Genomic DNA, 144,179 nt, shown 5'->3' with positions numbered 1-144,179 from the left:
TAATTAGCAGTACCCACTGAGTGAGTCACACTTGCTATTAGTCAGTAATTATGTGGTAGAGTCACAAGTCCAAATGCTAACTGAGTCAAACACACTAACCCACCCGTATGGAACTGTGGGTCTCCCGTGTTGTTCTCTGTCTTCACACCTTGTTTGTTTCCTTTAGATAGTTTATCACAATGTGTTTTAATTAATTAGCTAATTAATTAATTCCTTTATTTTATGTATCAATTCCTCACATTTTCAACTCCATGGCGTGGAAGCTTGGCAAGCTCAATAGGCCATGTCTCTTTCACTCACAGCACCCGGCACAATCCTAACACATGCAGGGTGCTTATTAAATGCCAGTTGAAAGAATGAATAGCCAAGTCCCCTGCCCATCACTTGCCCTACCCCATTTTATTATGATTTTATCATTTCCATGATTGGGGTTTGCTTAAATGTGGAAGAGAAGAATGAGAGAGAGCAGAATTTCCTGGTCACTGACAGAATGACAACTGCCACTTACTGAGCACTGACCAGGGGCCGTGCACCATCACTTTAGCCTCATAAGGGCACCATGACACATGAACTACTGTCATTCCCGTTTTGCAGACGAGGAAAGCTCCGCTCAACTAACGCAGCTGTCCCAGGACTCCGGGCTGGAGCCCCGGGGAGCTGAGAACGTAACGCAGGCCTGAGCTTCATCAGAGCTTGAATACGCAAGTGCTCTGATAATTCTGGTTGTCAATTCCGGTTGCACATTTGAATTACATGGAAGTTAAAAAAAAGTATGATTGTTCCACTATTGGAGATTCTGATTTAATTAGTTTGGGTGGTCTGGGGTATGGCCGAGGGCATCAGCTTTTTCAGTTTATCCCATCCCCAGTCCCACCACTGTGCAGTCAGAATTAAAACAATTAGAACGGTTGCCCTGAAAAGCATGAGATAAACTTGGAGCCTGTCAAGCAGCTTGGCTTGGGGGCAGCTGCAGGCGGTGCTCCCTGAGAGGCTTTGATGCTGCCGCCTGCTGGCCTCCTGGGAGGAGTGCGCAGCCCAGAGAGGAGAGGGCTCGGAGCAGAATGTCCCCTGAAAAAGTGAGAGCTGACCTTACTCGACTGTCCTATGGGGATGATGACCATTCTGGCATTGCTTAGTTGGGACCCTAGACTCTAAGGGCTGGTGTGAGCTTAGGGATCCTCACCGAGGCCCAAGGAAGTTAGACAACTTGCCCAAGACCACACAGTAGGTAAAAGGGAGAGACATGGGCACAGCAGAGAAGCAGAACAGCAGAGCGGCCGAAAGCTGAATGGGCCTGACTGCTGGGTCCAAATCCAGATCTGTCACTCTGGCTGCGTGGCTTTGAGCAAGCCTTGCATTCCTCATCTGCCCAACAGTCATGATGATAATGGCACCTTCTCTCCAGGGCTCTGTGATGCTGAAAGGAAACTGTGCTTGCAACATGCTTCGTGTGTGCTTGGCACGGGCGAGGTGCTCAGATCTTTCTGCAGTTGACAAAAGCAGAATAGAGAATAGAAACAAAGATGAAATGGGGCTTTGGAGAATGCCCTGGGTGGATGGCAGTGTTGCAGAGGACCCTGGGTCCAGTGGAGAAGGAGCCCAGTGACTCTGTAGTTGGGAGCTGGGCCTGGCCAGAGTTAGGGTGCCCCTGCTTGGCTAAGGGTGGGTTGACTGGAAAGTGGTGGCGCCAATGCTCCTATTATGGATACCAGGAATGGGATGTCAGGTGGGACCCGGCATTCAGGAAGGGAGGGCATCCTGGCATCCCTCCTGGTGTTAGAGTGGTAGTTCAATCGATGGGTTAGTACACTGAATGGAAGACTCAGGCATCTTTTGAGGATGACTGGGAATGTCAGTCTCTGTGGGAGAAGATGTGTTTTATTGACCTAAGGCTGGGAAATCAGGCTGTGATGGAGGATTAAGTGAGATGATGCAGGCAAAGTGCTCACCCTCTAAGTGCTCAACATACATTAGCTATTGTTATTTACTGCTAACAGTAAGCTTTGAGAGTTGGGCACTTTTATCCTGCCTGGGTTTGAATCCTGGCTTAGCTGGGTAATTCTGGGCAAGTGGACTTTGTCTCTTAAACCTCATTTCCCTCACCTGTAAAATGGGATGATAGTGGCATCTCATCCCATGGCGAAATAAGACGAACTGTAGTAAGAGTTGAGCTCAGGGTGGTAAGAACGTGGGAAATGCCTGCTCTGAGTCCTGCTGTTAAAGCCCATGATCAGCCTTTGAGGGGCCGTCTGCTGCTTATGGGGAATGGTGAGTTGCCGCCATGCCCAGTGAGAGTCAGAGGGGTCGGGGAGAGTTGGGGGTAGTGAAGAACACTGTCAGAATGGAGCGGCATTCACCGAGCCTGGGGGACGTCCTAGTTCCAGTTGCACTTCTGTTTGCTGCACTGAGGAGGCGAGGGTCCTGCGTGCCAACTCGAGAGCTTTGCAGCATGAGGTCCACGGGGAATTTGGCTTTCCCTTGGAGAAACCCTCTGCACTCTCCTGACACACTTGAGAAAGGGAAGCTCATTTGAAAGTCAAGAATTAAAAGCACAGAATCATTGAGATCTGTGTCTGAATTGCAAATGGAAGCAACTTTAGCTCACTTTATCCACCTCTGCTCCCGATTCTCAGAGGAAAACAACTGTGATCTTTAGAAGTGAAGTGTTTGGCCCAAGACCTCAGAACGTGCCAGTTAGCAGACCTGGCCTGGAACACAGGTCTGTTGACTGTGGATCTACTATGTTCAGTAATTCCAGTCTGGGGCATTATTATTATTATTATTATTATTATTATTATTATTATTAGTTTGATATGTGTGAGTGAGTGCAAGCAATGTAAACAGGGATGATACTTAAGATACCTAACAGTTGGTTAATTTTGTCTCCTTGCTCCAAAGTTCCTAGGGACGGAAAGCCCTTTTGAGAATTGATTGGAAAAGTTGTCTTTGGTGATCTAGATTGGATGAACACACAACATTATTCCGCTGGAGAACTGGCATCATGACTTTTGTAGATATTTTACAAAGAAAAATTAAATTTTTAATCAATTTAGGGCAAATAATTCATTTCTCTCCATAAGTGTAAGAAATGTTTGGTTTTTCAGGAGTCGGTATAAGCCAAATGTGGGAAATGAATTTCAGAAGGACATCACTACATCTCCAGGTTTCTCACTGAGAGGGAAAGTTTTGAGATTGAAGTTTTGGAGGAAAGCCTGATTCCCTTCTCCTTGAATCCATGTCTGGTTTTACTGACAACTGAATGAAACAAATGAAATTTCTATGTGACCATTTTGACCCATGGAAATGGCAATTCAATATAGTCCCAACCTAATATTGGCTAAGCATCAATAGCGACTGCAGCTACTGCTCTGGAAAATGGAAAGATACAGGTGCGTTGAACCCTTGTGACTCTTACAGATGCTGATTGCCATGAAAAGCAGCGGGGTACAGTGTCAGAGAGAACGGGGTCCAGATTCTGGCTCCATCACATACCATCATGGCTTTCTCTGGCCTCTCTTTCTCTTTTTCAGTGTTGTTTGACATGAGTTTAAACCACTTAACCACAGTCTCCTAAATCATAAAAGGAGCTCAGTAGATTCCTTCCTTCTCTCCTTTCCCCTCATCTGACCAGAGTGGCACAATCTGTGGGGTTTTAGTCATTTTGCTCCAAGATTTATTATAACCTGTGAAAAATTAGTTGCCATTTTGTATTCAAGTACAGGGGGCACTAAATGCATTTTTAAAATTCCAAGAATCCCAAAATCCTTAGGCCTTCATCTAGAAAGGAGAATAAACAAACAGATTAACAAAAGAATTGACCTAATGATTAAAGTTCTGCGGTTTTCAATGCTAATTTATTAAGTTACATATATTAAATACATTAACACATACAACATTTCATTCACAGTGATTGGAATTCACACAGTAGTGCCGGAAGACATGGGCTGCATACCAGCTAAGTATACATCCAACAATATACAATATGCAGTTTACCTTGGGGCTGTGACGTTTTAACATAAAACATACAGTCAATGAAAGCACATGGGGCTTATCACTACAACCACATACACTCCTACAATTGTTCAACTTTTATACCCCTGGAACAAAAAGGGGAAAGTTATACATTTCAGTGACTTTACAAATAAAGTCATTTGATTAAGTTTAGCTACTTAATTTTCTCGACATTGTGTGTCTCCTTCCTTCTAAATACATGCAGCACAAGAGTAGAGCTTGTTTGTCATACTCCCTTTAGTCTTGGCTTTCCTGCATCTAGATAAGGGCTGTCATGTGATGGATGCTCAAAAAAATAACTGATTCGTGAGTGAAAAGTGAAAGACTGCTAGGGTGGATGTCAAGGAGATACACATGATCTAGTCTCAGCATTGGATGGCTACTTGTATCATTTTTCTGAGCCTGGGTTTCTTCATCTTTAACATGACATAACTTAGAGTATATAAGCGCTGCAGGTCCCATCAGCTCTAAAATTCCACAACATTCTCTATGGGCCAAGATCTCACAGTCATTTTGTGTTGGACACTTTTAGCAAGTGGAAAGGCTAGCCACTTCTATACTGGAAGCCACTGAACTCTTGGCAAAGCCTGCCAGTTTCTTAATGATCAAATAGAATACACAGAAGTCAATTTTAAAAATGGCCACATCATCATAGATTTGGAAAAGACCTCAGAAATCCTTTGGCTCAATCCATCATCCCACCTCAGTGAAGGAATGGCCTCTACAAAACCATTGAGATAAAGCCCTTTTCTTGAATATCTCCAGTGACTGAGAAATCACTATCTGGGGATATTCCATTTGGGGGTACAAAATTCTTTTAGGTATCAAGCCAGAGATGGTGACCCTGGAGCTGCAACTCATTAGCCCTTGCTCTGTCCTCCGGGGAGACACAGGAGAGTCTCCCCACCCCCATTCTGCATCACCCCATAGTCTTCTTCCAATTTCTCCTCCAGTTATTAAATAAACACTATTTACTTGAGCAGAGGGTAATTGGGTGTTCCTAGGGTTATGACCCAGGAAGACAGTATCCTAACTCTAGATCTGCCTTTAACTCCCTGGGCAATCCTAAACAAGTAACTTTACTTGTTTGTAGGGGCTAATATGGTATTTTCTTCTTAAAATGGGGTTGATGCCAGGTGCAGTGGGCACAGTGCCTCAGAGCTTTGGGAAGTTGTAATTATGGCTGTCAGAGCAGAGCAGGGCAAGGATGGGACTGCTCTGACCCATACTCTGTTTTCACCATTGGAGCAAAAAGATTCAGGGATTAACAGCCCAGGCCCAGCTGCCAAGATGATGCAATAGCTGCTAATATCCAGGATAGCGATGCACACTTGAAAAAAACTCTGCTCGAAATGGCAAAGTACTTCCAGGACTCTAGGCCCTAGGACAGCAAGAAATCTTGAGGCAGAGACTTCCATACGTGTTTTGCAAGGTGCAGAATATGATAAACAATTCTGCCCTGAAGAATTAATCGCCAGTGTCACAATCATGGAAACACGCTTGGGAAAGGGCTTGGAAAATACCTTGTTAAGAGAATGTTGGCAACAGACAAGCATCGTGCACAGTGAGCTAGTTGAACTTTTATAATCTAGTGGATTGTTGACGAGCACAGAGGTGGAACTTCCTCTGGGGTGACATAGTTGACACTGAAACGGAGCCAAGGGCTGACATGCCCTGTTATTGAACCGAACCAGGTACTTTTCAGGATGTGACACTCTATAGCTCTTCACAATCTACTGTGCTTGAGTCAAAAAATTCAGGAATTTTAGTAGCTTAAGCATTTTCATTCTGCCAAATAGATTCTAAACCATGCTAGAGTCAAAATCACAGTGACCCCATGCATTTTGATCATGATTCCTGTATTTGCTGAGAAACACAGGCTTTTCAAAGCACCTCTGGGTCTTTGATAAAGTTATAATATTTTTAAGGTGTTGATGGCCTGAATTTGGTCCAGCAGATAATAACTTCTCTGTATATACGGCTTAAATAATGGATTCCACCATAGAAAATGTTGCCTTTGTTTTCTCCCTCTTTATTTATAGAAGACTGTCTGAGTAGCTATTTAAAAAAAAGCACTTAGAATAAACACAAATCATTTTGTTAATGATCACCCTTCAACAAATGGCACCCATTTTTGTAATGAGAAAATGTCCATGTGCCTAAAGTTAGCTAATTAATTACTTAATACATCCAAAATAAATGAAAGGGTCTTCAGGCAATGGAGGTGCTGAGCAGTTAAAATGAACCATCTGAGACTAAAATAATTTATCTTTGTGTCCCCACAGTGAGTAGGTACTCAGTGGAATTGATTAGAATTCAGTGTTTTGAGAGACATTGAACCAGTAAAGCATTTCCCTCTTCAATTAATTATTTCCTAAAGCATATAAGCATGCTCCTTTTTCCCTTCCAAATCTTTGAATGCATTCCATGTACTCCTTTTAGGGCACCATTACATGTTCTTAAAAACCGTTTTCCCACCTCATTTTTAAAACTGTGCACTCATTTTTACCACGGAGATAATGCCTAGAGGCAGAAGTTCTGACTTGAGTCCTGCTAGAAAAATTTGGCTGGACCTTTCTGAACAGTAAAAGTATATCATAGAGAATTTAACAAATTCAGCAGTGAAAACTTGAGCACAATACATTCTTCAATAAACAAGCTTATGGCAGGAACAAAATAAATAGCTGGCAGAGATTTTTCCAATGCCTTCAAGTCTCTTAGGATGGTAGGAAATTCTTATCTCTTGAGTAAATTTCTAAATCCACCAGATCTTCTATGGAACAGAGGGCAGGTTGGAAAATCCTTAGCACCAGAGTTCCTTTGAGTGGAGGAAGAGAAGAAGGTGAGCAGGCCACTCTGGCAATCCCATTCAAGCCACTCCAAGTTGCCTCGGGCTCTCAGTAAATGCAGACAGAGCGCTTTATTTTCTTAATGGGGTGTTCTGATCCCTGAGCCAGACTAGAGTCATTGATAAAACTCTCCTGCTCTACCAACAAACATTGTTCTAGGAATCCACTGGGGGAACAGTCCCTTATCAAGCTGGTTTGGAGTTCCTGAGAAACCTTTCCTTCCTGCTTTAGGTGATGGGTAAATCCTCTGTCTGTGATGCCCTTTGCATGAGGCCGTCTGTTGTCCGCCCACCTTCTTCACTTCCTTTCTAAAGACTCTTCCAAACTCTGTGGAGGTGACCACACTGCTCTCTGTGTTCCCACTGAACCCTGTGCTCTCTGGGGAAGCTTGAAGGCCTTAGAGCCTTAACCTCCCAGAGGAAATACCAGAAATTAGTTTTTATTTAATTGTAATTCAACAAATATTGATGGAGTACTGCCAACTACCCATCATGCTCGGAAGTCCCATGACGCATTTCTGTGCCTCTGTGGTCTCCTGGCAAAAGGGTGAGAGTGGTTTCAGTGCCAAGTTTGCTTTCCAGGCCCATCTGTGAGGTCTCCCACGATAGGGAGCATTTAGAGCCAGGCCCAAGGTACTGGAGGTCACCATGCCCTCCTGACATGGCCCTCAGACTTCACAGAATGCTCAGAGCTAGCAGAGTTCTCATCTGATCCCGGGAAACTGGGTAGCAGATTCCTGCCTTACAGACAAGTCCACCGAAGCTAGGAGAGCAGAGATGCCCCTCTGACCCTTGACGTATGGATGCAGGAAAATCATGCAAATTCAAGGATGTGAACTCACTGAAGCACAGAAAGGACCTTTTCAATGCCTGGTCTATCTTTTAGGGAAGAAGCCTTGGCTGGACTGTCTGGCTAATCCCATATTTAAACCCCTTTGAATATTTTAAGAGGAAAAACACCCATGTAATACTCTGCATTTAAAGTTGTGAATTAAACCTCAAAGCAGATCTAGGTTAAATGCTCCAGATTGGGTGATTAACTTTTTTTTTCACCCTAGAGAGTAACCCCACTGTCCCCTGGCATCAATCAAATGTGTTTTATAGTTGGCCTAGTTAGTTAGAAACCTGCCTTCAAATTTCTTCAGTGACAAAATCAGCTGGATATCTTACAGAGTCAGGTGAGCTCCAGAAATCTTACCTAACAGTGTCAGATGGTATATGTTTTAGGATTTGGAGTTCATCCTTGGAGTATGCTGAGTGATATTTGACCAGGAGCCATCCACTGGTATTCACGTAAGCTCTGAGCAGAGCCTGTCTTGTTTTCATAGTGTCTTCTGGGTTAAGGGAGTGCCCAGAACATAAAAGGTATGCAAGAAACCTGTGCCGCATAAATGCTGTTGGTGAATTTTTGATATGCAGATGATGCTCAGACTGGCTTGTTTTGATGCCTGTGTACATAATAAAAGGAAAGGTAGCTTTTTTCATTTGCCACAGATGGCATGAAAGCGAATTTCTCATTTTGAGATCGTTCATGGGAAATACCAACTCTTCATTTTTTTAGGCAAGGCATTAAAGTATGTTCGTGAACACTGATGAAAGATTTCTCCTCTGAAGGGTTTACACTGTTTTTTAGGGCTTTGGATTTTGTTCAAGACTCCTGAACTGGAAGCCAATGCTTCAGGGTCGAATTGTAGAGTGGGCCCACTGGTGGCAAACATGTAGTAGGCAGGTGTGGAAATGTTCCAGAGAGGTCATCCATTCATTTGGTGACGGGCTTTAATGTTTAAAAATTCACCACTCTTCCAAGAAACCACTGTATTATGTCTCTTCTCTTCTGCCTTTTTTCAATTAGTATTCTTACCAGGAAGGCATAAAGTGTGTAAAATTTTGGGCCCTACATTTCATAGCTGTTTCTGTGGAATGTTCCCCACCAAAAAACTCCTCTGGGTATAATCACATAAAGTCAAGAGAAAGGAATTAGGAGGCAGAGGACCTTTACACAGTGACATCTGCCTCGCCCCTATAGCAAGAAGGCACCGAAGAAGGTTTTATCTTCTTTTGTGTAATCCACCAAAGCTATGTCACTGACATTCACCATCAGCTTGTCTCCTTCTTGCAAGGAGAACATGGCTCCTAGGTAGATGGGTTGGAACCAGTTGCTGCCTATTTCACACACTGACTTGGTGCCCATCAGGAGCTGGGTTGGCTCAGGGTAGCTGTCTGTTACCTTGGTGATGACCACGATGATGGAGTCCGGCTTGTTCAGTTGGCTTCTTTGGCTGATGCCCCCACACTCAGATGTGGTCCCTCGGAATGTGACCTGGGAATAAACAAAGTAGTCTCCCTGCTCTGGGATCACCAGGAATTTATTGGTATAGTTCATCCGGTTCTTGGTGAAGGCCAGGCCAAGTTCATGTTCCCAGTGCAGAGCCGGGAACTGGTTTTCCAGCCGCTGTGTGGGAGTTTGTCTCACAACTGCAAAGACAAGAGAGGGGGTTAATTTGCTTGTGTCAGAGCCTGTGGACTTTGCTAGTAGGAATCTCCTATCATTTGCAAAGAGTAAAATGATTGAGTAAAACCAACGGCTACAAGCTCCTTGAGGAGGAATGAGGGGAGAACATGTGGGTGGGCATACATATTTGTTCAGAAAGTAGTATTTTAGGCAGGTGACCTGGGGTAAATGACTTTGCCTCTCTGAGCCTGAGATTTCTTCTCCGACACTTTGGAATTCCAGGGCCCTGTGCTCCTGGAAGACGGTGAAGATTAAGAAATTTCCTCATTCTTGTGTCTCAGAAAACAGCTTATTGCAAACGACCACTCTTTCCTAAGTGACTTAGTTAAGACTGGTGGATGACCCCTCGTTACCTCCAACACAACCGGACCCTTCAAATTTCCTTTCTTTTTCTCATAAATAATAAGCTGAACAGTTTCATCCCCACTGATCCTTTGAAACAAAGTATTTGTTAACTAAACTTTGGTTAAGCTCCTCTCCTTCCTCTAGGCCCTGAACTTTGGCCCACCCTCGGCCTGAGCCCGGGAGCAGTCTCTCCTGAGAACAGGCCGGCCTCAGGGTAAAACATTCTCCAAGCCTATCGTGCCAACCTTTCATCCCACTTTTCCACGCCTGGTTCTCTTTAGCTTTATTTTACTCCTCTCTGTAAAAGAAAAACCCCTTCAGCCTAACTAATTCTTGAGACACTTGCAGACATTACAGTCAGAGTTTTCTCTGTGGCACTAATCCCTTTCCTCTCCCGCTGCCTCACTTTGCAAAAATGCTTTTGCCTGGTCTCTTCTTACTAAGTCAGGATCGCTTTTTTTTTTTTTTTTGCACATCTTCCCCTAAAAAAAAAATGGAAAAGAGATAATACCTGTAGAAAGGATTAAAAGAGGTGGTACAAATGAAATCCCTAGCTATTAGGAATAACCACTGAATGAGATCAACTTTTACTGGCCTTTTGTCTGGGACAGACTCTGCTCCAAAGAGAGGACATTTCAGGAAGAGTGAGATGTTCCCTGTAACTCCCTTCCAATGAGGTGGTCCAAAGTCAGTAATGGCAGGCAGTAACTTGCCATTATAATAAAACAAATCAGCATGCAGGCCAGATATTGGAACCAGAGATTCAGAACATTTTGGAAATATTTCTCCCACATCAACAGGGCCAAAATACAAGCCAGTGTAGTTGACTGTGGAGTAGAAGGGACTGGGGTTCTGGGCTACATAGGCCCAGTGCCAATCCTGACTCTACAACATGTGAGGTTATTAATCAGCCATGGAGGTTCCTTCTCCTGGGTCTCAGTGTTCTGTCTGTGAGTTGGAGATAGAGCCCCTCATGGTCTTGTTCTGAGGAATCAAGTGAATGAAAAACTGTTACGGACATTTTTATCATGATGGCTGGCTACAACCGTACTCAATACATATTTATATTCCTTCTCCAAATAAACTAGCATCTTTCACTTTGACAGATTAAAGAATAAGCCTATTTCATTTTACATATTTTTTATGTTCTTATGTTGGCATTATTTACAAGTCTATATTATACATAACATGAATGAATGCTTTTATGAAGTATGGCTAAAGCAGAAAAAAATGGATAGAATCAAACCATTTCAAGTAAGAAAAACTGCAATAAAATCAATACTTTCCAGGAAAAATTAAAACACCTTTTAGTTTACTACAACTGCTTTGGAAACCCATAGCAATCACAATTATGTACTGTCAGTCACAGCTTTGGGATAGGTTAGGTTTAAAGAAGCATTTAGCAACCTTCACACTCAGTAGCTGACCAGAAATCTGGTGCTTGAATTTTTTTCTAAATCATCTTTCCCATTGGTGACTGGACTAGGGTTTATTTTGCAACTATGACACATGTTCAGTGTGTGTGTGGTCTCCCCTGCCCCCTACACTAAATGGCCCCTAGAGAATTGTGTGCTGCTTTGAAAAATCTGTGAAAGACATTTTTAGTAGTCTCCCCAGATAATCTCTACTTCTTGGTGGATGATGCAGTAGATTAAAAAAAAAATTCCTCTCAGATGATGCAAAAGCAAAAATTATTTAGTCTCTAGACAAAGTAAGAGCTGTTAAATTGGCATGCAATTAGCTATGTCAACACAGCAGCAAGTGGGAGTTTGGGTAGGAAGTATGTTGTGATGGAAACAGTGCAGGTTTGAGAGTGAAGCCCAAATCTTCGCTCTTCCTAGTCATGGGACATGGAAGGGGTGAATTTAGTAGCCCAAGCCTCAGTTTCCCCTCTCACTGGGATTCTATGCAGACTAAATGGACATAAAATGCCTACCACAGTGCCTAGACCATATTACCTGCTCAGCAGAACCTAGCTTCCCTCCCCAGGGTCTGCTCTCCCATTCAGTAGGAAGAGGGGTGGCTTCTCCATACTCAGTCTTAGAATTGCCTGCCCAGCCTGTTCAACCTCCCATCCTTACAGGCAAGCAGAACGTGGTGGTGACCCGGCATCTCCCTGGTCTTAATCCTTACTCAGGACTCACCACAAACAATTTCCTCTTGGTCAAACATTAAAACAAATGTCTTGGGCCACAAGGATATCCCCCTGTGGGTTGCAAATTTTCTTATAGGTCAGAAAAGTATGCTTTTTTAAAAAATTTTAGCTCTCTACAGTTTTTGGATGGGTTGTTAGCGTATCTTTGTGTAGTCTCTTGCTCTTTTCTCTGAAGTTCTAGGGAGATGGACAACTCCAGGTGTGAGATGCCAGGAATTTTGACACCAGGCTTGGGAAGCGGCCAACTGGGGATAGTATGAGATGGCTCTTGATCTCTTCACATCCGTGAAAATTCTTTGGAAATACTTATCTGAAAGTAAATGTCCAATAACTTCATCTTGAACAGGGCACAGATAGACCCAGTAAACTGGCAACTCAGGGGATCTTTGATCAGATTTGGAATTATGTGAATCACTGAGTCTGAGGAAAGGCATTTCTGAAGGAATCAGTGTGTGAGAATAGAAGGGAGAGACAGTAGAGAAATGAAGAATCTGAAAGAAATGACCAGGAGTCATGGGGCTTTGGACTCGTACAGGGAGAAAGACACCTGAAATCTTCGACCGACAGGAGGAGCCTACTACCAAAGGCTGTGGTTCCCAGTTGGAAGTTACTAGAATGAGTTTTGGCAAACCCTCTGAGAAAACTCTCAGGCACATGGCACACGGTCTCCTGGAAAACATACCAGGGAGACGTACCTGTCAGGTGTGCTCTTGGCTTTTCTCCACCAGCTCCAGGAGCTCCATCTGTAAGGAAGAGACAAAAATGCTTTGTCTGAGTCAGAGGGTGACCAGAGGGAAGACAGCACATTGAGTTGCATGGTGCCTGCAACCTGAGAGAAATATTCCTCCCCTCCAGCTTGGCTCAGTTCCACTCCTTTTTTTTTTTTTTCAGGGACAAGGGAGTCTCAGGGGACAGAGTCTTCAGCACAAATGAATCTTGCCCCATAACTTTGGGCAAGTTGTCTAAGCTGTCTGAGGTATTGTTTTCTCATCTGTAAGATGGGCACACCAGCTCCCACCATGGGTGGAGAGTGCCCAGTGTGATTGCTGGCACATACTTGGTGCTCAATAAAAATTGCCTCCCCTCCCCTCCTGCTACTTCAGTGGGAGCAAACTGGCCTTTTGCCTTTTTCAGGGTTCCTGTGACCCTGTCCACGGAGGCGGCGTCTGGATGGAACGCAGGTGGGATTAGGTATTATTCTAATACCTTTATAGGAATTTGCTGATTCAATCCACACTAACCCGGGGAAGTAGGTACTACTCCAGCCATACTTAGGTCAGTAACTGAGACAGAGACAGGTGAAATTATTTGCCCAAAGGCCATCAATTCCATAGGCCATTCACTTGGCTAGGCACCAGTTTACCTTCTTAGTGACTGGGAAGGAGCCTCACTTCTCTTCTGGGTTTGTGGCCCCCGAACCTCCTAAATACCAGAACGATTAGATAAATCCTTGTTCCCCTCTAGCAAAGGTGTCAAGTATGAACACACTTACAAGCTCGCTGATGTGAAGGTCCAAACTCCTGTCCTTTTGGAGTCTATTGGAAAGAAAGTCATGGATCAGACCATCTGCAGCCCTTTTGACCCCGAGACCCACACAGCTGCCCATAGGGTGGGCATGTTCCTGATATCCAGCCTGGGGACTCCGAGCTGAGGGAAATGGGAGTTCAACTGTGTCTTGCCCCCAAGCTCCCCCTTTCCTGCCTCCAGTACCCCAGTGACCTTTTTCTCTCGTAGGCTTCTCTCTGAAGCTCTATTTTAAAGTTCTGTCCTGACAGCTTTTCCTGTTTTGTTCTAGGGCACTCTGACATCTTCTCATTGCTATTATTAGAACAAACAATGGCACTTCCTTTATTTTGTTTTCTTACCACAGTTTAAAAATTGGAACTATTCTAAAAAAAGACACAGAAAAAGAAACAATGGCTCTACTCTCCTTCTTATTAGCCTCAATAACTCTTCCTTGTTTCCATGTATAACACGAAGACTTCCATCCTTGTGATCCTAGTTTGGGGGCCACTTCCGATACCACACAGTAGTGGAAACCTAACTGCAGACGGCCCTGAGGTTGAACGTGACCTTCCTCACTTATTAACATCAAGATCTTGAGCAACACTCTTTTCCTCTCTGAGCTTTGGTGTCCTCATTTGTGTAAGGGGAATCCCTAGCTCTAGATAACTCCCGGTTTGAGGGGCGGGTCAAGTCAGAAAATGTCTGAGTCAATGCAAAGGACACAAGGAAAACAAAGGAACGACCACTCACATGCCTGAATACGAAGCTCAGGAGCAATCTCAGCCCAGTCTCCCTTTCCTCCCCAGCCGTGCTCCTAACCTCTGCGGGAAGGCAGAGATCTGGTCTTTCAGTGACTGACTCATTTCATTGTCTCTCCAGCGCCCTTTGCTTCCTAATTCTGATAATGGTGTCACTACAGCTTCTCCTCTGTGACCTGGCCTCAAATTTGCTTCTTTCTTCTTCTACAAACCCAAGCTTTCCTGCCCTTTTGTAGTTTTTCTCATTTATGTCTTCCCTCCAGGACTTGGCACTCTGTCCTTCTGGATTCTTCCAACAACAGCCTCCCAACAGGTCTTCCTGCATCTGGTTTCCCCTTTTCTCTAGTCCATCCTCTAGTCTGCCTTTGGAGGGCCTTCTCTAAAGCATCGCTTTACTGAGACACAGTTCTGTTTCCAAAATCTTCAGTGATGCTCCATGGCCTTCAAGACACAAATACTGAACTTGGCCTTCAAAGTCTCAATTCAGCCTCCCAGTCTTGTTACCCATGCCTCTCTAAGTCCTCTGTCCTCCAGCCATAAGAGCAACTACAGTGAATGATTCATAGGGCCCGAAGAATGCAGTCGTGTGCTGCCATTTACTGAATGAGTGGTGACACTATGCTATGCTAAGCCTGTCACATGCATCACCTCCTTCAGCTTTGCAAAGACTTTCTGAGGTGGATGCTGTTCACATCCTCGTGTAGAAAATGGGGCTCAGGGAGATTAAGTAACTCGCCCAATGTCCTACACCTGGAAAATGCAGGAGCAGGGTTTTAACTCAGGCCACCTGACTCCAGGATCTCAACGCCAAAGCCATTGCACCTTACAACTTCTGACCGAGCTTCTCATCCTGTGAGGTGAATGGATAAATACCCGCAGTTCCATACACTGTGATTAGGGGAAACACAGAGGTCAGAAAATAGGAACCTGGCCCAGAAGTGGGGGAATCAGGGGAAAATCACCAGTGGACTGAGTCTTCCATGTATTATCCAGGTGATAAAAGGTAATGAGCATTCCAGGCAAGGCCAATGGCTTGTGCAGGAGTAAGGAGGCCCAACAGGGCACGAGTGAGAGCAGCTGGGAAACTGTAAGGATTTCCTCTGCTAAATGAATGCGTTATGTACATTTAGCATATGGTCATGACTACGATGTGGTCTTTGAAAATCTAAACCCAACTGATGTGATTATTTGTCCAGCATCAATAACTTTGGTGGGCTTGGTGGGGATGGGGGTGGAGAAGCAGTCTAGAAATGAGCTTATTCTGTACTCTCTTTCCTTACTTGCTACTGGCAGAGCTGATCAAGGATTGGTTCTTTGGCAAAGGCAGAAAACTGAAGGTGGGCTCTCGAAGAAAAATGGGAGGAGTTTGGTTACATTCCCCTGTGTAGGAAATGACACCTGCCCTGGGTGGCCTTCTGCTTCATTTAGTTCTCTGCTGAGAAATCTTCTTGAACACTCTGCTTATTTGTGTTTAAGCAGATACCCAGCTAAGAGTTTGGAGCATTTCTTTTGACTCAGAGTCCCCTTGTCATTAGCATGTATTTGGATTTCTATAACTTGGGCACACATTTTATCTTCATCTATGGGTGGATGTGTCTGGATTTTAGTGCCCAGAATTCCAGTAGACCTCTCAAGGCTGTAATAGTGCCAGGCGGCCAGAGGTGAGGACCACAACATTCTAAGAGTCTCCAAGAAGAACATCAGCTGGGACTCCTCCCAAGAACAAAATCTAGAGCTTTCCATGGGCTGTTTGTCTTAACAAGGATTGTCTATTATGGGAAGAAGACTATTATACAGGAAACGGGGATGAATGAAGAGGAGATTTGAGAGGAAGACATACTAGCTTATTTGGGGAGAGGTTTATGCATTTGAGCGGACTCAGTGCCTATACTCAAGCTGGTGCTGGCAACACAGGCCAATAAAATGCCTTCCCGTCTTCCAACCCTTAATTATCTCCATCACTTCTGGGTTACTCTGTGTCACCAAGGAGATGGTGGCTTCTGAGAGATACTGGTCCCTGCAGTATTAACTTCCCAGACTGAATAGACTCTGAGTCCAAGAGCACTCCAGAAGAATGTTATTCCAACTTTCATGCCTTCTCAAACTACTGACTGAGAACCAGGATCCAGTTTTACTTCCCCTCCTGAGTATTTATCACCCCTTGAAGTGATATGACTTATGTGTGTGTTTACTGCTTCCCCTTCTGAGGTAGGAGTCAAGCTGCATGCAGGCAAGGACCTGGGCTGTCTGTCTTGCTCACGACTGTATTCTTTGTGCCTTGGACGAAGCCGGGCACTTTTACTGCCTTGTCCAACCTACAAAATATGCAGATGCTCAGGCAGCAAAGAGAAGAGAAGGGGGAGTAAAGTTCAGCATCAGTGATTTTAGTCAGAGTTGTTTAATCTAACAAACTAGGAAAGAGAGTTTTTTAGGACACATGCAAAGTTTTGCGTTTTTGTTTAAATAAAAAAAATTAATTATGTAGCGGTGGGTAGCCATAATCTTTTAGTAGTGGGGCCTCTAAAGTTTTCATCAGGCTCTGCTTGGAGTAGAGTCATGGCTCTAGGAATGTTTGTGAAAGTTGCAAGTGTTGGCTGGAGTCAGAGCTGGAAGAGGCAAATGTGTACATGCGTAGGTGTGCATGTTGGCGGGTAGTGGCTGCTCCCACCAGTAGTTAGGACTCAAGCCAGCCGTGACCTATTACTATAGGTGTTTTAGGAAAGGCTCTAATATTTCAAACAGGGAAGAAGGAAGGGTGGAAAGAGGAAGAGACTACTACGTAGTGGGTGCTCACTGGGTGTCAATCGTGTGCTGACATTTGTGTGTGCTCCTCGTCGAATACCCCAGCTACTTTCAAAGGAGGGCATCACCTTTTCACAGCCTTTGTGAGCCAAAGGTTATAGAGTAAATGGAGGGCCTGGGATTTGAACCTTTAGATCAAGTACAGACCCTGGCACATTATCAGGAGCCCCGTAGACATTAGCTGAGTACACACAATGGATGATTGAATGTGAAGCGAGATGGTCTTTGAGATTCTGTTATTGGTATTTCCCCAGAAAAGTCCCTTGAGTGTGTTTTAACTAATGACTAATTTAGCCTTTCTCCCATGTTCCATAGTTGCTCTCCAGTATATTCATAAATGGGAAGAGAAGCTGTCGCAAATGCCGCAATTACAAAGGCAATAAATGTTTTATGACCGATAACATTCTCCCAGCACTTCTAGAAGTGCTCCTTGCCTTTTCCTCTTGCTTCTCCCTGTTTGTACTTGCCCAGAGATAAATACCCAACCAGGAAATTTTTTATTGCAAGGCCATTTCATCGTCCCCAAGGTGCACTGGACAGGGCTTGAGCTGCAGCATTCAGAGTGGTACAGAGCCAAGAATGTGGTATTTGCAGCTGAGCAATTGTGGAAATTCCAGTTCTCTGATTTCCTAGTGGCCTGACTTTGGCATGTGAGATTCAGTTTCCTCATCAATAAAAGCACACAATGATTCTTTCCTCCCAGGACTATTGTGACGGCTGAGAAAGACTGTCTACATAGAGTGGATATCCAACTCATTTTCCATCTTTTTCTGGGCTCAGTAAACACTTATGATATGAATCGTTGGTTCTGTATAGCTTCCCTTTGGTTTCATTACTTCAGTGATAAACAGAAGCCACCCGTGGGTCTCTTTATGACCGGTGGCAGATATGGATCCTTTAGGAGTCCTGAAGGCTTTCTCCTTCTCCCAACCGGAGAGGCTTTCTTGGTCCACAGCTTGCTTCTGGAATTCTGCCCTTTGAGAATGCAAAGGCATAGAGGGAATGCTGTACACCCCTCAACCCATTTCAAAACCCAGGTTTGCTGCTGCTGTCGGCTGTTGGGCCTCATTAAGGACTCCAGGCTGGGAGTAACCTCTTGCAGCCACTGTGCCCTGCAGATCCTGTGTGGTCTGTCAGGTGGGGACGCAGGAGCTCTCAGTGCTGCCCATTGAGTGACGTGCGTGTTTATTTTACCAGGTGAGTTTGGGAGTCGCACTGACAGCTCGCTCCGCCTCCCCTCCTTTGCTCCTGTGGGGCACATTCACTACCTCTGGTTTCTCTGCCCTTTGCCCTAGGCCTGACCTTTGGAATGAGTTGGGATTCTCTTCCCCATGTGCCAGGACTTCCTGGGGCTACAGCGGGGGCAGCGCCCGAGTGCTCAGTGTTCTGCAATTTGAAAAGCACTTTTAACTCAACCGTCTGTTTTGTCTAGATAACGCTGAAAGGGGATGATTGTTTCTGTCCTCATTCCCAAAGAGGAAACAGCGTGCGTGAGACGAAAGGGCTCAACCATGGAGGGGTCAGTGGGGAAGTAATGTTGCCTGGGCATCTACTTCACAGCAATAGCTTCCTGGACATCTGCAGAATTCTTAGCACAGTGCTATGAAGGAAGTGTGTTAACCTCCCCATTTTTCAGATGAGGAGTGTAGGCTTATGGAGGTCAGGTACTGTGTGCATCCCTCTAGCAAATACTTGGTGGGTACCCTCTGTGTGCCAGGTAGAAGCTAGGTGCCTCCAGGTGAGAAAGGGGAATAGCCTTTATAAAGCACTTACTATGTGACAGGCACTTTTTAGGGTATCATTGTTAAATCCTCTTGACCATCCCAGAAGTGAATAATTTGCTGGGTTTATACTCAGAGACAAGCTAGCAGAGTGGTTAGGAAGAACACGTGTGGTGAATTTGAATCGCAGTGCCCTACTCTGAATGTGTGACTCTGGGCACATGGCTTAGATTTTCTAAGCTTCAGTTTCATCATCTCTAAAATGGAGACAATATTAGCACTTTCCTCATTGTGTGATTTTTAAGGATTAACTGAGATGATGCATCTAGTAATAAGAGCAAATATGTATTGCATGTATTTATATGCCAGACACCATGCTAAGGACTTTATAGGCATTATCTCATTTCCTCTTTTCAAAACCCTAAGTATGAAAAGGCTCAGAGTGACGTCTGGTATATAACAAGCTATTATAAAATCACAGCTGTGATGTGGCGGAGCTATGTCCTTCTCTCCAGTCCGCGTGCCACTGAAGCCTGAGCTAGCATCACCAGGAGTCCTGTTGGTCTGGGCAGAGACTGAAGGGTCTCAGGGCATGTTTGGGGGGAAGAGGGGTAGGGGGAGCAAAGACCAAGGGCCTTGCAGGATTTTCAGGAAGGCGTGGGAGATGGGAGGGAACAAGGAGAACGTGAGGAGAATGTCTGCAGATGATTCCAGAAATAGGACCTGGAAGGGAAGGACAGAGATGGGCTGTGGTGCCACTCTGGGAAGCAATGCCTCATGCAGCACCCCCTGACGATGCACTGTGTGGGAATGAGTGCCAACTCTGTGCCAGGGTGGGGCTGAGCCAGCAGGAGCACAGACTGTGTGTGCAGGAGCAGTGCTGGGAGGAGAACTGGCCTCGGGGCACCTGTGGCCCAGAGTGGGGCCTGGAGACCCATCCTGAGGGCTGTGGAGACCACCAAAAGCCACGAGAAGGCCCAGGCCATGGTCCAGTGCAGCTGAGTAAAGAATGGATTGGAGTGCAGGTTGAGGGTGTGAGACCGGGGTGGAGGAGCCCTGGAGATAGCTCACAAATATCAGAGACCAGGGAAAGCCCCCCCACACCCTAATCTGCTCTCTGGTCTGGGGATGGCAGATTCCAGAGCAGGTGGAGCTGTCATGTTTGATGTGATTTCCATGAACGGGGAAGTTCCCGGGTCATAATAAGAATAGTTGCTACCATTTACTAATTCCCCACCCCCTGCCAGACTGTTTAAAGACTCTATTTCTAAGTATCCCATTTCACACACAAAGAAGCTGAGGACCAGGGAAGTTAGGGAACATGGCTAACTAAGAAGTAGCTAGATCAGAATTCAAACTGAGTTTGAACTTTTGACTCATGATTTTTCTAAGATGCAAACCTACCTGATATTCCCCAAGAGTCTCAAGTTCCTAAAACATTTTACTTACTAACTCTATATTTTTTAGTACAGGTAACTCACATATTTTGTACAAGAGGCTATAGGTTTAAAGTGTCTCCCTCTTCCCCTTGTCCCCACCTGGTTCCTCCACCTGGATGAGAGCAGAGTTACCAGTCTCTTTGTCCTCATCCTGGAATAGTCTATGCATTTATAAACACATTCATGTATGTGAATATATATTCTTTTTCAGAAAATAAAGTGTCCCTTGTTTCATATGCTGCTATGCACTTTAGTTTTTTTTTTTCATAATGCTGTATTTTAGAGAAATTCTCTATCCTTACATATAGAGATGCCTCATTAAGAAAAAATAGTGACAACTGCATTTTTCCATTGCATGGAAGAACCAGAATGTATTTAATTGATGCCATATTTATGGGCACTTCATCTAAAGGCAGTTATCCCAAACTTTTTCAAATCTAATTTTGATTTCCGCCCTGCAAACTTACCTGAGTGAGTTAGAAACTTGACTCTTTCCTTACATAACCCCTACAGGAAGAATCCAGTTTAAAATATATTTTTTTTTAGCAGTCCCGGTAACTGTTTTTATTGCAGCTGATAAAAATCTGGAACATTCCTATACCAGTTGCTGTTGCCTTTCCAATATCTGATCTGGGCACCCAGCAAGAATGGACTCAGTGCTATTTGCCAGTAGAATGATGCCAAGCAACCATGGAAATAGAGTCTAGTTCCATCTCTTTCCCCAGGCACTCCCTGTGGCCCTGAACTTTTCCTTCCTACCTCTGATGCTAAGGTTTCTTCAACTGTAAAATGAGGAGATTGGATTAGATTAAGGGTTGGCAAACTTTTCTTGGAGAGGGCCAGAGAGTAAGTATGAACTGTGCAGGCCATATGGCTCTGTTGCAGCCACTCAGCTCTGCTATTATAGCATGAAAACAGGCGTGACTGTAAGCAAATGGGCACAACTGTGTTCCAATAAAACTTCAGAAAAACAGGCAGTGGGTAAGATTTGGCCCATGGGTCATAATTGCTGACTCCTGGACTAAGGGCATTTCTAGGTCTTAATTTCTTTAAGTCTGGGAAGAGCTTTCCTCTTCTACTTAGAGAAAGGAAAGGGACAAACATCCAACTAATGCCCATATTGCCAGGCCCTCGCTACAGGCTTTGTGGGGATTACTTGGAATCCTCCAGTCACATAGGTATTATAGGAAAACCCGAAATTCAGAGAGGTTCTCTGCTTTTGTCACTCTCCTCCCTTTGAGCTCCTTTGAGCTTCCTTTACTCAAGCCTCAACTCCTCTCTGTGTTAGATTTGAAAGATTCACAGTGATGCCAACTCCTGCGTTTGTTATAGGACAAAATGAAAAAGTGCCTTAGGGCAGTCTTGGCAGAAGGAACAACCAGGTAAGGACCAGACTGGGAGCAGCAGAGCGCTGGGGAGGCTGACGGAGGCCAGGTGGCTGAGAGACCAGTGATGGGGCAGGGGCAAGAAAGGGAATGACACTGGATGTGGCCACAGAGAGGTCCCTGTGCCTCCCCAACACATGAGGGCGATCTATTCTTTTATCCATAAAAAGGGGCAGATGGAAACATGATCACAGAGCTTGATTGTGGGTGGGGAACTGTGGATAAAGTGAAGGTTTCTGTGGCCAGGATTCTCACCTGGCCCTGGTTGGCAAGTTTGCTACACAGGTGTGGGCAATGCATCGTATTGACTCTATATAAGGAGCCCTGCCCAGTGCTATGGGCTACACAGTGGCACGGCTGCAGGAGAGCAGAGCAGAGGACAGAGACTGAGATGGCTATGCAGGCAGAGAGCCCCAGAGGACGGCTGTGTGGGCAGAGAGGCCCAGACCCAAAGACCAGCTTGCTGCCTGCAGACTCGCACTGAGTGAACAGGATTTTAGTGATTGACCTGTCACCGTGGTAATGAAGTTGGGTATAACCCTTTCACCCTACCAACATTCTACTGTCATTTCTTTGGTCTCATTGAATCCATAGTGAACTTGCCTGGGGCTGCAGCCCATTGGCCAGACAGGAGCCATCACAGAAACCAACACCTGGGTTGCCAGCTCTGAGACCTAGTTCCATCTCCTCCCTGTCTTGTGACCTCAGGTGCTCCACGGACTCTCTGGCTTCAGCTTCCTTTATGGCCAAATGTGATGCTCATGCCCTCATTGCATCTCTGGGTTGGTGTGAATATCCAGGGGATCATGTTTATGAGAACCCCATACCTGTGCAAGATGTTACTAGTGTCATGTTATCAGTGTTGCTGTTGTCATTAGTGTGTCCTCTGCTGCTGAGCTTGCTCCTTGGGGCTGTGAACACATTTGAAGAGCTGTGTTCAAGTTGAATTGCCTTGAGCCTGGGCCACTGTGGGAATGGAAAACTAATTCCATGAACAGTCTCAGATTTCATGGGTCTATCTGATGTCTGTGGGCAGAAGAAGAGGACTGTGTGGCTGGTGGCAGGAGATGAAGACGTGAAGGGAACAAGTGCTGGGACAACTTAGGTGGGGGCCTTGCCCCAAGTTGCAATAATACCCTCTATCATAAATTTTGAGAATTCTTTTTTTCTCCAGAGAAAGCCAATTAGGTAACACAGATGGCCATCCTTTACAAGGTGACATTAGGATGAACTGTGTGACAAATGGTGGCGTTAAGTCCCCTTACTTGAGGACTAGTTATTGTTTATCATGGGAATATGTATGTAAAGGGTTGCATTGCTTGGTTATATAAAAGGGTCTAAGAGTCCATTCTTCTGTGTAAGTGGTTGATTGCCTGTGATGTGCATTTGGCTTAATGCTTATCCAACAGTAAAAAGTATTTTCTTTCTCTACTACCTTGGTGGAGAGGATTTGGGGTTGGAAGAATTTGTTTTCCGATTATATTTCCCCAATGTGAGCATGCCATGCTACCTCTCTGATCATCCTTACAGTCCTCCTTGGAGGACCACGGGCAGCTCTAACTTCCCCCAGCCCAGGAGTCCCGGGTGAGCTGTCTGGAGGATGAAATGAGATTTGCCTGTAAGGTTTCTCACTGGGAGGCCGGCACGAGGCCCAGGAATGGGTAATAGCTGCAGCTGCTTTCGTCTGATAGTGCTGATAGCATCCTTCCTGGGCCCTTAGAGTGTCAGCCTGGCACTGCGGAGGGGGGCCCCTAGCAGGCAGGCCGACAGCCTGGTTGCCAGCTCTAGCCTGGATGACCCCAAAGGCCTTGTTACCCCCAGTGGCCTGTGCTTCCGGATGGGCTTTTACCTATGAGAGGGTTAGGGAAAATGGAAGTTCCTGGGGCCACGATCCTCACCTGAACCTAAACTACTCGATGATGTAACTAGGCAACTGCTTCCACACCTGTAGGCAATAAGCTATTATTGACTGAGTCACTATATAAAGAGCTCTGCCCAGTGCTCTGGGCAGAGGCAGAGATGAAGGAGGGTTACAGACCTACAGACTGTTGGATGCAGACATAATTCTAGTGCTCATCCTATCGCCAGGAGAACAAGCTAGCCATGCTTGCTCCCTGACTCCTGTGAGAGGCCTGCCAGTTAAGGCTGGCCTCCCAGTTGAGGCTGGCCAGTGGGGTGAGAGACTGGGAGCAGAGAGTAGCCAGGGTTTCCCCTCCTGCCTCCTGTTTCCTCCGTGCTGTTTTGGCAGACAACTTTCCTGTACTCAGCCCCTCCCGGCAGGCCCTCTCCTGCATTTTAGTTCTTGCTGGGCTCCTTTAAAACCCCTCCCTGCATCTGCCCCTGCAAGCCAAGTAGTAGTGGTTGGCTGCCCACTGTTGTTCCTCCCAGGATGCTTTAGTCTGTCTGCATCTCAGCAAATAGACCCTTCTTTGGACCCCTTTCAAATTCTTTGAACACTCTAAACTCCCTTCCTTGAATGGGCCAGATGTTTCTTTTCAGGACCCCGATTGCTACATGTGCCCTGGCCTCACCCTCATTTCCCTTTCTCTTTCTTCTGACACATCAAGTTATATGGCCCAGCCAAACCACAGCTCCCAATGTCCCACCCTGTGTACGTCCAGGGAGACTGATCTATCTGGACCAGAGTACAGTATTTGCCTTTTCATTTCTTGAATACCTTCTACAATAGGGCAGCACTCAGCGCCATCCCTCCAGGGGCTTGCTGTCTAGTGGCAGCCCATGTCCCAGACTCTCTTCCTGACCAGGCAAGTTGCTCTGACTGCCTCTGGACAGTGGCATTCCACCTGACAGTCTTCTAGTTCGATGAAGGCATTCCCTGGCTTCTGCCAACACAGGTGATCTCAGACATCATTTTGAGCAGAGGGAGTGTTTCCCTTAGAACCCAGGAGAGCTCAGGCTACTGGAGGCCACTCAATGCCTCATTCAAGAGCAACCAGTTTCTGGCTTAAGGAAAGAGTCCCAGCATGCTGACTGGACACTACAATATGGCTTCATAGCATCCAGTCCCCTGGGGGTCTAGGGGTCACGGCCTGACCTCCTGCTCTGCAGTTCTCCTCTGACATGAATAGCATTTCCAGATCATCTGCATTTTCTGAGTTGATGGCATGTGGCCATGGATGCAGCCGCCTGAATCATGGTCTTTTTGCTGACCTGATTGGCATGGTGAGAGTTACACATTAGCCATGACTTGTTCTCTGCTGTGTATCTCTGCTTTGAAGTCAGCCAGCATTGCTTTGAAGCCAGGTTTCCCACTGAAACAATTAAAAGCCTGTTTTCTCTTTTGGAATTTAATACTTTGAACTGAAATTAATCAGTCATCACAGATTATGCAGGAACATTAAAAAAATTGAGTGTTATTTAAATAACACATTTTCAGGTTGTAAGGTTTTTGATATTCCTAGACCCGAATTATAAGTTTTTCACGTGGCACCTGTGAACCATCCCTACCACCGCACCCTTATCCTCCTGAGACCGTATATTCTTTTTTAACTAAGCCCCTACTCCCCCTAGGCCCCAGAACGACCTGAGAGATAATCAAGCAGGAGATTCCTTCTTGAGTGTTGAAAAAGAATATTTCTAAACCCAAGAAAGGGGGTTGATTAAATAAACTATAGCATATACAGGTACAGTAATACAATATACCGATCTGTATCATAATGCTGCTGTAATATATCAACAATAAAATCATAACCTATTAGGTGACTTGAAATACTCCCATATTAAGAAATAGGGAATTATACACCTCAAAATGTTAATAGTGGTCACTTCTATGCAGTTATGGGTAGTGATAATTATCTTCTTTTCCTCATCTGTGTTTTCTAACTTTTTTTTCAATGACTCTGTGTTAGTTATGCAATTTAAAGAGTTTTTTTTTTTTCTAAGAAAAAGAATATTCCCAAGTTGTCAGTACATTATAATGATCTAAAAATATGTGACTTGAGATTGATCCCATACAAACATAAAAAGGGACCATTTCGTTTCCTGGAAATACTGGGAATAAAAACCGAATTGGATCTCTCCATCCCTCACATTCTACATTTTCTTAGCCTGTCGAAGCATGAAGCAAGGACCACGATGGATCAAGGAGCTCTGCCCAGAGCTGCAGCCGTTGCCAGGCACCTGCAGAGGGTCCGCAGATCCCCCACGTCAGCGGGGAGTCTTGCTTACCTGGAACACACAGGCCTCTCCTTGGGCCCGGAGCTGGCCAACGAGCAGGTAGGTGGTGAGTCCCGCCAGGATGGGCAGCGCCACCAGGCAGCAGGTGAGAGCCCAGCGCGCGCTGCTGTTCCTGGCTGCTAGCCCGGCTCTGGCCTTGGGCCTGCAGCCACCGTCCTCGGGGAGCATTTCCGCTAGGGCTGTCTCCCCAAAGCCCATCCCCAGATTCTCTGCCATGCTCCTGCTGGCCCGGGAGGCGCCTCTGACTCGGCCTGGGCAGAGAGACCCTCCATTAAATAGAAGCCCAGCTCTCACTGTGGGTGAATTAATCACTGCTACTCCTCCCCCTGGCTCCCCCCTCCCCCTCCCCGCTCCTGCTGAGCCCCGCCCTGCTAGGGAATGCGCCGCCTACAACAGAAACCAAACTGAGTTTAAGAAAAAAAAAAAAAAAAAAGGAAGAAGGAGAAGAAGAAAGCTTTCCCAAGTATATTTATATACAGTGTGTGCTCATGTGCTCCTGCCTTCGTTTACAGAAGGAAGTTAGGAAAGTCCCTGGAGGAGGAGAAAAAGAATTCATCAAGTCAGTGGGTGGGGCCACTTAAAATAAAGCTGTTCCCTGAGCTGGCAGCCTGCCAGCCATGCCAGTCTGGGGAGTGCGCTGCTTCTGGCAGTGAAAGTAAGGGATGGGGAGGTGTGTGCTGCGGCTTGCAGACTGGGAAATGGAATTCACGTTTGCATCACCACCTTGCAAAGGGCCGCCTCGCTGCCTGTCTTTCTGAGCTCCATGGGCGCTCGTTGCCATTGCACAGATGGGATATGGAAGTTCTGGGAGGTCACGGCACTTGCCCAGTGTCATCCAGGGATTAAAAGTGGAGCTAGGAAGATGATCCAGTTCTTCCAAGGCATGGTTTGGGGTTCTTGTCTCTAGTACACAATCCTCTGTGAAAGGAAAGTATATTTATAGCCTGTGTTGACCAACTACCTAAGCAAAACATCTAGGGTCATAGACTCACTGTCTGTGAGGAGAGGACATTGACTTCTTCTCTCTATTAGTCCAAAGTTGATTGAGCCCCAGTGATAAGCATTGCCCACAGCTGGTGTGTCTGAGGAGTCCATAGCAAGTAATAAAGCTGACGTTTATTAAACGCTGCCTTTGTGCCAGCCACTGTTCTGAGTTAAATGTGTCGATGAAATTTATTTAGTCCTGAGATAACCTTTTGATGTCATAATATTATTATTCCCACCTGACAGGAAGTTGTAATGTACAGAGTGAGCAGTAAAGCTGTGACGGGGATTCTGGTCACGGCCATTACACCACACAGCACATGCTGCTGTAAGGTGCACACATGTGCCCATTCCACCCAGGAGGAGGTCCAGTGAGGGGTGGGAAGGCTTCCTGGGCAAGGAGGTGGTATTGGAACTAGGCCTTGAAGCTCAGGAGGGTGGTATTGGAGGAGAGTAGAGGATCCTGCAGAAAGATGAGTAACAGGAATAGGAAAGCTAAGGACATCCTGGGCATGTGGTAGGAGCCAGTCTGACTAGCACTTCCATTCAGAGGCTACCTCTGCTTATATCACAGCCTTAGCCCTTTAGGCTACTTGGAAAGGCCTTGCATAATCTGGTCCCTGTCCTTCATCACCCCTCTCCAAGGTCCAGCCTCTCCTCTTACTACTTTCCTGAATTGTACTTCTCCCAGATGCTTTGTGGATTAGATGCACATGCTCTCCCCTCCACTGTGGCAGCTTCCTTTCCCTTCATATCACCGTGTTCCCCTTATTTTTAAACTTTGTGTGCAAAACTTCCCTACATCTGCCTGCCTCCAAGATTGGGTGAGATGCTCATCTTCTGTGTTCTCGTAGCTTCCCATTCTTCCCCAATCATTGAGTACTTCACACCAGACTGTGATTGACTACTTTTGCATCATCCCCTTTAAACTGTCAGGTCTAGGACAGTTACCAGGTGACATCCCTTCTCTAGGGTTGTGGCTTCTAACATGGTCACTATCTTAATAACCAACAGCCATTGAAATAAGCACCTAACATAGTTCCAAAGAATCCCAGCAATGGATGATTTTTATGTCCCTTGGTTTAACAGATGTAGTAGGAAACTTCTTTGAGACTAACCTAAGTCTTTGCCATTGTAACTTTTAAACACATAATCGCACTCAATATTGGATTTCCTTGAAGGAGTTTGCAAAAGTGTTCTTGTCCTGGTATTTATTTTTTACAAAGCTGGGATGCTTGGTTAAACCAGAGTCTTTAAAGTGGTAAGTGAATGGGTGCAAATGAAGAGGTATGTATTTTCACCCATAATATAAGAAAGCCTCAGGAAATGGTGCATACTCAAAATACCAGGCTGGGGTCCTGGGGATCTGGGTTTTAGTCCCTCTATCATGTGACTTGAGAGCTCTAGCAGACTCTCCCTGTTCTTATGTGTCTGGCCATCTGCAAAACATGATACTAAGCTTGTTACACTTCTATTTAAAGTAAAGGGTTGATGGATTCTGAGTTTGTGCCTGGAGAATGTCCTATGGGAAAAGAATAAGAATTTTCAGGCATGATCCTGTAGACATCTGTTTGAGATAAGTATAGACACAGATTTACAAGTAGTTTACAGAGCGATCCTATATGCCCTCTACTCAGTGGTCCATAAAGGCAATATATCACATAGCTGTAGTATAATACCATAATCAGGAAATTGAAAATGACATTGATCTTCAGATTCCACCCATTTTATGTGTACTTGTTGGTGCATGTGTATTTAGTTCTATGCAACTTATCACATGTGTTGATTTGTGTGACCATCACCACAGTCAAGATACAAAAAAGCTCCATCACAAGGAACTACATTTCATAGTCATGCTGTTGCCCTCCTCCTGCCTCCTCCTGTAACCCTTGGCAACCACCAATCTACTCTCCAACTTGATAATCACATTATTTTCCAACCATTATATAAATGCAATCATGCTGTTTTCCTTTGGAGGTTGACTTTTTTCGCTCGGCATCATTTCCTTGAGGCCCATCGAAATCATTGCATGATTTATAGTTCATTTCTTTTGATTTGCTCAGTCGTATTCTATGGTATGGATATACCACAGTTTGTTTGACAGTTTTTGTCACCCATTGAAGGACAATTGGGTTATTTGTATGAACATGTCTTCATTTTCTCTGGTGTTGATGCCCTAGAGTGGAAGTGCTGAGTCATGTGACAGACACATGTTCTGTTTTGTAGGTAACCACCACACTCATTCCCAGAGAGGTTGTATCATTTTACTTCTCACCAGCAATGTGAAAGAGCTGCCATCCTCTCCACATTCTCTCTCCAGGGCTTGGTGTTATCACTAATTTTTAAAATTTTAGCAGCTTTGGTAGGTGTTTTCAATTTTTTGTGGTTTTGATTTGCATTTCTCTGATGGCTAAGACTGTTGGACATCTTTCCATGGACTTATTTACAATCTGAATAGCCTCTTTTTGATGACACAGACATCCCTTTTGGCTTTTACAAGTTACTTCTCATTGCCTTCTTGATTCTCAGTGGAGATAAGTGATGACTTTTGCACAGACAAAAATCCCTACTTTCGTGCAGCTTAGATTCTAGTTGGGGGGAGATGGCCAGTAAAGAAAATTAATAAGTTAAATTTATAACATATTAGATGGTCTCAATGCTTTAGAGAAAAAAAAAACAGGAAAGGAAGATAGGGTTTTGCGATTGGAAGTTGGTTGCAGTTTAAAATAGGGTCCACCTTTTTTTTTTAATTGAAGTATTGTTGATATATAATCTTATATTGGTTTCAAATGTACAACACAGTGGTTCAACATTCACCCATATTATCATATCCTCACACCCTCTAGTGTGGTTACTATCTATCAACATAGAAAGATGTTACAGAATCATTGACTATACTCTCCATGCTGTACTAGTATCCCTGTGACCAACTTATATTGTGACTGTGAATTATGGTGCCCCTTTATCCCCCTCCCCTTCCCCTACTCACGCCAACTCCCCCCTTGGTAACCACTAATCACTTCTCAGTGTTTATGAGTCTGCTGCTATTTTGCTCTTTCTGTTTTGCTTTATTTTTATATTCCACAAGAAATCATGTGGTGTTTGTCTTTCTCTGCCTGGCTTATTTCATTGAGCATAATGCCCTCTAGATCCATCCATGTTCAGCTGCAAACAGCAGGATTTCAAGGCCACCTTTTTGAGCCAAGACCTGAAATGAGGGGAAGCCCTATGGATGTCTGGTAGACAATGCTCTTGGCCCTGAAGCGGGTGTGTTCAGAAGGCATCAAGGTGGCCAGGATGGCTAGAGTGGGGAGTGAGGAGGCTGAGGTGATGAGGTCAGAGTGGTATGGGAGGAGGCTGACCATGCAGGGCCTCTGGGCCTGGGTAGGACTCAGCTTCTCCTTCAGTGAGGTGATGAGCCTCTGGAAGGTGAGGGCAGAAGGGTGGCAGGTTCAGATCTCACTTCCAAAGGGCCATCCAGGCTGCTGCCTTGAGAGCAGCCCGAGGGAACAAGGGTGGCATCAGGGAGACCAGTTTGGAAATGTCTGCAGTGACCCAGGAGAGGCATGATGGGGGACTGGATAGGGTGGTGACAGTGAGGGTCACAAGAAATGGTGTAGCAGGATATATCTTGAAGTAGAGCAGACACAATTTCTTATCCAGTTGGATGTGCAGTGAGGAAGAGAAGGGAAGAGTCTGGGTCCACGGTTCCTGACTGGAGCCGTGGAAGGGTGCAGATGCCATTAGTGGAAACGGGTGGAAGCCTGAGAGCTCAGATAGACATGTCCCCATTTAAGGTGACTTAGACAGCCAAGTGGAGATGACAGGATGAGGCAAAGGGTCCCAGGGAGAGGCTGAGGTATGATACTAACTTGAGAATCTTGTTTGGCACAGCATCTATCACATAGGGGTTTCAGGTCGATTTAAAGGCCATGTCACTGCTATTCAATGATAAAGCACACTCCTTCCAAAATTGGGAGCTCCTTGTCCCAAGAGGAAACACAGGACTGGAGCAATCACAGACTGGGGACATTTTAGAGGAAATTCACATTACTGCTCCCAAGAGGAGTTGCTCTTGATTACAGGTCCTCAATTTCTGAATCCAAAATCCTTGGGGCCAGGTTTTAACAAAGCATGAAGTTGAACTATAAGAAATCACTATTGTCTGACCATTTTTAGTACCCATAATAGTAATAATTTCATATGGATCACCCTTATAATAGACTCCATATGCCTTATGTTATACAACACTTCCATGGGGTTTGGAAAAGTACCCTATAATCAAACACAGAAATATTTCTGCAGTCCAAGATACTTGAGTGGGATAGATAAGGACCACACACACCCCCTTTCAGGTCAGCTTTTGCTGCCAAATGCGTCAGAACAGCTTTCAGATTTTTATAGTTTTGCATTTTGGATTGTGGACTTGGATTATTATCATTGTTATTATTATTTTACCATTCCATGTAGCCTCTGAGAGTTGAATGGGCCAATGAGTGGAATGTAGTAAGAGGCATGCTTTGGCTGAATTTTAATAAGACTATGTCAGTGCTGTTCAATGATAAAGCATGCTGCTTCCAAAGTGGGCAGCAGTCCTGTGAGTAAATACAGGACCCGAACAACCACTGACTGGGGATATGTTAGAAGAAATTCAGTTGTTGGAGAGAAGACTACAGTTGATATCTTTCGCAGCTCTTAATCTCTAAAATATCCCCAATCAGTGGTTGTTCAGGCCTTGATCTGAGACAGGATGATTCTAAATCATTTCTATCTTCACACCACAGTCTCTCCATCTGTAAAACAGGGCCAAGGACTTGAACTTTGTGGTTGCTAAGAATGCTTTGGACATTAATGTTTCCAGGGTCTCTCTGCTTCTCTGGGTCTTCCCTTTGCCTACTGGTTGGCCCCAAAGCCCTCTCTGCACATGCTTGCCGGCTGAGTAACCCTTTTTCCAGACTGTACTGTGGCAATTTCCTCATGATGTGCAATGAGAGGTTAGCGTGAGCAGCTGGGATTGGGAGGCAGACATTTTCCCTGGTGCTTCCTGAATTGGGAAAAATGGTTATTTTTCAGTAATTACTTCTTGACATCTAAGCGTGTTTTGACTTGTGTAACAGGCTTCCGGCAAGAGGGCGTGTGCAAGGCACAGCTCCACCTTCTTGGTGGTTGCAGGGCCTCCCCTTTCTGGTGCTCTTGGGAAATGAGCTAGTCGAAAGAATTTTTCAGTGAGTAACCCACAGTCCTCTAAGGGACAACCTAAAAAAATGCAACCATTTTGAATAGAAACCTTTCTGAAACCTAACGTACACCATCAAAATATTTCATTTTTTTTTCTGACTAAAAAGTAACATTTTGACTTTAGGAAACTGAAAAAGAGGGAGGAAAACACTTACACTCTCTAAACTGGGAGTTGGCAAACTTTTTCTTTAAAGGGTCAGATGGTGAGTTTTTAGAATTTGTGAGCCATGGGGGCAAAAGTGTTTGTATAACCATTTAAAGAGGTCAAACCATTTTTAGTTTGCAGGCCATACAAAAATGAAGCTGGTTGGGTTTCACCTACAGGCAGTAGTTTTCTGACCTCTTCCCTAAACTATGTAGAAACTGGTGTTAACATTGAAGAGTGTTTCTTTCCAATCTAATTTTCTATGCTTTTTTTATACAAGGGATCTGCTTGTAAATCCCACTTAGATCTCTGCTTATCTCACTGAATAGCAGCATTTCATGAATAAAGTACCAAGGATGGTATAAATCTCTCACATGGAAGAACCATAGTTCACTTAAACGACACCTACTTAAAGTGCATTTGGATGGTTTCTTATTTGTTTATAAATAAAGTATAAATCCTTTTTTCCTTGTATTTTGGATCTTGCACAGAGTCCCAGGAGGAACATCTCTAGGACAGAGCATATGAACACGTAGTGGTGGTACCACCTACCATGTACCACCCCGTTTTTACCAGGATTGGGTATTTCCCTATAACAGCATCATTTATATCACTTAGTGAGATACCATAGCAGATGCATCTGTGCCTGGATAATTTCGGTCTCTACAGTGAATATCGCTAAGTGTGCGGCCTCAAGTCACAAACTGCAAGGTTGTGCTCCTAGGCTGAGTATAAGCCCAAGTTAGGCTTATAGAATCCTCTCTTCCTAATCATCCTCTTTCCCTTTGCTTTGCTTGGATCTGGATGCCTTTAGATTTATCACAATTCTGAAGCAGGTTTGAACCAACTAGTCCACTTCTAGGCACACGCCCAAGAGAAACTCTTGCACAAGTTCAGCAGGAGGTATGTATAAGCATCTCCACTGTGGCAGTTGTCATGGCAGCAAAATTCTGGATGCACACCAGATGTGTGTCACCAGGAAAAGTGGTGAATAAAGTGTGGTGAAGCCACCCAGTGGGGCATTGTACAGTCATCCAAATGCCTCAATATGGATGAAGCTGAGCAAAATGATATAAAGTGAAAAGAGAAGATTCCCAAAGATTATATGTAGCAAAGATTACATAAAGTCAAAAATGCGTGCGTGAGTGCACACACTCACACACACACACACACGTCACACATGTAGATACGACAAATTAAAAAGGAAAGTAGAGCAGTGCTGATTAAAGGACTCAGGACAATGGGTGCCCATAGCTGGGGCATTAGGAGTGGTTGCAAGGGATGGTGAGTGGTGTCCTATGACCCCTCAAGGTCCTGGCTTTCATTGTACATTGTGGGTTCCTAAGTACTTACAAAGTTAGAATGACTTAATTAACTGACTAGATAAAAAGCAGTCCAAGCATGAACCATGGTAACAGTATGACATGATCCAGGGATTAGGACAATTCCAATCCTGTCTTTCTGAGATCCAAAAATAGACAAGAAGTAAGAGTCAATGAGAGCTCTGTGTGGCACCGATAAATACTCCAGTGAATCATGGGGATGGGTGCTAGTACATAGATTTCCAGTGTCTGTTTTGGCTTCACAGGGGAACATTTTTATTTTCTTCTTGGTTTTTGATTCTGGCCCAGGCAGCTGATATTGCCAGAAAAAGAGGTCTTTCTGAACCTGGTCCCATTATTGAAGCTAATGAGCCTTGCCTTAAAAGGGCCTGGAGTGAAGATTGCGTATTTGTTGACCATTTGGTTCTGGTAAGAATATAGGGGGAGCTTGTCTGTGGATAGCTGACATGCTCTGGTTAGGGGGAGTGTGAGTAGATAGAGGTTGGCAGAGGTCCAGGAGTGAAGGAAGGCAGTACAGAGGCCGGGAGGTGTACCAGGATATCTTCAGGTTGGAGCAAGCAAGCTGGAGCCCTGGAAATCTTGGCCAGGCAACCAGACTGTTTCCTTGGACTTTTTCTCCCTTCTCTGGCCTTTATGTCATTCTTCCGTTTCAGCCAAGAATACTTCCAAGTTGTGAGGCCTGACTGTGGGTGTAGGCATCCGCTTATTCCTCGGGTACCTACTCCGTGGCCCAGACTCAACCAGAAACTGGAGGTACAGATATGAACCAGATCTGAGGTTGAGATCATTATTATTTCATCCAGGGTTGTAGCCCTACCTCTCAACATGGACGACACTGGCTCTTAGTGCTGAATTCAGTCGAGTGGTTCTTGCCATAAAGGAGCAGAGGGCTGAGCTGTAGGGCTGCACTGGCAGCCCCAGGCAGGTAGAGCCCACTCTTCCACAGTTTGTCCAGCCCACACCTCAATTACTGAAGGCCTATCACACTGCATTGCCATGGTTTACTTACACAGCTCTCCTGCCCACTCACCTGTACACAGCTCAAGGGCAGAGACTATCATTTTCATTGCCAAGTCTCCTATGTTCAGGGGATAGTGTTGGTCCTAAATAAATGTTTGGGGACCACCTTGATATCAGCACCCAGTGAATGGGACCTCTACGTGGGGACAGATTTTCACTATTAGGAGGGGTCTGGGGAGCCCAGAGAGGAGGGGGTGGTTTGGTTTGGGGTTTGAAGTAGATTTCATGGTCGGAGATGGAGGGGAGGGCTCGGGAGGGGCACTAGTGGGGGTTGATGATATTCAAAGAAGTAGTTAACAGCATGCCTGCTGATTCATCAGGCTAGCCGCTGGTACTGAGTCAGTGTTGTGACCCCGTGTGTACCAGCTGCTGGTCACCCAGGAAGATAAGGAGGGGCCTGGGGGTTGGGTGGTGAAGAGGCAGACTGGGAATAAGTGTCTCACTGTCACCGTCTTCATTCCAGCACTGCCTCTGGAGCTTTCTGTGTGTTATCTTGAATCTCAGCAACCTTGGCTGGTAGGAAAGAGTAGGGAATTAGACAACAGAAGTGGTACAGCTTGCTCAGAACTACCCAGGAAGTGAGGCATAGAGCTGGAGGTGAAGGTGAACCCAGACCCCCAAGTCCCTAGGCCCATGCTCTCTTTTCTCTGTCGTACCGTCACACTGCCATACACAGAGGGCGTGGCCAGTAGAGGTCAGGACAAGAGCCAGGGCGGGAGGTGGGGAGCAGCGGACACATCCAGGGGACGAGGAGTGAGCCCGTGGCCGAGGGCTGAGCAGCTCCTTAGGCCGGGGTGGGTGTCCGTGGACAGGGACATTCTACCAGATTCTGTAAACCTCCACCTTTCATACCCAAGAAAGATCACAGTGACCACACCCTTGTCATGGCCTTTCCAGGGAATGTTTCTGAAACTGGACAGAAATATCAGACAAGGAAGAAGGGCAAGGCTCTGTCCTGGAACCAGGACCAGAATTTAGAAGGGAGAGACTGAGCACAGAGTTTCAGCTGTTAGGACTGGAGATGAATAATATCTGGTTAGGGGAAGAGCTCTGTCCTAGGCATGAAAAAGAAGTGATTAAAAAAAAAGATTCAGAGACTGAAGATGTAAGTGAACAAGTATACAGTTTTAGTACCAGCTCTTGTGAGAAAGAAGCCAAGGACTGTTTCATGGGGACCATTTTTGATTTAAAAAAATGTGATATATTGATGGAGGCCATGTGTGTAGGAGAGAGAGTGGGAAGACTGGGAAGGAGAAGGAAACACACTCAGAAACAGAGACTGACTGAGATGGAGGCAGAAATATACGCGAAGATAAAGAAATATATGGGACACAGCGAGAACAATCTGCAGATCCAGGAGGTACATGGGAACCAGGGCAGTGGGAGAGAGAATCAGAGAGGCAGGGAGACAGAGAGATAGGGACAGAGACAGGGAGGAAGGAGTGAGTGATACAAACACCTAATGAATAGCTGTGTTTAACGGAGAAAATGCATATGAACTTTCTGAGAAGGACTATATCCTGGCCCTTTGGGCTTCCCTGAAGGATGGCTTCTTTGGCTTGGCGGAGGTGCTGGTTGGTCCTGAGACTGTGCTTTCCTCATTGACAGGTGGAAACCCCAGGTGAACAGGCCACAGGCAATACTGACTTCTCTTGTAATCACAGCATCTCAGCTCTTGAAGAGGTTTAGTACCATCTCCCATCCTCCCACATCAGACCTCTGCTCGCACCTCTGCCATTACCTGCAATGAGCCATCACTCAGTACTACCTCTTAGAACATTCTTTCTTAGGCTGAGCTTCCTCTCTGGGACTTCCAGTTTGGGAGCAGCACATGAGCACATCTAGTGCTGCTTTTCCAAACACTTGGTTCTTGATGACAGAGCGAAGTGATGACAATGACTGTATTTCCACTACGTTCTCTCTTCTTTAGGACCATCACCTACAGTTCCTTCTCTGCCCATCAGTCAGGATGGGCTAAGTTATGTTGTAGTAACAAACAACTCCAAGATCTCAGGGGCTCATGGGAACCCAGGTTTATTTCTCGTGTTAATGAAAAAAATAACATTCTGTTAAGGAAAAAATTATTCAAGACACTTATTAACACACAGGCAGATTTTTATTCAAGAGTTCTGTTGTGATGGGTGTAGGGACCACTTCAATGGGGTCTTGCAGAGATTGGATTGAACTCCAGATACAGCACGGGCAAGTGGAAATTTATCGCTAAGTAGGGTGGGGATAAAAAATTACTAAGAGGAAATACCAGGAGCAAGGGGATTCTAGCTACCCTGGCCCAACAGGATTCTTACAGAAGACAGGCCAGGATGATCACACAGCACCTGGGGGATGGTGGAAAATTAGGAACCTGGATAGGTATCAAGAGTGATCAAATATGGAAGATAGAGGATTGTGGGTAAACTGATTTGGCAGGATTCTGGCTAAAATGCGATAATGCAGAGATGAACACTGAAGCTCCAAAGTCAGAGCCTGGTTGAGAAGAGAGTTCACAGGAGCCTGAGTAAAGTTTGGCCAAGGAGGGAATGATTGTCTCTGGCTCACACTAACTGCTGTGACTCATACTCATCCCAGGATCCAGGCGGATCAAGCAGCCTCTATATAAAACATTGCCCATCAGGATGGTTAAAGAAAAAGAGGACATGTGTCTCCATACTCTGGTCCTGAGAGCTTCCCCTCAAAGTGACACACATCATCTTCAATCACGTTGCATTGGCCAAAGCCTGACGTCAGTGAGGTGGGGGAGGGAACTCTGCACCCAAGAAGGGGCAATGTATATTTTTGAACATTTACGAACAGTAATACAGTCTACCACAACTAGCTTCTCACACAGTGCAGTTTCCAGTTCTCTAACTTATCCTTGTTTATTGAGGCTCCCCAGTTTATTAATGTTCTTCTTGGTGTTTGAGAGCCAGTACTAGACAAGAAACTTGCAAAGAGATGATGTTCATGGGGGCAGCAGGTGGTCATAGCAGGAATGACCTTCTCCATCTTGTATCATAGCTACATAGAGAATCTGTGTTCACTAAGTTTGCCAAGGCCATAGAAGAGGGAGAGGAGGCACACTTTAATTTGATCTTTCTACCCCAATTTTATTGGTTCTTATCCTTCAGTGCCTTTTAGAAAGCTCATCTTTTATTGCTTGGGCTCTAGTAACAGACAGCTCTTCTGTAGCTCCAAAGTGCAGAAGGGCAGCGTATCTTCAGTGAATTTGAATGAGTGAGAAATGAACGTGTATTGTGTTAATCCACTGAAATTTAAGATGTGTCCATTTTGACAGCTACTGAATTATTTTAGTGCAGAGGTTGGTACAAGAAGGGGAGTGCATGATAACAAAAACATGAAAAAATGAATATATGATGTTAGCTTGGTGATCTGGGGACAGGTAATGAGAAACTGAATTAGAGCCTGAAAAGATAGAGGTCGGGTATGTAGCCACAAGGCATTTGTAAAGTTGTAGCCTGTGATGACTTGAAAGGCAGACCCTGACCCTATATTTATGGGATTTCTCATTCCAGGGGGAAAGTTGGGAAAAGAGGTCTATGGCTGCATTTGGTAAGGTATTACAGTGTGAGATGGAGCTCAGGAAATTTTTAGATGGATTGTAAGCAGAAATTAAGACGAGTCCTTAAGTGTGACGCCTTGAAGTTGGAATAGCATACTGCTTTGGATGCCACACAATATGGGAGATGGATTCAAAAAGGATTTAAGTGTGAAGGCCCAGTAAGACCTCTCAGTTAGAAAAATGACCCAGGGCATAGATGGAATGAAAAGAGTAGCCTCCTTATCAATGTTTTCACATAGCCTCCAGGTAGCCACTGTTAGCCTAAGAGAGACAAGCAAGGAAGTGAAAAAGCAAGGGACAGGGCAGCTTTGAGATCTATATCTTAAAAAGGACTTTGGCTATGGTCATTACAAATAGATTAGAAACCTGTTATGCTTGAAATGCGAAGCCAAAAACACCATGAGTCTGGGCTAGAAAATCTTTGAAGCTTAAATCAACCCTTGGGTGAACACTTCCATGGAATCAACCCTTCCACGAACAGAAAGTTGACTAAGAAAATTACGCTCAAGGAGGGCATGCTCTCAGATACTTGCTTCATATGTAAAAGGGCCACAGCTCCCAAAGAGGGAGCGCAGGGGTCAGGAGAACAGTGGGTAAGAATGAGCTGCCCTGGGCGGAGATTCAAAGTCCCTTACTCAGAACAGGAGACTTCCCAAACTCTCCCTGCAGGATTTCAGAACAGCTACTCCTTCAGATCAGTGACTCTTGTATGTTTCCCATGCTTTTGTGGTTATCCTGTCCCTGTTCCTCCATTGTATCTTGGATGGGGTGTGTGTGTGTGTGTGTGTTGGGGTTGCTGAAGGGGTTTCTGGGAGAGAAGAATATATAATTTGTCCTTTTAGATCATACATCTAGGGTAACAATTCTCAACTGGGGAAACAGTTGGCAATAGCTGGAGGCATTTTGGGTTGTCACAGCTGCAGACAGTGGTGCTACGGGCATCTATGGGGTAGAGGCCAGGGATACTGCTTAACATCTGCAATGTACAGGACAGCCCTACAACAGAGTTGTCCAGTCTAGAATGCCAGTATTACCAAGGTTGGGAAACACTGGTCTAGGGAACAAAAGGTGTAACACCCTGACCTAATAGCAAGATGACAGGACATCACCTGGACATCAAAGAGCCTGACATGGAGCTGGTCGGTGCTCATTCCTTCATTCAACACTTAATTGGGTGCATGCGAAGAAAAGGGTGGCAGGAAGTGGTGGTGGAGGGGTGAGAATCTGTAAGGGTAATTAATGCTAGTTGCAATATACAACCTCTCCAAATTTCAGTGTCTTAAATGATAAAGGTTCATTTTTCATATCATGTCATGGAAAATCTTTTCCTCCTAATATTTTTTTTTCTCTTATGGGCTTTGTGAACCTGGTAATAGGTTGATTTTCATCATTGATGTGGCTACTAGGAAGCTCATTATAACAACTATTACTGATTACTTAGGTCCCTTGGGTCATCTTTCTATTTGGTGCTCATTTGCCCATAACTTTGATTTCTTCTCGCCTTACCACTCCCCCATCCCCACCCTTACATATTGTATGTGCCTTTGTTTGTTGCCTTAAAATACCTTTGGGGATGAGGTGAGCTCCAGAGTAAATGAATGAATCAAAGCATTCTTGCCAGGAGATGGCTGAAATTCAAGGGAAACTGGAGAACCAGTAACTGTCCTTTTTCTTTTTTAAAAAGGAAAGTGGAGCTTTGGGTCCTGGCTTGAAATTTTACAGAATTGAAACTGTTGTTTGGGCTTGGGATCTACAAATAGCTTTTCTTTTTTGTTCCGTAGTTTTACTTACCCCTTTTAAGTTGCTATTTTAGCAACCCAGAGTCCCATTTGTTTTAGCAGGCAGAGGAAGGAGAGAAGAAAACCCTTCTTCCAAGGTTTTTGGGGAATCACTTCATGCAAATATCTTCATCTCAGAAGGAAACTGCCCGGAGGTTAGACCTCTGCCCACTCCTGAGCAACATTCAGTTGGTGTTTTTCTGTTTCCAAATACGAAACAGATGAGAGGTCAGGAGACTAGTCACAAACTTGCTGTGTGACCTCAGGTCCTTTGCACCCCCTCTCTGGTCCCAAGGAAAAGAAGTAGGTTGAGAACCCACCCAGATACTTGGTTCTCATCTGTGTACAAAATAGTGGGCTGCTCCAGTGATGTGTAGTTTGATGGAGTGGGATTTCAGTGACACCCAAACCTTATATTCAGAGGAAGCTACTTTGCTTGCCATAAACATGGAATAAATGGTGGGTCTAGAGGCCAAGGCTGGTGTCTTGCCACAGATGGTCTTGAGAGGTGGGTCAGAGTGAACCTGGGGGCTCTGCCACCTGGATTCCAGTCCCTATAAATTTTGGAACCTTAGGCAAACCATGTTGGTTCCTTTGGCCTCAGTGTCCTCACTGGCCACAGTGGGATGACAATAGAACCATGTATTATGAAGAATAAATGACATAATGCTCCTAAAATGCTGGGCACACTTTATTCTTGATTGCTATAGAATATAACCATATTCTTGAATGGACCCCTAGGGGAACTGAACTACGATACCCTCAGTCAGGCACCAGACCTTCCTTTCTCTCTTTCAAAGAGGTCAGAAAAGAATTGCCCCAGCCATTCTCCCAAAATGGGACAGCAGGAAGGGCCCAGAAACATCCTTATAATGAAGCCTGCAGACAGTTCTCAGTCGGCAGGGTCCTCTTCCTCTCCACCCAACCCGTCCTCAGGACACAAGTCCCTTTCCCTTGCTGGATTCCACTTTTTCTTCTGTGAAATGAATGTTACATTAGATCATCTCTAATCGAATGTATTTCATCTCACCCCAATTTAGATATTTGGGATTAAGTTAAAAGCAGGATTTCTCAACCTTGTATTATTGACATTACAGAACAGATAAATCTCTGTTGCCCTGTGCATTATAGGGTGTTTGGCAGCAGCCCTGGCCTCTACCCACTAGATGACAGGAGCACCCCTCCTCCAAGTTGTGACAACCCTAAATGCTTCCAGACGTCGCCAAACGTCCTGGGGGTGGGAGTGAGATAGCAAAATCACCCTGTTTGAGAACCATGGATTTAAGAGCACCTGAACATAAAAACGGTATCACCTTTATAGAGTACTGCTTTATGCCAGCCACAGTGCTAAGAGATTTCTATGCCAGAATCTTACTCTGTTCTTATAAAATCCTTGTGAAGTAGGTGTTAATATCCTCTGATTTGCAAATGAGGGTGTTGAGCTCCTGATAAATGATGAAGCTGGGATTTGAGCACGTGTTTTCCCAACATCAGAACCTGCAATACATCATCACTTTAAAAGTTTAGAAATACAGGGCAGTCTTTTGAAGAGCAAGACAATATGGTTTATTTAGTAAGAGCACAGGCTTTGGAAACAGGCAGACTTGATCTGGAATATCAGCTCTACACTGATGAGCCGATCATTACCTCCTCACTGACCACCATTTCTGGCCTTGTTAAATTGAAGGTAGTACCAGCCTTGTAGGTTGTTGGGATTAAAAATGAGGGAGGGAGACACCTGGCATACCAGGTCTTTCTCCAGCTAAATTATATGCTCGACACCAGTGAAGAACCCTGGTGACATAGCTGTCATTCTTTCCCTGCAGCCCTGGGTGTGGTGTCATTGCTCCTGGGTGGATGAAAACCTCATGCCTTCGTGTCATACCTCATTTCTGGGCCCACCTACTCTTGGGTGTCTAGGAATTTCTTCTAAGCTCCAGACCAGCATAGACAGTGGTCTGTGGGAAAATCCATACTCGATATAACCAAAACTGAATAGTCATGGTGCCCCCAGTCCGGTCCTACATTATGTCCCCTTTCTTAGTGACTCCAGCCACCCAAACCAGGACTCTGGGAGCCATTCTTGACTTTGCCCAACTCCTCACTTCCAGAGTCAAACAGTAACTAAGCACTGTCCGTGGTACTTGCTGAGACCCCCTTGCATCTGCCCTATCTCCCAGCCCCTCTGCATTTTCCTGGGCCAGGCCACTGTATCTTGCACCTGGATGCTGAACATGCTCTTGAATCTGTCTTCCTGCTTCCACTCTTGCCCCACAATCCATCCCAACAGTATGGCCAGAATGCCCCTCCCCAGCTGTGCCTCTGACCAGGCATCTGCCTCCTTACATTCAGGGTAAAACTCGGTTCCTCAACTGGAGCTGGTGCTCTTTTCATCCTGCCTCCCTCTTCTCTTTGTCCTCACCTTGGGCTTCTCTCTCCTTCTTTTTCTTAGTCTCAGCCATACTGACCCACCTGCAATTTCTCGAGGGCACTCACCCTGCCCTTCCTTGTCTTCAGCCATCTGAATATGTTTTAACCTAGTTTGGAACCTTTTCCTGCCACTTGTGCTTTGGCCTAGATAACTAATCCACCAAGTCTCAGCTTAGCGTTCACTTTCCAGTAGGAACCTTTATGATCCCTAAACCTGGCCAAGCACCTCCTCAGGGCTTCCCCACGAAGGCAATTCCTCTGCTGTAACCGCCTATGGGCAGGTCTACCTCTCCACTGGACTGTGGTTTCTCTGGCCACACCGTCCCAGTTACCATAGGTGTTTGTAGCATAGATGAATGACGCACGGTGTTGCATAAGTTAAAGAGTGGCTCTGAAAAGGAAGGAAGAAACCAAGGCCAGTGATCAATGATCAGTTGGGAAACTGGCTCAGAAGCTCCTCTTTCCATCTTGAAATCTGCAGGAATTTAACAGGTAAACCATCCTATTCGGTGGAAATGTGACTCAAGGTAACTTTCTGTGACACTAAGATAAATCACTCATCCTCCTACCTGATAAGGAGACTATGTTGCTTTTTGTGATACAAATATCAGACGGGGAAGGTCAAAGAGCCAGGAGCTGTATGACCTATGATTCACTTTTTGTTTAGCCATTAAAGAAGTTTTTAACGAGTCTCTCTTATGATGGAACTTGCCAAACCAGATGAGCTTTTGATATGCTTTAGAGCAGGATTTATCAACTGTGGCACTATTGACATTTTAGCCAGATAATTCTTTGTTGGGGTGGGAGCTACTCTGTGCATTATAGAAATTTTAGCAGTGTCCCTGGCTTCTCCTTTCTAGAAGCTATTAGTATTCCCTTCACCCCAACTGTGACAACTAAAAATGTCTTCAGATACTGCCAGATGTTTGCTAGAGGAACAAAACTGGCCCTGGTTGAGAACCACTGCTCTGGAGGGATTAGAACTGGAGTCCATTTGATGGGGCCAAAGGAATACTGGGTAAACGTGCTCCTCATTCATTGCCAACTCTGCCATTAACTGAAGATGATTTATGTAAGTTTGATACAAATTTAAGATGAGGATGTTTGACTTTGGGGGATCAGCTTGACCAGCCTTCTCATCCAAAGTAATAGATTGAGCAAGTCCAAAATGTTTTGGCTACTTCCAAGTTCAATTTTTGTCTGAGGAGTGATCTGGGAAATGGGGTCAGCTGAGACCTCACGATGGGGATCTGTGGGCTGGCAGCTATAGTCAGGCAATGAGATTCAGGCCCCTGCTTGCTCAGGATAGCTTGTCTCCACAGGCCAACTCAGCTCTTTCCCTTGGGCTTCTTAAGATACCCCAGGGAGGACTCTGCCTCATGCAGTCACCTCTTGGTTGTGCTCCAGTAGCCTGACTGTCAGAGCTGGAAAGTGCTTGGAAACATTTGGTCTGAGCCCTTTGTTACAGAGGGAGAAACTGAGGCTTAGAGGAGGGAAGAGACTTAGCCAAGGTCACACAGTGAGTTAGAGTATTGACCCAAGTTTGTTTCTTTTTCACCACTTTATTGAGGTGTGATTGACATGTAAAAAGCTGTACATATTTAATTTATATAACTTGATGAGTGTGGGGATAAAGTATACACCTGTGAAACTATCACCACTGTCAAGATCATAAACACCACCTCTCAAAATAATCTCCTGGACCCTTTATTATTATAATAATATCAATAATAATAATTATGTTAGGAACACTTAACGTAAGATCTACCTTCTTAGCAAATTTTAAGTATATATATACAAGTCCGTATTGTTAGCTATAGGCACTATTCTAGATAGTAGATCTCCAGAATTTATTGATCGGTTTCAGTTTTGACCCCAGTTCTTTGGTTCAGAGTCTGGTAACCTTTCTTCTACCTTGTGCTGCCTAAATCTAGAAGCCTGCCCCATGTCGGTTCAGTCCTTGGTTTTGAAGTGTTTATTGTAGACTTGTCCTGACATTTCTTATTTCACTGAAATTTAGGTCTTTGGTTTTATACTTCCTATATCCTGCTTTCCGTTGGTGAAAGCCATCTAATGGAAAAGTAGGCTCCTAACACGTTAGCAAGAAATAATGTGTTTACCTCCCAAGTGAAATATTAGGCTTTTATTGAGCTTTAACCCAACAAAATGAAACTAATAGAGGGAATTTGAGGCACTGAACTAGGTTTAGAAAGACTTTTGGAGCAGCTAGATCCTTCTGGGAAATTCCCCATCTTTGGAGGCCATGTAGTCTACTATCGTATGTGGAGTTGCACACTGGGGTTGTTTCCCACCATGTGATTTAGAGGAAAGAACCTGGGCTTTGGACATAGGTTCAAATTCCAGTTCCACCACTTCATAGCTGTGTGAATTTACCACAAGGATAACACCATTTCTGAATGACTACTGTGGGCTGGTCACGTTACATATATTGTGTTTTTAATTCTTACAACAGCTCTGGGAAGAAGGGTCTACTGTATGGATGAGAAAACCGAGTCTCAAAGACTGTGAGATACAAAAATACATTAGGTAGCAAAAGTCAAAGTAGTGGCCAATTGGGCTCTAGATTACAAATAACTAAAATGAGATTTTTAAAAAGATTAGGCATAGAATAACTTCTGTAAATTGGGATAATAAAACCTGAGGGGAACTGCAATGATGATGAAACAAGATAATGCCTGTAGCACTTGGTACGACTGAGTATCTAGTAGATGCTTAGTCATCTTACAACGCAAGTTTCTCATGGCAGTTTAACGTCAGTTTTGATTTATTGAGTTCTAACTCAGTGTGAATAAACTACCAGATGAGTCTGCATATGTAATTTCACAAAAGCTATGGGCGGGAGGTCAGTATTACCTCCCCCGTATTCCCATGGAGAAGTTGAGGCACAGAGAGTTGAGACTGTGGAGTTCAAACAGTAAGAAAATGGCAGAGACAAGATTTGCACTATGCCTGGCTAACTCCTAGGCTATGCCCACCCTTGTAACTACTCAAAGCCGCAAGTGAGCTTCAGAAAATCTCAGATGGCCCAAGTCATTGCCTTGGCATGCTTTTCCCCTTTTGAGTCTTAAGTTAAACCAAATTTTCATCTTAGTAGATCTCTTTCTGTTCTGGAGCTCGGTTCCTTGAGGACCATCTGAGTTCTATTAAGCCTTGAGGACAGTGGAGTCAATTCTCACTTATCCTGATGAAATTCTAATTGAGGCTCATATCCATTGCTCTTCCATCCTGCTGGGTATGGAAGCCTCAGGGACCTCAGACTATCTTCAGCCGAATTACAGTGAGAACTAATTAAAACTGTTCATGGTCTGCACCCAAAGCCCCCAGCCAGCCCCTCCTCCCTGAGCACCCCTCATGACTTATAGCTCCCTGGACCCTCTGAGCTCTTTAACCTCTCAACCCCCTGTTCCTCTTTTCTGCACAAGAGCCCTACTTCATTTAATTCAATTTTTTTTTTCTCCAAAGCCATGCCTGCAAGTGAAAAACTTGTGTAGGGCCAGAGTCACATTTTTTTTCAGACCAAAATGATGAGACTGCAAGTCAATTTTCTCTTCATTCTTTATCTGTAGGAGCTCAGCATGGTGCCAGAAACTGGTGGCACACGTAAATACCTGGTGATAAAACAGGAAACTTTGTAGGCAGAAAAGCAGGAGCTCTGGAGGCAGACAGACCTGGGTGTGAATCCCAGTACTTACTAGCTTTCTGGCTCTTGGGTAAGTTATCCTGAATCTTAGTTTCCTTATCAATAAACTGGGCGCAGCCATGCGCTTGTGAAGCCCCAAGGAGGCCGTGTCTGTGAAAGCACTTGGCACTGCTGAGTTTGGGGTTAGCAGATGTTTGCCAAGTCACAGTGGAACCATAACTTGCTTTTTTCTAATCTGATCTGTCATGATATTTTTGCTCTATCTCTTCAAGCCACTTAATACTCTCTACTTTGGTTTTGTTGAACTGGGTGTGTATATATGTTCTCCTACAATTCTGAGCTGCTTGAAGAGGGGCCTCATAACAGACTTAACTTTGAATTCCCAGTATACCAGGGCCGTGATTTGTATGGAAGTGATTAATAAATTGTAGTTGCATTAAGAAACAGAATGAACAACCTATGGGAGAAAGAGACATCTGTAGTACTCCAAGAAATGCATGAGAATCAGTTGGTAAAGGTAAGGGTCGGGTCTGCCTCAACCACAACTATAGCTCTATTGTTTGGTGCAGTAACAGGTGAAAGCCAGTGTTCAACAAATGCCTGCTGGATAGATGAATGTGGGGCCCAGGAATATTTAACTTATCAGAGTCCATAGAGCTCATTTGAACTGATGCCCATCTAGTCTCAGAAAGAGAAACTGAGACCTAGAAAAGGGGAAGGACTGCCCAGTTCCACGCAGGGACTCAGCAGTAGGTATTTTAGTTTTCCTGGTATATAAGATTTTCTATAACCTGGTACAAACATAGGTTTTGGTTGTCAAAGACTGGCTTGGCATTGGCTGGTCAGAACTGGACCTAGACCAAGTCTCTTGCCCCTCAGGGGTTGGCAGGAGCTGAGCCAACCGGAGACCAAAAGGAATTGAAGCAGTCAAGGGAGTAAGCACCTGCAGAGTGATCCCTTCATGTGTGGGTTTCTTTGGGCTGAGATTCAGTGCATTCCTAAGTCAAGCTTGTGATTTGGGAGGAAGAGGAGTGGTGGTTATTTTTACATTGTGTATCTAGACTTTTACCATGTGGAGTTCTACAGCCAGGCTGCCTCTTTTTTTTTTCTCAAAGTTGTGCCAAACCAGCTAGTTTTGTGGTCTGTGGAGGCATTCTCCATGGGAAGCAGAGTCCAGCCTTACAAAGCATCCAAGTATGTTGTGTGGCCTACAGCAATAATTGGAATCAAATTCTCTTTTGTTTTCCAATGCTAAACTCATTGTGTCCTTCTGTTCATGGTTTCTTTGAAAAATGAATCGTTTCTATGATCCACATGGGTCCATAAAAAATTAGACGAGGACTAGAATGTAAGATTCATGATGGCAGGGACTTTGTTTTGTTGCTACTGTATCCTTAGGAGTGCCCTATTTATGGTAGGAACTCAACAAATGAATGAATGAACCACTGTTCTTAGAGAATGGAAAGGAACCTTGGGACTGGGCCTGGGAGACCCTGAAGCCATCTGTCATCTTGCTTATGACCAGCTATGCAGTCTTGGGCAAGCACCCTGTCCTCTCCGGATTGCTGGCTCATCTGTAAAGTGAAGTGAGCAGAATGCATAGATGTGAAGAGGGTCGAATTCAATAATGGATATGAAAGCATTTTGGAAAAAAGTACTATGCTTTCATCATTTTCCTTGCATAGAAATCTCTCGTTGGAAAAATCTGCAGTTATGTTTGTTTCTGGTTGTCCATCGCGGACCACCAGATAGAGGCAGAGAGGGCAGCACAGATATTAGTTGTGTTCTATTGGATGAACAAATCAGGAAAGCTGAAAGTTGAAAATTCGGATTGTTCAGGTCAGACATGTGTTCACGAGGCTGGAAATAAAAATGAGGAAATGTAAAAAAAATATGAGGCCTGAGGGAGGGAGAGAAAGCCAGTAAAGAAACAAGTTTATCAGGAGCTAGTTCATGCCTGACCTCTTCTAGTTGTGTGACCTTGGACAGGTCATTTCTGGAAGAACTAAGCATTGTTTTGGGCCTTCTGAGGAACAGAGAGGGTTGAGAGCAGTCTCAGCCCTCACAGCTCTGGGAGAAGCAGATAGGTAAAACAAAGATGCCTTTGAGAGCAGTTACTGCTGAAATGGGTGCATGAGGTTTGGTGGCAATGCAAAAGAGGGGGAGACTGAATCTGCTCAAGTGGTTCTGGGAAGGTATTGAAGAGGAGGTGGGGTTTGAGATGGGCACTAAGAGAAGGCGAGACCCTTACTAGGTGGAATAGTAGTGATGGTGGCCAGGTGGCACTGCTCTCAAAGGAGAGAGTAACTTGCATGGAGCGTCGTGGAGGCAGGAGGTGGCATGGTGTCTCTGGGCAATGAATTGTGACCTGGCAGAGCTCTAGCGTAGCTCTGTGAAGAAGGAAGCAGGGAGGAAGGGCAGGCCCAGATCATGCAGACCCAGTAAATGAGGCTCGCTGGGACTTTGGTACTGTGAACAGTGATAAGCCATGGAAAAAAAAAATGTAGGCCGAGGAGGAAAACGATCACATCTGCATTTCAGAACGATCATTCCAGTGCTGGGGGTGGGGGTGGGAGTGGGAGGTGATAGAGGCTGGCAGCAGTGGGAGCCTGCTGCACGTGAGAGGCAGGGGCCGAGAGGGGCTAGGGGCAGAGATAAAAATAAATTTAAGCACTGTAATCATCAGAGCTTCAGATTCCCCACCTCTACTGTTAAATAAAGGTATGTATGTCTGAACCCACATTTCTATGATGGTCTCAGATTGATATGGAGAGTAGCTACGGCCAGGATTTGGAGACGCCCTGGGAGTGGAGTGGCCTCCTGAGGGATGCCATGCTGTAGACCCCCTATAATTTTGTTGGCTGAGTGTATTCGGTGGGGAGGGAGTGTTTTCCAGTCTCCTGGGAAACCTGAAGGTTGGGGTCTGGGTATTTTTGAATGATGGCGAGGGAGTCCCAGAATTGCAGGAACCTTGAGAGGCCGATGTTGGATGCTCTCCACAGCCACCTGCGCGATGCGCTCAGAGGTTGCTCAGTCTTTTCTTGGTTCCTCCTGTAACGAGAAAACATTCTCTTCCTGGATAGGCTGTTCCATTGCCGCAAAGTCTCAGTACCGAACATCAACCCATCTGTCCCATTTCTACCCCACCTGTACCAGAGAAGGGAGTGTCTGAAAGAGACTGTCATAAGAATCCTTGCACAAAAATGCCTGATTAATGAAGGCATTACAAAAGAAAGCTGTTACCTAGATTGAAATTGATTTTCATTTTTTTCTCATTTGAGGCTCAGCAGTATTTCAAGCTCTATGTCAGCCAGAGACAGAAACATCATTGAGCTCAAGAAGGATTTTTGTCAAAATAGCGCTCTGGGAGTCAGATCATTCTAATGCCAACAATGTAGTGAGACAGTCCTTCTGTGATGAGGCATCTGTATGGGCAGGAAGGGCGTAGGGTACAGGCTGAGAAAGCCAGAATCCATTCGTGCTGGTAAGGATGATGTAAAACACTTGTCCAAGGAGGAACACCGGAACTGTTAAGAAATAAGGAAGAAACAGCAGCAGCGAGTGTGACTAGAGGGCTGGAAAAACGTTGAGGCAATGACTACAAATGCAACGCGCTGCTTACTGCCCTCTCACCCCCACTTCTCTTATCCTCCTCCTACTTCAAACCTCTTCTTCCCGGTTTCTTCCATTGTCCTCTATCAAAATTAGCACCTTCCTTCCTTCCCCACCCAGCTCTTTCTCACTCCAGGCTTCTGTCTCATTCCCCACACAGAAGCAATGCCTTACATGTAATGATGCTTCACAGATCACAAAGCCAGCTGGGATACATGATCTCATCAACCTCACAACCACCTTTACAGGTAGGTGCTGTCTCCACTCTGCTTATGATGAGAATGAGGCTAAGCAGCATGAAGTCACTTGCTCAAAGCCACATGGCTGCAGGGTGTCAGAGGCAGGTGGGGACCCATGCTCGTTTCTCCAGACGTCACTCCATCACTCCACCTTTACACATTAAGTCTCTGGTATTCCAGTGTGGTGACTTGCACTGGATTTTCCCTGAATGCAGGTAACTGAATGATCTTCTCATTTAAGACTCCCAAAGGTGGCTATTTTTTCCTGGAGGAATTTTTAGAGAGGATCAAAAGAGAATTCATCTCCCTGAAAGTTGTCTTGAATCCTGGGGAAGTCCCATTTGAAGTCACTGGAGTCTTTTCATGTTCTAAGCCCACTGCAGATGCCCCAACTCCATTCTGATGATACCGTGGGCAACAGTGGCCTCGAATCAGCAGTGTGCTGGGGCCAGCAAATGCTGGCTGGTTTGGTAAATCTTCAGGAATTTTGTGAGATGGTTGTGAAACGCAGCCATTGTTGAAAATTATATAAACTTATAATCAAATGAATTATAATGAAAACAAGGCTAAGGAATATTCAAGCCATCACTTTAAAAAAATTTTTTTATTAAGCTATGATTAAATACACTCTTATGAAGGTTTCATATGAAAAAAGTGTGGTTACTACATTTACCCATATTATCAAGTCCCCACCCACACCCCAATGCAGTCACTGTCCATCAGCGCAGCAAGTTGCCAGAGATCCACTATGTCCCTTCTCTGTGATACACTGTTCTCCCCGTGATCCCTCATACCATGTGTACTAAACACAATAACCCTCAATCCCCTTCCCCCTCCCTCCCCACCCGCCCTCCCACACCCCTCCACTTTGGTAACCACTAGTTCATTCTTGAAGTCTCTGAGTCTGCTGCCATTTTGTTCCTTCAGCTTTGTCAAGCCATCACTTTTTTTACTACATTTTACTGTTACTCTAATGACTATATACTCTTGAGGTCATTTACGTCTATTGTACCTACATGATGAAAATGCTATATAATGATGTATTTTTTCTCGTCTCTTACACACTTGTGTTCAGTGTCCTCACACTGGCAGCTTGCAATTGTTCATGAGTGGAAATATTTACACCATGGAAATTGGCAAAAGCTACAAATCAAGACCCTTTTTCTTCCACAGAGAACTGGTTGTTAAACGTTTCCCAGCCTAGCACTGGCCAAGGTAGACAAAGGTGTGTGGTAGTTGGGCCTCTGAAATCTTGAATACCCAGCTTGTTCCTCCTCCTGGCCAGCACACATTTGGGCAGAAGAATGGTGTTCAGAGAGGACTGGAGATCATAAACATTAGGAGGTCACTCACTCTCTGCCCCCCTTTCCTCCACCTTCATGGTGATGGTAACACCAGCAATGGTGTATGACACTGGACACCTGCTCTGGGCCTGGTTCTCTGTTAGGCATTTGACATGTCCTGTTCTGCTTAATTCTCACAAAAGCCATTTGAAGTATTACTGTTCTCATCTCACATATGAAAACCTGAAGTTCAGGGAAGTGAAATGACTTGCCCGTATTTACCTGCAGAGGAAGTGGCAGGGCCAGGCATTGAAGCTAGTCTGTCTGATCCCAGGTTGGTGCTTTTTCAGAAATGCTGGTGGGAAGGGAAGTCATGGGAACTTACGGAGCCCCCTGTCCATCTGGCCTCCCCTCTAGAAGCTCTTTTGTTGCTTCTGTGTATCAATAATATGTCAGGTGTCTTTTGCTAAAATGAATCACCAATTCCAAATGGAAGCCAAGTTTGAGGCATCTATTCATCTAGTGTGTTGGGTGTATATCATGTGCCAGGCTTGATCTTAGGTGCTAGGGATCTGGCGGTGGGCAAGACAGACAAGATCCCACTTGTGGGGAGCTTATGGACCATTGGGGACCTGATGTTAGGCCTCATGAGACACAGATCTGGCCACTCCACCACCAGAGCATATTTGAGGTTATTATGTTCAGAAAACTGGGTGTCAATCGTGTGCTGTCCTGCAGTAACTAGGCCTTGCCCAGGCCTGATAATCTCTGTCTCTGGCATCAACAAAACGCACTGTCTCTCCCTTACTTCAAAACAAGATTGTCCCCAGTTGTCAATCCACTACTGCTGCAGAGAAGGCAAAATGGCCTTGGACACTGTATACAGATTGTGTTCCCTTCCAGGGCAAGGGGATTGGATGAGAGGTGTGTAGGTGGTTTCCTCAAATTGTGGTTTCCCATTTGGGTTTGTGGTTTAAATCCCTATTTTTGGCAGTCACCTCTGCTACAGAACAGCCAGTCACCGAGGTAGGCCTGCTCCACACCCCAGGGGATAGATTTTAATGTGAATGGGGAGGTGTCTGATTTATAATGATTTCATCCTTCTTTTGAGGAAAGGGAAGCCAAGCTTACTAGCTTTGGGATGTTTTTTGCTTCTTGTTTCTCCTTCAAGGGCAAGGTCAGACTATTCCAGAATGCTTTACTGCAACCACACTCGGGTTACCTAACTGCAAAATTCCCTGAAGCCTTTATTTTGGCTGGGAAACAGATAGACCTCTTTTGTAGGTAGAAGTAGTACAATCATGTTGGTCTGTGGAATATTGATTTCCTCGGGCTAGCTGGAGTTAGCCCCCCTGTGGTGATGGTGGTAGAAAACTGTTTGAAAAGCCTGGAAACCTAACAAGGCAAGCTAATAAGATATGGTTGCAGGGGCTTATAAAGTGTTCCTTGAGTGCATGAAACTCAGGAAACCTGATTATTAAGTGTATTTGGCCACAGCTTCAATCATATGTGATTGTTTTTCAATTATCTAAAGATTTGGACTTTCCACGGCCATCTTCTCTCCCTTCTTGCCATTCATCAAAGGGGTGCTTATTGATTCTGCTTGAAAAGTATGCCTAGGAGGTGGCACTTGTCCCAGTGGGATGCTGGGAGTGGCACACCGGCATAGGAAGTGGCAGGCTGGAAGTCTGGAAATGAAACCGAGGAAAGCACCCTGCGGAGCTGATGAGGTGCGAGCCGAACTGGTGAATCTCCTCTCCCTTCTGTCAGGGACATGGCTGGGTCCTTTTTGCCAGAGCCCCACAAGTAGGGTCTTCTTTTAGTCATCCAGGCGAATGGGGACAGGCTGGAATCATATGCAAGGATGTGGCAGCGTTGCCGTTCTCCAGAGCCCTTGACCTTGTCGTTGCTTCTGACTGTATCCACCCTCTCTCTTCTGAAATGCCTGCCCACAAGCAGCTCCCAGCTCTTCCTCATCAGGGACAGTTTGACTAGTGTGAATTTCTGCTGCCCAATGAAACTGTGATTTGAAAGATGTTTTCTTAATTTATAAGAATCAAAAGATGTAGGAAGGGAGGATAAGAGCTTGCAAAGTGCATGAAGTAACCAGGGAGACCACAGAGAGCTCATTTAATAACTGCAAGTTCTCAGGTTTCTCATTTCACAGAAGCTGCTGTTATTTAGGTGAACATAATAACAGGATAATAATATGCACCTCGAAGAGTTGTTGAGTGGATTTGGAAAGACAATGAATACACAATGCTTAGCGTCAAACCTGAGCTTGCTGGGGTCTCTCTGATTCTTTCACATGTGATGGATCAGAAAAACAAAGCCTATCCTGTGCCTGACCCTGAGCTTGGCTTTGCAGCTATTTTGATAAGCATCCCTGTTCACAGGCTCTCTATTGTCCTGGGGCTTCGTGTTGAGCAGGGCAGGAAATCAAACTAGACTAAAGCCGGTATATGAAAGAGCCTGCCTCATTGACTTCATAAGCTTCAGGTGTCCCACCTTCTGGAGAATTCTGTTTCTACCATCCTAACTCTGCTTTCTTGGAAGCCTTTCTGCAGTCTTTTCTTTTTTCTCACTGGGGTTTATCTCCTGAGAGGGTCCTATTTTCCACTTCCTAGTGAGCATTTCTTGGCTGTATCACCATCATTTTAAACTCAGTGTGGCTGAAAGCAAGTCTATCCTTTTCTTATCTCTGACATTCCTTCTGAATGATGCTGAAGTTCCCGTGCACAGCTGTTTAGCTGGGCTATCTGCGTCATCTTTAGGGATTTTATCTTTTTTTCTCTCTGTCCCAACCTTCCTTTTGGAAGGCACTGATATTCCCTGGTTTGATGGTTGGCCTGGCTGAGTATCTGGTCATCTTTAGTCTCCCTCCATCTTGTCCCATTTGTTCTCTTCATTACCGAATCTTACAGGATTTCAAGTCATCGTCCCAACTTTCCTGTCTGTTATAATCATCTCCCTGCTTTAATTCATCACCTATGACCACTTCTAATAGATTCATTTTCTCCAAACATGACTTCATAATGTGACTTGACAGCCACCATTTATTATTGAGCACCTATAATATGCCAGCGTTTTCTGCTAAGCATTTTATATTCATTGTCTCTTAAAATCCACTCAACATCTCATGAGGTGCATATTATTATGTTCACCTAAGTAACAGAAGCTTATGGGAAGTGAGATGTCCAATATCTGATAATTCTTTAGTGATCAGATTTGAGTGTAATGTTTTCTCTGTTTCCAAAAACTGTGTTCTTAACCACCACTAAATGGCTTGTAGATTTTTAAAGAAAATTTCTGTTATCAGCTAAAAAAACATTCAGTGGCTTCCCATTGCCTTAACCAGTAATGTCCAAATCCCTAGACAGGTCGTCTTTTTGCACATTTCCTCTCACTGTTTTCCGAAATGAACTTGCTACTCCAGCCAGGCGAGGACTCTGAACTCCCCTTCAATTCTTGGCCCATTCCAGCTTTTCCTGTTTGGGTCATGCTGAGAGCTATCTGAAAAGTCAAGAGACTGATAAAGGAACCTGATGTAAGCACTGTTTAGAGAGCAAGAGAAATTACCCAATTCTACTTAGAGCAAAAAACCCTGTAAGTTTAATGAAAATGACAAATATTGTGAAATGAATTTGCATCCCATGCCAGTGACTTGAGGCAACACAAGGTCAGTCTGTCTTTTGATGTTCATGAGCTAATAAGATACGGTTGCAGGGGCTTATAAAGTGTTCCTTGAGTGCATGAATGAGTGAGACAGCAAAAGGGCAAGACAAGAACAATGGAGACCTTTGTTTACGGGGAGAGGGACTGATGTAGGCAGGCTTTGTTTACATGTAAAGGGCCTTACAGGTTAAGTAAAAATTTCAAAAAACTCAGAAACTTAGAATTTCTATGTGTTATTTTAAATGTGAACATTTAACAACTTAGAACAGGTAACGCCAAAATATACTTCAATATATTTGTACTCGCATAGGATGCAGCAAACTTTATAAAAAGTATACATATTCCTCTGTATGTTCAAACATAAGGCAAGTCTTTATCTACCTCCTGGCTACCCTTGAGAAAAGGGAATTTCTTCATATTTAAGTCCTTGTGGAGTATTGTAGATTATGCGATGCATTCACAGTGTATTTGTTTCCAATCAATGAGAGTGCTGGAGGAACACAATTTTCTGAAATGATCTCAAGCAATGCAAATTTTAGCAGCTACTGAGATAGCCTGATGTAGTTAGAATGAGGCAGATGAATCTAAGCCAGATTCAATAAGTTTTCATGGATGCTGCCTTCCCAAATGTATGTGATGGGTGAATGTGTAAATGAGATAGCTTCATAAAACAGTAGAATTAAGTGGTTATGCTTTGAATTATCACAAATATACAACAGAAGACAAATGAAAAAAAAAATCTCCAAATGCTCTGAGAATGGGTACTTTTCACTTGAAATTACGTTTGCTGCACGAGTGAGTACAATTAGTGGGTTAACTCATAGCCCCTTAGCAGAAATCTAGATGATACACTCTGAAAAACTGAGTTAGATCACTCACAAAATGATTGCAGTGATAACAAAGGCACTGATGTTGAAGTTACAAAGATGTAAGACTCTGAATAAAGTTATTACAATATGCATGAGAGAAAGCAGTCTTTCCATGTCAATGTAATTTTATATGTGGTTATTTTAGATCTGTTTATATCACTTAATTGCCATACTAAATATTGTGACTAGAAATAGACTATTTCTTGTGTATCCCTAAAAGGTTATATATTCAGCTTGGCAATTTTTTTCTTTTTTTAAATTGAAGACTGGGGCTCCGAGATGTTAAATAACTTTGTGGTGGTGATGGTTAGTTAGAGAGCTAGAATTTGATCCTACGTCATCTGGACTCCAAAGAGAGTTTTTAACTACTGCCCTACATTGCATATAGCTTGGTATGAATGAGATTTCTTCCCTTTTGATGATAAAAAGTTTAATAAGATTTAAAAGAATCATAAGTAACTCTCAGTCTATTGTTTGGCCTTTATTGCCTTTCTCTGTATCTCTTATGTGGGTCCCTTCTTACCTGAGTCTGTCTGGATGTGTCTTGAAAATTTGACCTGAATTGATACTTATGGGTACCTAGCATGAGCTGGGTACTGCGATGTGTAATAGTGTAAAAGGAGAATTGTAAATAAGCCCCAGAATCCCTTGTATAGAGGGGCTCCTCTTTGTTAAGTATCCCCTGTAGCTGTGAGTGAGCCCTTCCCAAGGGGTCTGGTTAGGGACAGGAAAAAATGGTAGCTAAAACTTTTTACATAAGAAATTAGTAGGAATTTGTGGGGTGGAGATGTGAGAAGAGGAAACTGACGTTGGTAGGGAGGCCACAGCTGAGGAATTTTTTGAAGACCAGAGTTGTCTACCATAGAATTTTAACATGCTTGGGATGTTGTAATGTGACACCACCTTTCCTCCTACGATCTCCATAAACCTCTTGTAAAGTCTGCTGTACGTATCAAAGTCCTGGGAGCTCAAATACTGCTAACAAGGAAATGAGTCAAATTCTAAATCTGCATCAACTTTAAAGGAAGAGAGAAAGTACATGATCAAAAGCAGGACAGTGTGTATCAGTTAGAAGCTGGGACTCAAAGGGTTCATGAAAGTGTCAGTTCTCTGGGAATTGTCAGGAAGCTTGGGGAGGTCCCCTGCTTTCCCCAAGATGAGTGATGGACGTTCAAGACAATCTCATCTAGATCGTAGGAGGCCCAGGGTCTGTAGCTGTGCAGCTGATATTTGAGTAACTCAGAGAACATGGTAAGGTGTAGATTCTGTCCTCAAGAAACTTACAGTCTAGAGGGAAAGGCAGTTGTTCAAAGAGATCATTTCAAAATAATGTCCCAAGATCTGGGGGAAGGGAACATCTACTGGGTCCTATGAATTCAAAGGAAAGTTGCAAGGATTGGTTGTGCTAGGGCCAAGAAAGCCTTCTTGGAGGAGATAACAAGAGTCTTAAAGGAGAATTAGAAATTATCCAGGTGAATTAGAGTGGAAAGAACATTCTGGATAGACAAATTAGTCTGAAAATGCTACTACTATTACTACTACTATTATGACTATTAGTGTTTATTGAGTACATATTATACATACCGGGTGGGCTCTGTTTCAAGTAATTCACACCTCATTTGAACCTCACAGCACTGTGAGATATGTACAATTATTGTCATCATTTTACACGAAAGAGCTAATCAGATGACTTGCCCAGAGTCACATAACCATGTGCGTGGTGGTGAGTTGAACCCAGAAAGTCTGACATCAGAGCCTGACAAGCTTAATCACTGTGCAAGTGACTCCCATATTGCAAGAGACATTTAGGGGGTTTGTATTACTGAGTGTAAGGATAAGCGCTGGAAGTCATCAGAGATGAAGCTGGAGTAGGTCAGCAAGGCCAGGTCATGGGGTGCTATTGCTTTTTTCTTCTGGGGAAAGGGGCTTCTGGAATTCTCCTTTCTCATCTCTCTTCTCTACTAAGGAACCTCTTTCTAGTTGAAATGGACCAACTTGTTTATTAGTTGGTGTTGCATAAGTTGTCTCTTGCCACAAAAATGCTGTGTAACAACCACCACAAAATATTTATTTAGCTCAGGAATCAGTGGGATTCAGATGATCTGGGTTAGACCTTATCTTGGTTGGGATTGCTCATGTATTTGTGGTCAGCTGTGAGTCGGTTAGGTAGCTCTGCTGATCTTGGATAACTTTACTCACATGTCTGGGAGTAGGCTGACTGTTGGTTGATCTCAGCTGGGGTGCCTCTGCTTTGTTCCACATGACTTTCATCCTCCAGCAGGCTTGCTCAGGCCAGGTCACATGACAATGGTGGAAGTAAAAAAAGCGAGTTGAAATGCTCAAGCCCTTTCTCAAGCCTCTGACTGCCTCTTGTTTGCTAATATCTCATTAGCCAAAGCATGTAACTAGGCCAGCCTGGATTCAAGGGGTGGAGAAATAAACTAAGAAGCACATGACAAAGGCATGATATATGAATGCCTGAAGAGTTGGATCGTTAATGCAACTGGTCTACCACATATATTTATCTGCTCTCTTCCTAGAAGTCATTTACATGATCACTTGAAGGAGTTGCTTGAGGATTGTACTTATTAAAGCAAGGAAAGGAGAAGAAGTGTGGAGAAAAGGAAATAGGACAGCATTCCTTTTGAAGTGGGGAGAATGAAAGGATGTATTGTAGGAAAAAGTTATGATTCTGCATTGAGTTTAAAAAAACCTTTTATTTTAGAAATTTTAGAGTGGCTTTAGATTTACAAAAAAATTATAAATGTAGTACAGACAGTTACCATATACATGTTATATTAGCATCTTTAGTATGGTACCTTTGTCATAATTAACCAACCAATATTGATGCAGTATTATGAGCAAAGTCTGTATCTTATTTGGATTTCCTCACTTTTTACCTGGTATTGTTTTTCTGTCCCAGGACCCTATCCAGGGTGTCATATTACATTTAGTATGTCCCCTTAGGCTCCTCCTGGCTGTGACAGGTTTTCAGACTTTTCTTGTTTTTGATGGTTTTGACAGATTTGAGGTGTATTGGTTAGATGTTTTATAGAATCCCCTCAATCAGAGTTTGTCTGATGTTTTTATCATGATTAGACCAGAGGTGTGAGTTTTGGGGTGGAAGACCACTGAGTGTAGTCATCTTCACCACATCACATCGATGGTACATGGTATCAATATCACTTATGCCTGTGGATATTAATCTGCATTGTTTGAAAAATGAATCTTAGATAACAATTTACTTTTAATTACATAAACTGTGTTTATAAAAGTTTTTTCCTAATTCCAAGAGACTCTATACCAGTTTGACTACCACTTTGTTTACATATGACAAGATGTGTGACATCTTAAGTCAAAGGTATACCTCTTACAAGCATGATAAATAAGTTTAATTTCTCATAGCAAATGGAAGATGAGTAAATACAATTTACCAAAGCAGACAAATCAAGAAAAGAGAGTTTTGGTGTCAAGGTGAAGATTATGTTACTATATACCAGCTGAAGGAGTATCTCATGTGAGAGTTTCCTGTAAACAACTCCTTGCCATGGTGACTGGATATAGGACCAGAGATCTATTTTTCAGTAAGATCTTTCTTTCTCCTCTTGTTAGTTCTCTCTCCTTATGATTTTCCCAATTTACTTCTGTTCTTTGGAAAAATGATGTTGTCTACCCCACTATGTATCATTCTAAAAAGCACTCCTATCAAGATTTTCTCTTTATTCTTTCAGGATTCTTTATTTCTTGTCGTAAAAGCACGGGGCCTCTGGTTTCAATGGCAATATCAGCCAAAGGGAAGCAAGGCATTGGACCCATAATTCTCTATTTCCACAGTCTAGGGCCACAGACAAGAAGGAAGCAGGCTGGGTGAGCGTTCACTGATTGAACAAGTGTTTATTGAACACCTCTTATGTGCCTGGCTCTGACCCAGAGGACAGTGAGATGGTTGCTGCCCTGAATGAGTTCAGTTTTGATGTGGAAACAATCAAATCAATGATAACCCAGTGGGAGAGGGTGATATGAAGGAACTCCATATACGGGGCTACAAGGCAGAGGCATCTCCCTCTGGACAGGGGCCTGGGTTCAGGGCAGTTTTTCAAAGTCATGGACTTTTAGGATACCTGAAAGATGAGTAGGATTAGGGGCATTTGTGTATGTGTGTGAACATGTACGTGTGTGTGTGCATGCATGCATGTGAATAAAGACTTTTTACGTGGGTAGAAAATCACCTCCACAAAACCAGTGATAAGCGTGGTTGTGGCACATTCAGAGAAGGGCAAGAATACAAGAATATCTCTGTGTCTAAATTAATCTGAGGAGTTTGAGGTTTAGGAGGGTTTCCTGGCTGCAGTAACTCTGAGCTGGTCTTCAGTGATGGGTAGGAGATGGTGAGCCAAGCAAAGGGGCTACAGCCTTAGCAAAGGCACGGAGGAAGGGAAAGGCCTGGTGCCTTCAGGAAACCAGCAATAGCTCAGCTGGACCAGAAGATAGATTGAGGGCAGGAGGGTACGGAGAAAGGGGTGGTGGGAAGATGAAAAGAATCCCAGGTGTGCTCCTCACTAGCCTTGAGATCTTGAATGAGTTAGTTGACATCTCTGAGCCTCAGTTTTTTCACCTCAAAGTGGGGATAACAACAGCATAGTAACAGCCCCTGCTGTACAGTATTGTTGTGAGGCTTAAATGAGATAAGCTTAGCACAGTGCTTGGCACACAGGGAGCTCAGAAAGGGGCAGATCAGGTTATCTTTCATCACCTTTGACTTGTTAGCATGCTGATCAGTAACCAGTCTTTGTAGCTGGAGGTATCTGAAATTCTCTGTGTTTCCCCAGAGTGCTTGTTGGAGAGAGCCTTGGCTGGGCACAGTGCCTGGCACACTGCTGGCCGTCAGGGGCTAGGCTAGAGGTAAAGGGAGGTGATTCTTTGGGTTAACCACAGGGTGCTGAGCCTCAGCCCTACCCAGGTTCAAGCCAAATCAACTGGAAGGCTCCCCTGGGAGATATTCCTCACCTGCACTGAGAGATGAAGACAGACACGCCACCTTGAAGGCCATTCTTGGTTTTTATACAAATTTCCACCCCTTCTGTCCTACTTTTTACCCCCTGAAATAAAAATGTGTGTGTTGAGGTGATGGTGGTAGGAAGCAGTGTCATGCAGCATTTTTCCATTTGGTGAGGTCCTACTCTGCCCAAACTTCTGCTTGCAGTTTTCATCTTTTCAGCTGAGCGGCTGACTCTGGGTGTGTAGAATGTTTGACAAGACAGGAAACGATATGCCTTTAATTTACAAGAGAGAAGGGACCTGTGAAGGGAAGCTGCCTGCAGGGGACTTCAGGTTTGTGTCCCTCCCCCTAAATTCGTATGTCAAAATCCTAGCCCCTAATACGATGGTATTAGGAAGTGGGCATTCGGGGAAAAATTAGGTCATGAGGGTGGAATCCTCAGGAATGGAACTAGTGCTCTTATCACAGGGACCCCAGTGAATATTTGCCTTCTTTCTGCCACGGGAGGATGCAATAAATCTGCAACCCAGAAGAGGATTCTCATCAGAATTTGACTATGCTGGCACTCTGAGCTTGGATTTCTAGCCTTCAAAACTATGAGAATAAATATCTGTTGTTATATAGTATTTCGTTAGAGAAGCCCAGGCTAAGACACTGCCTATCCATGGCCAATGCCCACTTAGATTCAGACCACTGAGGCCTCCAGGGCTCTTTGATGGTGCTTGGGGCCATCAAGTCAGGGCACTGGGATCGGTCCACTAGGTGCAGATCTATTAATATCTATTAATATTCACAAATATGAATAGGATATCAGGGACTCGGTAGACAGCTTCATTATTTTTCTTTATAAATTAAGAAAAATGCCAAATCAGCTCTTGACCAAACTTGCTCTCTCCAGCTACTCCCCTACAGTCATCCCGCTTCCTGGCTATGTCAGCTTACATGTGTCTGCTTTCTCCTCCGTCCTTGCTTGTGCCCAGCCATGGGCTCCACCGAGACAGCCCTTTGCCACACGCTTTTCTTGATCAGAAGAGCTCCTGTATCTTGTAATCAGGCGCGGACAAGGCTCCTCTCTTCAAAGTCCTCCATGTATACGTTCACCTTCCCGTGCTCAGTGGATGACTTTATTCAGCCTCCTTCTATAGTCCTGAGTTTCCAGATCAGCAATAAATTGGAAGCTCATTTGAGGTCAGGGGTCCCACTGAAGTGATGTTAGAAGCCCAGCAATCACCATGGGTGCATGAGGATTGAAATGAATTAGTAAAAAAAAAAAATTAACTGAGAGTAGGCAGAGAGGATCCTCTAGAATGATTTTTTTCTTAGTTTCTTTGAGCACTTTCAAGACAATATTCTTGATAGGTTTTTCACTCTTTATAATAGCTTACTAAAAATTGCATTGAAAGTTTGTTTAAGAATCATTTTGAAAGTAATTGTTTACTATAAATAATTTAGGAGCAAAGTACAATCTCCTATAATTTTACCACTTAGAATATTCTTATATATATCTTTGTATTTTATCAAATATGACTGTGTATAATTTCAAATACTATATAAACTGTTCTATACCCTCTTTTTAATCTCTTTCTATATCATGAAGATCTTCCCTGCCATTATATATTGTTGTTGTAATAGCTGCATGATATTCTACTAAAGATGAATCATAATTTATTTAGTGATTCCCTGGACATACGCCTTTTAGATGGCATCTTTATTTTTCCTTTTTTGCGATTACAAGTGCTATAATGAGCATTTTCCATTAAATATTTGTGTACTTGTATGTTTATTTTTCCCTCTTTAAGATACATTTGCACAAATAAAACAGTGGGGTCAAAAAGCATGCATATAATTTTTAAGAATTTTGACACATATTGCCTCTTTGCCATTGAGGAAATTCATACCATTTACTCTTCCATTGACGTTACCCCTTGCCAACACTGGGCATTGCCATTATTTTATTATTTGATGATTAAGTGAGTAGAAAATGATATTTTAAGATGCATTTTTTTGATGATTAATGAGGTCCAACATCCCATCTGTTGTTTGATCACTTGCTTTTCTTCTTTTGTGAATTACCTGTTAATGATCTTTATCCATTTTCCAACTGCTGTGTTCATCCTTTTTTTTCTAGTAGCAATGATAATACTAATATTTTTTTGAGGCCCACTATTTGCTAAATGTCTTGCATCAATTCTCTCATTGAATTCTCACAGTAACTTTTGAGGAGGTAAGACATTATTTTTTCCTCCTGATACCAAATATGTGGTACCTTCTCCTACACTACTTCTCTCACCTCTGAACCAACTAGGTGTCCTACAATTCAGTTCAATTCTGATACTACCCGGAGTTAGCATCATACTCCACAGGCTCAATTCTATAAGATTGCCTTCTCTTCAGTCCCCGGTCACAAGTATCAGGTCACAGATAGGCTGGCTATCAGTTGGGGGTTCCTGCCACCCTCTCCTGAGGTTTGAAAGTTTGCTAGAACTGCTCACAGAACTCAGGAAAGCACTTTACTTACATTCCTGGTTTATTGTGAGGGATACAAGTGAACAGCCAGATGAATGGACATGTAAGGTGGGGTCCGGAAGGGTCTGGAGTGCAGGAGCTTTTGTTCCTATGGAGTTGGGGTGTTTTATCCTCCCAACACCTTGATGTGTTCACCAATCTGAAGCTCCCAGAATTCTGTCACATAGGGTTTTATGGACGTTGCATTACATAGGAGTGATTGATGAACTCATTGGCCATTAATGATGAACTCAATGTCCAGCCCCTTCCCCACCCCTGGAGATTGGGAGTTGGGCTGAAAGGCCCAAGCTTCTAATCAAGGACTGGTCTTTCTAGTGACCAGCTTCCGTCCTGAAGCTATCTAGGGACCCACCAAGGAGTCACCTCATTAGACCAAAAGATGCTTCTGTCAGCCTTAGCACTCAAGGAATTCTGAGGGTTCCTTAAAACTCCATGCCAGTAACTGGGGACAAAGACCAATTTTTTTTTATTATACCGCAGAAGGGAATTATCCTTATTTTGCAGAAAAGAACACTGAAGAGAAAGAGATAAAATGGCCCATCATACATATGGCAAAAGGTAGCCCTGAAACTGACTTGATTGGTCTGCAAAGCCCATTTCTGAACAAAGGCTACTTGGCATTATTAATATTAAGTAGCTCTTCACATATTACCTGTGTCTATGGTAGATGTTGCATATACGTTTCCATTTTAGTATATTATTTGTCTGTAGTTTTTTTGACTACATAAGTTTAAATCTTTGCATTATTATTAGGGAAGCTAATCTATAGGCATAAATGCAGCACAATAGCAAGTTACCTTCCCTCTCCTGGTGCCCAGGATTCAGTTTTCTACTCCAGAAGTTAAAAAAAAATTATAGCCAAATCCACCCATCTTGTCTTTTGTGGCTTTTACCTTTTGTGCCATATTTAGAAAGTATATCACAACCACAAGATGTTATGAATATTCACTGAAAGTTTTCTTACTGCCTTTATGGGTTTTTAAGATCTAAATCTTTAATCCCGTGGAATTTATTTTGACCTGTGGCACAAAATAAAGGTGTTTTTTTTTTGAGTAGGTAACTAACATTTGAATTTTAAGTTTGCAGAGAAGACAGAGTATATTTCATGTCCCATTGAAGAATCCAGGAGAATTAATTATGTGGCGATACAGAGAAAAGATGCCTTATCTGGAGGGAATGCTGAGGCTATCACAAGAAAGAATTGCTGCTGTGAAAGAAAGTGAATACACCCATGACCTCACCAGTGGAATCTACACTTTTAATAGAACTGCTTTGAATAAACTTAGATGATGAAAGAGGAACCCACAGGGCCTCTCCCAGCACTCTCCCAGTTGGATTTTCTGCCACCGTGTTCTTCTGTAACACACGGAAGAATGAAGGAAGGGATTCTCCCACGTGTATCAGGTTTAGGCCTTTCTCAGTTTTCCTGGGTGGAGATCCATCCCCTCTCAGAGTTAATGTCTTTGGGGCCTTTGACCAGTAGCCAGTCCTGGGTTCCAGGAGGGCAGATCTTGACTCCATAACCTTATTTGGTTCAGCCAGTATCAAATGGAAACTAGGACCTCAGGAGCAACAGTCTTGGGGCAAAGTGGTGAGTTAGATGGTGGCTAGTCTGGGGAAGTCCAAAATCTGTTCTAGTTTCCATTTTCTCACTGACTGGGTAAATTGAACATATCAAATTCCACAGGATCTCCAAGATTCTTTATTATGATCCTTCTAGGTACTTCCCGTTGTCATTCTCATAGGCTTCATTCACTCATTCATTCAGAAAATCTTTAGTAAGCAGCCACTGTGTAGGTAGAAATTGTTCTCACACTAGCTCAAATGGTATTGAAAGCTCTTCAAGAAACTAAGACCCCAAATAAAAGTGGCTTAAATAATAAGACTTAAGAAAAATCTTATATAAGATATCCCCAAACAAGAAGATTCCAAAATAGTTTAATTCAGCTGCTGAATGGCATCAAATACCAGGTCTTTCTGCTTTTCCTCTATGTCATTCCCAGCATTTTAGTTGGGTCTCCTCATTTTCTCAGTACAGCTGCACCAGCCCCAGACATGGCATCTTCAAACATCTAGGGACAAACAGAGCGGGTATTGAAATGGCTTGAGCTCGCTGTTACAAAGATCAAAGAGACTGTTCCTAAAACCTTCCTCATCTTTCTCAGTGTGTTTCTGTCATATATCACTAGACAGAACTGGAACATAGGTCCCTTCCCAAGATAATGACTGATAAAGAAAATGGAATTATCAGTTTTGGCTTAGACTAAACAAAGTGCTTCCCTACTGAGGTGGGGCTGGGATGAGACCTAGAAAAATAAAGCCAACTGGAAAAACCTGGACAATTGAAAGAAAAATCCAGAGTTCTATTGGTAAGGAAGGATGCTATTAGGTAGGCAACCAACAGTTTTGCCTTCCCAATCTTACATTTTTTGCTAATCTTATAGGCAAAAAGTGACATCTCACATTTTTGTTTATGTTTCCTTTTTAACTCAGCTAGGTATTTACTTCTGTATTTCTTTGCCATTTTTGTTTATTTTTTCATAATTGCCTGTTCATATCCATGGCTTATTTTTCTATTGGTATATTCATTTTTCTTATTGATATCTTAGAGTTCTTTGCTTATTATTTTTCTAGTGGGGTTATTATTTCCTTTCCCTTTCCTTTACCCTGAACAGGTAATCCTGAATTCTTTCCTTTCTTCAGTCCAATATACTGTCCAAATTTACTTTCTTGGAGGTGTCTCAAGAAATCTTTCTTTTGTAACATACACAACGCTGGTCTAGGAGAGACTAATTTCCCAAGAGCATCTAGTTAGTCTTCAATCTTCTGGATGCTTTTTTAAAAAATGAATATCATATCCTCTTTTCCCCCTTTCCATTGCAAATTCCCCAACCACTTCTCCCTTTGGACTATTGCCATGGCCTCATCATTGGCTTCCTCCCCTCTAGTACCCTCCTTCCCATCCATCCTGAGTCTATCAGTGAAAAAGCACCAAGCTTTATAGCCTGTGCTTTTGCTTGTTGAGTAAAGTCTATACTTCTTAGCCTGGCGTGGAAGACCTGCTCCATTCAATTCCAAACAGCCCTTCCCACTGTTGCTTTACGATCTTGTATAGTCTACCACGCCCAATCCTACTTTCTGCCAGTGTTGTTTCCCTTTCCCTCATGTCTTTTTGGTGGAATCTCACCCATTTTTCAGTGTCTACCTCAGAAACTACCACCCTGGCAGTCTTTTCAGATTCCTCAAGTCAGAATATTCTTCTCTTTCTTCTTTCATCAGCATTTTTATGGCCTATGTTCAAGGATTTAGGACATCTTGCCTGTGTCACTGTTGTATACAAGTAGAGCCCCTCCACCAGTCCCTGAGGGCAGGACTCTGTCTAAGGTTGTGTCCTCATGATCTCCTAGGGTGTGTGTGGAGTAATGTTCAGTGTGAGCTTGTTGAATCTATTAGTGCTCAGTAAATGCTTGATGTTAGCAATTCCTTTTGGTGTACAGTTAATCCAGGGGGTCAACTTGAACCTAATCGCCATTTTGTATTAGCTAGAGCATGCTCATTACCACTATATGCACAAATGCTTTTGGGATAGGAGGTGTTTTCCACAGTCTGTAATAGTATGAATTTTCAAGCCTCATTTTTGATGTGTTAGCCAGTGACTCCATAATGGTACATCAATTAATCCTTTTGGGGTAAAGCTACTTTAAGTGAATTCAGCCTTAAAATTAGTACTACACACAAATCTTTGTAAGTCATGCTAAATTATGGAGAATGAGGTCAACTGCAGAAATTAATGTTTCTAGTTCTTTTAAAGAAACTTTAGAAATGTAATAGCCAATGATTATTGGCAATTGGCTGTGTGTCAAACACTATTCTGAGCACTCTGCATTTATCAACTGATTTAATCTTCATGATACTTTTGATAGGCACAGTGATCATTTTTATCTTAGATATGGGGAAACTGAGGCAAGAGAGTTTCAGTAATTTGCTTTAATCACACAGCTAGGTAGTGGAAAAACCAGGATTTAAATTCAGACAGTTGGATTTCTGGACTTGCACCCCAAAATGAACATTAACTTATGTTTTTACTGCCCACTGAGGAGATAAATAGTCAGTTTGAAGCCATTCAATATATATCACTTTTTCAACAACTGTAAGCTTTTAGGGACAAGAGAACAGAAAGGCAAGAGTTAGATGGGGAACATTTTTGGCTACCTCTATGGTTATGAGAATTAAAAACTGTATTCATATGCCATCTAATGCCATTCATGGTTTTCTTGCTAGAATACCTCCTGACCTGGAAGACAGAGACAAAGATACAGAAAGATGATACAATATTAGAAGGAACATTACAGAATCTGTGTTTTTTTGCTGCTGCTATGAATATTGTTTCATGAAGATAAGCTTTATGTGAACTTTATCATGTGTGATAGTTCAATCATTTAATAAGAATATGCATTTGAATTTCTCTGCTGGGTTACCCTAGTACATAAGGGTTTATTCTAGTGGAATAAACCCTTATATCTCTTTCAAATCAGGAAAACAGAACCTTTGACTAGTTTTTCCTACTGTGTGTAGAACTTGTATTATGAAACTTATAGGGCAGTGGTTCTCAAAGTGTGGTCTGGGGATCCCTGAGGAGGGGCCCCCTTTCATGGAGTCGACAAAGCCAAGATTATTTTCCTAGTGATGCCAAGATGTTATTTGCTTTTTTCATTCTCATTCTCTTATGTATGCACAGTGGAATTTTCCAGAGGCAACAGGTTGAAGGCAGAAGCAGACTCAAGAATCCAGTTGACATCTATTAAGCCAGACATTAAAGAGCTTTGTGAAAGGTGAAACTGCCATTCTTCTCATTAAATTATTTCTATTGGAAGAAGAGTTATTTTTCACAAAAACACATTATTTTAAAATAAATAAATATTCTTAAGTGATCAGTGTTAATTCTTAATACAGTCCACATCAGTAAGTATAACCCACATAGACAAAATGTCTTTAAGATCCTCCATAATTTTTTAAGAGTGCAAAGGGTTTCTGTGACAAACGGTGTGAGACCCGCCAGGGTAGAGTGACTCCAACGGATACAAGTCCTGAGTTATGTCGAGGTTCGCTTCTAGGATCATAATTTCAACTCTGTGTATGTGCTGAGGTTTTTATAGCTTGAAATGTATTAATTAATTTATTCATATATAGCTTAACCTTGGCATTCATTCATTCAGCTTTCCCTGCAGCAACTATACTGAGGGTCTACGCTAGCTGAGCATAGCTCCCGAGGAGTTGATAACCTAGGGATGCAAGACACCTGTGTGGAATCTTTAAGCAATCAGGGTGAATACCGTTAACAGTGGAGATATCACCATCAGCAGTTCTCATGATACAGAAGCTCAGAGAAGGGAGTAATCAGCCTGAATTGTACAATAAGGGATTCTGGGGGTGGACTTAAATGCAGAGGGACCAGCAGGCTTAAGAGAGCTGAGTTGAGTGGAAGAGGCCAGGCTGGATGGAGAAAGAGATGAGCAGGCTTGTGGAGGTGAGAGTCCTTGCTCATTGAGAAGGACTCTGTCTAAGGTTGTGTCCTCATGATCTCCTAGGGTGTGTGTGGAGTGATGTTCAGTGTGGGCTTGTTGAATCTATTAGTGCTCAGTAAATGCTTGATGTTAGCAATTCCTTTTGATGTACAGTTAATCCAGGGGGTCAACTTGAACCTAATCGCCATTTTGTACTAGCTAGAGCATGCTCATTACCACTGTATGCACAAATGCTTTTGGGATAGGAGGTGTTTTCCACAGTCTGGAAGGGCAGGCATCTGCCTGAATGGAGAGGGGGGCTTATGGAGGAGAAGTGGCCCAAGACTGGGTTTTCTTCTGTAGCTGATGGCAGCCTCCTTACATTTTCCAAGCTTCTGGTCAGCAAATGTCTCTCTTGGGTGTGATTAAAAGTCTATGCCATCATTCAGTGTTTCCCAAACTTGCCAGATCCTAAACTTTCCCAAGTAGCAAGAATTTTCTGGAAATATTTATTAAGAACACAGATTCCAGGGCTCCAGCCACATTGCACTGAGCTGGGGGGAGGGGCCTGCGATTCGGCACCTCTATCAGGCACGCCAGGTGATTTTCTCTTTTTTTAAAAATTATAGGTAAGTTTGGGAAACATAACTCAACTCATTGCTAGTGGTTTCAACCCTGAGACTGCACACTGGGAAAGTTAAAGAAACAGAAAACCAAACTACTGCTTAGGCCTTACTCACAGTGACCTAATTTACTAACAACCAAATGGTAAAAGTGAAGGTAAACTAATAATAACTAGCATTGAATTATGTAAGTGTTCAGTCCCTAATTTTTCCTTTAGGGGTGCCATGTTCTCCACAGTCCCAGAATCAACTAGGAAAAGCACATCTGGCTCCATTTCTAGCATTTTTCTAGTTTCAAGATGCCAAGAATACTGCATTGAGAACAAGGGGTGTGATTGTTGGTGGTAGTGGAAGTGGGGAAATGACAGACTGCTTTGGGGAAAATGGAAAGAACATGTATGGTTGCTTTGGGCTCCTGGGTTCTGTATAAGTCACAGCAAATGTTAAGAGCAGCCCACTGAGGCCATGTGGGAAAAATAATCCTCTTGACTCTGCTTAACTGGAAACTTTTAGGGAAGCAGAGAAATAAAATCACACCAGGACTCTCCTTGTTACTGAGAACTGTTGGAGTAAATGTGCAGCATGTACTGTTTCATCCCACAGGAAAACCAATTCTGTTTTTACTGGGGAAAGTGTTTATATTTTCCCATTTATGAAATCATATACTCCAAGGTTTTGGAGGTCACAGAGCCAGAAGACATTTGAGAAGCCACTTGGCTCTACTGCTCACTGTCTCTGTTCCTTCTCCTATAACCTGACCTGGGTACTAGGAGATGTGGACTTTGAGCTTTCTCTGGCACTTGCTTGCTGTGTGATCTTGGGCAAGTCCCTTGCCCTCTCTGGGCCTCAGCTTCCCTTTAAGTTCAAAGAAAAGCATGCTTTGATTTGTTGAGCTCTTCCAGCTGGAAATTTGCAAAAATGTAAGGCTTTATCATAATATTGCACCGGCACCTTCCTAGATAAAGGGCATCTGGTTTATAGAGGCTAAAGATTAAACTGCATCTAGAAAGAACTATACCTGTTATGTGGCCAACTTGTTAAATTGAACAGACTCCTGTCAGAGACTTAAAAAAACAGCCTTAGCATTCAGGAAACCATGGGATGTTCTGAATAAAGGAAGGATCTGAGGTTTGATCTTGATTCAATGCCCTATTTGGTTGTATGGCCTTGGGCTTGTGGATTATGCTCTATGGGCATTTTCTTCATTCATAAAATAAAATAGTGTACTTAAGATTTCAATAAATATCAGTTATCAATTTTTGCCTTTGTAAATTTGGTCTCAGTGGGTGTTTTCTCCTTTCCTTGATGTGTCCCTTCATATTGTTTTGCTTAGTTTTGTTAATGTACCTTTATTACCTTTCTAGTCTATTGCTATTTTGGCCTGGTTCACTTAAGGGAACGAAAAAAGAAAACGTTCTTAATGGAGTCACATTTTGAAGAACAAATAACATACCTCAGTAGTAAGAATCAAAGCAGGTGACACATGACCAGTATTTCCTTGTTAAACAGAGGCAGAAGTAGAGCCCAAGATTTGGGAGGGGAGCAAGTCTCTGGATGAGGGGGTTACCCCAGCATTACGCTTTATGACCAACATTTCCTGACTAAGAACTTTCTGTGCAAACCATGGCATGAATCAAAGGGCATGTGGCTTCTCTCTGAGGCAGGGAACAGTCAAACCTTCCAGCCCGTTTGGAGAGGAGCAGTGATGGTGAGGAGCCCACAGCCGCACCACAGCTCCCGTGTGTCGGGCCAAGTCCAGCCTTGGGGTCTAGTCCTGGTTCTTCAGCTCCGACTCCTCCCTGGGTCCTTGGGTGGGTCTCTTGCCCCAGCAGCCTCACTGAGGATCCGCCCTGGGAATGGGCAGGTTGGAATGGACATGCAGTTCTCAACATCAGGAGTCTCCGAGGGCCTGTTATGAAAAGCACACAGATCCACACCTCACTCTCAGAGATTTTGGTTCAGAAAAGCCAAAGAGGAGTTGTTTTTGTGTCACAGCTCCTGACCCAAGGCCCCTGAAATGACTTTTAGTTCCAAGCTCAACTTTGTCGTTCACTGCCTGTGGATTTGGAAAACCATTCTGGTTCTCAAGTTTCGAATTTATAAATGGAACATAACCAACCCCTGCCTCGCTGTGTTGCCATGAGACTTAAATGAGATGGTATTAGCAGAAATATATGAACTGCTATGTGGGACAATAGTTCCTTGTTTTACCTAAATGTCCAGTGTTCCCAACTCTGTCTGGGACTGTGGAGCTTTAAAACATACATATTATGGGTTCCAGCCCTATTATTATTGAGGGTGCCTAGAGGGTGACCGATGGACTGTATAATAAAAAAAAAATTCTAGTCATTTTTAACAATCAGCCAAATCTGAGAACCACTAAATTATACTGTGAGTGTCATAGAGCAGGGATTATGTCTTCTACAAACTCATATTCCCACTGCCTAACACGGTTCCTAGTATACAGTGTAGTCAGTAGTGTTTTTTGAATGAATAACAGGCCAAATGTATACATTTAACAAAAAAAGAGAGACGTTACAACTTTCCAGGAATCACCCTGTTCCCCCAATCTGCATGTTTGTCTGGCCTCTCTTCCTCCCACTGAGTTAGTGTGTTTGTCCTGGAAGTACCTGAGCTAATTTGTACCCCCGACTATAACACTGGAGGAGCTTGCACTACTCATGTTCACAATCACCATGAGTGACAACATCTGTCCTTTCTACTTCAAAGGTGGTTGTGAAGATGAAGAGGATAACAGATAAGAAATTGATGTTCAGGCTGAGGCTGCTATCAATATATAGGGAATTACTGCGATTAAGAAAAATATGCTAAGCAACTTCATGGTTCTCCAAGACCTCAGTAGATGCTGTGGCTGTAGAAGAGAGAAGATTGTTTAGTCAGAGTCTCTTGGCTTACAGATTCACTACTGAGCTCACCAACGTGACTCACAGAAAAGATTTGAAATAACGAGACAAGGAGGATTGAAATTTGAAGACTGAGCAGAGGTATACAGGCCAAAGCGACTGAAAAGAGTACAGAAGGATCTCAGTATTACTATCAGGAAAGTGGAATTCAAGGCAAAAGATGTCAAAGAGGTCAAAAAGGAACCTTTAATAATGATGGAGTGTGCGATCCATGATGGAATATACTGTCACAAGTGATTATGCACCAATGAACATGACGCTAAAATATAGGAAGCAAAATCTTCAGAAAACACAAAAGGAAAACCCTGATAGAATTAAATTTGTAGTGGAATAATTTATTATGCCTCTTTGGAACTTCGGCAGATCCAGTGAATGCAGAGTAAGATAAAAAAGGCGTGAATATTAATTACAAGATATTTCTAGTGGAAGTATATTGAACTCTACAAACAAAGAATAAACCTTTTCTAAAGCACCTGTGAAACAAAACTTTACCATATGTAAGCCTAAAAATTTCTTTGAAGAAAAGTACTATTTAACCTGAGCTGTCCAATACGGTAGTCCTGATTCACAGCTGGCTATTGAGTATTTAAAATGTTGAAAATAAAGAAATTAGGCCAATAAAAACTTCATTGTCCTGGAGGCCTTATGGTCGGTCAAGTGGAGAAAGAAATCTACCAGTGTACAGTGGTTATCTAGTTGCTCTCAGTATTGAGTGTCTACTATGAGTAAAGCAGCCAGGGAGCACCTACATTATCTCTAATCCTTTCAAACACACTACAAGGTTGGCATAATTGCACTCGTTTCTCAGACAACTAAACAAACTCAAAGTTAAAGTGATTTGTCCAAGGTCTCAAGACAAAATAGTAGAATCTGTGGTTGGAATCCTGGCTCTAATGCTCATTGCTATTGCCAGTTTATCACACCGGTCCCGTAAAATGTTTAGCTACATGACTGAGAGTCCATGGGTTATAAATCTGGAGAGGGAAATTGGCAGGGGAGAGAACTGAAAATCCAAGCCATTACATTTGCCTGGATTTGGAATCCGCTGGTTTAGCTTTAGGAATGCTGGTTTCCTCCTTTATAAGACAACAACAATAGGAGACCTTGGAAGGTCCCTTTCAGAAGGTAGCCCTGAAATGTGCTTTGGGCAGGTCAGCTTTCCCAGTCTGTGATGGGTATGACTGTTTTCTGCTAAAAAGGCCCCCCATGACGGTATATCGTGCAGTCACATGTATGGAACACTCCTGACACGTGTCCATTCAGAGTTCCCTGGAGATTGGGTTGTCCATCCAAGTAATACTCTTAATACTGACTTCACATTTGGACACATTGCAGCTAAGGCTTCATTAGCTGCAAAATATACTTCACAAGAATTTATTACCTCTTTTATTTTTAAGAGAAAGGGGAAAATCACAGAAAATCCAGAATTACTCAGTTCCTTGGAGCATTCTGGCCAGCTGAATCCATCTCAACATACATTTTGCAGGCTCCTACTATGTGCAGGCACCAGGGACAGAGCTGTGAACAAAACAGAACACTAACCCCAGGAGGTACCAGACAGGCTCGAGTTTTCCAGCTGTGAGAACAGAGACACCCTGGGTCTACTCGGGAGACACTCAATATTGAAGTACTCCTGGATATACGATCCGAACCCCGGGGAACTCAGGAGCTCCTTCAGTCTGCTGTAGCATACACATAGGAGGGAGGAAGGACAGAATCATAGTCACACAGCTAGACTCCCCCAAACTGGCTCATCCTGGGGGTACTGGAAAGTTCAGGACCTTCCCAGAACACTACTTGACTACTGCCACTGTTTCAATTACCACCAATACATTTTCTTTTTAATAATAACCATGCCTTTTAAGGGTCACACACTATGCCAAACACTTTCCAGTTCTAATGATTTTTCTCTGCTTTATATTGTCTACTACTTCTTGGCTGTTATTTTATTTATTTATTTTTTGCCTTCCTTTCCATGTGCGCTTTAGTTTCTGGATCTGTTATTAATTTCTGAGCTCAGTGTGCCTGGGTTTCAAACCATCATAGGATGCCACTTCATTGGTGCCTCTAACCAATATCTGTGGTGCTCCTGTTATATACTAATGTTGAGCTGTGTTCTGGGGATTCCAAACCTAATGAAGGAGTGTGGGTCCCAAAGTATGTGTCTGTGTGAGAGAGAGAGGCCTACAGAGAAAGAGCAATAAACCAACATGATCCCATTTTTATTTTAAGGAGACCCTTTTTTTATGGATGGAGAATGCATCAGGAGTGGGAAGGAGGAGCAGGGAAGAGGTGAGAACAGGCAGGACCTTATTCTAGTGATCTGGAGAAGGATGGTAGTTTTGTCTACAGTGCGGATAGTAGAGAAGAAGAAAAGAAAAACGTGAGAGCTTATCAGGGATGGCACAAGCCGCTTACTGGTTCTTTGGATGTTGGGTGTTAGTGAGAGGGTGATTTCTGGTTCGAGCCGTCAGGTTGATGGGAGAACACCAAGGAAGTCTAAGGAATGGGGTGGGGGGTGGCGTGGAGAACAGAAGATGTTAAGAAGTTTGGGACTTTATATTTGAAATACCAAGGAGAACATGTTCAGGAGGCAGTTGAATTTGTAGGGGTGGATCTCAGAGGTCACCTGGAGTGGAGACATCCATCTGGTAGTTGTAGCATATAAATGACATTTGTAGCCACAGCCCGTGGAAGAGACAATGGAGGACAAGATTATAGAAGATGAGAAAGACCCTCCAAAGAACCCTAAGTTCAGGGAGGTGAGGAGGAGCCAGCTAAGCAAATGAGGAAAATGTCCCAGCGAGGTGAGAGCAAAAAACCAGGTGACTGTGGATTCTGGTGTCACGGAAACCAAGAGAAGCGTGTCAGAGAGGGAGTAGTCAACTGCGACACATGCGGAGAGGCTGAGGGAGATGGGGACAAAGTGATGTCCGCTGGATTTGCAAACACAGGGGTTTTTTATTGATGACCTTAACAGTGGTTCTGTTGAGTGGTGGGGGCAGAAGCCAGAGTAGAGAGTATTGAGTGGAAAAGTTTGAATCTCAAGTCCCCATTGTCCCGTCCTGCTGTCCCCACCACAGTAGCAGCCTCTGTGGTGGATATTGTGTGTATCCTTTTAACTCATTTAAAATACACACGTGCAGATAACTACCCAATTCTTTCTCTGTATTTTTTAAATTTCTAGAAAAATACAGTAAATTACAAGGAGCAATAAGGGGCAGTGGCAGTACTGTGTGTAGATAACCGTTGGCAAGTTTGGCTGTGAATAGGAGACAGGAATGGTGCAGTCACTGGAGGAATCGAGACTTGCCTTTTTGATAAGGGCAGATACCAGAGCGTGTTTCCTTGTTGATGGGAATAACTTGGCAGACAGAGGGGGAGACTGACCAGGTACACGGAAAGGGCATAGCTAACAAAGTGAGGTGCTTTCGAAGGCAAAGGTGACTTCATGGGATGCAATTCAGAGCCCAAGTGGAGGGTCAGCTTTCAGTCCCTCCATCGTGGTGGGTTAAAAGGAGAAAATGAATACGCACACTGGGCTTGAGCATGGATGGTGAGGAGCTGAGGGAGTTTGCATCTGGTGACTTATACTTTCCCCAGCTAAGTATGAGGTTGGGTCATCAGCTGAAACTGTGGATGGATGAGGAGGTGTGGGAAGTACAAAGAGAGAGAAATTATTAATCTTGGTGATTGGGAAAATGAGCCTGGGAGAGAAAGATGGTCAGCTGTTTGGGCAGCTGTGAGAGTTCATGGATACTTGGGGCCATTATATTAACGTGAACCCTGTCAGCTCAGCTGCGTGGTTGTTTTCTCCAGCAACATAAAGTTGCTTGAGAACAATCTCTCCTAGCTATTGTGTAAAAACAAGAGTGATGGAGGGGCCTATGGGCAAGGAAGTTGAGGGGATTTGCCAGGAAGTAGTTAAAATGAATGTGCATAAAATCTGGGATGGGAAGAAGGAAAGTGAAGGTAGGAGAGACTAAGGAATGGTGAGACAATGGTAGGGATTGAAGGGTAAGGTCAAAGAATTGTGGAATTGGGAATGGTGGGGCTGTTGTGGAGCATGCGATTTGGAATGGCACTCGGGGTGGCACTCAGGGTGTGGGGTATTTAAGTTGCTATCTCATAGATGATATAGTTTCTGTTGGTGGGCAAGTCCCGGATGTGACTATGGAAATAGGTAGCTGAGATGGAGTTGAGGAAAAGGTGAAGGAGCTGAGAGACCAGGGCCCTGGAGGGCTCAGTGTGGGGGTGTTGAGGTCAATGAGAATGACCAGTGAGTTGGGGTGATGCAGATAACTTAGGCAGGAGCTCAGGTCTTTAAAGATAAGGGAATGGTCAGGAGGTCAGTAGATAATAGCAACAAGTAGGAGGTGTGTTCATAGGAGCCTGAGTGTAAAAGAGTTTGGGGGCAGAAGGGTGTGGGGGAAGAAGGGGGAATCAAGGAGGACACCTACCACATCTCAAGACCTTGATGGGGTGGGGAATGAGGGAACAAGGCACCTTCCCCCTGGGAGGGCCACTGGAGAAGAGCCATGTTTCAACTAAGGCAAAAAGGTAAAAAGAACTTATCAAGAAGAGCTGATGATTTATGGATGTTTGCTTACTCCACAGTAGGATTTCCAGAGGGCTACAGTGGAGGGGTTTGTTGGGGGAGGCACTTGGTTAAACTTGGGGCTTACAAAGCAGCATGGAGATGTGCATCCACTCACTTCCTGTTGTCCCTGTAGAGCCAAGTCTGCAAACTGGACTAATGCATAGGTAACCAACCATTCTGTAGGCTCCATCAGGGGTGACCTAACCCTGGTCAAACCTCCTAACACCAAATGGTCCTGACTAGGGTACAGAATGTGGCTTCCTGTGCTTAAGAAGCTACCTAGAACTATTTCCTTCAGCAAAGGCTGAGGACAGGGCCAGCACTCTTGGTGCAATGAATTCCCATACAAAATATTATCCAATTCCAACCTCTTTTCAAAACAGAAGTCTTCTCTATAGCTTGGTCGATAGTTTATGTTTAAATATGTTTAGTAATTATGATAATATTTCTAGAGTCTAGTTCATATCAGTATTGACAATTTCCAGCATAGATATATGTGATTAATTTATTTTTAAAATGCCAAATATAATGTCAATGAAAGATCATTGAATCCCCATTAGGTTAGCAAAAATAGTTAAGACTGGTAGTACCCATGCATGGTGGAAGTGTGGGAGATGGGCACCACTCTAAGCTCCTTGGACGGTTGATGAGATGGTTCGAACTTTGAGACTGATAATTTGTTATCTGTTAAAATCTTAAATGCCTATATCCATTGACATCAAATCCTACTTCCAGGAATTTAAGAAATTCTCACTGTAGTTCAGATGCATAAAGATGTGTTTTTCAGGGATGTTGATGGCAGTACTGTTGAAATAACAAAAAACTGCAAACAATATGTTTGTCAATGAGAAATGGGTTGAAAATTACCTTTCTACAAACAATACAAGACAGTCATTAAAAAGAATGAAGAACAATAAAGATCTGTAAGCACTGATATGAAAGGATGTCTATGCTATATTGTCAAGCAAAAAAAAAAGTAAATTGCAGACCAATATGCACAGTCCAATGAATGTATATTTTGTAAAATAAAATGTATATTCTGTATGTGTGGGTGTGTATATTTATATATTTTACCAATTCTAGGGATAGATCTTACAATGTGTGATGTGTTACAATTTAATTGATAGTAGTATTTTTTTCTTTCTTGGTGATATAGAAATTAATGGTGCATTTTACAATTGACAGAGAGGTGTGATGAAATATGTTAAAGAGAATAAGTAGAAAAAGAGAAAGATAAAAGTGTATAGGCATAGGAAAAAGGATACACATCGAATACACAACTAGAGGTTGTCTTTAGGATTGAAATGACAAAGGCAGTAGGTTTTCCTTCTTTAAAATATTTCTAAATTTAATTAACATTTTCAACTGAGGTAGAAATGCCCAAATATAAAAGTGAACAGTTTGAAGAATTTTCATGGATGTATATAACTTGTATAACCATCACTTAGAATAGATTTAGAATATTTCCATTCACCCCTGAAGTTACCTTCACACCCAATCAATTCTCACCCCTCCTCCAGTAAACTCTGTTTTGACTTCTATCAACACAGATTAGTTCACTTTTTCTGAACATTATATAAGTGCAATCATACATGAATGTATCCCATTCATCAAATGGAACTGAATAGAATGTGCTCTTTTGTGTCTGCATTCTTTTGTTTAACAAAATGCCTTTGAGAGTCAATCATATTATTCTGTGTGGCAGTAGTTTTTTTTTTTTTCTCTTTTATTGTTGCCTGGGGTTATACTGTTTGATTATACCATTATTATTCATCTGTTTTGCTGCTGATGGACATTTGAATTATTTTCACTTTGGGACTATTATTAATAAAGCTGCCACATTCTTCTACCTGGCCTTCTGTGAACATGTGACCTCAGTTCTCTCTGGAATACACCGAGGGTTAGAAACATTTGGGTCACACCGTAAGCATGTTTAGCTTTAGTAAATATTGTCCAGTAGTTTTCCAAAGTTTCCATTTTTGCTTCCTCCAGCAGTTTTCACTTGCTTCACACCATCACCAATACTTGGTATTATCAGTCATCTTAGTTTTAGTAATTCTGGTGCATGTGTAGTGGCATCTCATTGTGGTTTTAATGTCCATTTCCCTGACTAGTAAGGATACCAAAATACCTTTTGCATCCTTATTGGCCACATACAAATTCTATTTTTTGGAGTCCTGTTCAATTCTTTGGCCCATTTAAAAATCAGATTGGTTTGTCTTTTCTATTGATATATAGGAGTTTTTACATATTATGGATGTGAATCCTTTGTCACATATATGTAGCAAACATCTTCCCATGTATCTTTGGCTTTTTTATTCCCTTTCATAATGGTCTCTTTTGATGAACTGAGAAGTTCATAATTTAAATGAATACCATTTTATCATTGTTTTGTGGTTATGTCTTTCATATCCTATGGAAGGCATTTTTGCCTGCCTCAAGATGATGAAAATATTCTCCAATGTTTTAATGCAAAAGCTTTAATACATTTTACTATTTACATTTAGGTCCATGAGCCATCTCAAATGAATTTTTATGTAAGGTGCAAGTAGGGGGAAATATTTAGTTTTAGTGCCATTTGTTCAGGATCTTTTATTAAAAAACATTGTTTCTCCACCGAGCCTTTTGTCACAATTCAAATGATCATATATATATATATCAATCTGTTGTAAAACTCTACTGCTTTGACTATCTTAATTGTAATTTGAAATCTGATAGTGTAAATCTTGCAACTCACTTATTTTCTTTAAGGTTGTCTTGTCTATTCTAGGTTCTTTGAACTTCCAAATAGATTTCACAATCAGTTTAGCAATATCCACACGTAAAATACCTACAGGGATTTTAATTAGGATAGCACTCATTCTATAGGCAAATTTGGGAAGAATTTACATTATAGCATATTGAGTCTTCTAATTCATGTAACTGAAATATCCCTTCTTTTAGGTCTTTAATTTCTTTTAGCAATATTTTATAATTTTCATAGTAGAGGTCTTTTACATCTTTCATTATATTTGTTTCTAGGTATTTGGTATTTTGGGGTGCTATATATGTGGTATATTTTTCTGAATTGTGTTTTCTAATTGTTGATGGTATGCAGAAATAGAATTGATTTTTATATATTGACTTTGCACTGAGTAACTTTGTTAAATTCATTTATTTGTAGACTCTACAATCTTTAAATTATAATGTTTGTTATCATCTAATCATCTATTAATAAAGACAGCTTCATGTCTTTTCTGATCTTTGTACAATTCATTTCTTTTTCTTCCCTTACTGCTCTGTCTGGCTAGGACCTCCAGTTCAGTGTTGCATAGAAGTGGCAATAATGGACATCTTTGTTTTGTTACCAAATAGTGGACAAACATTCAATATTTCACCACTGAGTATGATTTTAAGTGTAGGCTTTTGTAAATATAACTCTTTTGTTCCTTAGTATGACATATTTAAAAGGAAGATGGGTGTTAGTGAGGAACACTTCTCTTTTCCAGAAGTTTCTTTCACATGAAGGAAGACTAGTTAGTGTAACTTTGTGTCTCTCTTCACTCTTTTGTTCATTCCATCACAGGGTTGTAAGAGTAGCTTATCTGGTTGGTAAATCTGGAAAGACTGCAGTGGGCGTGTTCCTCTCATTTGCTCTGTTTCTCTTTTTCTGAGGGGATGCTGTTCTTATCCAGGATTCAGGAATGCTGCAACAGTCAAGTCTGTGTAGATCTGGGGTTTGGGTGGAAGGGGTGGCCCATCTGCCTCTTAAACTAAGCTGTGTCTTCCAACTTGGCCTTTCACAATCACAAAGTTGATATTTAATTTCCCATCTGTCTTACTCTTGGTTTCAGTTTCTGATTTGTTTCAGAGCCTGAAGGCAGAAAGGAAGGGCTTGCTATTCACTCATTGTCTTCCCCCATCCCTGAAACTTCAACAGCGGTATCAAGGGATACTTTTACTTTTTTGTTGCATTATTTTTAAGTAAAACAAATTTGTCACAAAGGAATTTTAAAAAATCTGTTAAGGCAAGATTTTTTCAAGCTATGATCTTCATGGGTATTTTAGCATCTTTCTTAGTTTACTTATCCCAGCTGTCTTTCAATTAACCTTTCCTTCTCCATGATCGCCCTGTTGTGCCTTGGCCAGGATTCTTCAACCAACCAGAACCTGCACATTACCCTTCCTTTCTTGAAGGACTTGGCTTTTCCCTCAGCACCACAAATCTGCACCGCTAATTTGCCCTATGGATCTCTTTCCTTCCCTGATGGGCTGAGGGGGAGTCCTTCAAGCCAAATCTCACAGCTATTGCAGGAGTTCCACTCAGACGTTCCCAGAGAGGCCCTGAAGTAAGTTAACCTCTCAGGGCCTCATTTCTGTATGTTTAAATTGGAGATAGTAGTAGGACCAACCTCATACGATATCTGTGAAGATTAAAATTGCTATTTGGATGTGAAAGCACTGATACTTTTGCCTTCTCATAATCAGCTGTTATTACATGTCGGTGTCTTGATAATGGATTTCAGCCCGGGCAAGTTCGCTATGGGTTCAGTGTGACCGAAGAAATTGACCGCAAAACGCTCTTTGGGGTGAAAGGGTCTTACAAAACTGCCGTCAGGCCCCCCTCTCTCTCTCCAGCTCAAGTAGCAACCACAGGCCCTCACTCTCACCTCTCCGGTACAGATAAGCCCTCTGTTGCCCAGGTAATTACCCATTGATATGGAGATGAGATGCAAATGCACTAAAGCCTACTTCTTTACACCTCTGAGCGCCTGTTGATATGCAGATGTACCAAAACCAGGCGAGATATTCTGGAAATATTACAATTTTACCCACAGTCAGCTATTACTATTAGCAGATATTATTGCATTTGCCGGGCTTTTTAATATATCATTTTATACTTTCATTGGGATGTTTTGGGTACATATAATTTATTTTCCAAATTAGTTTTTAAGCTCTCTAAAAGCACATCTGGGACTTGTACTTTTCTTGCATTTCCCTTGTGCTAGTCAAATTTACTATCTGTAATAGCACAGCAAAATGATAATATTGGAACTTCAGGGTTGTTTTGGTTTTTTTTCATCTGTATTTCTGAAATACCATTAGCCTGATCCTTTTTGAAGTGGTGATATTTTGGGAATAATGGATCTGTCTCTGTTATGCAGAGATTTTCTTTTAAGTGTTTGGAAAAAGATGAAAAAGGCTTTTCTCAAGAAATAGAATGCAAACTAATTTGGCTGTTGAAAATTGGGGTTGGAGTCCTGGTTTTTCCATTAGGTAGGTGATTTTCATCTCTGATTCTCAGTTTCTCTACATAAATAAAATGAGAGCAATAATGGCTCTTTTTAAGTGCGGCATTTAGCTTTCTTGTGCATTTTGATACTCAGATTAAAACATCAAAATCCTATTTCTTCAATGAAAATACTATTTAAAAATAGCTGGACCACCAGAATACTGTAAATTTCTACTGCAATCAGTGTGTGTGTGTGTGTGTGTGTGTGTGTGTGTGACTGTTGAGTTAACAATGGAGAAAAGGCATAGGCCAGTGTTTAACAAACAAGGTTCTTTGGAGATGGTAATAGTAGAGGCTCCTGAGAAGGGGGCTATATATAGATGAACAAGTTGCAAAACTGGCCGTTAGCCAGAGAGTGATAAAGAGTTGCAATGCTTGGGCACAATTTATATTTTTATGGACAAGAATTGTTTGCATTCCTGTCCATTTTCCACAACTTTCAAGGTTATAAAAAGTCTCAGAGACAATGAACCCTGAAATAATCCAAATTCATGAGCTGGTCAGTACTCCCCCTAAATTTCTGTCCTTCACAGGCTTTTCCCTACACCACATGTTTTCTCCAATGGAATGCTATTATTGCTAATCCTTTATTTAAAAGGAGCCTTGAGTTAATTACTTTTAAAATGTGTGTATATATAGCTCATTTAAAGAGTATTTGGATAGAACATTTTCTGTTGGAAAGATATTGAACTAAAAAAAAATCAGTAGAGGAAGTTTCTTTTTTTTTTAAAGGTGATTCTGGCATCTATTCAAATCAATAAACATTTCGTAAGTATCTGCCAGATACTTCAAAGAGGAATAATAATAGCTCGTCTGTATATAATATTCTGCTACCCCCAGTGCTGGGTTTCACCCCATGTTTGAGTAGGACCCCGTGTCTGATAGTGCATTTCTGGAAGTCTGGATCATTCAGTTTAGAAAATAGCCTATATATACGTAGGGTTCCATAATTCCTACACAATTTGCTTATGTCTCGTTTGCTGGTATAAATGGAAGATACATTTTCATATCCCTCTAGTTAAGGAGCCGCATATTCTGAATTGCTATTTCAGAAAGAGGCATTTCCTCTAAAACCCTTTTTATTTACCATTCCTCACATCTCAAACCTCTTTTATTTAGAATGTGATCTTGGCCTTATTTTTGCATAACTAAAGAGGTCCTTTAGGGTGTTGTTCCAAAAACAAAAACAAAAACAAAAAACAAAAACAGTTCTTTGTCCTCAAAGGTTAATTTAAGCTTCTGATGTCAGAAAGCTCCTAGTAGGTTTTTTGGTAACTCAAGTCATCAATATTAAATAATAATAATAGGATGCAGTTGAGTGTCAGCTATCATATTATGAGTGGGCTGAACTGGGTGTGCAGGGCTTTCCATGCTGAGCTAAGGAGTCCAAGTTCTGATTTAAAATGATTCTGTTTTTCGTGGCTCTGTCCCTTTTTTCTTGGAAGCTGTCTCTTCTCACTGCTTCTGGTGGACTTGACTCTGAGGCCTTCTTTTAGTTTGTTACTTCTCCCTGTTGTTAGGATAGATCACACCATAGTCAAAGCCCATGATTTCACCCACTGAACCTCTTCCTCAGCACCCAGACCTGTTCTATATGTGACTCCAACACACTTGATAGTACCGTCTCAGAGCTGGCAATATTGAGAAGTTCAGATATGGTCAGTAGCTAGATGGTTCTTTTTGTGGGTGAATTTAGTGGTGTACGGTGGGTATATAAGTATGTACATCTGAATGTATATGGAGTCCCACTATAGTAGAGTTGGCAAACATTTTCTATTGAGGGCCGAATAGTAAACTTTTAGGCTTTGCAGGGCATAGGGTCTCTCTTGCAAGCTGGCGCAACTACTCAACTTGTGGTCATTGTAGCACAAAAGCAGCTGTGTTCCAATAAATCTTTATTTACAAAAACACACAGACACTCCAGAGGCTGTAGTTTGCTGACCCCCAAATATAATATTCTGGACAAGAAATCAGAATACCAAGGGCTGCCAGCTCTGCCCTTTACCAGCTGAGTGCACAGCTTAGTTCTCTCATCTGTCACTTGAAAGAATAGTTTTGTAAACTCTGAAATACTATGCAGACATCTAAGATGGTATTTATTTATTAAACTATATATCAAATGCCCACTAAGGGCCAGAAGGTCCTAGAACAACAAGATGGTATAAGATAAGGATGAGTCACATAAACCTTGGGAAGGAAACCAATCAATATGGGGCTCTTGGGCGACTGTCAGGTTGGGGTCATAGGGTAGGACGACAGCCTGGTAGGTGGGAGTGGGATTTTCCCCTGAAGGGACTTGAAGTTTGCACAGTCACTTATTTTGGGAAGTGGTTAATTCTGGGCAGGAAATGAGTTGGCACTTTGGGTTGGGGGTGGTCACACTTCTTTCTCTCTTTGGGGGCAGGACAAGTTAGGCCAAGATTCTAAATTATGAAAAGCCTAGGTAATCCCAGCTGTGGGGAATGAGTTATTTTCTGGCTATGTGGAGTTAGGGCTAGAGTGATTGGTGTCATCAAGTTCAGGATTTTCCATTTAGCAGTGATCCAGAGGAAAAGCAGCCAGCATTTCTGGATCAGCCAGCATGAAGACTCAGGCCTCTACAGTCACTGGCCTCAAAGTAACGAAGTCCCTTCTGGAATCCAGAGTAGGGTATGAATGGTGTGGGATCATGCCAAAATAATGTGGAAGCAAGAATCACTTTATTTTGCGGACACTGGCGGGAGAAGTGAACTATGCCTGAATGTTGTTCTTACTAAGCAGTCTACAGTCTAGCAAGGGAGTCAAACACAGAATCAATTAGTACAGGGTGATGAATATTTAGAATTGAGAAGTCAAAACCCAGGTTAGATCCCTAACTTAGCCTGGGAATAGTTCTTGGGAAATAATGTTTGAGTTGAGATTTTATGAATGAGGTCAAGTTAACCCAAACTGAGAAGGGAGGGCAAGGACCGTGTGGACAAAGGAGATAGCATGTGCCAAGTCAGGTGACCTCAGAAAGAGCAGTGCATTATTGTTAGGGGCACAGCTCTGGAGTCAGACTTGGGACATTTACAACCTTGTTCCTCAGCTGCCTCTACTTGGACATGTTTATGCATTTCTTGAGCCTCTGTTTCCTGATCTGTAACACAGGAATGGCAATCTCTACCTCATTTCGTGTTAGGAGAATGCAAGAGACTACAATATTTGAAAGCTTCATTATAATGCCTGGAACCTGGTAAGCAAGCATTAGGTATTAGCAATTCTATAGACTGATGTAATATAAAGCTATTTAAATAAACATGCCATAGTTAATAGAGGAGGAGATTGAAAAAATCAGACTCAATGGAGGGCTATGTATTTGAGTGTACAAATGTCACGTTGGCAGTAGGGATGGAGTCTCCTTAAGCGTTTTCTTGTTTTTCCCTCGTCTTGTTGTGCCAATCCCATGCCAGCTGGTGAGTTTTTCCCCCTGACTACTTTTGTGCTTGATGCTATGTGCACTGGGCCAGCTGCTAAAATGAAACTAGCTGTGAAAACAGAAGACAGAGCCAGAAGGTCAGGGCAGTTACGTTATCTGTGCCCCAGCAATGGGAATGGACGGATGCCATGGTTCATCTGGTTTCCACTTGGAGCCTTCTGTTGGGGAAGGTGGATTAGACTTCAATTCAGCATGTTCTTAACTAGAGGAGATGATGCTCTTCGCTGGTAATTCCCTTTCTTGCTGCAAGTGAAATCTGCACACTTCTTGAGCACTAAATACCAGTGTGGGTGCTGGGGCTCAGCAGTGGATTCTTACTTTCTAGATACTCAGTTCTAAGCAGGGAAAAAAGGCACACAAACACCAACACCCGTTGTGACCAGTTGCCAGTTGCAGCCATTAGGGGGAACATGGAGGGGACCTCCCACTAGTCCCTTGCCTAAATATTCGATTGGCTAATCCAGACTGGTTTTCCCTAAAGTAGGAAAGATCCCTTGGGCATTTGCCTCATGGGCACCTTTATTGGTCCAGTACCTGGTTTTTCCTGGTACAGATGGGAGCCAGCTTCAGTGAGTTTCAGGTAACTTTACTCCTCTCAAACTCACCCTTGATTATTCTTCTGTTCCTTTGTGTAAACTGAATATAATACAAAACCTCACATTTTGTACCCTTGTCAAGCTTACTGTATGTTTTCTTTTTCCCACAGCTTTGGGAAGGATTATGCTTCTCCTTTTACCACTGAGGAAATTTAAGTTTAGAGAATATCTGTGAGTCATCAAGATCCTAATGTTAATCATTACCTGAGCTGGGATTCAAACCCAGGTTTCAAAATTGTCCTTTCCTATCTGCTGCCCATAGACTTGTTTTCTCTCTTTCCTTGGCAGGGAAAGGGAGGAATAGGGAAAGTACATCCCCCACTCAGGACTGTATCCCACGCTTTCAACATATTGGCCTGAACCTTTCCCCAGCTCTTGCTCAAGATCCCCAAGGGAGAGAACGGACCGGGGCAATTTTTAAAAACTCAATGATGATAATGTCAAAAAAATGCCATCATGGTGACATAATGATGCTTTTGGTAGTGTCTAGACCCTTACATTTGCATAAGCAGCAGAAGGGGAGGGAGAATTCATTTCCCAAAGTTGGCTTGGGGAAAACAGGGAAGCATAATGGACTCAGAGCAATCTTCTCCACTTACCAGGGAGGTCATTGAAATCAGCATTCCTAGAACTGTTAGGTGCCCTGAATCTTTTGTGGATCTTATTAAAATGCAGGTTTTATCCCAGTAGGTCTGGGTGGGGGTGTGCAAATCTGCATTTTTAACAAGCTGTCTGGTTATGCCAGGGTTGTTGGTCTAGGACGCAATGTAGATAGCAAGGATTTAAACCACTGCCTCTCAGATTCAGCTTCAAGTTTGAGAACTTAAAATGATCCTGATGCCTGGGTTCTAACCCCAGAGATTCTAATTTAATTGGTCTGGGATGTGGGCTGGGCATTGGGCGGGCATTAAACAGTCTTTCAGTTGATTCCAAGGTATACTAAAATTTGATTTAAACTCTCTGTGGTGGGTATACCCACTTTAAAAATTATTAGAATAGAATATAGCTATCACATAGGAGTAGGAAGGAAGATGGATTATATAGTGAATATACTACAACTAGCTCATAAAAGGGGTTCAATAAACTCAGTGAAGATTTGTCTTTTTCCGTTCTAGATTCTCAGACGGAACAAGTAGATTCTGTTTACTGAAAATTTCTCCTTTCTCTCATCAGCATTCTTAGTCTCCTGAGTGCTAAAAAACATTTCTAAGAAAAATGGTGGCTTTCAATTCACATTTCCATATTTTATAGTTTGTATTTATCCCTGTTTTTGGGGGAAGGGGGTGGCTTATTATCTTCTCCCTAGATTGAGGCTTATATTTAAAGGTATTTTCTTTGATTATTCATTTAAGAAATAGTCATCAAAAGGCTGTCTATTATGTTCCAGGGGTTGTGCTGGGCTGTGAACACCCCGTGCTGAATAAGATTGATAGGGTTCCTGACATCCAAGAGTTTGAGAGGAGCTACAGAGAGAACTAGGGGTGAACAGCCAAGTGTCGTGCCTTTCCGGATGGGACAAGTGTTGGAGAAGATAGCAGGGGATCAAGTATGGCCAAAAAAGTCACCAAGATTTTTCTGAGGAGATCAGAATGTCATCATGAGTCAGCCAGGCAAACGAGAGTGAAATGAGTACGCCAGGCCAAAGGCAAAGCATCTGCAAAGCCCTGGTAGCAAGGCTGAACATGGGAGGGTTGAGGAATTTCAGGAAATTCAATGTGATTTGAGCATAGAGCACAAGGACGTGGAGATGGCATAAAGCTAGAGAGAAAGGCAGGATCTAGATGGAGAGAAAGCTGGTTTGGAGAGCTTAGAATTTAAGAAGGTGGGATTCATATTATTTGTAGCATGGGATGTTAGTGTGTGGAAGGTGATGAGCCAGGGCTTGAACCCCAGCTCTACCACGCACTGGCTGTGTGATGTTGGCCACGCTACTCAGTGTCTCGGAGTCCCAGAGTCATTGTCTTCAGTGGGTGGATTATATAATGCTTATCTCCTCGGGCTGTTTTGAGAATTAAATGAGTGAGTGCATGAAAAGTGCATGACGTGTAAGAGCCTGATAGAGGATCCTTATTACTGTCAATCTCAAGAGTAGTGGAGAATTGTTACTGCTGTCTGGAATGGGTTTATAAGGAGTAAGACAGCAGACAAGGATGTGAGTTAGGCAGTGATGAGTGTGGAAAGGAGATGGTGGTGGTGGCTGGGATAGAGACCTGGATGGGTTGGACAGATGTTGGTTGGATGGCAAATAAGAAAGAAGGGTCACAAGGGACTTACTCCTTGAGATTTAGAATATAAGAATCACGGCAAGTTTGGGGTGACTATTATGAGGCCAATTCTGTCCAGGTTGAGATGGTAACCATCAGAGATCTGTTTCAGAGGACAGACTTCATTCTAGCTGTGTATAGGGAGGCATTTATTTATCACAGGGTATTAACTGACTTACAGAATTGTCAAGAGGCTGAGGACACGGAATCCAGGTGGAACTTTCTGGAGCAACCTCTAATGCCACGCCTAACAATGGTGCTGCCGTGGTAGCTGCTGTCTCTTCAATACTCTTGAAATCAGGAAGCTGCCCCCTCTAGAGCCGCACCACCTCTGTTTCAAACAGGAAACCACCACAGTCAGAAGTCGCAACTGCTGGCAGTTCTAGAACCAACGCGAATCTGCAGCTGACCATGTCAGCAGAATGGATGCCCTTCTCCCTGCACCCAGACTCACCACACCTACTCATCTAGTATCTGAACACTGGAACCTCTGCAAATTCAGCTGCAGAAAAATCAAACACCTCCACAGCTGGGCTTGCCGGCTTAGTGGACAAACATTCCAAAATCTTGTCCATCTCAGACTAAACCATGCTAGCTCTCAAGCTGCAAAAAAATAAGGCAAGTGTATTTCGGAAATGAGCTTTCCAATTTCTGGAGCAGGGAAAGTCCTACTAGAACAATGTTTTGTAAACTGTGGGTTGTGACTCATGAGAACATCATAAAAGCAATTCAGGTGGTTCCAACAAGATTGTTTTCTTAGTCACAAATAGTAAAGCTAAGTAATACTTAATGAAACTTTTGTCTCGGGTGTGTGTGTGTGTGTGTGCATGTTAAAAAAATAGAACATTTCTTTCTCTGGGTCATGGTAAAAAAATAAACATGAAAGTCACTGCACTAGACATTGAGCACCAATCTTCCACTGCAAGGTCCCCGAGAGAGCTGTGTGGGGCCCAGTGTTACTGAATATATGGGGCTGGATTTCAGGTGGAAATCAAAGCCAGAGATACAGATTATGCAGTCATTGGCAAGAATATGTCATTAAAAGCCATGAGAATTTACCCAGGAGTGTCACCCAGGAAGACAGGGGAGAGTTCAAAGAGAAGGAGGTCTGGAATAGACCCCAGGGCCCTTAGGCATTTGGTCTTAGGGGAGAAATTTCCTTCTGGGGCTGTGCTTGACCTTCTTGTGCTCTGGTACATTTCATTTATTCTGCAGAAAGAGAGCTGGATCTGGGGAAGCCCCAGAATGCTTTGGAAAGGTGTGCTCCGAGCATGTGGTCCTAGAGCTGATTCTGCAGCAGCCTGGCAGAGCCCTGGCACGCCCTGTGCTGGCATGGGGGCCTGGCATCACACTGGCTCTCAGGATGTGAGTGTGGAATGGATGTGCAGGGCAGGAAAGTTCTTGGGAAAGAGGGGAGGGAAGAGCCGTTTAGATTCTGAAGCTCCAGCTCGTGAGCCGTGACCACAGAGGGGTCTAACCTCACTAGCCAAGGCTGACTCAGTAGCTTTAGGGTGCTATTTATAGTTTTTAAGGAGTATTTTCACTGTATAGAAAAATGGCAACAAGGGGTGGGAACTGTACAGAATGATGTGCTTATTGAAGTAAGATTGAGAGGCAAACTAACTTCATTCTTAGGTTAATGGACAAACTCCGGCATATTCGAATGATGAAATAGTACATAGCAGTCAAATAAACGAGCTAGACATGTATCAGTCTGGATTAAATCTCAAAATTTAAATGTTACATGAAAAATTTGAAGTCACAGAATGTTATATAAAGTATGATATCATTTATTGAAATTTTTAGAGCCATACAAAATTGTATTATATTTCCTTATGGGAAAACAAGTATAAAATTATATGAGAGAAGGGGACATGCAAACTTCCGGGCAGTGGTTATCTCTAGGGAGGGTGTAGGGAAATGGACGGAGGACTGAGACTTCAGCTCTACCTGCATTATTTTATTTTCCAAAAGAAGCAGAAGCAAATATAACCAAATATAATAGTTATTAAATAAGCTAGTGGGGCATAGGAGCAGCATTATTTTCAGTTCTTTTCATAATTAAAAATAAATACAAGCATATATAAATTTTGCAATGCTCAGAGCAGCAAGAATCAGAGTTCCTCCTGACCCCAGTTTAAGTAGATGATTTGTAAAACAATTACTAAGGGAAAGTGTACACACACAAACATGTATACATATGTGTATATATAATGTGAACTCATATAATATACATATACGCACACACATGTACACACATGCACATTCACCCATACACTTACATAATTATACATGCATAAGACATAATTATACACACATATGTGCGTAACTTCAAATTAAACATCAAGCTTTTAATTTTTTTTATTGGAAAAAAAGTTGGGCTTCCATATATTTCTGCAGTTTCTGAGAGCTAGGACTTTTAGGTCATGGGACTGTAACCTTTTTCTGTGATTTGACCATGTGCTGAATCTACAGACCATCTGTGTCTCCCATTAGAATGATGATCCTGAAGGGATTTGGGTGGGAGCAAGGAAGAACAGGGGAAATCCCTGAGCTCTAGGGACTGTTCCAATGTGGGGCTGGAAAGATGTGACCTGAGGAATTACAGAAAGGCTACAGAGGGAGACCAATAAAACCTGGGGGGAAATAATGGAGTTAGGAGTCAGGAACCTGGGCTCAAATCCCAGCTGGGCTACAACCCACATGTAAGGACTTGACAAGTCTCTGCCCCATCTTGGGCTTCTATTCAAACATGGGCTTAGCTGATGTCTTGGGATCTTTCCAGAGATGACATCGACTGACTTCTTTATCCTCGTAAGGGCTTTGTCTCCCAGTTCCAGAATAATCAGTGTATGCCAGGGGTTCTGGAAGGCTCCCCTTTGCTATGTTCTGCCCAGTTTCCCTCAGTACTTCCTCTTTTAGAGCCTGTTCATAACAACCCTCCTGGGGGGCTTTCTCTGAGCCACTTTTATGTGACTGGAGGATCCTGAGAAGGAATTGGATAAGGGTGTTACCGGAGGCATCAGTGGGTGATGGAGAGACTGGGTGGAGGAAAATTTACTGGCTATGGAGAATGAAAATCCTATGAATTTTTGCAAAGGCAGGAACAAATTTAGTCTACACTGACTTGTTCATCAACCCCCTCTTCCCCCCTCTCCACCCTCCTTTACAAGTTCTACAAGTATACTCTGTGTGTGTGTGTGTGTGTGTGTGAGAGAGAGAGAGAGAGAGAGAGAGAGAGAGAGAGAGAGAGAGGAGGGCGGAGTCTGTAAGCTCCAGTTGGATTTTTCCTGAAAAGCCATATGTTTTGAGTAGCTGGGTTTCCAAGTTAGAAAAATTTTTGTTTTACTTGCATAGATGGTGTCATCTGCTCATAACATTCCCAGGTTAACCTCCAGGGAATAGCAGAATTACACTTTAAACTTCCTAGGTTGTCCATTCCCTACATATAATCAATTGACTTATTAATGATTATTCTATTTTACTTTTTCATCTTGCTACAGGATTCCTTTAAATGCTGGGCCCCCTTGTCTGAAAGCTGTTGCTTTCAGAGATTGAGATTAGGAAGCAGTCACAGTATAAAAGCCAGGCACCTCTGCTCAGAGGATGGTGGGTGAAAAATGAAAATGGAATCTTTCTCAAGTTAGAATATAAGATGGTAGAAAATTTGCTTAGTTTACACATGCTTAGGTCACAGATACCTTTTCAAGATGGAGTGAGTTGGTTTCAGCAAGATTCACTTGTCCTTCAGAATTAAGGTTTAACTGATACCAGATGCCCCCTTATTCTGTAGCTTTGGATCCTGTAAACCTGTCTCTCCTTTTACCACATACCACTTGGCTTGCTGAATTCCACAGCTCTTAGAATGCCCTCTCCTCCCAAAGAATCTACTCACAGAGAGCATTAAAGAGAAATGTAGACTTTACTGAATATTTCTGAGGGGACCTAGGAAGAGGTTGACATTGACACTGTTCAGCAAATGACTTCCATTTTTCCCTTAGCCACTTGTTCTCCCAAGTCCCTTCATCTGTGCTACCACAGCTGGTTATTTTTGCCTCTTTAAAAGCTTTGCTAGTTTTTCTCTGACAAACTTTCCTGAATGCCTACCCCCTTTTTTCTCTCCTTCTTTTTGAGAAAAATGCAAATTTTCTCCATTCTTTTGCAGAGCAGTTAAGGGTCCCTTTTCCTTCTGAAGCAAAAACTCAGGGGTTACAAGTCAAATGGCCCTTTTTTCACACAGTAAGGTATTCCTGCGTGGATGATGGACAGATGTAAAGGTAGGCGGGCTTGGCTGGAGAAATGTGGCTATCCAAATCAGAAGAGGAGATTACCATTGCTCAGACATCCTCACCATTTTCAGGACCATCATTGTCTATCAGTAACTTTGTGGGGCCTTAAAAGCTCTCCATAGAAATGGTGTCCTGAGAGGTGTTTGAGGAGGGAATGGAAAGAGATTGTGTGGAAGAGGGCAGCAGCTATTCCTTGACCAGAAGACCATGTCACCTTGACCACTGCTTGCTGATCAAGTGTTTGTTGACTGCACAACACTTTCATACCGGGAAACAAAAGGTGTCATTGAATTATTGCCAATCTTAACTTGAATGGAGTCGAGCCTGGTCAGATGATCTTCCAAATACCCAGAAGGCCCCTTAGATTCAGGATGCTCAGTTGGGTAGTCCTTTCTTTTACACATTTTAGGTCCTACAATTCACACCATTTGGCAAGGTACCCTGAACCTTGTCCTCAAATTCTGCTGAGGTGACATGCAGCCCAATATCGCCAGTACCATTGGTTTGCTGCTGGTGTGGGGATCTTTCTTTTGGTTGGGGGCTTCCAGAACGCTGTCTGGAATCTTAGTTCATAGGTCTGTGATGAGAGAGCCTGGGCTTCTGAGACGGAGGAGACTTTGGAGAAATTCAAATCCAGCCACTTCATTTGTCAGTTGTGGATCCTGAATTCCATGGAGGGAAAAGGAATGGCTCCAGGTCATATAGTGAGTGACTTGTTGGGCTGGGGTGTAAATCCATCCCTTCTGATACCCATATGGGGTTCTGTCCACATATCACATTGCTTCCCTGCCTTCTGTCTGAAAGACATTTTGTTCAAAACTCTCATCTTCCCAAGAGACAGAAGGAGAAACATACTATTAATACCCTTGGTGGTTTTAGTCTTGTTCTAAAGGTTTCTTTTTGCCCAAGTATTAAGTTGGATGAAGTACTGCATAGTAGAGAGTTGCTTTTTTCCTAAAAATCAGGAGAAATGGTTCAGTCTGAACTACTGTATAAGAAGATGGACAACACATTCTCAAGAGGAAAGGTGTTTGTATCCACATACTGGAATTTATCCACCTTGACCGATATGGTGGTGTTGACCTGGAGGTGCTCCAGCAAAAATTGAGAGAGATTCTGATATATGTTTTGGGTTTGCACTCCAGACTCACACACTGTCACCAATGTCTGCTTTTTGACATCTTTGTTGATGAGAAGCTCCAACTTCAGGTCAACAGAATGTTCCGGACATTTCACATGAAATTGCAGTTGGCAAACGATGAAGTACCAACCTGGGAACTGGATGACCAGATTCCCATCCTGATATCTGACTCCATGGACAATGCCATCTTTATTCCAAGACAACTTGCTTTTGTTTATATGCTTTGACACTGCAAAGAGAATGACAAAAAAAAAAAACAGGATTATTGAGCACATTTCAGATGCAGGTTGGAAAATTTGAAGTCTTTTTTCAAGTGTCCCCGTTCAAGACCCATGTTTTCTGTACTGTTGCCTGCTGTTCCAGCCATATGGAATATCTTCCCTGTTACTCCTTCTACATGCTGTTTGCTATTTCAGGCAGAGGTACAAAACCACCCCTCTTCCTTTTTTCTAATGCTGAAAGCTGAAGGGTCACATGGCATTGGACCACCACCTTCTACGGAATTGTTTTCCTTTGAATGATTATATTGTGTCATTCTGTTATTATTATAATTATTATCTTTCCCTTTTCAGGCTATAAGTTCCTGGACTATATTCTCCACAAGTTCTAGACTATCATGTTATTTATTCAATTGATCAATGAACATTCAGTTAATGGGAGACCACTCTTTGGTAGACATTGTCCAAAGTATCAGAGATAAGGCATTCAATTTTGTTCAATTAGTAACCAGTTTAGGCGTCAAGGTGTCCAGAAGAATTTCAGTCTAGCTTTTACCATCAGATGCATCTCTTAATAATTCATTGTCTGAATTTTTGAATGTCTTCCTCTCTTTCAAAAAGGGCAGACAAATATAATCGTGTAGACACCTCAAGTGTACATTAAGGGGCTCCTCCCAGCTGGGATTTATAGGAAAGCAGACCCTCTATACCGACACATTTATAGTGAAAGCCACATCTTTCTGTGTCCTAAAGTGATTGGCTATGGTGGCTTTCAGACCTGGGAAGCTGGTGTGTCAGTTTTAATTGCCTCCATCTGTTCCCTTTAAACCTCATTGCAATTGCACTGAAGAATGAGAACGAATCTAACTGTAAAATTGAATTTTTAAAATGGGTAGAATGGCTATTCAGAGTGTCTTAGCTATCTTCTCCATTTTCTCATCTCTCCCAGTATAAATGCGTCTCACAACTTCATTTGTAAGGGGCCTCTGACCTGAAGCATGCTGCAATATGGCCCTGTGCCAAGATGTTCATTAAGCTGTCAATCTGGGTACAAAGCAGTTTTGTGGTTCCCTTGTGAACAACTTGGTAGAGGCAGTGATGAAGACCCTGCTTCCCTTGCATGAAGAAAAGTACTGTACACTTGGCCCATAACCTGTAGGTGTCTGAATAGAGATGGGTGATGGGGGTGGGACACAAATGCCATCAGAGGCCAGGTAGACATCACGAAGGAGTGCCTTATGGGGCAAGGAAAGAAGAACCTTGTCTTTTTAGAGAGTAACAATCTCCCCCTTTCACCCTAAGGCCTTTCAATTCCAACTATAAAAAGTACCATGTGGGCTAAACAGAACACATCAGCAGGTCACATCCCACCATAAACTTCTACTGGCTTAGACGCTTCAGAAAGGCCACAGAAGTGGCCCTCACATGGTTAGGGTTCCTGGATCCAGTTACTGACCTTGGAGGTAGGCCCATGACTTCTTGGATGGAGCCCTTTCCAGGATACATAGCATGTCCTCTGAGCAATTTCCTACAAATAAGGAGATCACTCATTAAATGTCTTTCTCTGCTCTGGGAACTGGGGACGCCAGATCATTTTCCATGTCCTTTTGATGGAGAAAATTCCTATTGTGCTTCCGTTTGGGGGACAAAAGGAAAACCTATTCATTTCTCATTTTGCAATTGAGTACCTTAGGGTTTTTAATATATTGATTGCTTCCACTTGGGCTTTTACAAAAGACTGGGGAAGGAAACAAATATCATCTGAGTTCCCACCTGTACCAGGTACATTCTTGTCATTGTACATAGTTCACCTCATTTAATCTTTGTTGCATCTCTATGACAGAGGTATTATTAAGTCCTCTTGACAGACAGAAGAAAACCTGGGGACCAGGCAGGTTAAGTACTTTGTCCTCTGACACTCAACCAGGGAATGGTAATCATATTAATAATACTCATAGCAATTATTGCCATCCTTCATTTGAGAGTGGATCAGATAACTGGTCTGTATACTTTTACATATTCCAGCTAATCTAATTATTAGGATAACTCTGCAAGGTTGATCCTGACACCTAGGCATGGTCAATGATACACGGTCAAGCAAGATGGTGCTAACGCTGAGATTCATCCCCATGTCTGTATGATCCCAGAGGCCAGGTTTCCTCCTTGAGTCCATTTTGCTAGACAGTGGACATAAATATGTCCTTATGCTCAATTTAAAAAGGACTTGGATTAAAGAAGTCTAAGCAGAGAGTCTGCTATCTGCAGTTTCCTGGGTAGGGAAGAAAGACAAATGTTTATATCATTCTGATGTTTAAGAAATAAAAATAATATTTATATATTCACTGGTGATGGTGGTTTAGCTTCTTATTATAGTAACTATTTGGTATGCAAAGAACCAAGTTATACATTTCCTGCAATGACTCATGAATTCAATTTATTCAGGCAAATTCCTTCTCTGCTTTGGGCTTTAAAACTGGGAGATCTATGACCTGACGTTGACATCTGAGCTGATGTCACCGTAGATAACCATTCAATCCACCCATCAGAGACCACGCAGCCGTGGCCCTATTCAGTCGAAGCGGCTACACCCTGCTGTGTTTGCTCACTTAATCTCTGAGTGGTATCTATGGGGCTCACAATCTTCCCCATTGCCCTCTCTGCCCAGGCTGGAGAAAATCTCTCCTAGCTTTCCTCACAGCTCCATAGGGGCCCTGGAGTGGTTGAAAGTTAAGTGAAGAGGTCCCTCTGCTGTCGTAACAAGCTCACTGCTCCAGCACCCCCTGTGAAGGCCGGGGCTGTTTTCATCCTTATCTGCCTTCCAACCACCAGGAGCCTCTGGTCCAAAGGTGTCTTTGGTGAGGAGGTTGGGGGGGGGGCAACTGCCATTCTTTGATCCCATCTGTCACTCCTCCTTCAGCCGGCGTTCTTGTCCTGTCTGTGTCAGCCTTCTGGGGGGCTGTAGAATGAGCACCAGGAGTTGGGGGCTGCTTCTGCTCTAATGTGCTATGAGTGCTGTTAGAGAGCCCCCGGGCCCAGCCTCCCCTTTCCGGGCACAGAACATCAGGTCAGAAGACTGCACAGAGAGGCACGTCTGGCTGCGTCTCTTCTCTGCTTGCAATCCCTTTCTGACCCCATTGTGCCTGTGGGATCACAGCTAAGTTCCGCCACTTGGCATGCATGTTCCCCTGCGATCTGACTCTGCTGAGCTCTGCAGTCCCCCCTCTCCCCTTCCCTCTTTGCCTCGCACTCTCTGTCCCAACAACAATAGTAGCGGCCGTAGCAGTGCCAGTGCCAGTCATGGTAGTAACAGCTAGTACATACTGCGGGGTGGCTGTTTCCTAGGCACTCTGCTAAACGCATTACCTGCCTTCCTTCACATACTTCTCACAAACACCCCATGAAAAAATACTACCATGATTTTGGTTTTGTACATCAGGAAACCAGGCTTTAAAAGATTCAATGACTTCCCATTCACACAGCTAGTCAGTGGTGAGGTGGAGATTCAAACCTAGGCCGTGGGACTCGAGGGCCTGAGTGGATTGCTGACCCTCTACTGGAGTTTGGGGGGCTTGTGGTACGTCCCTTCCCCCTCCCCACACACCAATAACATCTTGATTTGCCATTTCACCTGGAATCCCGCCTTCACCAGGTAATTCATTCCTTGGGTAAAGCATAGCCATCTCCTTTCTTTTCTCTGTTTACCTATTGGCTCCCTCCATTAGACTGGGAACCCTCAGGGCAGAGACTACTGGGTATATATATCCCCTCGGCCCAGCCCAGGAGGGGCTCTGTAAATGTTTGCTGAACTGAGTCATCTCGTCTGTGTCCCTTACTTCCCTCTGTGGGTGTCAGGTAAGTTCTTATGGCCCAAGTGAGGAGTGGGGATGCTTGGCTTGTCTTTCCACTCCCTGCTGGAATGATCCCTAGCCTCCTTCTTGCAGCAGCTCTGCAGGTTAGGTTAGATTAAACAGGAGGGTAAGAATCATGCCCTGGGCTGAGGCCAGCACATCAGGCCCAGAGCAGACTGTGCTCATTGGCCGGAGCCCCCTCCCAGCACACCACTGCCCCTGGCACCTCTCAGGTGAGCTCTGTGAACAGGTGGCTGTAGGTGGACAAGCCTGCACTGGCCTCACATACAAGCACATTCTTTTTGTCTTTCCCCTTTGGTCTCCTCATGTTTGACGTCTTGACCTCAGTTGTAATTCTGAGAAACCCAAGGGTGGAAAAAACTTTATTTTGAAGCATTTGCATTTCCTGAAGTCAGATGGTGTGGTGTACTTTAGGTTTTCTGAGAGGCTCTTTTAGATGGTTTCAAGCCAAAGGAAAAACATGGGCAACCCCCTGTAAGAATGACATTGCTAGAGCTGGCTCAGGGAACAGGATGGCGGAGGGGCTGCTGATGGAATGGCCGCTGAACCTGAACAGGAGCCCAGAGGAGGGTCACACTCATGGCAGGAGGGACAGCACAGCCTGCCCTGCGGGGCCCAGGCACCAAGGCTCCGAGAAGAAGTTTAAGGTGATCACACACATCAGCTAGTGGCTACCTCTGCTCTCATCCCCACTTCTCAGATGAGGCAGTGGGAAGAGCTTCCCGGGGCTGGTGGCTCAAATATTTGACCAGTTAGCCCAGTTCAAAGATGCAGCCTGCTTTGAGGGTCATGAGGCTCTTGTCAAAAGCTGGAGGACCATTTCATGGGCTATCCTCCTAAGTCCAAATATGACTCATTTTTTAGTCATGGAGATGGAAGGAATGACCTAATAACAGGTGGTAATACATGTGGCTGGAATCCTGTAGGGTCCCAGGACTTCTGAAAGCCAGAAGCCTGGGTACCAAACACACCTGTTTCATTCACTTCCCAGCTGCTGGTGATGTTAGGCGGGGTTTGGGTTAAAGAACTGAACACACCTGGGTGGGGTGAAGGAAACTTGTCCGTAAGGCATGGCTGAGCCTATGCCTGGGAGTTAGAATCAAGGAATTCTCCCTCTCTGGGCTCCACTGCCCCTAACTGGATGAAGAGCAGTGTGTATCTAATGATCTAGAAGGGCCCTTCTAGCTTTTCCTAGCCCTCTGTATAGACTCAGCTGTTCTCTGCCAAGCCTGCTGTGGGCAGGGGGTAGCAGGGTGGGGGGATCAGTCCCAGCCCTGGCTTTCTGTCTTTTTGGCATATGGCTCTACCCCAGCTAGACCATCTTCACACAATCAGATTTCCAGACACTTGCAGCGATGGAACAATATTTTAGGTCTGGGGACAATCAAAGTTATGAACAGCCAGATTCTGTAAGGATTTGCATGGTTCGTAGGAATGGATGTTCCCTGAGAGGTCACCTGGTCCAGGCTTGGTAACCATATAACACATGTGCCCCCTCCCACACATACATTACCCACATAGCAGACTTGTCCTAGGTCACCCCATGTGTTAGTGACAGAGGCCAACCAGAGTCCAGGACTCATTTCTGTGGGGCATTCGATCTTTTGGACACTCGAGTACTCTGTGCATTCTTCTGTGGACCTAGACCTTCAGATGGGCAAGATTTGTATGCTGTTTTCCCTAGTTTTGGCCTCCTCTAGAAGGATCATGGAACTTTCTTGGCTTTGTTTGGGAGCCTAGGGAGAAGTATGTGTGTGTCAATGAAACCCTCCTGGCCAGTTACACAGAAGAGAGAGTTAGAGAAGTTGGGTAAGGAGGCTGAAAGGATAATGGCCACCTGAAGACTGGACCCCGCCTTGAGATCTAAAATGTTAGACCTGAAAGGGCCATGAGATGCCAAGTTAACCAGGACCCTAGTTTTATGAGTGGGGAAACTGAACCTAGAGGGACTGAGGGTCTGGCCCAAGACCCTGTAGGCATTAGTGGCATTGCTGAGTTCAGAGCACAGGGCTCCTGATTCCCCATCCAGGGCTCTGTCCCCTGTCTGGTAGTCTTCCCGTGGAGCAGAGAGGGTTAAATGTAGGGAAGAGTGGGTTTGCAACCACCAGAGGCACTGGACCGAAAACTGGCAAGACATCTAGAGGGGTGGGAAAACAAGCACCATTGAGCCCTGTGGGCTCCCTCTTGCAGAAGAGTGCCAGCGGATGACTCCAGGCTCATGTGCTGAGCCCTGCCACGTCATTAGTCAGAAGCAATCGGGCTTCCATTAAGATGTAACAGTGCCCAGGGTGGCAAACAAACCATACTGACCGTCCAGGCCAGATGGTATGTGGTCTGAGTGCCAGGCATCTTCCAGGTTGATAACAGGACAAGGCAGACACAGTGCATGTAAAATGAACACCTGGGTTCTAGTTAAGGCTTTTAGCTTCAGACCTGTCATTTTCCCTTACTGACCTCAGTTACCACATCTGTAAAGTGGGGATGGTAACAATCAATCTAAATGTATGATTGTTGCAAAGATGCAATAAGATTATGGGTGTCAAGTGTCCTGTGTGGCTCCTGGGAAGGAGACACCAGGAAATGGTAGTCCTTCTCCCCGCTGCTCCTCTTTTCCTAGTTGTTATAGTGGCCGGCTTAGCAGTGACACTTAGCAGAGTGATTTGGCTGATGAAATGCTCATTATAACAAAGCTGTTATGTATGTATGGCATTATCTGAGGGACTGGAGTTTCTCAGTTATGTATATGAGTGTTTGAGGACAGCTGATGCTTCCAGGAAAGTGTGTAGAATCCTCCTTCCATCTGTTGAAAACATTTTAATCCTTCCAAGGAGAGGAATTATCCTAATGACCCTGTGCCTACCATGCCCTGTCTTCTTAATCCCATCCCTCTGGTGGAATAGCCAGCAGAGTCCTGACAGTGACATCTAAAGGCTCTCCTTTATCACTAAAACTGGGAATCAAAGTGAATCCTTAACCTAAGGACATTTCCACTGGCTTCAACTTAATGAATCCTTTGATGCCACCAGGCCAACTAGCGATGGAAAAACTCCAGGATGGGTTACTTGTTTAGCCAAGGACAACCAGGTGACCCTGGATTTACAAACAGCATTTGGGGAATAGCCATCCCTGCATGCTCAGTGGTAAACCCATGGAAAGTGATCAGCAAATACAAATTGAGATCAAGCTGGAATTCATTTGAATCCCTTGTAGATTCCTTAGGAATGTAGGGTCTTTTCAACCGTGACCTGTTGCAATATTTAAGATACACCTATCTGACCCTATGGTTATTTCTTTGGAATTCACTTAATGTAGATGCAGGTTGAATTGATTTTATTGGGGGTATTTAAGAAGCACCTTTAAAGTCTGTAATTTAAAAGGCAAGGTGAGTCTGGAGTCATATGGCAAAATCTGCTGATATTTTAAGTAACTTTTTTTAATGCACCACCCAGCCATTCCAGATGCAGCATACTTAGAAAATACGGTTTTGGATTAAACAGGCTTGGGCTCAGATTCTACCTCTGCTGCTTACTGAGTTGTGTGACTTTGCACAAGTCACTCAGCACCTTTGAATTCTCCCTAAAGTGAGGATAATAATAACCTCCTTTGAAGAGCTGGTGGGAGAATTCAGGAAGGTAATGCGTGACAGGGAGCCCGAGTCCACCACCTGAAGTGTGGCATGGCTGCTTCCCATTCCCTAGGCAAGGGCTTGCTCTGCTTGGCTTGTAGACACTGAAGTGGTGTCCAGAGACCTTGAATGAAATATACGATGGAGTGGGTTCAAGGAATGGGCCTGATGTCCCTCCCTGCTTCCCTCTCTCCCTCCTTCTCTCCCCAATTTCTATTTTTTTCCTTTCCTTTCTCCTTCCCCAAAGTATTCTCTGCATTTAGGGAGTGATTTGTATGGGCTGAATGCAAGCATAAATTGTAACATGTTCCTCAGCGATCTGAATGTTTTGCCCTTTCCTCTCTTGTCCCGTCTCCCCCCACCTCCCCCCACCTTCCCCACCCCACCCTCTCCTTTCCTCCCCTGTAGGTCTCCCTCCTCTCTCCTCTTAGTGGCAGGGAGGTGGGGATTAGGCAGGGATTGCTGTAGTTCTCTGGATGGCCTCCCCAGGGCCCTGTTACACTTTTTTTTCCGAAGGACCCATTTTCTAGTTTATTTCTTATAGAGAGTGTCCTGATCCCTGTTAGCCCTGCCTTAAGAAAAAGTGTGTAAGAGTGGGTTTTAAGTGTGATTAAAGTAAATGGAGAAGCAAATAGGTTCTCTGAGGCCTGTGACTATCTATCTGAAAAGCAACTGATCCCCTGAGTGGAAGTATCCCCTCTTGCTGTGGGGGAGAAAAAATCTCAGCACAGCTGGTGAACTGGGCAATCTAGGTCTAGATGGGTTCATCTGGCAGAAACGAGGTCTCTGCCTGCTGTTTGTGGTCTTTTTAGGGGAGGAGGCCCCTGCTCCTTCTGCTGCCAGTGAAGTGTTCTGGCGGGGCTGTGGCCATCTGGAGCACAGCCATGTGATACCAGGGACTGCTGGGCATTGGATAGGAGCCAGCCTCTGCGGTTTACTTTCATTACTTTCTATGGGCAGTTTTTTATTGTTTCTCTGTGGGTAGGTTCACTAGGGACAGTTAGAAAGCCAACCTTGACCTCTTCTCATGCCTATATTTTCTTCTTAGCAAGGGGAGTAGAGAAGAGGATAGTCGCCAAGCCATGTAAACTTGTAAACTGTTAGAGCAATAAAATGGTCAGAGAATGCCAAGGTATTTGTCTGACTCCTGAAATGTTCAACACAAAGCAGAATTCATGCTAGGGTCAGGTCATCTGGCTTGCCCCCGTCACTCCTGATATTTCAGAAAACAGGAAACGCTGCTCGCTGGGAGGGAAAGCGAGCTGCTTCAAGTCCCAGGGCTGGAATGTAGGTATTCCCAAGTACAGCCCAGTTCTCTGCCTTTTGTGCCTCGCCTTCAGCTGGAGACTGAATTCAGGCGGGGACAGGGAATGCGCTGAGAGCATTATCAGAACCCACATGTGGTCCTTCCACAACTTCCTCAGGGCTTCCAGGAATCTCTGGATGTTAGAGGCCACATGACATTCACAGGGAAGACATACATCTTCTAAGCGGAGGCTGTCGGGAGGCGAGGAGTCAGCCAGGATCATGGCTCCTTAGCTGCAAAGCTACGGCTTAATTTGGCCTTTAGATCTGCCGTGGGCTGTTCATGCTCCCCACCACTCTGCCTTCAATGCAGACCTGTGAGGGTGCTTGCCCTAGGGGCTCTCTCTGTCCCAGGTCTCGATAAACAGAGAGCACGCCTCAGCAGCAAAACAAGCAGCTGCAAGAGCAGGTGCTGAGGAGCACCAGAGAGCTCTGGAAGGGTTCCTAGCCTGGAGAGGCGGTAGGAGCACCAAACGGGAGCCCAGCCATGTTTTACTAAGCATCTGGCGATACCATCCTGGTTAAGCAAAAGGGCTCCAAAGTGGTCAGCTCAGATTTTGAGGTCTTGCCCCGCTCCTGTGCAATCTTAGGCAAGTCAATAAACCTCTCTGTGCTCCATTTCCATCCCTGTACAATAGGAACGATAGTTATCCTTGAGGCTTGTTGTGAGGATGCACTCAGCCCAGGGTTTGGCACATGGTGAATGCCCCGTCTATGTTCATTATTTCCCTTCTGCCAGATCCTCATACATATGTAGTGAGGGAATAAAGGGAAAACGGATTTAAAACTTGTCTACAGAATCCTTCCAGTGCAGGGAAGGACTGTTATTTGGTTGCTGGGATGTTGGGAAGGCCTGGGGCCGAGACCAAGGTGATCAAGATCAGTCTGCAAAATACACAAAATACAAGCAGCAGAATTTGAATCTCTGCAGTTTGTGAAAGAAAGTGTGTGTGCAGGGGGTGAAAATGGGGAAAGATGGACATAAGAACAGGTAGGAGGGAGAGGGCATTAGTACATGTGGCAGAGGGCTGAACCCCAGTGAGGAGACCTGTCCCTCAAGAAATCCCCAGTGGCTGGAGCTGCAGAAGCCTTCCAGGAACAGAGAGGTCAACCCCCAATTTGCAGCATCCTCCATGGTGGAGTGACTGTCCTGCCAGCCTCCTGACGTAGCCTAAAATCCTGCTGTCAACTTTGCCGTCCACCAAGGCGGGTTGCTATTTGAAATCGGGAAGTCAAGGCGAAGGGGTCTGTACCCTGTGTTTCGGGCAAATAAGGCCACATAACTAAAGCATACATGAGACTCAAAATGTGGTGGAAACAGAAAATTGGATCGAGAAGTGAGGAGAAGATGCCCAAGCCTTGCTCTCCCCAGATCCCTCCTTGGTTCCTTGCTGCATGTGGGATGGAATGGGGTGGAAGAACAGAGTGAAGCCTGTGTCCGAAGGGCACGGGCTCAGCCTGGTGGCTGGCAGGGGCAGTACTTGCTGTCCCATTTGACCCTTGTGGTGGCTCTGTGCTGGAGTCCTTATTAACTCCATTTTCTAGATGAGAGGAGAAGGGCATGGTGAAAGGTGCTACTCCCCAGGCTCCTCCCGGCCCACAGTCCCGGCTGAACTCCCAAATGGCCCACCGAGCCCTAAGCTCAATGGAGGGAGCGTGAGGTGGCCGTCTGCTTTGACCTGTCCCCTGGGAGGGAACAGGAAGCTTGTACTGGGGGCTCAGAACTCCTTTCATTACAAAAAAGGCTTGCTGGTCTGCAGGTCCCCTGCAGCTAAGGACCCTCCTGTGTTGAGCTGCTTTAATGCGGGTACATGGCCCTGCTCCCCTGGCTCTGGGCTGTGGCTGGCTTCCTGCTGGTGATGGACGGTTTCCATCAGCTGGTGGCAGAGGGCTTTCTGGAAAGCACCTGGCTCCCTCCTTGGTCTGCCCCAGTGACAAACCACCTTGGCCCCTGGAGCTTCCTTCTAGGAGTTTCTGGGAGATGATTCCCATGTGTCCGAATGTCTTGCAATGGCTTCTCAAAAGGACCAATTTGCTGCTTGTGCCAGGTGAAGGGGGGCTTGGGGAAGGAAGCGGTGGCTATAGATTTCCTCAAGATTATTGTTAGAGGCTCTTTTCTTCTGTATTTATAGTTGAATAAGAGAATTAGAGTATCATAAAGTATCAACGTGGAAGGACACTTCCAGGTCATTTAGTAAAAATGGCTGTTCTGTTACAGATGAAGCTCAGAGAGGGGGTAAGACTTGCCCAGAGAAACAGCCTGCTGGGGTAAAGGGCAGTTCTGGAGCCCAGGTCTTGCTCCAAGGTAATATTCTTTCCACTTCACCCTACGACGGTGCCTGCCGTTTGCCAAGTCAAGAAACATGTAGACTTGCATTAAAAGTAGGAGAGAGCCAGGGACCACATATGGCAGGTCACTAACACTTCATGTCCGAAGCCCATCACCCAGGGGGACAGAGAGGAGTCATGGATTCTCATCCTTGCTCTGCCATCATCTCCTTGGATGACCTTAGGCAGTCACCTTGATTGCTTAGGCCTTAGCTTCTCCTCTACAATGATGGGAATGCTTTAATTCCCACATTGCTCACCATGGGATTGAGGCTAAGATCGACCCCAGGGAGGTCTGGGAAGGTCTTTAACAGGAGTTTCATAGCCCTAGTGGGTATTATTATTAGCATTTTAAAACCTGTTTGCAGAATCATTGGATTGTAAACTGGGGCTGTCTTGGATTAGTTTATGTTCTGGTGTTCACAGTGATGGCCAAGATAAGAAGGGGTTGGATGAGTGATCTGGTCCATGGCTACCACAATTTTGGATTTCATGGGCCAAATAGCTTTACCACAAGATGAAAGTTCAGTGACCCATATAGAGTGGGCAGTTTTTGATTTTTTGCCTATTGGGGCAACTCAAACAAAATAACTCAGACTGAATGCAAACCAACTTAACTCCCGATCTCACGTTATTAAAGAACGGACTTTTTCTTTTTTAGGAAAGGGCGTATTGTTAGAGGAAAGGAGTGCATTAAAAATAGCTGGCTATGCGGGTAGTGGTAGATAAATTATATGAGTTCACTTATTTGTGGAGTATAAGAACAAAGTGAAACAGAAGGAACAAAACAGCAGTAGACTCATAGACACTGAGAAGGGACTAGTGGTTACCAAGGGGGAGGGATTGAGAGGGTGGGGGTGGGAAGGGGATAAAGGGGCACAATAATTCCCAATCATCATATAAGCTGGTCATGGGGATGGTACTACAGCCTGGAGAATATAGTCAGTGATGCTGTAACTTCTTTCTATGTTGATAGATAGTAATCACACCAGAGGGGGTGAGGATTTAACAATGTGGGTCACTGTTCAACCACTGTGTTGTACATCTGATACCAACATAAGATGGTATATCAGTGATACTTCAATAAAAATAAGTAATCAGCTATGGAAAACAGGGGCCACCTTGTCCTTTTTTCTATGCTGCTCTGGATGGTTGAAAATCTGTTATAGGGACACAGCCACTAGTTGGAGCCCCTGTGCTTGGTGACTGACAATGGAGGAGCTCTATAGACACACAAACTAGAATCCAGAACGTCAGAGATCACTTTGCCTAATCACCACCGTCCTGGTCATTGAGATCGTGTTCCTGTGGACGGTCATCTCCCCCTCTCAAAAAATGAAAACTTCTGGTCTTACTTGGAAAATCTGGGTGGATGTAGTGGTGGAATGGGGAAACATGGGGAAGGGAAAATGACATTTGCTCCGTGTGTTTGGTTTTTTGCAAGGCTGCATGAGAACATGTGTTACATGTTCTGACTTCAAAGCCTGTCCTTCTTCATGACAGGGATACACAAACTCTGTCCCCAGCCTCATTCTGCAAATAATGTCTGAGAGACCCACAGCCATGCCCGCTCGTTTGCACCGTCTATGGCTGCTTCTGCACTACAACAGCAAAGTTGAGTGGCAACAGGAGACCTCATGACCTGCAAAGCCTGACTGTTTACTATCTGGCCCTTTATAGAAAGGTTATACCATGCTCCTCTTTACATTAACATTGACTGTTTACAGAGGTATTATGGGAAATGAGCTCACATGCTAAGTAATTCCAGCCAAGGTTAAGGTATTATTGCCAAAGCTGTAGTTATTAGTCCGCCTTGAAAGATCCAGAATCCTTGTCTGTTTGGGGCCTTTTGCTCTTACTTTCTAAGTCTGTAGGTGACAGAGGGCAGGAAAGGCGTGGCCAAGGGGATCCTGAAGGAAGCACCAAGCGTGATGCTGTTGGGGTGAGGGCTGTGTCCGGATACTTGTGTCCTCTGGTCCCTGGGATGCCCTGCTGTCTCTTCCTGGGTGTCTATGATGACCCACCCCTTCTCTTTTACTTTTTTTCTGAGCTCTTTGGTTATCTAGTTGTGCTTGCTATCTTAAGTTCTGAAGGTTACAGGGTATGTAAGGTTAATGTTCTTAGGTGGAAAGAACATTGGATCAGAGATGAGGGCAACTGGATTCTAGGTTCGGCTCCATGTGACAGTGGACATGACATTTCCCTGTGTCTTTCTTTTCCTCCTCTGGGCAATGAACACATTCACCAGATGATCTCAAACTTTCATCTTCAATGTTAACTTAACTTGGGACATCCACCCTCTGGGACTGGGAGAGACAATGCATTAATTCATGACTTCAGTGGTAGGAAATGGGGGGTAAGAAGGTCTGTTTGCACAAGCCCTTGGCTTCATCATGCATTTTGACTACTACCAATTATTTAATGATGGCTATGTGCTGGTTGCCATGCCAAGCAACCAACAGATGCAGTCTGACTGGCTCCTCTGAAACCTTCATGAGGCCAATATCATTATTCCCATTTTATAGATGAGGAACTGAGGCTCCCAGGTGGGATGTAGAGCTAAGATTCATACCCACATTTGCCTGACTGCACATTTCAAGCTCTTAACACAACACCGCTCTGCCTGCCTTTGTCCATAAGACAGCTTATGTGGGGGTAGAATTCTCATTAACAGGAGAGTTGAGAGTGGATCACAGGCTGTTCAGATGGCTCAAGACGCACCAGCTCGGCCCTGAGCAGCCCCCACCTCTGCCTCAACCCATTCTTCTGTTGGGCCCTGAGGTTTCTGGCTGTTAAGCAACTATGGCGTGACATGGATGACTCACAACACATTTGCTCCGAATTCCAAGGTCTTACCTCCTTTAAGGGGAAATTTGCCCGGCGGGTTGGGAATGGAGTCCTGGAAGAGAAGAAAGGGAAAAAGCGGTGTGAGGATGACTTCCAATGGAAACAATCTTTTTCTTTTCCATTTTGATGTGCAATTCAAAATTCATATTCCGTCTGAGTCTTAAACTTTACCAAGTTGACTCCCTGACTTAGTTTACAGCAGGTTTTCTCATCCATTTGCTTGACGACCTGCTTCTCAGAAATGCAACTGGAGGATCACCACCCACATTTCCCAGGTGAAGAAACAGGAGCTGAGAGTAAGAAGGAAAGATCAGGGCAGCTCAGGGACCAGAATCTGCAGCTCTGAGCTACCGGCCCAGCGTCTTTTTCTCTGCCTCCTCGTGTGTTATCCCTCCCCTGTCTTTGGTCCATGTAAGAACAATCAAGTGTAATGTTAATAAAGACATGTGGGTTTTTTTTCCACGTTTGATTCATCAGACTGTGAAAGTATGTTGTAAACATACTTGGGAAGGTGCGTTTCTCTCTCTCTTGTGGTCGGAAAGTCTGAACTAAATGAATGTTTACATGCCAAGCATGTAAGTAATTAGCGGGGATCTTTGCCTGCGGGACTTATTACAAGTTTATATTTGAATATGATATTCAAACATTTATAAATATTTAACCTAAATAAACACACATATATATTTATATACTCACATTATAGTTTATATTATTTATTCTATAATAAACATAGATATATATAAATATTTACACAAATAAGTAAAAGGTTGTTAGAAGCAGACTGTGTTCTCAAGGGGGGACACCAAGGCTGGGGGCTTGGAGGGGTTGGGGGGTCTTGTTGAGACGGTCTGAGCAAGTAGGCCACAGGAGCTGATGGCACAGTTCTTCAAGCCTCACAAGTTCCTCAGAGACTAACCCCCCCACCACCTAGTCTCCCTTCCCCTTCTCCCCATCTCAGCCACGGCAACACCCCTCAGGCATCCTGCCAGCAAGGAATAACATGTCTCATTCACCTTTTGACCTGTCCAGGTTGGGGTCTCCTGTAGTGCATTGGGTTGAAATATTAGTAAAGACCTAGGGAGGTGTGAGAGTTTACACGGATGAGAACAATTTCCTAGCCTTTACCACAGCCAGCAGTTAGCAGATGCCCACATCTTATCTTCTTAAGTGCTCTGTACAAACACCTAGAACCATCTGGAGTTCTTCTTTTATTCTACCATTTCCATAGAAGCTCTGTCCCTGCCTTCCCTGAAGACTCATTTTCTGATGAATGACTCTCTTCTCCAACCTGAGGGGATGGTAATGGCCAAAGTCTCCTGAAGCAGAACCCTGGCGGAGCTCTGCTCTGGGGATGGTGGAAGGAAGAACTTCTGGGCTGCAGCTTTTCAGGGGAAAAGTAGGGAACTTGGCTTGGAAGGTCCTTGCATCTTTACTCTAATATTCTACAGTTTTATTGTTTTAGTTGAAAGCTTTTAGCCTAACTCACGATGCCGTACATTTCTGGTCTCTTAATTATGCACGCAGTTCATAGGAAAACCTGACATCACTGAATTTGCCTCCGTATTGCCTCTGTGAGACATCAAACAGCATTTCAAAATTTAATGAACACCTAATTTACTGCCAAGCATCATCATTGATGAGTGTGATGTGCAAATGTGCAAAGAAAAAGATCTATGTTTAAAGGTGGTGCCAAGAGCCTCGAATTCGTTGGCTGCCTAGGAAAGTATCCAGGGACAGAGAGAATGCTAGAACAGCAGAAGCAGGGGAGCCATCCCAGAGGCCACTGAAAGTCAGGGAAATTCCAGAGAATCCTACGTTCAACACATGTTGAATGGACAGCAGGTATGTGCCAGGCACTGTGTTAGTCATTAGAAGACATCCTGTGGATCTTATGGCTCAGTCTTTAAAGCAGCCACTTAAAATACACGTACAAATATATCATTAGAATTACAAGTTGTTGTGAGATCTATGAAGGAAAGGAGTCACAGTGTTTCAAGATAGTACTTCTTGAACTTTGATGTGTGTACACATCACCTGGGGAGCTTGTTAAAATGCAAGGTGTGATTCAGCAAGTTTTGGAGGAGCCTGGGAATCTGCACTTCAGACAAGCTCCCAGGCGATGCAGAGGCTCCAGGCCCAGAGAACCCTCTGTGAATTGTAAGGTCATAGGAAACACCATCTTGGAAGAGGACCTAATTTATATGGATGTCAGGGGAGGCCTATGTTTGTGACTGGGAAGCTTTCGTTTTCCTGACTTCAGCCTAGAGGATGTCAAAAACACAGCAGCTTGGTATAGGAAGGAATCCTGTTGCTTAAACCTACAAAGTGTGACTGTTCCTATTTTGAAGAGCTCCTGGGATGAGGTCTCCCTAGCTCCCCTGGCTACCCCCAGTAGGCAAGATCAGAGAACGCAAGCCAGAGGGGACTGAAAGATACTGTATATAATTACAAGCTAATTACAGAAGAGGAAACTAAGGCACTCCTGAGTTGGTGACAGATCCTGGACCGAATGTCCCTGGTGTCTTTCTGGTGACACAGGAGAGATGTGATCTCCAGAAGCCAAGGAGAGAAACACTCATTCTTGCTCCTCTCTCCTTCCATTAGCAGTCCTTGCATTTGGAGGTAGAAAAACAGGGTATAAAAAGATGATGATGTCTTACTACGCTGACGGACAGTGACTGTGAAGGGGTATGTGGTGGGGGGGACTTGGTGAAGGGGGGAGCCTAGTAAACATTATGTTCTTCATGTAATTGTAGATTAATGATAACAACAACAACAACAACAAAAAGATGATGATGTTTGAATTTGCTGAGGACTGTTTATGCCCTAGGCAGTATCTAGGTTGTGCCCATTAACTCCTGTTTGGGGAGGTGCCTCCCCATCCTCGAGTTCTCTCCCAGATCTTGCCTGGGGACTTGGGTCCTGGCCAGGGAAATGTGAACCATCTTGCTCAGTGACTTGGCTTCACAGTAAATAGTAATAGGCTAGCCAGTGATGAGCAAAGGGACCCTCCCAGGCTGTCATTCTTGCCTCCGGTGAGTAGCTCAGGAAACTTCATCTCCGTGGTCACCAACCAGCTACATTCCCTGCAGTGTACCTCCTTTGTTTCAGATCCTGGGTGTCTCATGGGTATCCCCCCAGCAATGTTTCTGTGCATGGAGAGGGGAACTGTCACATTTAACCTGTTTGTCCCCAATGACCTGAACCCAATTGTGATCCCAGCCTGTGCCTAGGAGGCTGTTTTCTTGTTTCCTTTAATCACCATCATGAGAGGGCTAGTAATCCTTTCCTCTACTGGGTTATTGTGGAAATAATAAAATATTGTATATAATGTGTCGGCAAGTGCTTGAAAATGGTAACTATTTGGTTACTCTCCTGATCATAATGTTGTGTTTAATTTGTCCCATTCCTTGAAAGGCTTGTTTTCTTTCACAGAGCAATGCTGTGCAAGGGCATTCAGTGACCAAATTTGCTTTTAACAAAAGATGCCCTCTCTGACTGAAAAGGCAATTAATGTTGGGAACATGCCAGGGAGATTCTATATCTCCTTTCTTGCTGGCCTCACATTATCTTGTAAGGCAGGCTACAGAGATCTCTGTCAGAAATGTCTCTCTTATTTTCAAGCTAACTTAATGGGGGTGCTTAATCCCCCAGGGCTAAATGCTTTATAAGCATTATTTTATTTGCTCTTTCCTCCAAGAGTTAGCATTTGACTAAGACTTAGGATAATGACTTAATGATTACAGAGGGTCCTACAGGTGGCAAATAGCAGGGAAAGGATTCAAAATCAGGTGTGTTGATTGGGAAGGCAAAGCTCTTCAATGCCATCTGTGCTGCCTCTCCAGGGCAGGGCAGAACATTCTCCTGAGACTCCATGAGAAAGTGGATGGAGGTCATAGAAAATCCTCAGGGGAAAGATGATTTGTATGGACAGCCTTGGTTTTGGTGTGGTTAGTGGCGGTGGGAACTGGACAGTAGTGGCTCAAAGCAGTGCTCCATCCTCTGGGGACCTTGTTAAACTGCTGGTTCTGACTCAGTAGGTCTGGGATGGGTCCTTAGGTTTTGCATTTCTAATAAACTTTCCAATGATGCCAGGGCTCCTGGACCATGGACCGCACTTTGAATAGTAAGGGCTTAAAGAACATTAGTCAACAAGCAGTCAGAACACCTGGGAACGGGGAGCGGCTACAGGAGGCTGAGTGTGCAGCTGGGCTCGTGTATGCGCTGAGGAACTCTCCCTCCCAGTCAGCCTACGGGGTGGCCTTCTACCCTCTCACCTTCCCCTACGGATACTTCTTACCTCCTCACCCTTCCTGCTGCTCCCTGTGGAGTCTGGGCTGACCTCTGTCCCAGCCTCGCCTGTTCTCTCTCACACCTGGACTGGCCTTCCTCTGTGCTGTGCTCTACTCCCTCTTTTACCTCGCCTGGCATGCCCTGCCCACCACTGCCCACCGCCTTCCTTCCAACGGGGAGCTCTTCTCCGCTGAAGAAAGCCAGTTAACGAATGTGGAAGGAACGGTAGAATTAGGTAAGCATCATTTTTCCACCCTCAGCATGTCAGCTGACTCAGACAAGGACCATCAAGGAACGAAGCCAAGACCAGGGGGGAAGGACATGCATGTATTTTCAGAGTATTACCCCATAGACGACTTACTAATAAGAGAGAAAAAGTGTTTTCATGGAAGAGAGAGCCGGTGGCCACCACCTGAATCGGGTGACTCAACATCTCCCCAGCAATGGGCCAACCTGACATTACCTATGTATTCTGCTTGCCACAAAAGTTTCATCTGAATATGATCACGAGTGAACACTAAGCCGAATCCAGCACGTGAGTTATATACTACAGCAGAGCTGCCCTGAACCCTTAGGAGAATTACCATGGAAACCAAACAACAAAGGGCAGGGGAGATGGCTCATTATTGCTTCTCAAACTTCAGTGTGTTTACCGATCACCTGGGAAACCTGTTAAAATGCAGATTTTGATTCAGTGGGTCTAGAATGGGGCCTGAGATTCTGCCTTCCTAGCTAGTTGCCAAGACCGCCCTGGGTGTTGAAAGAAGTAATAGCCTAGATTAAAGTAGACAGAACCAAATCGGGGTGTGACCTGAGTGGATTCTGGATCCCGTGACAAACCAAAGCACAACAGATTAGCAGATATTTTTGGACAAATGGGAATATTGAAGTATGGGCCTTATTTTATCATTAGATGGTATTATTGAATTCACATGAACTTTCGGCTATGACAGTGTCATTACTGTTATATGGGAGATGGTGGTGAAACATGCAGGTGGAAGGTCACGCTGCTGGCAGCTTACTTTTATATATATAAAGAAAGAGCACAAATAGGCAAAACGTTAACACTTGGTGGATTTAGGTGAAAGGTTATATGGGCATTTATCATTCTACTTTTCTGTAGGTTTGAAATTTCTCAAAATAAAGCTTTGGGCATGAGATATGATCCTTCTAATTTGTGGCTCGGGTTCCATTCTAGCTCTTCTGCAACATGCAGCCCCCACCAACTCCATTCCAAGCAGAAATTGTCTTCCTCTCCTCTGGTCTATGGCAGTATGTGCCATTCTGCCCCAAGCACAATCTCAGGGAGTTGGGGCCTCATCTCCCCAAGTTAGAGAACTACCAGAAAACAGAAATCCTGCTCAGGCAATCTTTGTTGATTTTCCTACAAGCCTACTGGGTCTTCCCAGCCCAGCCCAGCACAGGGCTTACCTCTAAGATGATTATCAGTGGATTTTTTGGATTGATAAATCGAATGCATTGGAGAGAATAACTTGGGTAGAAGGAAGCATCACAGGGCAGCTCAACTCTCCCCTATATTTTATCTGCACTTAAAAGCAAACCAGAAAAATCATACCACCACCTGCAATTACTGTTCTCCAAACAGGTGCTCAGCTACGCTCTTGGTGGGGAGATAGAGTGGCACTGCAAGGAAAAAAATGTTTAAGAAATTTTCTTTCTTATAGAGGGAAAGTAGGCAGCTGCTTTCCCTTCTGTCTAGAAAGGGTCTCCTTGAAAAGCTAATGACTCTGAGCCTTTGCTCTAATATTTTGGAATAAAAATAAAACACTTCTGGTGTCAAGCTTGCAGCGTATCTCCTTACATGATTTCTTTTTTTGTCTCCGGAGGAGATAAGGGAAATGTTATTGCTTTGCCTTTGTTTTGCTATATAAATTGTGTAAATTTCATCCTGATGTATACATGTGTCCTCTGTTGTGCTTATTCAAAAATAAATCAAGTATCTTTCCTTCTGCATGGATGTGAAGAGGTGTCTCTTTGTTGATAGGACTTTGAGTTCCTCAAGAGTCTATTGCCACAATCTTTTTGGATGCTGATTGACAATATTTACTTAAGTGCAATTATACATTCTATTCCCACCACTAGGAATATATCCCGCAGATATACTTGCAGATGTGCACAGCAGGCAAAACTTCTAGAGAAAACCACAAATGTCCTGCATGAGGCACAGGTAAAATAAATTGTGAAATAGTAGTATAGTAGAATATTGTGTTATTGTAATATGCATATAATAGAAGATAAAGAAATTCAAAAGAATGGGATGAACTTCCACGCATTGACATGAAAAGATCTCTAAGACAAATGACATGTGTGCACTACATATTTGTAGTTTCACAGATTTTTGGAAGGATACAGAAGAATCTGTTAATGGTGGTTATCCCAGGGAAGAGAGATTGGTGGTTAAATGGGGAGGGTATGAGACGTTTTCACACTTTCTTTTCCTTTGTTTACTGTTTACTTTTCTTCAACCATCTGAGTAATTTACAGTAAACCTACTGATTTCAATGTTAATAATACAAAATATAAGCACCACAGTCTTTAAAGAAATCACTAGACACTAAGTTCCATCAGCAGCACAAGAGTGGGAATTTTGCTGACTTTGTTTAAGGCTATATCCCCACTGCTTAGAACAAAGTCCTGCACATAGTAGGTGCTCAATAAATATTTGAGATTGAAACCCGAAGTCCTTCTTTGTCTCTCCTAAGGAGTTTGACCTTGGAGTTGTTTGACCTTCAGGCCAAATCTCCAGGCAGTCTTTGTTGATTTTCCTACGATCCCTGCATCTTCTCTTCTCCATATTCCCCTGGCCAGGGGTGCCCTCTCCTCTGACTCCTCCTCGCCGCCTGTTTTGAGTGGTATACATCTGTTCAGCAAATAGGAGACTCCAGTATCTTGGAGTTTTTCGTAAACCTGGGAAAATACTCTGTCTCCTTAACTTACAGTCTCATGGTAGCCCCACGGGCTTACCCACCATCACTTACTATATGTCTTGCCATTTATGTTTCAAGTTTTGTCTGTACATGTGCCTTCTTACCTAGAACTGGGACTCCTGAGGCCAGTGAAAGCATTCTCTCGGCTCTCCACCGCCACCCCCATCCAAACTCATGCCTAGAGTGCTATGTAGCCATCAGTTCATCCCATGTTTTAATAATTGGAATGTGCATTTAAGTTCCTTGTGTCTCTCCCATTGACTTCTTTACCAGGGGTCCTGTTGGGGTCCCTTCAGTTGTCTAAGTTCTACCTGTCCTGAAGTCAGCCCATATTCTTTCTTCCTGCAGGAAGCCTTCCTTGATTACTCAAGTTCTTGTTAGCTCTCACGACAGTGACTATCTGACTAATTTGTTGGACATGATATGTGTAAAACACTTAACACTTAATGTCACAGGCCTTAGCTTTTAAGCAAGTAACTAGTATTTCTCAGGCTAAGGAATCACAGCACACCAAACCATACAATCAGCTTGTGAAGTGAATCTCTTCATACCCAGACATGATGGGCAAGTCAAGGAAATGGATGCACAAGAAGACAAAGCTTCTTAGTGCTTCTAAGGCTTCTAAGGCAAAGGGAATGCTTTGCTCATTAACGAACCAAGCAGTCATGACTCTACCGCTTTCTCAGGATGATTTAGTTCAAGCTCTATCCCCTTTCTGTTCCTCATTTTCCACATTTATAAACACAAAGCAGAAAGATCCACTCCAGTTCTTTCATGGAAAAGATCCATTCAGTAAAAGTGAGATTTGCATAGGGACTACCCTGGTAGTGCTACCCTACTCTCTCTAGCTTTATGTATCTACCCTCCCCACCCCATCACCCATCTTTCTTTCTTTGCAGTTCTGGCTGCAACCTTATAACTTAAGAACTTCTTAAAGCCACTTCAATTTCTTTTTTTTTGGCCTGTGCTATAGAATGACACAGCTTTGGTTTCCTTCAAATTAGAATTACAAAAATTACAGAGACTTTACAGAAAAGAAAGTGCCCTAGAATGTTTTCAGGAGTATTATTCTTAGAAGATGTAGATGAGCCCATTAAATGATGAGGGTCATAAATTCTACTATATAAATCAAATGTTAGCAATGCTGTGATCTTTCATGTTTATGGACATGTGGGCCTCAAAGCTGACTGTAAATTTCAAAGCTTGATGACACTCGAGAAACAGATACCAAAGCCTTCTAAAGCCTAGTTCTTTTTACCAACCTATAAGTGACAGAGCATCCATCCTAAGACAGCAGAAGGAAAACCAGAACAAATTCTGCGGGATTGTAATACCATGAAAAATGGGAGGTAGGAAGGAATAAACAGAAATGCTCTCACTTAGGCGGGGGTCGGGGGTACAGAGTATGAATTATCAAAATGAATAACAAACTTCATTAAATAATTAATTTACTTAACATTAATAATTACTTAATAATTAATCATGTCGTTTAATAATTCACGAGCATTATATACTATCAATACAATCTTTTCCATAAAATACATATTGAGTCGATTCTCTATAAACACCTATTTCCTAAAATACAAAGAGGCATCCTCCTTCATCAATTTGATTTTTGCAACAAATCTTATCATTTACTTCAAACAAAGTAGATTTCCTGCGACGGTCTGAGTCTACAGTGTGAACCCATAGTGGCCCGTAGTTTTGGTGTTTGGAGCGGCCTCAAAGGGAACAGGTGTTAAAAATGTTTCTGTGTTCTGCCTCTGTGCTCTGTTTCTTGTGACACCCCTACGCTCTTCAAAGCAGTGGCTGGGGAGGTAGCTTTCAATTTGTCTTGTGGGTTTTAACACTGAAATGCCCAGGGTCTGGGGAGCCCTGGTTTTCTCTCCTGCCCCTTTCCCCTGAAGACCTGGGCCTCTGCAACTGGCTCTTGGCAATGGGTGAGGCCTCAGAAATCTCAGGAACATTTGGACTGAGAATACAGAACCTTGGAACCTGGTCTGAAGGTTTTGAAGACAGGTTGTGAAAATCTGTTCTCAAGTTTCCTTATTGCTTCCCTCCTTAAGACAAATCTCTGGCTCAGTGAGACTGAGATGTTAGTTTCTCATGGTTAATAGCTGTCTGCTTTCCTATGGCTCATGTGAGTCTGGAAAGTTTTGAGATGATGGCTCAACAAGCTTTTCTCTCCAGAAGCCAAATTATTTCAGAGTTAAGTTCCTATTTATTTTCTCCCTTTCTCTGCATGATATATGCCCTTTCCCCTCCTCTCCACTGATTTATTAGTTGATTCCCAACGCTGTCTCTCTGGGGAGAACGGAATATAAATCAGAAAGGAAAGGCGAGAAACAGACACCCACTTACCGTCTTCTGAACTACCAACACCATGATGGTTGCCACAGCAAAGATGAGACACAGAGCCAACGTGGCCGTGGTGAAACAGAAGTAACTGCGGCTGGTGGTTCCCAAGTGGCTGGCCACGGAGCCAGCTGGCACATGCATGGCGTCCTGAGAAGGGGCCACTCGGTTGGGTGTTTGCTGCAGCCCTGGGTCCATTCTTATATAGTCTTCCCCACATCACACCTTATCTCTCCTCATCTGATTCGGTTCTGGGCCCATCTCTGTTCCAAGAAGGATTCTCCCCCTGCATCCTGGATCATGTGACTTGGAAAAAAACCTTCACCGGCTGCCACACGAAGAAACTCTTCTCTGGGGGCGTAAGGCGAAAGGCGGCAGCAAGGGTGGGGGAGAGGCTCATTTTTCATCGCCAGGGATTAATCTGAGTGCAGAGAAACTAGCAACAGCGAAGGTGGTTGAATTCAGAGGGCGAGTAGGAAAATGACGGTTTCCCTGTTCTGGGGTGTGTGTGTGTGTGTGTGCGCACAGAGCAACTTCTGTTTTGTTTAGATTCAGCCACAAAAAGCCTTCCTGCTCTAGAAGCTGCACATTCTCCTAAGCAGGCCTGTGTCTCTGAAGACCTCGTCAGAAAACGTCTTTGTGGGGCTTCCGGGAGGCTGGATTCCTTAGACTGCTGTGGAGTGACTCAAAAGGATTCAGGCTGATATTGACATCTATTGAAAACTGGAAATGCTACCAGACATCTGGGAAGGAAAAGCACACAAGTGTGGTGATTTGTTCAAAGGGGGATAAGTTTGCGGCAGTATGAAATTTGGGGACAGGCTCCAAGATACTGTGGGTGAGCTGGACCCAGAAACACTGCTCTTTTGAACAAAAAATTCCCACAGAGTACATTGGGATCTGTTAAACTTGCAGATAAACTTGGGCCTGCCATAAAACTCACGAAAAGGGGAAGGGACGGGCAGTGGGGGTGGGGTGGGGAAGTGGTACGGTGCACAATGTGGGGCGGGGCGAGGGGGGGCGTTCTGCGTGGCATGTGCCCATGCTGGCTGTGCCTGGCAGGTGAGTGGTATGTGTATGTGGCGTGTGTGTGTGCTTACTGCGTATTTGTGAATTGTGGTGCATGCACAATTCATGCACCTCTGCAGTTGAACCTCTGCTTGTCAGGCACTGTGCTAGGAGCTTTACACATTGCCTCACTTCCCCCTCGCCTCAGCCCTCTGAGACAGTACTATTTATATTTCACATTTGGGAAAATTGAGGATCAGAGAGAATAAAACTGTCTCAACCAAAGTCACAAATATTGATCAATGAAATACAGTTGACCCTTGAACAATGCAGGAGCTACAGGCACGCATCCCTGGTGCAGCTGAAAATCCACAGACAACTCTGACTCCCCAAAAACTTTACTGCGAATAGCTTACAGTTGGCTGGAAGCTTTACTGACAACATAAGCTGTTGATTAGCACTGCTTTTCTAGGTTATAGGTATTATAGACTGTATTCTTACAATAAAGTAAGCTGCAGAAAAGAAAATGTTATTAAGAAAATCATAAGGAAGAGAAATACATTCACAATACTGTATAGTATTTATAGAAAAAAATCTGCTTTTAAGTGGACTCATGGAGTTCAAAGCCATGTTGTTCATGGATGCAGTGAACGCTGAAAGCCTGAGGTCCGGTCTCAGCCTACCCCTTAATGGCCATGAGTCCTGGGACAAATCCTTTCTGCCCCTCCTTTTCTCTTTCTGCCTTGACAGCCACCATGAAGATTAAATGATAGTGATGCAAGAGCACTTCATGAATGGGAATAGACTTGGCGGTAGTGCAGGACCATTCCGGTTAAACACCCTAAGCGGTCCCTTGGGCAGAGCCTGGAATTTAGATAGATATAATAGACGATTCCCTGGGAGACAGAGCTGGTCACATCTGTGGTTACGAATAATCTCCATTTCAAAATACCATTTACAATGTGAATCATTGCATAGCTGGTGCCTCCGGATGTAGCTCTTTGAAAACTTCATTTGGAAGTACCCAAATCTTTGTAGCACACCCCACCCCACTGTATGCTCACTTTTTGGCTGCAGTGTATATCTGAGAGCCAGCAGAAGTCCTGGATGCCCCTAAGGAAATGTCCTGTGTCCAAAGCCAAGGTTGGATTATTACCACTGCCCCCTTTGCGGAGATCCCAAACTGCTGAGTATCAACCGAGGTGGGTCAGACTCTAGGAAGTGGTCTGGATGTTCCTTCCCAGTGAATCCATAAAATCATAGATCCTGGAGATGGAAGAGCTATCAAGAGGTAAATTGTTTTCTTGGGCTAAATAGAGTGGTAACAAGTATACCCATTTCACAGTCAAGGAAGCCAGGCCTCCTTGACCCAAGCCGGGCTTGGTTTTGGAAGAAGTGGGTGCACACATTCATTTGATCTGGTAATTGAGGTGGGAATGAAGCAAGCCAGCGGTTTTTGGGGCATGTGCCTCACTGATATGGGGAGAAGGCTGTGTCCTATTGTGGCTCGGGCAGTGAGTGGGTAGCTTGGGGCTCTGTCATCTGCCCAGAGCTGCTGAGAACAGGCTGCTCCCTCTGCTTCTTTCTTTGGTCTCTTTGATGAAAGTGGAAAACTTCTGATTGTGGAATGGAAGCTGTGGGTGTTGAAAAATAAAAAGGCTTTGCTTCAAGTGCAGGTCTTCCTGAAGACCCGTGGGGCTGAGAAGGGCAGTGGAAAAAAATGTTTGTCTTACAGTTATACGTTTTGCATACAGTACAATGTCCTGGGAAGGAAGGCTGACAAGGGGGAAAAATCACCCCTTGTTTTTACTCAGAACATTCTGAGCAGTTGAGATTTTCAGATCAGTTTGCCTCTCGCCTAGCTTGTGGGCCCTGTTCCCCTCCTCTCCCTGTGGCACTCCCCCACACTCAAACTTTCAGTGGCTCCCCATTCCCATTCCCGTAGGCCTAAACTCTCTGCTGTCAAGCTGCTTCTGAATCTGGACCATCCAACCTAGCAGCCCCACTCCTAGAGCTAACTAGCCTCTTTCTCCCCCTGATCCAGCCACCCAATGTCCAAATGGAAAAAGCTTTGACAGGGTTTCTTGTTGAGTGATTGTCAAATCCTTCCTGGAAGCAGAACTATACAGTAAGTGTAAAAATGTAAGAAAGCGGAGCTTCTCGGTCTGAGCGGAGGCAGGACAAAGAGAATGGCTGAGTCCTGCCTACACATTTACCTTTTAATGGCCTGGGACCTCTCCAAGATGAAACAAAATTTGAAAACTTGTGACTTAGCTCAAAACCCACATTCCTCAAATCAGGAAACTGAGACACAAAAAATAGAAATAGCTTGAGAGAGTTCACATGGGGAAGGGTGGAAACAAGCTTAAAAGTCCCCTGTGCTCACACACCTCCCCATAAGATGGAGAGTTCCTGAGGGTGGTCGCACTTTTCCAGCCTCCCGCCGAGTCCTTGCCTCCCACCCTACATTACTGGGGGTTGGGCCTCCACAGGATCAACTCTCAGCCAATGCTTGTGTTGACTTTGTGTTTATGGAAAGCGAAAGTTCTAGAAGATAGGCTTAAACAAAGGAATTGAGTGATGGCATATTTGTCTCGCTTCTCAATGGTCCCCCATTTCCCTGTCCTCCTGGCCCCCTATTGGCCTTTACGTTCCAGCTTGGCCCCATGGGCGTCACCAGCAGCCTCCTGTCAGCTTCTAATTAGTTGCTGGGGTGTGGCTGCAGTGTCTGAGACTCAGTGGACAAACAGAACTAATCTATCATCCCTTTAAGAAGAAACCCCATTTTGAAAAACAGAAGCGGAACCAGCTGTGGGACCCCCTCCCCACCACCACGGCTTCCCCATATAAGGGACTATGAGATCTGTAACATGCAGGCAGACAAGTGCTTCCCAAAGTGCGGTTGCTGGACCAGCAGTAGCAGAACTTGGTGACACTGTTAATCCTCAGCATCCCCACCGGGCCCCCCCGCAAGACCTACTGAAAACAGAAACTCAGGCTGGGGTCCAGCAATCTGTGTTTTAATAAGCACCCCAGGGAATTCTGATTCCTGAAACCATTTGGAAATCATTGGTTTAGGGAAATAACCTAACTTCCAGAAAGAACATCTGGTCCAGACTCTGGCCTTTGGGCAGGTAAATGCTTACCCCCATTGTGCAGATGAGAAAACTGAGGCATAGAAAGATAGTGTCCAGGGTCATGTAGCTAGAAATGTTGGCATGAAGGCTCATTTTTCTGTCTCTTGATTGAGCCTTCTTTCTAACCTCAAATACAGCTATAGGCTGTAAAAATACTATTGCTTATGCAGATAGAGATATGTTTGTAATATGTAAAGTTTTCTCATGTTGATCACCATATGGGGTAGAAAGAAATATTTTTAAAAACTATTGGTGTATGTGATAAAAGGAGCAAAGAGTATTTTCAAGCAATAAAAAGAGCAATGAAACTTCCTCCTTGCCAGAGGTTTGGGGGTGGGGGTCCTGTCCCATTACCTGGAGGGCTCCCTCTGTTTTGCTGGGGCTAACTGGATAGATTGGAATTGGAGTTGTCCATAGGGACACTTCACTGAGAGGAACCAGTGCTGACAGATACTGTGTGGGGAGGGTTTAAAGCAAGGTCAACCAAGTACCGTTATGGGCCCCATCTGGCCTGTCACCTATTTTTATAAGTAAAGTTTTATTGAAACACGGCCATGCCCATTCACTTCCGCTTACTCTCTGGCTTCATTTACATTACAGTGGCAGACTTTGGTAGCTGTGACAGAGACCTCTCAGCTTACAATGTCTAAAATACTACTGTTTAGCCCTTAACTGGAAAAGTTTGCCGACCCCTGGTTTAAAGTATTAAAGGAAACTCTAGGCAGTTATTTAGAGAAAAGAACAGAAATGTGTTTCCTAAGACTCTTCTATAATATCACTCATGTTTACACTGCTAACTTGTGCTTTCGGGTGAGAAGTTTCCTGGGGTTCACAAATGATAGAGGAACTGGATGCCCTGATTCGGGGCATGAAAGAATAGATTACTGGAGAGGGCACGGGAGCTGTGAGAGTGGCGTGGCAGAAGGCATCTGGGAAAAAAAGATAGAGAGGCTTTCAGTACTGGGTATATGTGTGTATGTGTTTGAAAAAAATATATACACAAATACACACACACATGCACATTGTATGTTATTCCTGCCTACTTGGAAGTTTTGAGACAACTTAAAAAAATGCACAGATATATAAGAACGGAAGCCACTAAACAAGACAAAAGTAGGAGCCAAGATAAAAAGGTAGAAAGTGACGTGAATGGATTAAGACATTCTGGTTGCTGAGAGTTTCGGTAGTTGAACACACCTTGTGTTCTTCTGAGCTTCCTGATCACCAGGGCAAAGAAGAAAACATATTGGGGTGTATGACTCTCTTTGATCATGAAAAGCAGACGAGCTCAAAAGGAGACGTGGATCCTTTGCTGCTTACATAGGCGCTTTGAAATGTAGAACATATTCTGAAATGGTAGATGGTAGTAATCTATGAATTTACAGCATGGCATCATACTGAATTAGAATAAGAGCCGATCTTAACAGGTGAAAATATTGGAATAATTAAAAAAGAAATGTAGTTTTATGATTTTCAATGATGCAGAGCTCATGATGAACAAATACTAGGGAAGTGGGAGATTCAAGGAAAAAAAAAAAGAGCTTCACTTTTCTGCTTCTAGACACTCCCAGTACAGTTGAAGGATTAGAAAACTTCTTTTAGCTGGTTCTTACAGCTCCATTGTTGCTCAAAAAAGAGAGATGAGACTGAGCTTTTTACAAAGCTGAGGAAGGTCCTTCCATATCAATGAAAGACATATGGGGAGAGACAGGATGACATGGTCTATGGAGCATCAACCACTAAGTGCTTGAGAGTTTACTACTCATGAGGTGCTGTCAATACAACATGAACACAACATGCATCATCCCTGACCTTGTGAGATTTACAATAGGGTGAGTGAGATGGGCAATTAAATAAGTAATTCTAATACAATGGGACTGATTTTAAGAACAGATGATTCAGGGCTTTCTGGGTGCACAGTGGGGAAGCTCAGGCTCATCTGTCATTCTCACAGGAGCCTCTTTAAGGCAACTCCTTTGCCGTCTACACTGGTTTAATGAGTAAAAATCCACCCGAACTCTACTGTGTCAGTTCGCTCCCTTCTGCTTCCAGTTAAAAATCTTTGAGCCTCTGCCCTGATTGAGGAATCCTGGTCACATTTGCATGCAGGGCCCCCTGGCCTTCCCCTAAGCTTCATTTACAACCTCTGATCGCACTAGCCGTCCTTCCCCGACAGGGACACCATTCATTCTGATGCCCGAGCCTGCTCATCCCTTGCCTGGCTCCAGTTTTGGGCAGACACCATCCTCCTCACAGCACCGAAGGCCCTCCTTACAGCTCCTGCTCCAACAATTCAACGCATTTTTGTAAGTTGCTATTCAGTACTGTCTCTGCTCTGAGTTTCCATCCCCAACTTTCAGCAAGAAATATATCCCTCTTTTCTCTGTAGGGTTTCATAGTCCTCTTCTACCTCTGGTCAGTAATGATGAGGATAAGAGTTTTAAGATTACAGCCACATTACAGATCACTTTTAGTGAGCTCATACTGTATGCCAAGCACATTACATTCATGATTTTGCTTAATTTTTTGCTTATCCCATGAGTGTTATTATTGCTCTTTGGCAGACAAGAAAACTAAGGGTCGGGGCTGCCAAATGGCTTTTCCAAGGTCTCACTGTTATTCAGTGATGGAGCTGGCAGTGTGACGCTGGTCTGCCTGGCTGTGAGGCATGCTGCTATGAACACAGTATAATACCTATATTCTAGGTAGGTATCTACCAGCCCGTCTCCCTAGCTACACTGTCATTGCCTTGGGAACACAGTATGTCCCTGGAGCAAACAACTTACATGTGTCTACACCTACCGGGCTTCCAATAAGGTGTTTAAGCTGTGCATTTACCTAAAAAATCCTTTTTAATACATATTGGGGAAAACACCATTTGTTTTAAGAGTACTTTGTTTGTTTGCTTTTACATTTTTATAAATGAGGTCAAAGCAGAAGCCTGTTTCCAGAAAGCAATCACAGACCTGGGCCCTCCACAACCCCTTCCCCCCTTGCTGCCTTCCATCCCCCAGATCCCCATCTCTTTCCCTACTAGCCTTTGCCTCACGTAGATGCACACACATGTGTCTTGAAATAGAAGCAGACAGAAACTGTGGCACATAGCTGTCTAAGGATGCTGGTGTCTTCTTGGATCAATGCCTGGGCCATAACTGGTGGGCAAAAAGTTAGCTGAACAAATGTTCACTGGAAGAAAGGAAAAATAAGGAGAGGTGGTGGGCGAGGAGGGAGAGACTGAAATTTGGAAACGTTTCAGAAGTTCAGGATCTGCTCTCTTTGAAGAGAGGAATGGCTCATTTCTAAGTTAGTCAAACTTTTTTCAAGTAGAATGCAGCCTCTGTGTTCTGGCTATGCTAGATTTAAGGACTTTACTGAGGGTGTAGTTTTGACAATGAAAGATGTCCTACAGTGTTATTTCCCCATATTAGCAAAATCAGGAAATGACCTTTTTTTTTCTCTATAAAGTGGGCTAACATTTTTTTTTCCAATTTCTGCGAATTTTGAAACTCAGTGGGTCTTGGTTTTGAAGTAAAACTCAGTTTATCCCTGGAGTAAACTATTTCAAGTTGAGGAGGTGCTTTCACTCTACAGTGCCACGTATTTTCAGGTGTGAGGGGACAAGCAGAGAAGAAAACATGAACCACAACAGAATACACCAATTCATTTTTTGTGGTTGTTTTTTCTGGGAAGGAGAACAAAAAAGTCCCAACCCAACTCTGCCTTCTGAACATCACACTTGGAGCTGCGCCAGCACAGGGGGTACTGGCAGACTGAAGTGTGAGCCTCCGCAGAGGGATCATCAATGAGGGGAACTCACAGGGTTACAAAATGGAAAAACACGAAGTGGAGCGTCTCTCTGCAAATGCTTCTTTCTTCAGCGAAGCCAGAGAGGAGCAAGGATGTTTGAAGAAGGGATCAGAGAAATGTCCTGGGAAATACAGACGTACTTTAAACCCCCTCCAACTCCCCTGTACTCAAAACAAACATTTGTTGTGCACTCATAATAAAGGACATGTTTGAAACCTTTGGGAGGGGGTCTACTTCATCACCCCCAAGTCAGCTGTTTTCATTGGCAATAGGACAACAGTCATTTTCACTTTTAGGATGGCTGACAATTGATACTACATTGAAAACACCTTAGGACACCCCTGGGTACATAGTGGGCACTTGATTTATGTTCTGAAAGGATCTAGTGTTTTCTTTTGTTGACTTGAAGTGTTGGGCTCTAATCTAGCTAGATAAACTACAAGACACATATCCACGCAACAAACTCCTCCCCCATCACCCTTGGGCAAATTAGCAAAGACATCTGTCCATCCCCTCCTTTCTTCCCTCTCAAGCTCTTTCCCTCTTTCTTTCTTCGTCAGCCCTTGTTCCTTTTTTTGGTTCTTCTATTCCCTCCTGCTGACTTTTCAGCTGCAAATTTACCAAATATATTGATCTCTTTTTTTGTGTGTCATATACTTTTTGTTTGTCCCAAATTGTTTATAATGAGTATGTACTGCTTTTTGTACAGAGATACTAGAAATGACCCATAATCTGAACCCATAGGGGAGATGACAAGTGACATTTGGGGTCATACTGAGTATATATGATACTGTTTTCTTTTTTAATGTAAGTAGTTTCCGAGAGGCCACAGGAAAATCTGTTATTTCCTTGTCTGAACACCATGTACTACTTCTCGCTATCTCTTTCAGGGAATGTGGCATATAAGAAATGCAGTTAAATTCTCTCTGAAACCTTTCCACAGAGTGGTTGACCCAGTCCAATGTGCCCTTTGCTTCTTGCTCTGTAAAGTCCCTTTCTGGGGCATCCCATTCTGCCCTCACATCAGTGAACATTAATGCAGCTGAAGGATGTTTGGACAGGCTGAAAACCCTCCATGGAAACGGAGAGAGAAGAAGGTAGAAGTCCAAGGGGCTCACCTGCCAGTTTGGCGAAACCTTAGGAAATGAACCTCTGTCCTAGAGGATTGGAGCCCAGGCATGGCGTGGCAAGGTGTTCCTGGTGGCAAGCTCCTCCCGTGAGGTCCTGCCCTTGGTTTCACTGTGAATGTCCCTTGGAGGATCCAGGCTGAACAAAACTGGCCCAGCTCCCCTGGAATTCATGGGGCCACAGGACCCCCACTCCTGAGGCCACATAGTTTGCTTCTCTTTCCTCTTTCTCTTGCTTTGATGTGATGGAGCTTGGTGAGAATTTGGGGGGAAAGGAAGTCAAGCCCAAAAGTTAATACGTTTAGAACATTGTGGCAGTTATTGCACCTGCTGCATTGGGATTGAGGGCTAATTGATTAACTGCAGGTTAAAATAAAAGGGCCTAATTTTTCTTACAAAGTCTCTGGAGAACATCAGTAATGCAGTGATTAAAGATTTACAAGGATATATAGGTGAAGGTGATTAAGAAGTACAGTCTCCCCGTTATAAAATAAATAAGATGGGGATGTAATGTACAGAATAAGGAATATAGTCAATAATATTGTAATAGCTTTGTATGGTGACAGATGATAACTAGACATATTGTGGTGAATATTTCATAATGTCTATAGATATGGAATAATTTCACTGTACACTTGAAACTAACTCAATATTGTATGTCAATTAATCTTCAATTAAAAAAAGATTTTGTATGTAAAAACTAGAAACAACTAGAAGAATACATATATGCATATTGATTTGACCTAAGAATGAGTAAGAGCTTCTTAAGAGTGGCAGAAATTGGCTAGTCCACTGCTATGCCCATTCTGTGTGTCCACTGGTTCTGGTCCTGAGTTCCTCTATACCAGTGCTTCTCAAACTTTATTTATGCATAGGGATTGCTTGGACATCTGTTAACATGTTGATTCTAATTAAGTAGGTCTAGAATGGGGCTGAGTGCATTTCTAACCAGTTCTGGGCAATTCTGATGTTGTCCCTCCAATGGCCATACTTTAAATAGCAAGGATAGATAATCAACAGTGGTCCACTTCCCTTAGGAGAGCGTAACAGAGTAAGTGGAGCAGACCAGAGGGCACCAAGTGTGTCTTCAGTAGGAGTCTTCCTGGCAGTCCAAGGGCCAGTTTCTCCTCCCCACAACACAGTTGTTGTCCTTGTAGGAGACTACACAGCTGGGTATAGGAGCCACTCCGGTGTAAAAGCCCCAAGCTCCTTTGACAACAATATATAATTTCACAGCTTCCAGGCTCCATATGATGAGAAGCCCAAATCTATGGCTTCCTACCAAGTATTCATAGTTCCCTCATGTGCAGTTTATCATTCAGGGGTCAGTTCCCCCCTTAACAGTGTCATTCCACTCTCAGAGAATAGTGCTCTGAGGCTGACCCATAGTCATTTTCCCATTGAGAAGACAAAGGCAATTTTTTGAACTTAGACTCACTCACTAGTTTTTTGTTTCTAAGCATACTAGATCAGCTTGAAATCTACAGTGATCTGTCTGTCTCCTTTGCTGTTAGGGTGGAGCTAGCCACTTGACTAGTTTGAAGAAATGAAATGTGAAAAGGATTTATCAGTTGATATCTTTCTCTGAGCTCCTCCTCAGCTACTGAGCATGGTGCAGAGGATCCAGTAATGGGCTCCAGGGAAGACATGTGGGGGATAGTGGAGTCTAAACGTGGAGGCCAAACAACAGTACAGGCAGAGAGATACCCGGTAAGAGTTGCTATCTGTTATGTGTGATATAACTAGTTAACCCTATAAGTTATTGCTTAAACCAGGATTCCAAGAAGTTAAGGGAATTTTTTATTAATATTATACTGAATTACACTGGGACAATAGGTCTAAATGGACACTGTCCTAACCAAACCATAGCACATATGGTCAGTCTTGATGTAATCCATTTTTGTTATCACCTAACAAATTCTTTAGTGAAACAATGTGATTTACCATTGCTTTTAGAGCCATGTATATGAGTGGGAGAGATGGATATAATGATGTACTGCATCCATTTTCCAGGTAATATGCAAAATCAAGGACCATCATCCATAGTGATCCATTCATTTTTGAGTAACATGGATGACACAGTTCAGAGCCAGAGAGTTGACTTTCAATGCCACATCATAAGCTGATGACAGAGTTGGGTCTCAAACTCTTTATTTCCTCATTTTTTCCCCCCAGTGTTATACTCTGTCTCTTTGTATTAGTCAGGATGCTACTAGGATATGCAGCAGTAACAAGTTAGCCCTGAAAGATCAGAGACTTATTAAAATAAGAGTTTATTTCTCACTTACACAAAGTCTAGTGGGTGACAGGTAACCCTTATAGTCTCCAAGATGGCTGTAGAGAGGGACAATGGTGTGGAAAATTGCACATGGAATACTCTATGGGTCAGGACTGGGAGTGGCATATATCACTGCTGCCTGCATTCTATTGCCCAGAACTTAGTCAAATGGCCCCAATATAAGTACAGGGGAAGCTGGGAAATGTAGTCTTTCTTTGTGCTCAGGAAGACGAAATGGTGTGGTGAACATAAAGCATTTTCTTCACACACTGTCTCAGAACTATGTTTCAACAATTGGCTTTAACAACTGCATAGGAAGCTATATTACTAAGGCTGAGGGCCTCAAGAATGCAGCAGAGAATCCCCCACCTCTACTCCTGTCCTCCATAGGAGGCAGGAGATTGTATTAGTCAGTTCAGGCTGCTGTAACAAAGTACCATAGACTGGGTGACCTAAACATCAGACATTGATTTCTCACAGCTCTGGAGGCTGGGAAGGCCAAGACTAGGCAGCCACTATGGTCGGGCTCTGGTGAGAGCTCCCTTCCCGGGTTCCATGAGACTGCTTCTTGCTGTGCCTCACACGGCAGACAGAGAGAGAGCAAGTTGTTTGGTCTCTTCTTTTAAGAGCACCAATTCCCTTCTGAGGACTCACCCTTGTAACCTCATCTAAACTTAATTACCACCGAAGGCCCCATTTCCAAATGCCATCGAGTTGGGTGTTAGGGAATCAACATATGAATTTTGGGAAGGCACAAACATTCAATCCATAACAGAGACCTCCTGCCATTGTCTGATTATATCCAGTTCCATATGTGATTGGATAGGGATACTTGCATTCTGGCTCACCTGTGGCTCTGAAAACTGGATTTTCTGATCATGAGGTTTCTTGATGCATCTGTTTCCTCAAATATTTATCTTTAGAGCTCTTGAAATAATGACCATGAAGGAAATATACAGGGGAGTGGTAATTATTGCATTAAAGTCAAAGGAGGAGAGGTTGTTCATCTCTTCATTTAACATCTATTTTGAGCATTGAGTATGAAGCATTTTTCTAGAAATGACAAATACCATGGTGAACAACAAATTTGCTTGCTGCACAAATCCTCCCAGATTTTGTTTTCTTTTTGCCTAGGCGAGGACATATATGTTACTTTTCTGATTATTAGAATCATACCTAATTATGGATTGTAATTAGTGCTGTAAAGGAAAAGTACCTAATCACATGAATGAGCATAATGGGGACACCCAATCTAATTTGGGGGACATAAAATCTTCTTGGAGCAAGTAATATTTGATTGGAGAGCTAAAGGATAATTTGGAAGTAATCATCGATGATGATGATAACACTTCTTGAGATCTTATCATGTGACTGGTGCTGTCTTCTGTCGTACATGCACTCTCTCAGTTATCGTCTCCATTATTCCTCATCAGCACTCTATGATCTGGTTCTTAATATTAGCCCAGTTTTACAGAACTGGTTGGAGAAAAGAGGGATGCATCTTCCAGGGAAAGGGGGCAGCAAATCCAAAAGTCCTGTGGCCAGGGAGAGCATGACACAGGACACATTTGAGGAACTGAAAGAAAGATTAAGTATTTGGAATTATTGTATAAAATGCAATAAGGAAAAAGCACCCTGCCTTCTCATCTAAGTGTGAATGTTTTTGGACACAGAAGAGAGAAGCTAATGTGGAAGCTTGTGTTTGGGTATCAAATTCAGCTGTTTATAAAATACACTTATCATGTAATATGAACTTACATAGAATTTGATTAAAAAGTTTTATGTCTGTATCTCTCATGAATGTTACCCTAAGAGCTCAGAGAAGTGTATGTTTCTGGAAGATGCATAAAACCCCAAGAGCAGGAGGAAGGAATTTAGGGTTTGTTTGTACTTTCCTTCTTTTGAAACCACAAAGTTGGGTATGGGGGCTACTGAGGTTTTGTACAGAACAAAGAGTTCAAGGAAGAATACTTCCACTTGACCTTATTTAAATCTTCAGGGTGGATTGGGGAAGATCATTTTGCACAATGCAGTGGTAGTTAATCTAGTCTGGCTCAGAGTGTTTTTGCAGCAGGTTAATGAGAAAGACTATTTTTTTCTTCTCTTCTTAGAAAAAGATAAGCCCTTTTTTTTTGAAGTTAGAGTTTGATTTTCTATGCTAGGCAGCATTTTGTTTTCAGTGAATTGACTTTGATGTGAAATTTCCTAGAATTTCCCAATTCTGTAGAGGGGTTTCTCTCTTTGAAATTGAACTGTGTACGTGTATAATTATGTGTGTTACTATGGCTCTGACTGACCCATGTGTTCGTGCATTCACACTCCTTCATCTACTATATGCTAGATCCTGGGAACGCTGCAGTGAGCGCATCCAAGAAGGTTCATGCCCTCACGGACATGGAACTTACGATGCAAAGGTGCTTATAGACATTCAGCAAAATTACATAAGTGAAAACTTTATGAAGACTCACAAGAAAATGAACGAGTTGCAAGGAGGCAGAATAATGAGAGGGTCTATCTGAGAATGGATGACGTGCTGGTCAGCTTCTGTCCAGCTTTCATTTTTCTTTGCTCCACCCCTTCTATGAGCCTAGCCTGGGTGGACCGCCTGAAGATGCTTCTGTATGCCCAGCTGGAGCCTGGCCACCGGGACATCGGGAGCAGAACGTGGTTGGGGTACTTACTTCTCTGGTTCCTTCTCTACCAGATCTCCCTGCTTAGCTGTGACCTACTGAAGGCCACCTCAGCTCTTTAAGGCAGTTTTCCTCTTACACCTGCTCTCTTAAGGCGCTGACACATGCCACCACTTCAGACCTGGGCCAGGTAACGGCTCCCCTGCTGTATCTAGCCGTGCAGTACTGTATTATTTCTTGTCGGCATCCCTAAACCCTGTGCATACCTGTGTGTAGGGCCCCTTCATGAACACTTCATCCTACTTGGTATGTGACACTTGTTCCCTGCCAGGGCTCTGACTGATAAATATCCAAGAGGGTCTTTTTGAAGATGTAGCTTTTAGTTGAAACCTGAAATATCAGAAATTGTGGACCAGGAAATTAATGGGAGAAAGTAGATTTTAGACAGAGGGAAGAGCATGTGCAAAGGCCCCAAGGACAGAAATAATTTCTATGTGTGAAGGGACATATATGTAGGGACAAAGGAGAGATGGGGTCAGCTGTTGGAGATGAGAACAGGGACAATTATACCTGGCTTTATAGCTGCTCTTAGGTAGTTTGGTTTTGATTTGAGTGCAATGGAGACTATCAGAGGAGTTTAGGCAGGAGAGTATCATGATCAGTTTGGATCTATTTACCTCTTAATTTGCTTAAGGCCATTAGTTGACCCTTACTGTATGCTTGGACATGTACAGATATGGGGGAGGGGAAGCCAGATACAGAGGCGTATGAGGCATGGCCCTTCTATCAAGTTGCCTATATTTAGGATGTGGATATATAGAATGCTAATACAAGACACGATATAAGTAGTATAAAAGGGACCACCAATGACAGATCGTTTTCAGTGGAGATGAATAGGGAAGACTTCCTGGAGGTGGTAGTGTTTGAATGGGGCTTTAAAAGACAGATAGATCTTAGATATTGATGATGGAAAGGCATTCCAGGGAAAGAAAACTGTATTGGGCAGTGCTATTCAAAGTAGCTGGTTTGTGTACCACAGAGATAAAAAACTTGTGTCTGAATGTAAAGCAAGTCATTGTTCCCTTCATCGCGAGAGACTTGCAATAGGCCAGCTGGCACTTGTAGGTAGGAGGTACAAGAATAGAGAAAAGGAGAAGTTTGGTAAAGTAGGATGCAACCAGATACAGAAGGGGCAAATAGCAGGGTAAGGAGTTCGGATTTCAGGCTGTGGGCAAGGGTGTGACACTGGACAATTTTGAGAAGAATGGAAAATTTAGAAACATAATCAAGTAGGAGAGAGCTGGGTAGATCCAAGGAGGGAAGTGTGGAGTAATGATTAGAAAATCACCGTGGGAGCCCCTGTGAAGATGGTTCTTACTCTCATGGCTTCATTGATTTAACAGGAGCTATTTCATCTTTGAAATGATGCCTGTGGTCTGAAATGTGCTGTTATTAACCTGCTCCCTTTTCCATGTTAATCTTTGATATTCTGGAACAAAGCCAGGAGTCTTCAATGAAATAAAACAGAAGTCTGGAGAACAAAAGTAAATGGTGGTCTGCTAATTTTTAGTTTGTTGATCTGGGGGGAAGGGGAGAATTATCTATTTTGTAACCTTTGTGAACTTGGGCAGATTTCAGAATTTTAGTTGGGTCCATCACTTTCAAAGTAATGTCAAAGAATTATTCAGAGAAGCTTGGTGAATTATCAGCACACTGTATTTGTTGATAAAAGAGATCAATCATTTCTGATAATATGCCTTTCTCTTAATAAAAAAAAAAAAAGCAGTTCCTGTGTGCTGACCTCCAATGAGTTCTGCACAGTGGTATAGAGGGCATGTCAAAGTGTGGGCAAAAGGTCTGTTTGTTTCTATGCAGAAGATCAAGGCCTAGCTTGGCTACCCAGAAAATGAACTAAGATACGATATGAGGAGGAGCTTCCGGCATCAGCACTCTCTGGAGGACTCGTGCCGGGGGATGATCATCAAAAAGCCTCCACAGGGATCCGGGCGACGCTGCGGTTGTGGCTGCGTCCACCCCACCGTTTCCTGGACTTGCCATAGGAATGAGGAGGGAGATGTCTAGGCTGGCATGTGCATACAGTGAGACAACGAATTTGACCGGATCTGTACTGTTGGAACTTAACCAGGAGTTGGGAGGGGTGCAAGTTGTAGCACGCCAAAATCTTACGACTATAGACTATCTACGGTTAAAAGAACATATGGGATGTGAACAGATCCCAGAAATGGGTTGCTTTAATTTGTCTGATTTCTCTCAGACTGTTCAAGTACAGTTGGACAATATCCATCATATCATAGACAAATTTTCACAAATGCCTAGGGTGCCTAAATGGTTTTCTTGGCGTCACTGGAGATGGCTGGTAATTATAGATTTGCTTTGTTTATGTCACCATATTCCTATTATGTTAATATGTGTGTGCAAGTTAGTTAGTAGTTTAAAACCTATACATGCTTAAGGTACTCTACAGGAAGATATGTCAAAGAAATAATCAATCCTCCCATGTTTTCTTCCATATGCTACCTCTATAGCTTTTCTTCTTCCTTCCTAATTACAACCCTTAAATAGAATTCGTGCCTCATATCGAATTTACCGAGTATCATAATTCCTCCAGGTGGTAAAGATACCTCGAGACAAGTGCTGGGCATAGAAGCCACAAGGCATAAATCTGCAAAGAAGTAAAAAGCTAACCTTTTCAAACAATATGGCTTCTCTCTCACTTACCAACTTTACATTTCCCTGTATGGCCTTGGAAGATGACTGGTTAGCCAGAGATGGGTAAGATTCCTCAAGGGAGGAACAACCTAAGACAGGCACAGTCGCAGGGGGGCCATCAGGTGAGAAATCGGGGAACAACAGTGGTGAAGCTTAGAACCTCACCCCCCCCCCCCCGTTTTGAGAGAAAGCTTCTGCATCCGTGGATGTTTTATTGCCCTTGTCTAGCTCGGATTAGCACATAGTCTACAGGCACACACCTGATCATCTACATTTGCTCTCTTACAACACTAAACTATGTTTTCTACCTTTATCTTGTATCTACCTACCACTTCAGCATTTTATTAAAAATAAAAATAATAATAATAATAAAGGGAGAAATGTGGGATCCACATATAAATCAAGTATAAAAATCAAACAAATATTCATATTTGACCTGATTGTTTATAATTCATAATGCGTGATCAAAACCGAAAGTTTCTGTGATGACTGCCCTTGTACTGTTCACCATGTAAGAACTTATTCACTATGTAAGAATTCATTCACCATGTAAGAACTTGTTCGTTATGCTTCAGAAGATTGGAGACTGACGAGAATTAGGCTTGGGATGGATTAATGAGTGTGCATTGAGCATTGACCCCCCTATACAGAATTTTATTGTTGTTAACAAGCATTTGATCAATAAATATGAGAGATGCCCTGTCAAAAAAAAAAAGAGATCAATCATTTAATTAGCAAAAGTCTTGAATAGGATTTATAGATGAGAAAGGAGGGAGGAGGGAGGGGAAAAAATAAAAACAAGTGCAGGAAGTCTGGAAAGAGTGATTCTCATGTGCACATTTTCTGGGAAGCTAACTAGCTGGCAGCAAGTGAATAGTTCAGTGTGAACCTTATCCTTGGGGATGCCAGCTAGGGTCAGAGAAAACCATGCTGGTTTTTTATGACAAACCTGAAGTTTCCCTGGGGAACACATATGACAGATCGGGTGACCGTGAGTACGGAGGGGCTCCAGCAGAGGGAATAGCATTTAGGAAGGACCTGAGGCTGGGAGGAAGCTGGCATAACTGAGGATCTGTAAGACGGCTCTGTGGCTGCAATACAGAGAGAAGGAAGGTTGTAGCTTCTGTACAGAAGCCCCTTGGTGGGTCCTCGAATCAACAGCACCAAGGACGCTGCCGCACCATCATTACTATGATCTGCATTATCACAGCTGCCATTTTTGTGGAGCTCTCACTGTATATCAGGCACAGTTGTGGGTGCTTTCCGTGCTTTATGCTGTAGGAACCTTCTCTGCAACCCTGGGAGACTGGCATTGTTGTTGCTGTTTTACCACTGAAGATACCGAGGCTTACAGAGTCCCCTGACTTGGCAAAGTCAGTGGCAGAAAGTGATTGGAAACCAGTTCCATCTAACCGCACACACAGCCTTAGTCCTCACACCATACACACGGCTTCATCACGTGATCCTCTTCTTTTTCCTCAGCACCAGCACCCAGCAAAGTGCAAACCGGTATTTGCTCAGTTGATTATTGCTGTGATTGCTGTTCTGCTCAGCAGAGGCCAGGTTCAGGGTATTGCCTCCCCAGCTAAAGTGATATAAACAAAAATATAGGACACACCATCATGAGACACTCTGCTTCATGGACCCAAATGAATTGCCCACAGTGAATATTCAAGGATAGGGTAAACTACTTACTAAGGTAAATCCATCACCTTTGCGTGACATCACTTTGGCCAGAGTGTCCCACAGACCCTGAGTCATGGCTTATGCATCCAAATGTTTAAAAACAAATTCACCATTATCTTTACAAACACTTTCTTATATGCAGTGGAATATAAACTAGTCTCCTCCCTGCCTGGTTGGAAAGAGTAAGTGAAAAACCCTTATGTGTATTCAAACGTTAATGTTTGAATAAATACAGTTTGCTTTTTTATTTTAATGAAGCCAGCAATTCTCAAAATGTGTTCCAGGGACCCCCAAGGATTCTGGAGCCCTTTTAAGGTGTCCGTGAGGTAAACACAATTTTCTCGACCCTGCCAGGCTTTTTGGCCTTTTCTAGTTCATTCATCGTGAGTGTAAGTGGTTTTCCAGAGGCTGCATGATGTGTGATATCTTGAAAAAAACTGAACGAAGAAGCAGATGTGAGAATCCAGCTGTCTCCCATTAGGCCAGACATGAAAGAGATTTGCAAAAAATATAAAGCCATGCACTCTTCTTAGTATTTTTTTGAAAACATAGGGTTCTAATTTTTTTTTACAAAATAAAAATGTCACTTATGTTAACATGTCAGGGTTTATTATTAGTATGTTTAAGTGAATTTATAGATAAACACTCTTAATGTTTTTCAGTTTTCATTTCTAATACTATTTATAGATAAACTTATACAAATACAAGTGTTAACAGATCCTTGGTTTTTAAAAGGCCAAACAGTTTTGAGACCAAAATGATTGAAAACCATTGACTAAATTAATGTTAAGGACACATTATTCATTCAAGGCTGCCTCAACCCAGTACAATAAAAATTATTTGTAATTAATCCTAGCGATTCCTACCAGAAAATGCCAGCCGTGGTAATGTGGAGGTTTCCTGCTACTTCAAAAGGAAGCAAGTAATATGTGGAGACTTCAGTGCTATTTCACAAAAATAATTACATCGGGGTACACTTCAACCCAAGGGCATGAATTATAAAATGTAACTAGAACTCATTTTTCCAAATATTAATCACTATTTCTTTCTTTCTTTTTTTTTTTGCTATTATTAATGTACAATTACATGAACAACATTATGGTTACTAGACTCCCCCTACTGTCAAGTTCCCCCCACATGCCCCATTACAGTCACTGTCCATCAGCATAGTAAGATGCTATAGGGTCACTACTTGTCTTCTCTGTTATCACTATTTCTTTAATAGAGGAAAATCCTCTATGAATATAAGGAAACCCTATTAAAAGAGGGAATTCACCTCTGGGAATTTTTCAGTCTCAGACTCCTTATCAGGTGTGTAGTAGTTTTTGTTACATTTGTTTCATTTTTGTTTTTTGATGAAGAGTCTTGAAGGGAGGACCTCACGAAACAAAAGTGGTTTTGTCCGCATTGTGACCCTGATTCTGTCACCTGCCTGCTGCATGATGTTGGGGGAAATCACTTCTTTCCCTGGGCTCATTTTCCTCATGAAGATAGGGAGGGAGAACTCTTAGGTCCTTCCTGGAAAGATCCAAGTCTGTTTTGAAACACCTGGAACTGAATGATGAGAGGGGGGAGAACAGGGCAGGGGGGATGTCATTCAAGTTACAGCAAAAACCAAGAATTTGGGCTTGGTTCAGGAGAGACAAGTGGTAGCCCAAGAAGACATTGGGGGAGCCCTGCATCCAAATGCCCGGGAGGATTAAGGGGATGAATAGGGAGGTGTGTGAGCAACAGTTCACTTGAGAAAGGCAGGTCACTTCCAAGGCAGCAGGGACATTGTGCAGTCCCCTTGCTGCTTATGGATAAATATGTTTTGTCATCTTGAAGGAAACAGGTACTGTCTGGCTCAATTTCTGATTGTACAGTAACTGCTTTTGTGACCTTGTGGATTTGAATCTGTTTTTCTAATGCAAAAGTCATGAAAGGAAGGAACACATATTCCAAATGTTCGTCACATTCTTTCAAATCCGTTGGTGACATCCTCAGTTAGTGAGTCAGCAATGCCCTTGGGATGCTTCATGGTGGCATCACTGTCTCTTTCTTGCTGTCTTTGCTAGTTTGTTCCTGAACCTTTTGATATTCATGCTCCCTTCAGCCAATCCCATCCACTTTAAATCCTTTAAATCATAGTGCTTGATGTCAACCCAGGGCCTTTGCACATGCTAGTCCTTCTGCTGGGAGGCTCCTTCCCCTAAACTGGCTGGCTGGCGAGCTTTCAAGTTCTCAGTTTAAATGTCATCTCCTTAACACCAACTTCTCTAAAGACTAAAGTAAATTTATAGTTTATCCACTCCCGTTATTCTTTCTCCTGGCATTTTGTTTTGGGGCCTCGTAACTTCTACTATCTTTTGTAATTTCAAGATAGTGTATTTTTTAAAATTAATGCCACTTTATCAAATTATATGAATACAAAATTTTTTAAAAGTGTTGAAAGGTTATAATGCTAACAGCAGTGCCCTGCTCACTAGTCCCTATCTCACCAGACAGATATTTTTTTTAACTCTTTCAATGATTTCTTAGGGCAGGTGCCTCTATATTTTAGCAAATAGGCTAATATTATTATCTATTGATTTATCAGTGGCAGACTTCTATTGACTTCCTGCTATAATAGATGAAAATTTAGGCCTTTCCTGCATCTTGCTTCTCCCCTCCTCTTCCCTTAGTTTTTCTATTACAGGTTTTGGATCAGTCAGAATCAATACTTATGTTTTTATGATTATGCAAATATCATTCACTGCAGAATCCAAGTAGTATGCTACGATCATTTCTATTCTTGCACAACTTTGTATTTCTTGAATTAGCAACTGTCTCTTTACCCCAGCTTGGTGAGGGTTTTTTTCCATATTTCTTCTTATCTTTTTCACCCAGTCCATCAGATCAATAACTTTTTTCCCTTTTAAATCAGGAGTTTATAAACTTTCTGTAAACGATCATATAGTAAAAATGTAACACTTTTCCATCTAGACAGTCTGTTGCAATTGCTCAACCCAGCTGTCATAGAGGGAACTTCCGCCAAGACAATAGTAACCTAGCCACAGACAGTAAGGAAATGAATGGGCATGGTTGCATTCCTCAAAAACCTGTATTTATAAGTACAAGTGGCAGGCAGGATTTGGTCCAGGGGCTGGAGGTTGCCATCCCGTGTTCTAAATGATGAGATGTATCCAGCACCAATGTGTGCTATTTTTAATTTTCCTGTGGCCCTTGTGCTAGAGCCCTCCTGCTGCTGTCTGTAGGGCTGTTCTCTTTGGGTCCTGCCCTGCTGGCATCCTGGAATTTCCCATCACTGCTTTCCTGTTTGGGACTCATTCCTTGGGTCTCTGCATCTTCCTCTTTCTTGCTTTATTCCTTTGCTTTGCTGAAGGATGTTCTCAAGTAACTTCTTAAAAAAGAGGGTGTGTATGGGAGGTGAATTTTCTGAGTTGTCCTATGTCTGCAAATATCTATATGCTTCCCCTGTTTTTGTTGGTTGTGTAGCTAAGTCATGCATTCTAGATTAAAAATCTCCGCAGAACTCTCAAGACGTTTTCCAGTTACTCTCCAGCTTCTAGCCTTGCTGGTAGACAACTGATGGCAGTTCTGACTCCTGTTTGTTTGCATATGATCTTCTTCCCTCCCTCCCTCTCCTCCATAGCTGGGAGCTGTTAGAACCATGGACTTCTGAAATGTCAGGGTGCCCCATGCCTCATCTCTGTTCTGCTCTGTGCCTGATGTACGTGACTCTGGAGCTTCTTAAGTTTCTCCAGACACTCGCCCTCCTGCCTTCTGCCTGCAAGGAGGCCCTCAGGTCCTGGGGGGCCAAGGGGGAACCTAAGGGTTTACAGTTTCCTGAGTCCAGATGTGCAGCCTCCCGTGTTGCCCCTTGTTTCTGTGGTGCTGCGGGTGTCCAAGAGCCTGGCCTTCCAGGTGTTCTGCAGGATGCATGACTGATAATGCTCCGAGCACACCTCTCCCAACAGGCTTTAAGTTGACGTTTTCTTTAAGTTGATCATTGCTCATCTGTCTGTATCCTATCTTCCAGAATTTCACTATCATTTGTTTTCCATTTATACCTGAAACATTTGTTTTGGTTCATTTCACTGGGGGAGGGAAAAGCTATACATGCTGTGGTCAGTCTGTTATGTTTAACCAGGTGTTCACAATTTGTCACTATACATGTGTTACCCAGCTAAAGCCTGTCTGTTCCACTACAGAGAGGCTGGGTTTGTTTATTCACCCACCATACCCCCAAACACCTGGTTCAATGTGGGCAGTCTGCAAATATTAGTGGAATGAGTATGTGTTGAGCAAAATGATTTGATGGGAGCAGAGGTCTTAGGCAGGGAGCCCTGGGAGATGATGGGGGAAGAGACTGAGCCCACATTATGGAAAGCCTTGAGCACCAGGTCGGAAGGTGGCTGATGGTTTTCAGTGGTCGTGGAGGTGGTGATTGAAGGGTATTTTGGCCAAGGTGATTTCAGAAAAAAATGTTCTGGCTGTGGTATAAAGGCCAGTCTGAAAAGGGTACACATGTAGAGGAATAAAATGTCACAGCTGACATGAACCTGTGAGAAAGGAAGGGCTGGATGGAGAGAGCTATGGAGGAAGGGTCAGTGGGGTTCATGCTCTGATATAGGGAGTTAAAAATGATTCTCAATAACTGGGGGCTCCCTCAGCAGAAAGAAAGAACAGTACTAAGAGTTTTGAGATGATGGGCAAGAGTAAATAGTGGTTCTTGTTTGTTGGTATTTGAGGCACTAAAAGAACATCCAAGCAGAAATATTTAGCAGCCAGGTGGGGAATGAAAACATGGACTAGGGAATGAAAACAGATTAGGGCGTATTCTTACAGAGAAGCAAAGGAGAGAAGGACACGAAGATTGTTACTTGCTCAATAGACAGACCCAGAATTTGATGTTAGTGCACTAACTCTAAAACTTTGTTAAGATGCAGTCTAGGAGAGCAGAGACTTAGGGCTGGCTTTGGAAGAGACTCACATTTACTGGGACATGTGACTTCTTCACAGTGAAGGTACAAAATGCAGTAGAAAGCTACTGAGGTGGGAGAGAAGAACGCTGTTGCTATGAGACTCCTGGACAGGAGGGCAGCACCTGGCAGCTTTGGAGGGCTCACTCCGCCCTGGCCGGAGCTGAGGTCTCTGCAGACCCCACCAGCTTTCGCTCTGATCATGGCCCCAAGAGCATCAGTTGCACTTTTCTTTACTTACACTTTCCCCCCTGCCTGCTGCTGCGGTGCACGCCAGAGAAAACTACGGCCAAGTAGCGATTCTGAGAACCTCAGCAGGGCTGACATCCTGCCTGGTTTCCTCCTCGCCCTTGCTCAGCCCAGACCTGCCTGAGAGAGTCATAGGGCGGTGGTGCCGAGAGGTTTTCAGAAGTGCCACATGCAAGGAAGGACTCCCGAGCTTCTCTCTGCTGGGCCCCCTCCCGTGGCATGCCTCCCGGTTCAGGGCATGGGCTGAGGGAGGAAGGGAGCGGCCGCCAGCTCTGACCGTGGGGGCGTGGGGCATGTAGGTTGTGAAACAATATGAAAAACCTCCAGAACCAGCAAAGACAGTTTAGTTTTTGGAATTTGGAATTCAACGTTTTTCACACTCAATATTTCTGTGACTAGAAGGGGAGATAAAAATCTATGTCATTCCATTGGCTTCCTTTGTTTGAAATTATCAGATTTTAAACAGAAATTATTATCAGTCTGATATTGTTTCCTTTTCTGAAATGTGGTTTAATTTCGTAAAGAGCTGAGTAAGACGGCAGAGCTGAATCATAGGAAGTGTCAGCATGCAAGCTCTGCACCGGTTGTTACAAAACCAGGGCCCATTAACCTCGGCATTCTCCTTAAAAAAGACTTCCTTAATCCTCCGTGTTTGCTTTTAGATGGGACATTTTCTTCTTCCTTTCTTCAACTAGTATGCCTCTTTGATTCCATGTGAGAGCATGTTTAGTCCAGTAAGAAAACATGGGTTTTGAGTTTGAATCTCACCTTCTGCTCCTCCTTACTGGATAATATTGGGATGGTCACTTAACCTCCCCTGAACACCTCAGTTGTCTCCCTACAAATGCAAATAAGATGGGAGAATTTATATATATGTAAAACCATTTAAAAGCAAACACGGAGGATTAAGGAAGTCTTTTTTAAGGAGAATGCCAATGTGTATATATGTTTATATGTATATATACACACACACATATATGTGTGTATGTGTGTGTATCCATAAATTTATATATATGTATCATGCTTAATCTATAATTAATGACCAATATATATTATGTATATGAGTAATGTATTATTGGTATTTTAGTAGGTGCTAAAATTGTGTTAATTCTTACCATTGAACAGGGCCAAGTTGAATAATTTTTTTCCTGTTAATAGTCACTGACTTACCAAAAATAAAAATTAAAAAAAAATTGATTTACTGCATGCCGTTAATTCAGGGGAGAGAGTTGTGGGTGTTTGTGTTTTGGGTACTATTTTTAGACATTACAAAGATTTTCCATCCACTGGGTTTTAAAATTAAGAATGGGGCACATTATTTATATCTGAATCATATGTTACAACAAATGAAAATATTACCTGTATGGTTTCAGTTTTATATTAGACATTTAAAGGAGAGAGAGAGAAAGAACAGGGAGGGAGGGTGGGGGAAGGAGAAGTCAGAGATGGGGAAAAAGGGCGAGATAGCAGACAGGGAAATTGGCAGAAATATAAAAGACACAGCAAGGGCATGATTCACTGGGCTTAAACAGCAGTGGCTTTGGGTTTGCCCTAATTAACCTTTGAGTTACTGATATTAGAGTCACGTATTTGTGGCTATCATTTCCCTTGAAACCCATCCAGCCATCCCTTCTTTACCATCTGAATCAACAAACAACTATTAAATCTATCCTGTTAGCCTGGCTCTAGATGCTGGGGAGACCAGGGCTTCCAAGAGCTCACAATTTTGCAAGACAGACATACAGGTAAACAAACAGCAGCAGAATAAAATTAAGTGATGACTCAGATTGGGGTGGTGGGTTAAGACTTCCCAAAGGTGATGAACCTATACTGGGGCTGGAAGGAAATGCAGCAGTTTGGTTAGGCAGACAAGATTGTGGGGTGCAGGGTGGGGAGATGAGGAGTGTGCTCTGGGCAGAGAGAAATTCTGAAGCTTTTGCAGTGACCCAGTCCTGCCTAGACTGGGAACTCGTTTATCTGAAACGTAGCTCTGTGTGGTCATGGAGTCCGTGCGGTAGGTGGCTAAGTGCACGGATGTTGCAGGCATGTACATACGGGTTTAATCCTGATTTACTAGCTGCGTGGCCCTGGTTAAGCTATTCATCCTTTCTGAGCCTTAGCTTCTTCGTATTTAAAAAGAAGATGAAACTCAGGAACATTGTAAACTTTAAGTGAATTGTCGTATTACATGTGAAAGCTTTACACATTACACAGGCTTTACGCAGATACACAAAAGTTTCCACAAGAGACCCTCAAATTGAAACCATTGTTTTCATTTCAATATGTTGGATCTTTTGTCTAATAGAATCTTAGTGACACCCTGAGCAAGTTGGGTCTGGGGCGAGAAACAATGTCTCTTGGAAAAAAATAGATTGTGTTTTCTTCATGACTTTTCAGCTGTCCTCTTGAAACTTCTCAGAAACTCTTCAGATCACAGTAACTCAGGCATCAGTGTTAGCCCTTCATTTGGAGTATGTCTCCCACTGTATTTTCTAAGTCTGGAATGAATTCACACAAGGGTGGCGCACTGTCTTTGTTGTGGACTGCGTCTTGGTGAAAGTACTTTGAAGCATCAACTCCGGAGAGCAAAGTTCTTCCAAAGGCCACAGGCCACACTTTCAGTGCAAAGCTGTTTTCAAGCCTGTGTAATTATAAGTAGCACCAAGGACACCCAATGGAGAGGATGCTGTAGATCTGGGTGCGCTCTCTTAAAATAGCCTCATGTACACGATGAGAGGAAGCGCGTAAATCCGTGAGACTAAAACATGAATGTAAGGGAGGCATATTCAACACAGACCCACTTGAAGTTCACTAGCTGCCTCTTCCACCAGAGTAATCTTTGTTACTGGGAGATTGGAGTGTAATTGATATCAACTGAATGGGTCTCCAGTTTAAAATCGTATCTTCTCAGGCCACATAGTAACTTGCAACACAGTAGCCTGCGTGGTTATTTCCCTGCTCCCGTGGCCAGAGTTGTTCCTAGGGCCATTATTCTCAAACCTGAGTGTGCCTCACAATCTCCTAGTTACCATGTGGGTTGCTGGGTC

At 43.5% G+C, this 144,179-nt stretch overlaps 3 protein-coding genes across 3 annotated transcripts in view; 1 reads left to right on the top strand and 2 right to left on the bottom strand.

Annotated features, from left to right (window-relative positions):
• The window catches only part of TMEM268 (transmembrane protein 268), a 157,570-nt gene extending 131,912 nt beyond the window's left edge, over positions 1 to 25,658 (top strand). The window contains exon 9 of the mRNA XM_073225654.1: positions 25,550 to 25,658. Within this exon, the coding sequence (XP_073081755.1) occupies positions 25,550 to 25,564 (15 nt within the window). The 3' untranslated portion in view covers positions 25,565 to 25,658. The remainder of the gene's footprint in view (positions 1 to 25,549) is intronic.
• On the bottom strand, positions 3,804 to 26,100 carry TNFSF15 (TNF superfamily member 15). The gene is made up of 4 exons (XM_017666691.3): positions 25,671 to 26,100; positions 13,364 to 13,406; positions 12,567 to 12,614; positions 3,804 to 9,334 (listed from the first exon to the last, which is right to left on the bottom strand). Exons 1-4 carry the CDS (start codon positions 25,893 to 25,895, stop codon positions 8,880 to 8,882), a joined length of 771 nt encoding a protein of 256 aa, XP_017522180.1. The 5' UTR covers positions 25,896 to 26,100; the 3' UTR covers positions 3,804 to 8,879.
• Positions 26,101 to 64,109: 38,009 nt separating this feature from the next.
• TNFSF8 (TNF superfamily member 8) lies at positions 64,110 to 118,012 on the bottom strand. Its single transcript, XM_037027275.2, has 6 exons — positions 117,523 to 118,012; positions 107,930 to 107,972; positions 95,403 to 95,474; positions 88,478 to 93,957; positions 70,863 to 71,094; positions 64,110 to 65,130 (listed from the first exon to the last, which is right to left on the bottom strand). Exons 1-4 carry the CDS (start codon positions 117,712 to 117,714, stop codon positions 93,563 to 93,565), a joined length of 702 nt encoding a protein of 233 aa, XP_036883170.1. The 5' UTR covers positions 117,715 to 118,012; the 3' UTR covers positions 64,110 to 65,130; positions 70,863 to 71,094; positions 88,478 to 93,562.
• Positions 118,013 to 144,179: the final 26,167 nt, after the last annotated feature.

Source organism: Manis javanica, chromosome 2, assembly GCF_040802235.1.
Source record: "Manis javanica isolate MJ-LG chromosome 2, MJ_LKY, whole genome shotgun sequence".
Lineage (NCBI taxonomy): Eukaryota > Metazoa > Chordata > Mammalia > Pholidota > Manidae > Manis > Manis javanica.
The sequence above is the reverse complement of the archived record's forward strand: the minus strand, read 5'-3'. Positions and strand labels throughout refer to the sequence as shown.

Coding starts and splice junctions, on each gene's coding strand:
- TNFSF15 (XM_017666691.3), bottom strand. CDS start 25,895: ATGGCAGAGAATCTGGGGATGGGCTTTGGGGAGACAGCCCTAGCGGAA. Junction 13,407..25,670: donor GAGAGGCCTGTGTGTTCCAG/GTAAGCAAGACT, acceptor TCTTTCCAATAG/ACTCCAAAAGGACAGGAGTT. Junction 9,335..12,566: donor GCCAAGAGCACACCTGACAG/GTACGTCTCCCT, acceptor TTGTCTTTGCAG/TTGTGAGACAAACTCCCACA.
- TNFSF8 (XM_037027275.2), bottom strand. CDS start 117,714: ATGGACCCAGGGCTGCAGCAAACACCCAACCGAGTGGCCCCTTCTCAG. Junction 107,973..117,522: donor TGTTGGTAGTTCAGAAGACG/GTAAGTGGGTGT, acceptor CTTCTCTTCCAG/GACTCCATTCCCAACCCGCC. Junction 95,475..107,929: donor CAAATTTCCCCTTAAAGGAG/GTAAGACCTTGG, acceptor CCTTATTTGTAG/GAAATTGCTCAGAGGACATG.